The 144,179-nt window shown below is 43.5% G+C and overlaps 1 protein-coding gene and 1 pseudogene across 2 annotated transcripts; both read right to left on the bottom strand.

Annotated features, from left to right (window-relative positions):
* Nucleotides 1-64,312: 64,312 nt before the first annotated feature.
* Tmem65 (transmembrane protein 65) lies at nt 64,313-105,891 on the bottom strand. Of its 2 annotated transcripts, XM_029469720.2 has the most exons (8): nt 105,105-105,891; nt 88,762-88,842; nt 79,017-79,061; nt 75,929-75,996; nt 71,717-71,771; nt 70,950-70,992; nt 68,645-68,750; nt 64,313-66,530 (listed from the first exon to the last, which is right to left on the bottom strand). In XM_029469720.2, exons 1-8 carry the CDS (start codon nt 105,388-105,390, stop codon nt 66,429-66,431), a joined length of 786 nt encoding a protein of 261 aa, XP_029325580.1. In that variant the 5' UTR covers nt 105,391-105,891; the 3' UTR covers nt 64,313-66,428. The 2 variants fall into 2 exon arrangements, with proteins under 2 accessions (XP_029325580.1, XP_021039268.1); XM_021183609.3 differs by lacking the exon at nt 88,762-88,842 and having other exon boundaries at nt 105,105-105,886.
* A 26,477-nt stretch (nt 105,892-132,368) lies between these two features.
* LOC110310945 (ubiquitin-conjugating enzyme E2 D4-like) lies at nt 132,369-133,255 on the bottom strand (annotated as a pseudogene).
* Between the last annotated feature and the right edge of the window lie 10,924 nt (nt 133,256-144,179).

Below are 144,179 nucleotides of genomic sequence, written 5' to 3'. Positions count from 1 at the left end.
TTCAGCTCCTTGAGTCCTTCCTCTCGTCAGTCTGTGTCTTAAAGCATGGTACTTTCAGGCTGGGAAGATGAGAAGGGAATGGAGACGTGGTCTACCACCAAAGCCATGTGTGTAAAGTGCCACGAGAGCAGAATAAGTCCCTAGGAAACCTTCAACAGGAAGTGACACTCAAGCTGAGGCTTCAAGGCTGCCAAAGACTACACCAGGCAAAGACAAGAGGCACGTCGGCATCACAGACATTCCAGGCAAGACATAGAGTTGTATAAGAAAAATGGGAAGAGGACACTGGAGGGACAGCGATGTCAGGACTAGATCATCCTGGTCCTACCTGGCTTGATGGCAAAGGATATTTTATTCCCTAAGAAAATGTAGAAAATAAACAAAAGCACAACACTAAACAATTCACATATGCAGAAAAGATGACTCTGGGAGCCCTGAGATCTAAATGGAACCCACATCACAAATTATAATGTGCAGCCAGAGCACAGGTTTAAAGGATTTGGACTGCATGGATAACCAGATTTTCAGATTAGAAAGCTTATTCTAATGCTAACATGTGATCCTCTCAAACTGTCATGTTCACTTTAATTTCCAGTGTGCTGTAACTGATATTTCATAGAATTTATGAAAGTTGCCACAGACATTGAGACTTGCTGGAGATGGTCACAGATCTACAGTGAATACGCCTCAAACTGTAAACCCCACTGAGCCTGACTGCACTAAAAGCTTCAGGGTGGGGGGTTATGCAAGAGTGTCTGTGAGCCTCTGGATAGCCACGCCTTCATTCCTCCGCTAACGTCCTCACGTCCACTGTGCGCCTCTGCCGCTCCAAGACCTTTCTGTCCCAAGCATGTAGAGTTAGCAACAAAAAGCTCATCTGTTTGACTAGGGTTGGCCTCTCCCTGAGGAGTGACTCTGCAGAAATGTCTGTTGTTCTCCAGATGGAGGAACAGTACTTTGCTAATACTTAGAGGCTCAGAACTCTTTTATGTACTTCAAATAGCACAGAAAAATATGTCTTAGGTTTTCAAGCCCAATTGTTCAAGTTATATCTCATTCAAATATTTCCAACACATCCTTTTTATTCAAGTGAAGGTCATGTTAAGTCATGTTTGTTTGTTTGTTTAAATTACAGTGTTAGTTTATTGTGGATGGTTTAGAAAAATCATTGACTGTGGAATCTCAGTGCCTCCATTCTGCCAGCCCCATTTGGTGGGTAAAATGACTGAGTGACTTCTATGATCACCATAGAAAAAAGAGAAAGATAAAATTTCATCCCAAGGTTATTTTGAAGTCTGAGTTAAATGACTTGTGTAAAACACCCAGCACGCATAAAATACTCAGCAAGTGTTTAGCCCTACACTTTTGCCATTTTGTCCCTTGTCAGTACCCTTAGCCATGGTCTAGAGGAAACAATGGCTGTCTTTGACTGGTCTTTCAATACTCAGAATAAGAATTAAAGGTTGTCTGCTAACCTGTTTATTCCACATCTAATGCAAGTTCCTTGTCCCTAGAACTCACCTGCAAATACACAGAGTCCACTGGAGCCCAGGCCTGGTGCAATTGGTGTCGTGGAGGCAAAGCTCTGTCATGAGGCTTTCGATTGTCCCCAAGTGCATAAATCGAGCTCCGTGTGGAATTGACTTTTCTACTTGGCCCCTCCACCTTTAACCTCATGTTAGCTACCAGAATTTAGTTTATAGCCCTTAGCAGATGTATACGACTCAAGGGAAACTGAGCCTGCAGAAAGAAAATGGCCATTGCATCTAAGCCAGCACCTTCTCATGGAGCTACCAATGTGCCCTCCAAAAAATGCTGGGTTCTCTCTGCCAGATGCTGCTCTGACCCGATTCTTCCTGGTTATTCCTCCCAATGGAATGGGCTGCCTTTGGAATTGTGTTGGCGATTATTGATGGTTCACGAGAGGAAGATCAAGAATACCTTGGGTCTTGTCTCAGTTGCTCCCATCACTAGCTGCATAGCGCAGGCTTGAGTCTCAGCTCTGTTCCCTACGGTGATGCCTGTCTAATGAAGTTTCCATGCAGTTGATTAAGATAATGCATTAGCATCCCTTGTGTGGTGCGTGTTCGATAAGTACTAGCTTTTATTGTGGCAGTTATTATGTTATTATTAACAAGGAGCTGTTATGCTTGGCTCAACCCATCAAAGGCAAATTTATTTCCTGAGTGTACTATAACATTATTATAGGCATTATTATTATTATTATTATTATTATTATTATGGCTTCTCACTGTGATTTTTTTCTTGGACAGTCCAGGAGCCAGAACTCTAAAGTCAAATGTCAGAATGGCTTCTCTCCTTTCAAAAGCCCCCAGAGAAATCACTCCCATTGCTTGCTAAGTGTTAACTTTCCTTGGCATCTCTTGGTTTGTACCATCATTACTCAAGCCCATGCCCCTGACTTCACTTCTGTATCTTCCATGTCTCTCTGCCCTCTCTTCTTCTATCTTAAACCCCTCTGCCTCGTTTAAACGCATTTTGTAGGGACCTATATAATCACACTCTCCCAAGATCTTTAATTCTATCACCACATTGCTATATAAGGTTATATATACACCATTGCCATTAAGATAATATTCTCTGACCCTGAGGATGAGGCCATGGTTTATGATTTTAGATGCCACCATTAAACCCACTGTAGAAGACATTCTTCCTCGAGAATTTTAGTTTGGAGAATAGGACTATGATAGTTAATCTTGACTGTCACCTTGATGAGGTCTGAACTCAAGAAAGAGACATCCCTCTGGACATGTCTGTGAAAGCCTTAACTAAAAGGGAAGTCCCCTACCTCAGAGCCAGGATGGGTAGCACTTTCTAATGGGTGGCCCAGACATAAAGCATTCCAAGAAAAGAGCAGTTTGCCTGTTTCCTGCCTCCACTTCTCTAGGGAGTACATTCTAGCTGCTGTTGCCATCTTCAGTGGCATCAGGGACCAGCTTCTCTGGCATTCTAGCACAAGAGAAACACCAGCAACTCTCCAAGGATGCTGTAGGCCTTCAGTGCCAGATTGATACTGCTGAAGCATCCAGCTGCATGCACCGAGCAGCTACTCAGTGCTCAGCCTCTCCAGCTTGCAGGCAGCTATCACTGGACTACCCAGCCCCAACTGTGTAATGGGAAAGATCCTACCTCAATATGGTGTATCCACTTCAGATTTATATGTATGTATTATGTGTGTATGTATGTATGTGTACATATGTGTGTGTTAAGAGTTTTACCGCTGTGAACAGACACCATGACCAAGGTAACTCTTATAAGGACAACATTTCATTGGGGCTGGCTTATAGGTTCAGGGGTTCAGGCCATATCATTAAGGTAGGAACATGGCAGTATCAAGGCAGTCATGGTACAGGAAGAGCTGAGAGTTTTACATCTTCATCTGAAGGCTTCTAGGAGAAGACTGTCTTCCAGGCAGCTAGGACAAGGGTCTTAAAGCCCATGCCCACAGTGACACACTTCCTTCAACAAGGACACACCAACCTCCAAATAGTGCCACTCCGTAAACGTAGCATATTCAAACCAACACAGTGTATTTACACATTCTGTTCTTTCCTTTCTGCTAGACAACCCTGTCTAAGATAGGGATTTTGTTTATTCTTATTCATGAGTCTTGATTCCTGACAGCATTTCACTATACATATAAAACTCTCTTTGACTTTTCTCTTCCAAGGGCCATTTATGGTTCATCCTGCCAGAGCTTAGCAGAGGCCCCAAGATCACCATCTTCCTGGAACCAGGTTGCATATCCAGACTGAGAGTGAGCCTGAGAGTTGGCATGATGGAACTGAATAGACCATCGTGGCACGGAGGCACTTGGAGCAAAGTAACTCTTGGGAAAGTAGAGTATCAAATGTTGGCTCATCTGGAGCCATTATATATAGTTATGGGAGTGCAACAGAGAGGCTAACCTTGGACCATTTGGTCATATGCTATGGACTGTTTGTGAACTAAACCATTATTAATATCTCGTCTTGCCTTTGAGGTTTTTTTTGTGACTTCAACAATTCTAGAAATAGAACCGTTATTTTCAATTCCTGGTCACTAGGAGGCCAAGAATATTATATAATTTATGAATATTGTGTGGCACATGAAGTCAACAGAGAACACTGTACTTGTATACAGTGGTAGCCTTGTGAAAACTCCACAGGAAGGTCCAGGTCAGAGTCCTCTAGCAGTTCCAAACCGTGAGCTGGTGGGAGGAGGAGAGAGGAGAGTCTGTCTCACCCCACACTTGATCAACCTTGATGCCTTCTCATCCTCCATTTATGGGAAGATCAAATGAGAGTATAATAACTCTCTTAATAACTCTCCCAAAGGCATCAATGTCCTACACCCTGGAACCAGAGGACGTACAAAGACTTTGCAGATATGAGAAAATCAAGGACTTGAGATGACCAGGCTGCTCTGAATTATCCACATGGCTGGAAGTATAATCGTGGTGTTCTCATTGGGTGGAAGGGGAGAAGGGGGAGAAGAAAGAAGTGGGGAAGAGAATGACCAGCAGAGGAGTCAGTGAGATGGATGAAGCAGGGATTAGAAGATGTGGCACAAGCCTAGGAAGGCCAGCAGGGAGCACAAGTATGAAGTGTGAAGGAAGACAGATTCCCTGTAAAGCTACAGAAGGACCCAGTCCTAACAACACATTGATGTTAACAGTACACACATCTCAGGCCCTCCAACACTGTAAAAGCAAATGAGAGGGAGGGAGGGAGGGGGGAGGGAGGGAGGGAGGGGAATTCTGATGCTCTAGGGCTACCCATTTTGTGGTTCTGTGTTCCAGCAGCAGAAGGAAGCTAATAGAAGGGTTAGGCTATGTATATGCAGTGATGACAAGTTTATTAATGGCCCCTGCCGTTCTGAAGCAGGCATTGTATCCATTCACTCCTTGATCCTGACTCTAGCTTGAGAGGTAAATGTTACAGTGTCAGAGAACAAGAGTTGGAAAGGTTAATTAGCTTTCTCACCATCAAACAAACAGTCAGTGCCTGACTGAGATTTAATCCCCAGCCCAGTTTCTGCAAGCTCTAAGAGGGTGCAGGTTCAATATGAACAGATGTATTAAGTTTTGGTTTTCTTTCTTATTTATTTTTTAACTTGTCCTCTCTTGCTTCAAGATATAAGAATCTCCTTACGTTCCTGAGCTGGGCTCAAGCAATCCTGTTGCAGCATCATTCTGAGTTCCTGGTCCTATAGACAAACCTGTCCTAACACATGACTTTATACTTTTGGCAAGGTTCTGAAATGTTGGGTACAACAGAAGACAGCCGGCTTCCTGTGTGTGCTTCTTCATGGTGTGGTCCGCGTGCTCATTTGGGTAGAGTTTGTAAAGAAAACCCTTCTCACTCAGTTACAGAGTTTGGAAAGGGTGGGTATTAATGACGTCTCCAGGGATGTATAGATCTTCTTTGATACTGCATCTAACTGGGCTCATCCATTAGCATGGAATCTAAAACTGTTCACACACAAGAGAATGGACTTTTTGATCAAATCATTTTTTGCCTTTGTAGGAAAATGGCTGGAACTGGGGACATCGTGCATGCTAAGTGAAACAAGGCCGTCCCAGAAAGATTCGCAATCTCATGCTTTCCCCTGTGTGGAAGTTGAGATGGGGGGATGTTGGCTATGACATTTAAAAGGGGGGCTATTAGATGTGGAACAGGAAGAGAAGGGGACAATGACATAAGAAGGCTTAATTAGAAGGGTGGGTGTGAAGAGTCTGTTATATGCATGAATGGGGGGGGGTGTCACAATTGTGATGGTTTGAATATGCTTGGCCCAGGCAGTGGCACTATTAGGAGGTGTGGCCTTGTTAGAGTAGGTGTGTCATTGTAGGCATGGGCTTTAAGACCCTCATCCTAGCTGCCTGGAAGCCCATCTTCTATTTGCCTTTGGAACAAGATGTAGTACTCTCAGCTCCTCGTGCACCATGTCTGACTGGATGCTGCTGTGCTCCCACCTTGATGGTAAAGGATTGAACCTCTGAACCTGTAAGTCAGCCTCAATTAAATGTTGTCCTTATAAGAGTTGCCTTGGTCATGGTGTCTGTTCACAACAATAAAACCCTAACTAAGAAAACAACTAAACTCCCTCACACAATTAATAGACACTAGCTTGAAATGGCTAGCATTTAATATAGTTCAATTATTGAAAGATAAAAGAATTCTTTTAGAAGGCAAAAAACATATCCCATTTGTAAATACTCACATTAATCTCGGGAAAGTGTTCCTGTCTGGAGGCTGTCTAGGCTCTGTGACAGATAAGAGTTTCCAAGTTGTAATTTTCACTTGAAATTGCAGGTTTTGTCATTACAACAAACACTGTCAGAAAGTTTCCTTGAAGTAACGGCTTCACTTCACGTCTGAGAGGCTGTCTGACAAATACTGGAATCTGGGTAACCACAATGTGTCAGTCATTTTCTTAAAGTAGAAGTACTGTACCTTGAGAACACTAGCCAATGGAGCCATGACCAAAGCCACACCACAGCTAGCCAGTGCAGCCATGACAGAAGAAACACCACAGCTAGCCAGTGCAGCCATGACAGAAGACACACCACAGCTAGCCAGTGCAGCCATGACAGAAGCCACACCACAGATAGCCAGTGCAGCCATGACAGAAGACACACCACAGCTAGCCAGTGCAACCATGACAGAAGCCACACCATAGCTAGCCAGTGCAGCCATGACAGAAGACACACCACAGCTAGCCAGTGCAGCCATGACAGAAGCCACACCACAGATAGCCAGTGCAGCCATGACAGAAGACACACCACAGCTAGCCAGTGCAGCCATGACAGAAGCCACACCATAGCTAGCCAGTGCAGCCATGACAGAAGACACACCACAGCTAGCCAGTGCAGCCATGACAGAAGCCACACCACAGTGGCTCCACTCTACACCTGCTGTGTATACAGTGCAGCAGGGGAAGGATTTCTCTCCATTCCATCCTATTTTGATTGCCACCAAGAGTCCAGATCAGGCTTTAACAAAATCCATACTCCCATATTTTTTCCTTCAAAGGTAAAACTTTTATTTTTAAGGAGATTGTTACTGCATATTTCAGAGAAATATATGAGAAAGTAAAAATAGTCTTCAATCATTAAGGGAAATTCATATTTTATTTGTTCATTTGTTTGTTTTGGGGTGGGGTTGGTTTTTGAAGGCAGTTTTTCTGTGTAGCCCTGGCTGCCCTTGAGCTCACTCTGTAGCCCAGGCTGGCTTCTAACTCATATCTTCCTGCCTCTGCCTCCCAAGTTCTGGGATTGATTAAGGCACGCACCACCACACCCAGTTATTACAGACTTTTTGAAGTAAACCAAGAATTCTCTCTGTGGTGAGGACACCAGCTACCAGGCAGGTTGGCACGACCTGCTGAGGTGACCATGCTTCCACGCACGTTGGCTTCATCTTATCAGTGTGCTGACGTTAATGTGGGGAAAAATATCGAATGGGAAGAAAAATAAATGCTCTTGCTGTGGAAACAAAATTAAATAAAAACCTGGATGGTTTTAAACCAAAAACCATAACTAGTCTCTCAAAAGAAGCAAGGCTAGCCTCAACTTCTGGTTACCATAGTTACCAAGTACCCACTAAGATTCCCTTGAAGAACTGTTGTGGGTTGGAGATCACACTTGGGAAGTGATGAGCATTCACCAGACCCTCGAGCCACATCCGATGCTAACCTTGACTGGGGAAACAGAGAAGAGCCCCTCACCCAGGTTCCCATAGCACCCTGGCACATACAAGTCTTTTCTAGGCAGAATCCTTTCAGTGCGGTTCTTTGTTTATCTCTGCTCCCAATTAATCCTTCCTGCTACCTACAGCTAGGCACATAAGCATTGATAGTCTGGGTCAGCCATTCAGTGACTATTTATAACCCTTCAAGAACTCTATTACTTTTTCATTTCAAGATGACTGATTTCTTTGGAAACCTAATTACGGAAGTTCATAGAAACAAAATTTCAAAAGCTGTTTGGGGAACAGAGTGCCTTGATAAATAATCATTTTCTCTTGCACTGAGCTCTTCAGGCATGCAGGAGCCTTTAGTCCACAATCCTCGTCGCTGATCAGTGGTTCTTAGGGATTATCGAGATTCGGAGAGCCGGGGGAGGAAGGAAGGGATGAGATTTGCTTAGGGACACAAGGTTCCCGGAGTATTGATCTAAAGTGCCCCAGTGGGGCTGGCAGGGCAGTGGCAGAGAACTCAAAGATGCTTTGAAAAGACCTAAAAAGAGTCTGAAATGCATCTAGGGAACAGGCTGATCCAGGTTTGGTATAAGGTTGAAATTGGGACAATTTCACCACAGTCAAAGTAAAACACCCTTGTCCTCATCAGCTGCCTGGGCCGCAAGAGCCACCAAGATGGCGTCCTCCGTGACCTTGAAGAGTGAATCAAATCTGTACAAAATGTACAGAAAGTTCCCCCAAAGAAAGCCAGGTAGCCAGCCTCTGAACAAATTTTAATATCCCCCAATTCATCCCTTGGTGAATTTTCTAGCTTTAACTTTAAGCTGAACAATATAGAATTGGGAATGAAATAACAATTATCGGTATAAAGTTATATCCAAAATTGTTTGTTTTTTTAAGGAACATGAGAATCACACAATAACAGTTATGAAGTCAATAAATGTGATGACTAAGTGGTTCATTCGCTTTTTGTGTGGCATTAGAAAAGTCATTTCAAGTTTCTAAGCCACAGTTCCCCTTGTATGGTAGGGGTGGTCCACGGGTTTGCTTTGAACAAAAAAATAAAATAAAATAAATTAAATAAAATAAATAAAATGAGACCATGCCAAGTATGTATGTTACATTCAGAACATCTAAACCAATTATAGTGACTGGTATTTTGTGGATTTCCTAAAATATGCCTTTCCATCCTCACTGTGATCAGGGTTCACAAGTCTCAATTAAGGGAAGCTGAAGCTCAGAAGGGGGAGACAGGTTGGCTACCATCGTGGGGAGCAGCAGGAATGTAGAGGGAAGTCCACTGATGACAGGCAGGGGCAGGAGAACAAAGATGTCCCTCTCTAGAGCCTGACTCTAACAACAAGCCACAGGGATCGGGTGTAGGACAGACATGCAGAAAAAAAATCCTCTGGGGTGGAGGTGTGGCATCCCTGGAACAGGGATGAGAAATCCATCTGAGAAAATCTGAGAAAATCCATTCAGCACTTAGCCCTTTCCTACATATTGAGCCGCTGTGGCCACGGAAGCAGTGTGTGGAAACCTGTAGGAGTGGTGGCATCAAAGTCTGTAAATTACTTCAGTGACCCACTAGACTGGCCTGACACACCGTGTCCCCAGGCCAGGCTGACAGAAGGCATGCAACATTCCTATCATGCACTTCAGCCCCTGTGCCTGTCTCTGTACACATCACCACTTGTTGTGGTGGTTCTAATGAAAAACCAGTCCCATCGACTCATCTAGGGAGTGGCATTGTTGGAGGTGTGGCCTTGTTGGAGTAGGTGTGGCTTTGCTGGGGGGTGGAACTTTGAGTTTTCAGAAGTTTCAGATGCTCAAGCCAGGCCAATTGTCTCATTCTCTTCCTGTTTCCTGTCAATCAAGATGTAGAACTCTCAGTATGCCGCCATGCTTCCCTTCCTGATGACAACAGACTAAACCTCTGAACTACAAGCCAGCCCCAGATAAATGCTTTCTTTTGTAAGAGTTGCCACGGTCATGGTGTCTCTTCACAACAACAGAAACCCCAACTAAGATACCTATCTTCAGTGACAATAGCAAAACACACACACAAGGAAGCACACACATACAACATGTGTATCAGTTACTCTTAGAAGCCATGGCCAAAATACCTGAGAGGAACAACGTAGGGTTTGTTCTGGCTTATAGTTTCATATGGTACAGTCCACCAATGGAAGGGAAGGCAGGATGGCAGGAAGAGCTGCGTGCGTGTTGGTGGAAGCACCAGGCTTAGCTGTTCTCCTGGAGTCCACCAGGAAGCAGAAAGTGAGGAACATAACCAGGAGGAGGAGCACAACCCACTCCTCCCTACATCTCCATGGTCTGGTTTCAATGCCAGCTGCCTGCTGCCAGGATCACAGTGATGATGATGATGATGATACCGATGTTGACGATGATGATGCCGATGACTAGACTCTTCAGAGCCTGACCTGGCTGGAGTAAGAAGGCAACCTGAGAAGGAAGGCCAGGGATCTGGAGGACAGATGATGTCATCAGCATGCCCCACAGTCAAGATCTGGAATACTTTCTGGCCTCATGCTTTTAATTTTGGGTTCCTCCTTTGAGATTCAAAGAAATTAACACACACACGTACACACACACACACACACACACACACACTGAATTAAGGTAATAAATTTTTAAGTAGCAAAGACATCCCTCCAATGATGTAAAGACTTCCCACTAAGCCCCACCTTCAGTATTGCTGAGTCCCAGGACAAGCACATGCACAGCCCTATAGCAAAAGCTTTATATCGAGGTCGCTCACATCATTGAAGGTGAGGGTAATGAGAGAGAGGTGAAAGCTCCAACTCCCCCACGTGGTTCTATTCCATCCTTGCAGGCTCCAAATCATCCTTGCTCTCCTCTATGAACAGCCATCCTTTCCTCTTAGCATCTAGCCACGCTTCCCTAGGGCAGCTTCAGGGCCAGCACCAGCACAGGAACAAGCTTGCATAGACTCCACCCCGAGCCATTGCACAAGGCTCAGGCTCCATGCTACCTCCCTTAGCCACGACACTCAGTACATAGAGCCAGTGGAGAATGGGTCAACCAGTGAGGAACAGAGCAGCAGAGGTTCTGGGCTCTTCTAAAAGATTGGATTGTTACACAGTCAATATGTTAGCAGCTTCTAACGCTACTTTCCAAACCCCACTCATCCATTGCTGCGGGGTGGATTTTTATTTCAGGCCAGTATTTTCATCTTAGCTCATATGAACTCCCTAGGCATCGTCCTCAATTAACCTCAAGCTCCATTTGCCAACCGTCCTAATGCCATAGCTTCCTTATTATTATAGGCACAGCACTTGGTAGAGAAAAGGTAAACATTTGAAGTGATTACATCTGTGCAGGTGAATACAATTGTAGCATGAAATTTGGGCCTTGGAGTCCTAACTGGGCATAGGTCTTGGCCCCTGCTTGCTTCTCGATCACTTGGCTTTAGTCACATTATTAACTCTCCCAAGCCTCTTTTGTCCTCTATAAAGTGGGAGGATAATTCCCATATTCCCTTGTTTGTGTAAAAGTTAAATAATGAAATGTATATAAAGCATTTTCTCTAGGAGTTTTAAGCACTTAGTAATATATCAAATATATATATAAATATATATATATATATATATATGTATATATATATATATATGTGCCAGTGTGTGTGTGTGTGTGGGTGTGTGTGTGTGTGTGTTTCTCATTAGGAACCATTATTTGGGGATATTATATCTTAGGCCCCAGAAACTAGGATAATATACGTGTTTGACACACAATGGAAAACTAGATCAGCGGATGGATGAATGGATGGATGGGTGGATGGATGGATGGATGGGTGGATGGGTGCATGGGCAGATGGCCTCCAGAGTAGAAGAGCTAGTGAAAGGAAAATGGACCTGGAAACCCTGACGTTGAAGCAGAAGGTGTGTCAAGGACACTCCCCCACCCCCCACCCCCCACCCCCCACCCCCCACCCCCGCAAAGAAATCACTCCAAACTTCTGCAGCATTAGGTTCTGCCAGACTTTTGTCCTTGGTTCCCCGGGGTTTGATCTTCAGCCTCCATGCTCAACAGATTTCCTTCACCAAATTGTATTCTTCAAACCCTGCCCATGAAGATAGTACCAGGTGTTTACAGTAGCTTCACAAGGCTAAAATCATGATCTGTGTCCTCGCTTTACAGACAGGGAGGTTGAGAGTCGGAGAGGTGCAGCTGCCTATTCATCCCGTGGCCTAATGCAACGGAAGAACTCACAGGCCATGAGGGAAGCTGCTTTTCTAATTCTACAAAGCTATTGAGACCGAAATGTAGTCTTTCAGACATCCTTCACTGCCTCTCCATGGGAGACTTAGAGTCTAATTCTCGGGTGTTTTTTATCAGCTATCTTTTGGTGCAGAGGAAGGGACATATATCAACATTACAACCAGACATCTGAGCTAACTCACACCTCTGCCCCTGACTATCTAAGCCTGCAGTCAAGACACTTTATCTCTGATTTGTAGGCTTGCAATAATTAGAAAACTGAGACAATCTCTCTGAGTCATAGTTTCACAATAATTATAAAAGTAGGAGAATGTCCCGATTGCATCCTTAATTGTGACGATCCAGCAGTGTTTGCATCCCAGTCAAGACTCAATCAATAATAATCCTCACTGCCCATTTCCACTCAGAACAGTGAGAAATAATAAGCCAAGAATTAAAAGCACAGACTTCGGGACCAGACAGCCTGGGTTTAAACTCCAGCTTCGACAGTCATTGCTTAGCTTCTCCACACGTCAGCTTGCTCTCCTGTAAAATCTTGCTGATAATGAATGGAGGTATCTTCCTCACAGTGTTATCTTATGATCAAAGAGTTAACAAATGTCACACACTTAGGATGCCTGCCTATGTACTGAGGTTACTAGTTTGATAAACTTTCATTCAGGAAGCAATGGCAGAAATACTGCAGGAAGACAGGCAGCGATGGCCTCATCCAGGTGGGAAGCAAACATGCCTTTAACTTTCATCCCCCTCCCTACTTGTTTAAGACTGTCCCAGCACTCGGTCACTCTTGAGTGAAGACAAATCAACTAGATAGAAAAATAAAACATCTAAAGAGCCCTTTGGGTCTGGGCTGTGGCCAGGCACGAAGTCCCGTAGCACACAGAGGACAGACATCGTAGGTAAGGCTACTTAACCTGCTCTATTCGTACAGGGATGGGTGACACTGCCTGAGCTGAGCCCTGATAGAAAGAGGAGACAGACAGACCTGAGGATGCCCACAGATGGAAGGCAGAAGGGCTCTTAGGTACTGGCCACACAGAGAACTTTAGATAGATGCACGCACCTACACAGGAAAGCAGTGAGTGGTAGGTCTGTGCTCCCATCTCAGGGGGTTTGGTTGTTTTTATTTGACTTATTGCTTTGTTTTGTCTCTGGTACTGGGAGGTGCTTACATATGCCAATCGAGTGGTCTGCCTCTGGGTTACAGTCCCTGTGTCTCAAGGTTTCCTTTGTTGTGAAGAGACACCAAGAGCAAGGCAAGTCTTATAAAGGAGACAATTGCAGAGTTTCAGCCCATTAGCATCATGGCGGGAAGCATGGAAGCTTGCAGGCAAAAACATGGTGCTGGAGCACCATGCGTGGAGCCAAGAGTTCTACATCTTGATCTGAAGGCAGCCAGGAAGAGACTCTCTTCTGCAAACAGCCAGGAGGAGGATCTCTTCAGCGCTGAATGGAGCTTGAGCATCGAACCTCAAAGCCAACCCCCAAAGTAATGCATTTCCTTTAACAAGGCCACACCTACACCTCCTAATAGTGCCCCTTCCCATGGGCCAGAAATATTCAAACCATCACACCCTTCAACACCTAATTACAAATATCTGACATGCCTACTGTTTTCAAAATGAAGAAGGATCTCTGAAGTCTCCCGGCTTGCCCTTCTGCCTATCATACTCAGGGACAGCCTGGAATTGGATTCAGAGCGGAGCACTCACAAACCCCAGAGGGGCAAAAGTGATGACTCGAGAACTGGTCCCAGCTTGTCAAGCTTGGTGTTCACTGGAATGCAAACAGAGATGATGTCAGTGAATACGGAGAGAGAAATCAAGGTGGCCTGAGCTGGATCAGCCCACGTGCGCATGCTCCATTAGCTCACTACCCTCAAGTTCTCTAGCCATTAAAACAGCATTATGTTAGAAAACGCCCCTGGGAGAGCGCAGGGCCCCATAGCAGCTTTTATGGTCATTCCAACCTCTGCTGGGAGATGCTAAATCTTCACAAACACCATCTCCAGAATTTTACAGGAAGAATTCTGAGTAAGAAAACACAGGAAAAACTTGAGGTCTTAGCTGGTTTTACTGCCTGCAGCTCAACCCAAAAGCGCCACTCTCTGCATTGTTCTTGCCCTCCCTGGTTTGACTCTCTCCTAATCCTCCTCACAGCCTGACATGGTCTATTCATTGTTCAAGTTTGTCTCCCTCTATACGAATACGAACCCCATGAAGCAAAGGACTTTCCCAACTTGTCTTTCCCTCATGACATTTGCATGTGATATTTACCGAATAGATAAGAGCTGAAGGTTCGCCCAGCTCAAGGCAGCCCACACGTAAGAACAGCTCTGTGACCACATCTGAGCAATCTGCTACCAATAAAGAAAAAAAAGCCATTGAGAGCTTCCATTAGCGTAATGCTGAGCAGTTTCCGTAGCACAGGGCATGTGTCACATGACTAGCTCCTCGCAGACTGACTAAGTATTATTGTTTCAGCTTTACAGGGGAAGGGAAAAAAAATCAAGCCTCAGAGATATCCAATAATACTTAAAGTTCACGTGATGGGGAACTAAAACTCAAGGAGCGAACGAAGCCCTAGACTGGTCTTTCTGGAGGATTGCTTTAAAGGGAAATGGCCTCCTTAGCATCGGTGGGTGTTGCTAATTTGAGAGCCTGCCTCACCTAGGAAGGCACCCTTTGTTTTGCCCTAGAGTGGGCGTGGCCAAGGCTTGGGCAGGAAGCCACTCTGGTGGGAGCTGCTGGAATCAGCTATATAAGACTTCGGACAAGTCTCAGCTCCTCTCATCGGGACCCTGTTTCTTCTCTCAAACTCCAAAGCACGCGTCTGGTGCACTGTGTGCTGTGAGCACATGAAAGAAAGAGAGGGAGAGAGAGAAGAAAGAGCCACAGAGGTTTAAGTTCAATGTCACAGTAGATGCCTGGTCACTTGGGTCCTCCCCGCCCATTTTAGAAATCTGATCATGAAAGACCCTTGGCTTTTCACACGCTCTGTTTCCATCTTATACTGATGCTTTGATTTTTCCAAATCAGGTCCTCCTTTTAGAAATAGATAGCGAAGATCGTTGCATAATTGAAAATACAGGAGAAGCCATTGGATTATGATATTTGAGTGTGGTCTGTGAGTTTATTCGCTCTTGTTTTATAAACCAGAGCAGTTCCTTACATTCAGCCTATAGTTAGTTGCCCATACATTGCAAGGTTGGGAATAGTCTAGAAAAACCTCGTGAAATTGTATGTTTGGCAGAGGATGGAGCTAGGCTGGTAGAGTTGGAGGATCCTCAGCCAAAAGGGCCAACAGGTGCTAATTTAGCAGACCCCTCCCCTCCACCTGCCTGGCAGACTATTTACCCTGACCAGCAAAGGGTGCCAAGTGCACCTCAGGTCCCAATTCGGGAAACCAAATAGATTTAACATCAAGGATCCTAACTCACATGTGAGGAAAAGAGCTCGCGCCCGGGCGGGTGATTTCCCTTTATCCTTTTCATGTTCTTTAAATCACATCAAGTCTGAGATGCTGGCAAGCCTGTGAGATGAGGCTTTGGATCTACAGGAAACCAAACTTGCCCTGCCTCATGTCTCAGTGTTCTCAGCCTTTGATGAAAAAGCTGTCAGTGTGGCCACTTGGCCATTTTGACACCTGAAAAAAATCTCAAGTTTGTCAGGAGTATGCCATCTCCATTTCTCCACCAGAGAGGAGACAGCTTTCCTTCTTCCCAAACCAGCTCAGCTCAGGCCCACATCCCAAGGAAGAACAGCCACTCTCAGGAGGCCTTTCCCCTTCCTGAAAGTATGCAGTCAGTTCCCAGCTTGCACAGACACGGCTAAAGGAGTGTGGCACCTCACCAACTCCCAAAGTCATGAGCCTGAAGTATCACTGCAGTTCAACCCAACACCATGAGGCTCATGTAGTGAGTTCTGGTAACCCTGTTGACCAGACGGACCACATTCAGTCAGGAGCTTTGACACTTGCTATCTTTGTGACTTTGGACCAATGACAGAGATACTCTGCTCCATTCCTTCTTCCACAAAACCAGGCTGAGTATGACAGAGCCATATTGTGGGTAGGTTTCCTCAGAATTTAAACGTTCCCTCCCAGGGGAGGAGGGGGACTCTCAGAAGCTCAACAGAAAAGTTGTAAAACATGTAAGAGTCGTGTTTTATACTGAGGTGCAGAAGCAGTTGCTAGGGGAGATAAGATTCTGGTGGAGTGATTGGCTGTTCGAAAGTTGAAGGGATTCCGGGATGCAGCTTCTGGGAGTGGTCACCCAGGCTGCGGTAGACTGTAAGTGGATGCAACTGTTCAATCATTCATGCATCTATAAGTAGCCCCAGTAAACCCACTGAATTGGCATGAAGTGGTTCCTTTGGTTCACTGCTGTCCTTTCTATCTGGGATAAACAGAAAGTTTCTCCAGGAAAGGTCCCCCAATACTGTCATGAGGATGAAGACAGTGCCAGGCTACCTGTGTGAGAGCACTAGAAAGCACGAGACACTGTCACTGAGCGTTGTTGTTGGCCAATTATACTCTTACCGGAACTTGGGGTTTTTGGGTCAATCCCTCCCTGTCTTGGCCTTCAAGATGAAGAAGTAGGTTGTTCAGCTTTGGGTGAGTCAGTCTTTGCACAGTGCTGAGCAGACCGTCCTTCCAACGCCAACTGTGAGCGGAGGAGTCACGCCCTCTCCCAGGGCTGTGTGAAGGAAGAATGCCTTGTACACAGTTGAGTTAAAGCTAACCCTGACTTTAGGGCAGGCGAGCAATGGAAATACAGGGGGACAAGTGCTCTGAGACAGTCTTCCAGCACTGCATATAGCAGGAGAGAAGCCATTTACACCTCACTTTCCCTCCCCATACACAGAGAATGATCAATGACTCGGCTCAGAGGAAGCAGGCTTGCTTTCCCAGGAACGATGCATCTGCATTAGGGAGATTAAAGATCGTTCCTTGTCAGCTTAATGAGGGTGGTGTCAGAGGGTGGGGAATGCAAGGGGGAGATGGAAGCTGACACCTGCATCCCAGCCCTGGCTCCGTCACCCATCACCTCTGTGACCTTGGGAAAGTGGCTTGGTTCTCTAGCTTTGTGACCTTGTCTATCCATGGAGATGAAATGCTTTCACTCAGCCAGCTACTGTTGAGTGTCAAATGAGATGCCGCCATGTGCACTGCTGTGCACATTGTGCCAGACTGAGAGGAAGCAAACAGGACAATAACCACAAGTCTGCCCCTTCCATTCCTTGGTGAATTAGTATGTCTAGATGTGCACAGCTTTTTGTTGATGCTATTATTCTTTTTTTCGGGGGTGGGGGATACTAATTACACCTTTCTCCCTTCCCTTCTACCTTCAATGATCCCCTGTGCCACTCTTGGCTCTCTTTTGAATTCATGACTCCTTTTTTATTGTTACATATATGTATATTCTGAAATACATCAATAAAACTTTTTCAGTCTGTATTATGTTACTCTCATGTGTATGTTTGCTAAACCAGCATAATCCCTAACTACATTCTAAATAGTAGTCCTTACTCACAGATAATTATAGTCCTCACCCCTCATTAAGGAAACTTCCCTCTGCAACAGACAGAAATCATAGAAAACCAGAGCCAAGAAAAATGCAGAGTTGGGGAGCCCAGTCCCAAAGGATGCATCTTCATGTATGCTTGGGCATTGTTGGGGGAGAGTGAGTGGAAAGATTGTGAGAGCCAAACTCAGGGAGTTTGCTGTAAGAATGTGTCTCCTAGGGGTGCCAAGGGAAACACCCACCAAGCCTTATCAAGATGATCACCTAAACTCAGGCTAAACAAGGACAATAACAATAGACATGCTAACATGGTCAGAGATAGAGGGCAACTCATAAAGGCATCAACTTTACATGAAGAACTAGAAAAGACTAAGGGATGCTGAGATTGGGAAAAAAAAATTCTTCTCCAGTGAGGAGCACACCAGTTGGTTATCTACCACTGGGTGATCAGCTGGGAGCTTTTAATGGCTTGTCAGCCGTTCGTGCCATCCCAACCCAAGTATCTTCATAGTTCACAGAATTGGAGTATAGTGACTTTAAACATAACAAAACATTGGGGTATTGCTTTGTAAAGAAACATACATGTTGTTGTCTGTGCCATAATTCCAGTTTTAAATTTACCAATTTAACCAGGAAAGGGCCACTGGTGACTTTAAAAAAATAAATAAATAGGAGTGCGGTCACAAGAAGCAGTATTAGCAGTATTTGGTTCTAGCACTAGAACAACGATGACAATAACAGTATTAGAACTGTTGGTCTACAACTGTTTAATTAGTTCCCTAAATTCAGATAGATAGATAGATAGATAGATAGATAGATAGATAGATAGATAGATAGATAGAAAGATATTGCTGAAGTTGCCACATTTGTGTTTATTTTCATGTCAGTTTATTTTCATGACCCCAATTGAGATGGTTGGTAGAGGGGATCACCAACCACTGACCTGTGTATCACACTTCCGAATTTGATATTTAAGACACACACAGGCACTTCTAGATAAAGCTTTCTGACTTAGGGCCTGATGATCAAGCCCAGGGTCTTGCTTGTGCTAAGCAAGTATTATACCTCTGAGCTACAACCTCAACCCCTTTACATCGTTTGAAAACATGTTTGGGGACTGGGAGGAGAGCTCGGTTGGTAGAGTACTTGCCTAGCATCCACAAAGCTCTGGACTCAATCCTCAGCACCAAATAAACCAAGCATGGTAGTGCACACCTGTAGTCCCATGACTCTAGAGGTGGAGTCAGGAGGATCAGGTGTTCAAGATCACCCTCAGCTTCATGGAGAGTTTGAGGTCATGGGATACATGAGAGCCTGACTCAAGAAAATAGAATAAAATAAAATAAAGTTAAAGTATGATTAGAGTTGAGCTGTTCTTCCTTCCTAAATTCTCTAGTTGATTATAACAAATCAACTCTACTCTAATACACAAGATACACAGTACTGTTTGCTATAACCCTAGATAAATGGTGTCATACCCTGTAAGCACCAAGTGATATCCATATCAATGTCCATATCATTAGAGCATCACTAATAAACTATGCTCATAAGAAAAGTCATGAGTCCAGGTGTGGTGGTACACACCTTTAGTCCCAGCTCTTGGAAGGCAGAGCCAGAAGTACCTGTGAGTTCAAGGCCAGCCAGAGCAAGTTGCAAGACAGCCAGGACTACATAGAGAGATCCTGTCTCAAAACAAAAGAGAAGTCATGACCTAGGTATTTCCATAGTAGATTCTGCTGCCATCTGCCACCCTTTCCTACACATCAAGATAACCTACCAGGGACTCCACTGTCTAGCAATAGCAAGAATAACACCATAGCTGTTATCCACTCTCATGTACTGACTACTTTCCACAGACTGTAATACGTGCTATTTGAGTCTCTCTAACAGGGTCAGAGAGAGAGAGAGAGAGTGAGTTGGATATATTCTGGTGTCCACTAATACAGCTGCCCAGGGTCGGTCAGCTAATAAGTCTAAGGTCAGATACCTAAAGGCAGACTCCAAAGTAAGAATCTCTGTTCCTACACCCAAGACTAGAAAGTGGGCTTCCAGGATTTATCCCAAAGACCTCACTGCCTACTGCAGATTTCTGACCCAGAGTCTCTCATGCTTAGCCAGGAGGAGCCTATTGCTCTTGAATATAACTTCTGTTCCTCTTAACCGCTGCTCAGGGAATGTTTGACATCCAGATGTTTTTCTCACCACCTCTGCACATCCAACATCCCCAGCCTTCCAGACTCAAAATGTTATCTTCCAGAAAAATCTTTTGTGATCCCCTATACCATTGAACCCTCCTTACAACCAGCATGTCTCCCTTCTTGGTTGGCAGAGTGTTTTCCCCACATTCGTTTACACTCTACACTTGACACTTCATCCCTGGGATTTAAGTTGGGAACACAGATGTCCCTGTTTCCCTAGGATTTCTATAGACAGCATCTACAGAGGGTCCACATATCATGTATCAGGTCTTTACTCAGCACTCAGTCTAGGAAACTGTGGGATAGAAGTCTATCTGCCCTGCAAAGGTGGCTTTGTCTGCCACACAAATGACAGATTATCTTCCTGGTTCCTCTCACATCTCTCAACTTAATTGATGTAGTGGGCCTTTGTGGGACTCACCAGTGAAGCATAAAATGTACCCACATGCTGTTGAGAGCCACCCCATCAATCAAGGACTAAAGAACAACAAAAATGCTTCCTAAGACCAAAATAAGTAATTGCCAAATTAATCACCGTCTGTGCCTAGTTGTCAATAAATCCCACAATAACCCTCATCCCACCTCCTACGGCTCACAGCCGTAATGAACTCTCAAGAAAAAGGCCTGAAGTTGAATCTGAGAGCCTTTAGGACTCACAATGTACCCCGAAATACCAAGGAATTGATGGAATGCATCAATCTGACTGACACCTATCAGGCACCTTTAATACAGCAGATGCTCTGGTAGGTACTGGAGATGCAGAGGGGGCACAGGGTCTGTGTTAGAGAGCTGAACCTCCAATACAGCAGATGCTCTGGTAGGTACTGGAGATGCAGAGGGGGCACAGGGTCTGTGTTAGAGAGCTGAACCTCCAATACAGCAGATGCTCTGGTAGGTACTGGAGATGCAGAGGGGGCACAGGATCTGTGTTAGAGAGCTGAACATGTGGTTCAGAAAGAGATGGACAAAAACTACATGGACAGCTTTAGCCTGGCCTTGTAGCCTTATGAGATGTCACTGTCCTTGGCCTGTGTTCAGCTCTTACATATAATAAGAAGCAGGTTATGAGTGCATAAGTAGGGAGCTAGATAATATTTACATAGACATGCTGTCTTGTGGGGCATTGGGCTACAGATAGGTCTCCAGTCGAACTGAGATGTTGAACCCTGGGACCCGGTGGTGATAATTCACCTACATGGGATGAAAGGAGTTCTCTCGTGTCTCCTGGACCCTGGTTCCCGTCGAAGTTACCGCCCCCTCAGCCCCCACAGAGAAGCATGGTTAGTAGTCATGTAGGCAATGTCCCAAGCTTCTGACCTTCAGGCTAAACTCCTCCCCAGTTACCTAGTAACAGTAAGATAAAGCAGCCCACTATCAGAGGGGCTGTTTTACCCCTCCTCACTCTCTCACTCCTCACTCACCTCTCACTCACTCCTCTTGCTCTCTTTGTCTTCTCCTCTCCTCTCTCTCCTCTCTCCTCTCCTCTCCTCTCCTCTCCTCTCCTCTCCTCTCCTCTCCTCTCCTCTCCTCTCACTCTCTCTTCCTCTCTAGCCTTTCTTCTCTCTCTCTTTTACCTTCTCCCTTTCTCCCTGCCTTTCTACAATAAAGCTCTAAAACCATAAACAGTCTCTGCTCATCAAGGCCCACACTCTCGCCTGTGTGGGAACCTCTCTCCCTAAGCCCTCTCTCCCTTAACCCTGGGGCTACAGGGTGTTTCTCTGGGGCCTCAGGTTGGGGGCTGCCCCTTGTTCACCCCCCAACCCCTTGTCAAGTTGGGTCAGTGGCTTAGATGCCCACCTGGGGCCGAGTGGGAAGAGTCTGGCAGCCCTTCCACGTCTGCCTGCCCAGAACATAGGAGGAACTCTGGCCGGATGTGGGCTATCCTCCCTCCCACCTCTTTCCCCAGCCCCCTTTTAATTCCCACAGTGTCTTAGGTAGGGTTTCATGGTGAACAGATACTGTGACCAAGGCAACTCTTATAGAGGACATTTCATTGGGGCTGACTTACAGATTCAGAGGTTCAGTCCATCGTCATCATGGTGGGAAACATGGCATCTAGGCAGAAGTGGTGTTAGAAAAGGGGCTGAGAGTTCTACATCTTGATCTGAAGGCAGCCAGGAAAAGACTCTCTGCACTGGGTGGAGCTTGAGCATGAGACCTCGAAGCCCACACACACAGTGATGCAGTTCTTCCAACAAGACCACATCTCCCTCTCCAGCAAGGCCATACCTCCTAATAGTGCCACTTTCTATGGACCAAGCATATTCAAACCACCACACCTGGCCAACTGGTGCTTCCTCCTTAATCACTCCATGGGTAAAACATCTCCTTTACACAATGCTAGAGAAATAGGAAGTACAAATAATCAGTTGAAGGTATCAGGCCCATGGTGAGAAGTCATGGAAATGTCTCCTGGGAACATAACCAAGCTCAAGAAATGTTCTTGGTGTCTCAAAACATTCAAAATAGATGTACCATTGTCTTAGAGGTTCTACTGCTTTGATGACACACTATAGCCAAAAACACAAGTTAGAGAGGAAAGGGTTTATTTGGCTTATACTTCCATATCACTGTTCATAACAGAAGAAATCAGGACACAAAGTCAAACAAGGCAGAATCCTGGAGGCAGGAGCTGATGCAGAGGCCAAGGAGGAGATGCTGCTTACTGGCTTGCTTTAAATGGCTTGCTCAGCCTGCTTTCTTATAGAACCCAGGACTAATCAGCCCAGGAATGGCACCACCCACCATGGGTTTGGCCCTTTTGAATTGATCACTAATTGAGAAAATGCCTCACAGCTGGATCTGTCGGGGGAAGGGGATAGCGGGGGTGGGGGGGGGTGGGGGGTGGGCAGCATTTTCTCTAGCTTGTGTCAAGTTCACACACACACACACAAACCAAGCAGAATAAACATACTACCAGCCACACCACTGCTAGACTCCAGATCAACATACCACCGAGATATTTGCACATCAATGTTTACTGTAGCACTATTCATACTAGCTGCTGTGGAACTAGCCTGTGTCCAAAAGAGGAATGGACTAAAATGTAGACTAAATTGTCTTCCTAAATAAGACCTGCACGGTTTCAAAGTCAGTTGGCATTCCAACATAGATGAAAATCTTCAAGCAATGAACTGCTGAGGGAGGGAGGATGAGACTTTTCCAGAGAGGGTCCCTGCCTAGGGGACAAAGGTTATTGGAGGAAGAGGAGAGAGGCTAGGGCACGTGAAGGAATATACTAAAATGCAATATATAGTTGAATGAATTTTTTAAAAATAAGAATAATAAAAATGCTCCCAGCAAAGTGATCATCTTGAGAACCGCTTCCTCTGAACCCCAGATGGTGGCCCATGAGTTAAACTATCTTCAAAAGTCTCTACACTCTGAGTCCTAGTTCCCTGATGTGTGAGTAGAAAAGCTCATCTCCACCTCCTGAGTCCTCACGGGGAGTGGATGAGATGACTCTCAAAGTTATCCAGTGCTCTGTGGGTGGCTACAATGTGCCTGCAGTGTTCCAGCTGTTGGCATCATGGCGGTGAGCAAAATTGACTCTAAAAAGCCCATCCTCCTAGAGGGTGGGAAAGGTGATGAATATCAAGGTAATAAACTTTGTGAGAAAGCAGACGGGCTTTCATGTGAACAAAGCATTTGATACAAGATAGGACCTGAAATAAATGTTCTGTCTTTATATCAATGGAGAACCCAACTCCTTCAAAGCCATTCCACAGGCATACTCTACATCAAAGGAAGAAGGGGGCATCTTGGTTCCCACAATTCTCTACTAGAAGAAAATCAGAGAGCATCCATGCCTTTTCAACACGATGACAAAGTAAACAGCCCTTTGGAGAAAATGGCAGAAATGATTTTCTCATACAACTCCATCTCTAATGTACTTTCTCATTGATTCAATGGTCCAAACATCTCCAGGACTTTCTTGCATGGGAATTGAAATGATGTTAAAGAATAACATAGGTAACTTAGCTGTGGATCCTTGAAATTGGCACTGGGATAGTCATGAACACTGGATCCAAAGGTGAGACAACTACCTTGGAGCAAGATCACTGGAGTCTAAGTGTGCAATTGAAAAACAAAGAGCTATTCAGCCTTGTCCCAAATTTTTATTTTTATTTTTATTTATTTTTATTTATTTATTTTGTGTGTGTGTGTGTGAAAAGTCTCACCTCACAGAAAGAAGACTGTGTGACCACGAAGATACAGCAAGGAGGAAGGTACTATTCCAAAGCTATTGCCAGCAGCGTCACGAGGGCCATGGAAGAAGGCTGTTCAGGGGATCCTTTGGCAAGTTTGCTGCAGGCAGAGAGCTCCCTAGGGCAGACACAGTTTCTGATACCCATTAGTTCCAACATCCAACATCAGAGTGGGAGCAATGCAGATATCCTGGTGATCTTCTCCTGTCCCTCACAACATCCCACCCTGCTCTGGGCCCTTCCAGGGTGCCCTCCATTGTCCACTCCTAGTGTCCCTTGCCTTCCAGTTTCTGGTTGGGCTTCAACAGTGAGGCATAGGTGTTGATCCCACATCTCCCCATATAGTGGAGGTGGGATGATGGAGTCCCCATGCAGGCCTCTTCTGACACCTTGTTCTATCAGTTCCAGGAAGTGTTCTTTCCTGTTGCTTGTAAGGCCTAGAAATAGTGACAGCTGCTGGCTGGCACTGTGCTCTGAGCAGTGGCACTAGCCTCTGGTTGATTAAAATAGAATGGCCTATCCTGCATGTCTAACAACTAACTTATTAAAAGTTCATCAAAATAATAAGAGATTCCAGGACCCTGACTGACAAGAGACAGTGACTAATAATGTTAGAATGGTAGAATGAACTCAAATTGATTAATAACTCAAAATGCATTTCTCTGTTCACATGTCATGTCATTATAATCCAAATGAAAGATGCAAAATCTGGTTATTGAAGTAACTTGGAGGACACTTTAAACAAAGGTGTGTAGGTTCATCACAGACACATTTAAAGACTCTGCTGGCTCCAGATAAATGATAGCCCAGGTGGCATTAACTTCTAACTGAGGTGCCTCCTTTGGACTCCCTGGCTCCTTGGGAACTGTTGCCCACATTGACTTATGGGTAGTTCCCAGAATAACTGAGCCTGGGGGGAAGGAACCTCAGCTCTTATGGTGTTCCTTTCTTCCTTTAGGAGAAGGGTAGGAAGAAGAGACCAAGAACTTTCTCTCATTGTTGAGTGATGATTGCTGATGAAAGGAAGCCATAGGACCATAGAAGGGTTGCTAAAAGTGTTCTATCACACTTCTGTCACAGTGAAGACTGCTGCATGACAGTCTTGGAAGCTGCATCTGAAGTCCCAACAACACAAACAAGCAATTGGATTGGGAACCAAGTCAAGTCCACTAAGTCTTACTGGCACAATGGGGATAGAAATGGTGTCTACCTCCAGTGAATTAGACCTGCCTGTCACATATATTAGATGGGTCAAGAGATCCACCACCATGAACATACCCAGAGAATTTGACACTTTCCCTTATGTCTAATGGCAACTGGAAAACACAGAGGCCCTGAACCCGGGGAGGAACTTGCTTGGGCTTCAAGCTGATCTCTGGCTGCAATTCATCCTAGGAAACACTCAGTGGAGAGCCCAGGCCAGTGCTTGAACTGTGGCTAGATCCTTCATGCCACCTCCCATCAGCTCCTTCTACAGTGAACTCTGAAGCAAAGGGACTGAGGAAGGAAGGAAAAAGCTTTTAACACCAGATGTGCCCCTGAATTTACTCTCAGGAATGTCTATTCATTAGCTCAGAGCTCAAACCACTTGGCCCACAGTGAAGGCCTGCAGGGTCCTAGGCTACCACTGACAAACATGTCCCACAGTGAGCACTGTCGGGGATGGGAAGGGGCCCCATGGTGATAGGAAAGCAGATCTACAGGCTGGGAGACCCATTCTACTGAGGTCAGGACTATACCCACGGCAGGCCCACACCTCTGCTCTGGAATTATCGACCAGCAGTAAATAACAGCAATAACAAAATTATTGCCCAATATTGTATGACATTTGTCATATTCACTTCCAAGAATTTATGAATTGGGTGCCAGTATCACTTCCATTTTATAGCTGTGAGATTAAGACACTTAAGGGTAATTACCTTAAGATCAAGTTTTAGTAACTGCCAGGTTGTCAGGGTCCAATGTCCAAGGGGTGACCTCATGGCTGTAAATCAGCCCCAGGGGAGCAATGGCAGTTGTCTCTGCTCCACGCACTTTGCATCCAGCCACTCACTGAAGCCTCACCAGGGCCCCTTGGAGGGACACAGGGATTGAAGGGCAGAGCCAGCATATAGCCCTCATCTCCCCATTCCAGAATCCTTATTACGAACCCAGCAAAGTCAATCCCATGAAAACATCACCCGGGACTAATAGTAACAGTGTCTGCTACTTATGAAAATCATGGCAGAGTTTAAAGAACAGCGGCTCAGAATGACTTTGAAAAACTCATTCTGGCAATATTCGAGGCTCTGATGAGCAGGGACTGAGCAGAGATGGGAAGATGGCAGAGAGCATGTGAGGGCTCCTGGGGACACCATCATTCAGCCACAGATGGAGACGGGCGGGGCAAGGCCAGCAGTGGTGCTGATGCCCTTGTCTGCTCTCCACTGATAGACAAAACACTCGGCCTAGTGTTGATGACCTAGGATAAGCCAACCCACTACAGTCAGCCTTGCTTTCCATGGCTGTAAATAAAATTGTTTACACTGCTTTTCCCACTGCCCCGACTTGTTGTGTCAGATACAACAGTCACATATCTAAGGGCCGCCTAGGTAGATGCTGAAGCCCTTGGGCCATGATGAGTACTTTTTAAGCTTGGTCCTACCTAGTGTTACTCCTTGAGCCAACTTGTCTTCCTCTCTGTCCCTTCTGCCTCTGTTCTCATTCAAATCAATTCCTTTTGAAAATAGTTAACCAGTGTTGTATAGAGATTAAATTAACAGCTCCCCTATCATAGTCTATATCTACTTATCTGAAAGGTCCTTCTGATTCTGTTGCAAAGTTACCACCTGGACAACCTTCTGCCCAGCCAATATTCTGATCAGCCTTGGCCTTTGCTCTGCATAACCTTCCCTAGGATATGTTGCTTACAAAAGCCAGGGTATCCAGGCTTCTTACCTTTCCTCATATGACCCCCTGCCTGGAATTACCCCCTCACTTCCTCTCTCTTCCTCTCCTTCTCGCTCTCCTTCTCTCTTGCCTCTTTTTCTTCCTCCCTCCCCAGTCTGGGTAAAAAAGGCCATTTTCGTGCAAGCACATAATACAATGTAATTCCCCTTAATAGACTGGAAATGCCTCCGTCCTCAAGGGCCCAATCCTGAGTCAGCTTCCCCATTGTCACAAGTCAAATGCTCCCGTTCGTTCCTCTAGGGGTCTTGTGACGCTTGATTCTTGCTACATAGCATTTAATAAATTTCCCATGCGCTACTTTTCTCTTGAATATGAATTTCTTCTAACTTGCCTGCATGAAAAAGTCAGAATACCACATAGATAGTGCTAGCACACCGTTTCTCAGTGACATTTATACGATTATGTCAAAATGGTACTGTATTGGATTATGAGTATCAAGTGGACTATAAATTGGGGTGCTTTTTTTTAAAGTTCTTTAAGATTCATACATTTATCTTATTAGATATGATACATAAGTGGTTCAGAAATGCTATGGTAAAATCGAAATGTCTCCTCTTAAAGAATTTAAATTTAACTAAACGAACTTGAACCAAAAGCACCTCAAGGAACCCTCCATATCAGTATTGCTGTTGTGCAGACCTGTGGAGGGCTGGAGAGCTGGCTCGGTGGTTAAGAGCTCTTGCTACCCTCCCATAGGAGATGAGTCCCATTCCAAGCACCCACATCTGGCAGCTCACAACTGCCTGTAACTCCAGCTCCATGGGGACTGTGTGCTTCTGACCTCTGTAGGTACATACCACGCATAGATACGCACATGTAGAAATGATCAAGTAAAACAACTCCTTCTGTAAAGACCATAGCTTCAGTTCAGTGTTGCGAGCTACAGATTTTGACAGTCCCTAGTCCCCTTCTTCCTACTATGACCATGATAGGTCTCAGCAGTACGATTCAAGAGACATCCCAGGGCAGGCCAGCCTGCACAGATTCCTGTCAAATCCTGCATTGGGGTGGCAAGCCCTCTCCCCACTTCGCTTCTCCAGGGTAGAATGAGAAGGTTCAACTCTTTCGGACTTGGACTGTCTTGTCCTCTTGGTCCAGATGAGTCATTTGAAGAAAGAGGAAGGAAAATCATGTGTCAGTCCCAGGATTAGTCACACATTGAGCAGTCCATCAAGTTGTGGCTTAAACAGCTTAAGACCTTCCCTCACTGCAGGTTGGATGGAGGGAGTGTTAGTGAGTTCCCACCCTGATAATCTCAGCATATACAATACGGGGATCGAGGAAACTCCTCAACCACTGTGTGTCACCTGGAAGCCCTGGGTGACCAGTCTGGAGGGTTAACATCAGCACCAGGTGCTCTGGGTAGAGGTCATCATGGGGGAGACGTGGGGAGATCAGGATTGTTGCTCTATGAATATCGCCCAAATCACAGGCGATGCTCCGCCCAGCTTTGAACTCCCAGACACAACAGGCTGAGCCCCAATAGAGAGTTTCAATGGTGGCAAGGTCACTGTGGGAAGACACGGCTGAGGTTTTACTCTGGTCATTCATAGAATGAGACCCAAGATGGCTGAGTGAGGCAGCCCTGACTGGCATGGTGCTCGCTCAGTCTCCATTGCCCTCCTGAAGTCTCACATCAGGAACCAGTCAGGCTAACAATGTTCAGTTACAAGTCAAGGGACATTGAAGTGTGATATGTGGAGGTTAGTTTAAGATGGAAAACTGGCAGAACAAGGCCTCAAACCCAGGCCTACAGACTTTTCAGGAACCTTCTGATTGTCGTGACTTCTATGTTCTTTATGCCTCCGGGGGGTGGGGAGATCAAAATAGGATTCAGTTCCCTTTCCCTCTCCTTCCACAAACTCAAGGAAAGTGGCCTCTGAGAAATATACAAGAGGAACAACAATATGGCAAGAGCCAACCCTACTTCAGGTTACAGTGCTGGATCCAGAACACCAAAGAGCTGCCTCTCCATTCTCTTCCAACTGGGCTCAGGATTTGTCTGTGAGAGAATAGAAAGAATCCCCTAGCAAAGGCAATAGATTACCTGCCCCTCCTCCAGAGTAAAGCCACAGAAGGCTCTCTGTAGACAAGAGTGGCTTCTCAATGTCCCCCTTTCCTCCTCTTCTTCCTTGACAACCTAGAGTCATGTTCCTCCTTAAAATCTGTCCCAGCTGGGCCAGCTCTTCAATCCTGAAAGACAGTGGGACATTTCAGCATCAGACACATCTGAGCAGTGATCAGATGACACAGAAAACACAGACAGCATCGTACAGACAGCATCACACCGGCTACCCTGTCAAAGGCGTTCCTAAGGTCACCAACCAGGCTCCTAGCTTCCCAGAACTTGACTCCTTTTCTGTCCTAGATAACCAGTTAGCGTCTGTGCCTAGTTTTCTGCCTCTTGAGAAGTGAGTTCACAGTCTTGCCAGCCTCACGGGATCTTTGTTTAAATTAAGGACAAGGCACCCTAGGGGGCATAAATGTGATAAAACAGGAGCTGTTTCTTTCCTTCTGCTCTTTTGTATGTTTGTTTTTCTGCTTGATCCATTGCTCTGGGCATGACTCATCGGGCTGGTGAGCTGAAACATCTGCCAGATTGTCAACAGAAATGTAACAGTTTAAAGGCGAGGCTGGCACAGACGCTGATGCTTCTGACTCCAGCACACGCAGCCCTCCAGCGAAGGTAGAAACTTCAGTGAATGTCAGATCAGTTGAGAAGAGACTGGGATCCGAGCACTGGGTTTAACAGGCAGCGGCCTCTGTCCTCCTCCCCGGCTAGTTTGGAGACCTAAACTGATTGGCAGAGGATGACTTACGAAGATTTGCTCCCTAGAGGGCTTTGGCCCCTCTACAGGTCTAACCCTGCAGCTGCCACCTCGCTTACCTGCCTCTGTCAACTCCAGTGCAAGTGTGTGGGTGTCTGCAAACAGGGTTCCGCTCAATTTTGCTCTCCTCATCCTTAGAGCTAGAAGGTGCCCACAGCTGAGTTAGTACTCAATGGTGTAGTTGATCCAATTTAAACTTATCCCCAGTGAGACTCAGACTATGGTTATCTTATTTGGCTTTGACAGTAATAACCCTCAGTTACTGACTGTTCACCTGTACTTCCCCTCCAGCCTCAATCTCCCAGCATCTTACCTATTCGTGGCTTACAGTGCAGCCAGAAGTCACCCTATGGATGGTCCCTTCTCTCATCTTCTATTCTCTCCTTCTCCTCCTCTTCCTCTTTTCCTCCTTGAAGGGACTCCAGCAGGCCCAAACATGGCAAACATGGCTCTACAGGTCTTGCCCTTCTCCCCATTCCCTCTGCCTTACTAAAAATGCTTAGATGACATTCCTAAAGCTAGCCCCCAAGTTCTAGTCCCTTATTTGGCCACTTCCTCCTCCTGAGGCTTATTACCAAGGTCCAGCTATCAAAGTATTGAAGTCCAACAATCAAAAGTTCCCTCTGGCTCACCTAATAATAAACATCCCCGATCAAAATTAAACACCTCATCCTAACTCGGACTTTCTCTCTTCCCCTTTATAAACTGCATTTGCCTACAGGCTACTTCTCTCTCCTCTCTATTCAGAGGCTGTCCTTTGTCCCTCCAGGACAAATATCCCTGCCCTCTCTCCTTCTTCCTTGTCTTCTACCTCCTGTCCTTGTGTCTTATTCCCTGACCTTTGTCCCTGTGGGGCAAGTAAATCTTTGTGCTTAAAACTTGGTCTTGAGAGTCCTGAGCTGATACTGATCCTTACACAAGGATCTTCCTCTTCCTCCTCTCCTTCCTCCTCCTCCCCTTCCTCCTCCTCCTCTGCCCTGAGACAGTCTCATGTACCCTAGCCTCACGTCCAACTTGCTTTGCAGCTGATGATGGTCTTGAACCTCTGATCCTTCTGTCTCCATCTCCCACGTCCCAGGATTACAGGCATGTGACACTATGTTCAACCTATGCCATGCTGGGAATCAAACCCAGGGCTTCGTGCATGCTACACAAGCACTCTACCAACGGAGTCTCATCCTCGACTTCTCCTCCAGTATCATTTCTACAATGCCAGCATTCCAGGATACACAATCTCTGATGGTCAGTCAGGGAGGGGTGAGTCAGTTCTTTTTCCTCTGGCTTGGATTAAGAAGTAGGGTGGGAGAGCCAGGCGTGGTGGCCCACGCCTTTAATCCCAGCACTCGGGAGGCAGAGGCAGGCAAATTTCTGAGTTCGAGGGCAGCATGGTCTACAGAGTGAGTTCCAAGACAGCCAAGACTACACAGAGAAACCCTGTCTCGGAAAAAAAAAAAAAAAAGAAAAAGAAGTAGGGTGGGTCATCAAGAAATCGTATGAACCCATCTTACTTATAAACTGGCCTTTACACGAGTCCCCAAAGGTAACAGCCAGTGCCTTTCGATGGTAGAGAAGGAGCTGCCTCTGCAAGCAGCCATCTTGGATCCTGGACATTTCAGCCATATTTGCTAAGTCCCTGGGGTAGGGACTAGCAGGGTAGGCGTCTCACTCCTGGTCTGAGTTTTCTATGACTCATGGGCTCTCAGAAAGTGGTGTAAGGGATCATTCTATTACCCTTCTTGTACATGCACACAGTCACCATGGGCACAGCTCAGCTGGTACCCTGAGCTATAGGATAGATGGGCCCCAGCTTCCTCTTTTCTGAGAAGATTCTGAATCACAATAAAACACTGTGATTCAGATGTCACAGTGAATGGAAAGGACACAGTCATCGAATGCTATCTTAGGGGCATTTATCCTTGAACACCCATCTTAGTTGTCATGGCTTGCTAACAAATAATAGGCCATAGAACCGGGGATTTTACTAGAAGAGGCGCATCAGTTCAGCCTCCCTGACATAGACTGGACTTTCAGGGTACGCTGGCTTATCATGTAAGGCTGAAGCCCAAGGAGACATGGGCTTCAGGAAGCCATTTGATTGACCAAACTGGACTTGGGAGACCAGAATTTCCTTTTAGGTCTCAAATTAACATACACATTAGAAAGCCCTAGGACCTTGTTGAAACACTGTGCCAGGCTCCCTGTCTGGATATTGAAGGCAGGGTGCTTGAAGTATAGCAGTTCCACCAAGCTGCCCAGTGATGAAGCTGGCTGCTATGTTCTGGAAACATAGCATAGCTTCAGTTCATAAAACACCAGCACAGTGGAAAGAGGAAGTCCTTAGGGACAACATTCAAGGAGGCTGTTAGGATTCCTACCCACTAACATCTCTGATAGACAGACAGACAGACAGACACACACACACACACACACCTACTAAAACCTCCATTCACTGAGCAGGTATACTCTTCAGATATGCTCCTTGGAGACGTCGTGTGGCTTTTGCTTTTCAGAGAGTCAATTCCACTTAGAAGCAACAGTTCTCATCCTGTGGGTCTCTAGGAGCTGCAGAATAGATATAATTTATAACAGTAGCAAAATTACAGTTATGAAGTAGCCACAAAATTATTTTATTGTTGGGGTCACCACAACATGAGGAAGTATATTAAAGGGTCACAGCATTAGGAAAGTTAAGAACTACTGCATTAAAGCATGTTTTCACTTTACCACAAATGAGGCCTCCTGTGACCTCAGAAAGCCTTTTCTCTGTTGTTTAGTGTCCTAGCAACCTAAACATTAAGGGGCATGGGTGCACACACATGGCTCCAAGAGGCTGGTGGGAGGTGTTGAAAAGGGTGTCTATGGCTTAGAAGAGTGTCAGGTGCTGCACACACACACACACACACACACACACATACACAATGTTTGTGATCCCATTCACAGCCATCCACAAAACCACGGCAAATGACAGCCTTGTCCCCAGCACAGTGGAAACCACAAGAAACCAGTTAAAAGTGTGGCCTAGCTGCTGGCAGAAACACCAGCCCAGTCAATGCTTTAAACATTAAGGTTTGGGAAGCAATGTCATTTTTAGAAGCCAACAGTGTCAAGTGATTGCCATTTGCCTGGTCACGAGAGGTGGATCAAACTGGCATCAACTGTGACCCAGTGAGGTTTCCAACCCATGATGGTGACGCTTGATGTTTGGAGAAGAAATGAGAATGTTGAGGTTTGGAGTCTGCCAGGAGTTCAAGGCCCAACCTGGCTACTTACTAGCCGTGTGACCTTGGACCTATCTTCCTACATCCAAACCATCACCAGGGCTGGTGAGATAGCACCGGAAGGGGCATTTGCACAGACCTGACAACCTGAGCTCAATTCCTGGGTCCCACAAAGTGGCAAAAAAAGAACCAACTCCTGAAAATTACCCTCTGACCTCCAGCTATGCGCCATGGCACACGGACTCACATATTCACACCTTCTGTCAGTTCTGTTCCTGCAGAGACCCCTGGCTAGCACAACCCACCTGCCTGCGTCATAGATTTCATTTCCATCCATCCTCCAAGAACTCACTGGCCACGGAGACTATCATTCCTCACTCAGATTCATCAGGTTTCCTTCCATCTTAAGACTTTTTACTTACTGTTCCCATTACCTGGATGTCTTACTCAGGGTTTCTATTCCTGCACAAAACATCGTGACCAAGAAGCAAGTTGGGGAGGAAAGGGTCTATTCAGCTTACACTTCCATACTGCTGTTCATCACCAAAGGAAGTCAGGACTGGAACTCAAGCAGATCAGGAAGCAGGAGCTGATGCAGAAGCCATGGAGGGATGTTCCTTACTGGCTTGCTTCCTCTGGCTTGTTCAGTTTGCTTTCTTATAGAACCCAAGACTACCAGCCCAGAGATGGCACCACCCACAAGGGGCCTTTCCCCCTTGATCACTAATTGAGAAAATGCCTTACAGCTGGATCTCATGGAGGCATTTCTTCAAGGGAGGCTCCTTTCTCTGTGATAACTCCAGCTGTGTCAAGTTGACACACAAAACCGGCCAGTACACTGGACCACCACCCCAGGTCTCTGCATGGCCAGCAACTCCTTGCCATTCAACATCCCAGCTGACAACTTTAGATTAGCATAACAACATAATCACTGGTATGCCTGCTTCCATCCCTGCCACCCAAAAGCCCATCCTCCTAAGTGCCACTTTCAACCAAGACAATGACAGTATTTTGATGCCTTAAGGTGTCAGAAGTGCATATTTATACACTGTGTTATTTTTTAGAAGATAATGTTTGGGTTATTTTATTGATTGTCTATATCACCATCTGTTTTGATCATATTTTTAGTCTGTAGGGCAAAATATAATTTATCATCAAGATTTGAAGGTTCTTCAAGTGAAAGGAAGTACTGAAAATAATTAACAGGGGTTAAAGATCCAGAGCCTCACAGTAGCCCTAATCATTCATCTCCTGGACTAGGATGTGAGTTCCGTGAGTTCAGGGACTTCTGTCCCTGTTTCTACAGCAGTATTTGGCACACAATAGGTGCTCATTAAGTAGTACTGAGGGAATATCAAATTTCATGGTCCCAATTATTCTCACTATGGAAATGAGTATGGAAACCATGACCTATAATAAATGAGAAACAAATCCATCAGATGTGCCATCAGAACCTCAATACAATGGTGATTTGTTTTCTGTTGTTTCCACGGAGACATAAGCTTTAGAAGAGACCGTAATCCGTAAAAGTGAAATTCAGACCTGGTATAATGGGCTAGTACTCTTTCTTTAAAATAACATTTTTTTTCATTTCGTGTGCGTGTGCGTGTGCGTGTGCGTGTGTGTGTGTGTGTGTGTGTGTGTGTGTCACAGTGCATGTATGAAGATCAGGGGACAACTTGGTGGGAGTTGGCTCTTCCATCATGTGGACCACAGGAATGAAATTCAGTCATCAGTCTTAGTGGCAGGCACTTTACACTCTTAGCCATCTTGCTAGCCCCTAATGCAAAGTTTCTTAAGCCCAGCTGAACTTGAGAATCACTGGGGTGTGAATGAAACCCCCAGAGTATGATTCAGGCCAGTCCACAGCATCAAAGTTTCTTGTGGAATCTTGATGCACACAAAGAGCTAAAGTCCTCAGATTAAATGAACCTACACCATGATTTTTCTCATTGCTGTGACAAAAATTTCTGACAAAAGCGACTTAAGGGGGACATTGTTTAGCTCATAATTTAAGAGGCAAATGGAGCTGAAGAGAAGAGCAGGAACTGCACGGGACCTGAGTTTGGTTCTCAGCATCCATGACAGCAACTCACATGCCCCCTGGAACCCTAGCGCCAACAGATCTGATGCTATCTTCTGGCCTCCACGGGCATCTGCACTCACATGTTCTGTTGTGGGACAGACTCTTCCTGGGAAGACACTACATGCATATCCACTCACCCCAGATAGGGAACACAGAGAAGGCTAATGTGCAACTTGGTGAACCAATGAGTTTGGGAATCACTTACAAGAGCAGAAATGACTCAAAGACGTCAACATCACCAAGGCTCACCCCAGCATGGGTGACAGCTCATAAAATTTAGGAAAGCTGGAGCACACTGCACAGCCTGCAGGCAGCTCAGCAGGTTGGAGAGTGTCTTTTTCAGATGACTCTATTCTAAATCTCTTCCAGGCAGCTTGGCTGGTTTCTGCTTCTTCTGGGCCTTGTCTCGAGTCTTCTTTGCAGCGTGGCTTGGCTATAAGTTTTCTTTACAGCTTAGCTCTCGGAGTCTATGAGGGACTCTCAGCTCTTATTGTTTATTGTTTAAACTGAACCTTGTCAGTTTTAGGGACTTCCTGATGCTTTGAATTGTTTGCCTTCCTGTTTAAGGAGCTTCCCTGCAAGTTTCACTGCAGAAGGAACTTATATAACATGTACACACACACACACACTTTAAAAATACATATTTTTAAAGGTATGTGGTCCATTATAGTAGGGAAGGCATAGAAGCAGGACTGGGAGGTATCTGGCCATAATGAGTCTGCAGTCAAAAAACAGAGCAGACAGGAAATGGGACTGGTTATAAAACCTCAAGCCCTCCTTCAGTGACTACTTCCTCCAGTGAGTCTCTACCTCCTGAAGAGTCTATAACCTTCCAGAAACAGTTTCCTTACAAGATGTGTTGCTTTCTGGAGCACTGAGCCTAGAGAACAAGAGCGGCAGCTCTGTGGTTCTTCTTGGGTTTGTTTAGAAACAAGGAAACCATCTTTCAGAAACAGGCAGAAATCCTGAGCTCCTCGGCTATCCATCAGTGTCAGACAGCTGGAAGGAAATCATGGGTTTCTCGCTGAGAAAGCTATACATTCACATGAAAGCCACCTCCTAGACCCCTTCACCAATGTCCTCTGTCAACCACTTGAGTGATACAACAGCGCCAGTGAATGGCAGTAGAACCCAGTTACTTCCGATTTTCACCACCATCTCAACAGTGTCCCAGTTCACTTAAACTGCTTCCCAAGCATAGCACGTATAGCCTTCCTTCTCCACCAGAGCCCCCTCTCAGAGGGAGAACGGTCAGATTTGCCTTGGTTGGCCACAGACATTCTGACACCTATCAACTGTTCTCTAGGGTTTTCTCCACTAGACAACAGCTCTGGAGTTGTTGCATTTATAATCACTCTTGGGAGTGAGTTAGAATTTTGTCATAGGTCATATGATTGAAGAAGGGTAGTGCTGGGCGTGAAGCCCCTAAGGCTCCCACATGCAATTAAGAAATGCAGTAATTGGACGTTTCTACTATCACTGCACACAGACGAGAAAGACCACATAGCAAGGATAATGAGCACAGCAAACTGTTCCAATGTAGATCACTGATGACGTTATTTTTGTTTGGGAGACAGAGCCTTTAAAGAGGTCACTGAGCAAAACAAGGTCCATAGGGCAGGGGGATGGAGAGCAAGATCGGGTATCTTCCTCAGCTGCTTCTCCATCTTAGTTTGAGGCAGTCTCTCACTGAATGGGGATCTTACAGATGGCTAGAGGAAACCCCAAGGACTCTCCTGTCTCTGCCTCCCCTGCACTGGCAGCTGGGTTTGTTTGTTTGTTTGTTTGTTTGTTTGTTTGTTTGTTTTTCAGCACGGGTACTTGAGCATCAAGTGCTTTACCCACTGTGCCCACTGAGCCATCTCCCCAGTGCCTGCCCCTGGTGTTTTTCTGAGAAGAACTGTGTGACAATAAGGTTTTGCTACTTGAGTCTCTGATCGATACTGCTGCCCACTGAATAGTCTCATCCGGGCTCATTTACACACCCACTCTCCAGTTCAGACAAACCACAGGATTCATTTGGGGGGCAGCTTTGGGGAACTGTGTCCAACTGATGACATCTGAAGTGACATCAAACATAGTAGGGAGTGAAGACTTGGAGCAATGAGAGTTCACATCTTCCTATACCTGACTCTGCCAGGAAGACTGCAGGCCCCTGACATGGGGAAGGAGCAGGCTTCATCCCAGTTTCTTTCCATCACACACGTTCATGTCCAGGCTCTTCCCTGGGCCTCTTCTCTCATGAAAGTGCACCAGAAAACCCACAAAAGAAATTCAGCTCTAGAGTTAAGATCTACTCTGCTTGGTAAAATATTTCTCATCAGAAGCACTGGGGACCTTCATATTCTAAATAGCGCTGTTAGCTTTCTCTGTGTGTCAAGGGCTCCCGTACATCATATGTTGCACCAACAGCCTCGGGAGAGGGAGACCATTACATAGACTGCAACAAGAATAGAGCACTCCGGGGTTGCACAGTGCACACACTGCACATTTGTACCACATGGTTCCAGCAGGAACCATGTCTTATGCAATTCATCTCCCTCGGCTTCATGCCAAGCAACTAAAATGCCCTTTAGATATATGATTGAGTCCTTGACATTTCTAGATGAGGTCTTTTTCTGTTCAGCGGGGAAAAGAAAGCAAAATTAAACAAGAAGAGGGAAAAAAAAGACAATAGTGGAGAGTATATAAATATTGCAGCTCCTCACCTGGCAGCACAGCCACTCTGGGTGCCTGGGATTGCAAAGTCAAATGACAATGACCCTGCCGGACACACATTTGTCTCTGAGGTGGAAAGAGAGCTTTTGGCCACAAGATTTTATCATCCTTCCTTCAGTCCATTGTCTGGATGTTCCCTTGTGATTATCTTTTTTATTTTGAAAAAAAAAATGTATGCAGTATATTCTGATTATATTCTCCCCTCCCCTGGTCCTCCTAGGGGAAATGGACAGAGTCTCACCCCTAACTAAGAAGCTATTCATGATTGATACCTGATAGAAAAGGGAACGTGGGTTTTCTCCAATGAAGTGTCACTGGGTGTATCACTCCAGGGTGAGCCCATGCCAAGGGGAGTTGGCCAACATAAAAGAGATTCCATGTTTGTGTGTGCGTGTTTTGTTTGGACTTTTTTGTCTTTATTGATCTGATTTTTTTTAACCTTGTAATTATCTTAAGTTTTCCACTTCCTTTCTCCGCCCCCCCCCCTTCCTCCCTCTTCACTCAGCTCTCTACTTCACTTCCAAGCTCAGGAGTACCTGTCACTTTCTTAACAATTTTTCTTCTTCTACTATCCATGTGTTTCTGGTCCATTTCTTTGCTTTAAGACATAAGAAATCTCAGTAATGCCCTCTGGACTCTTACCTATTCCTATAAGAAGGACTGATCATTAACTTAAGATGAGAAATTCAACAACCAATCAGAGCTAGCCAACCACTGAAGTGCCCCGATAGTCTTTCCATAAACACCAAGTACCTGGGCATCAATACTGCTATCCTAAGCTGGTTAGATGAGTAGGTTGCACAGCTAGGTGTTTGTAGGATGATATACAAAAGGGAAGGCTATCTACAGCCAGTATTCATGGTGATGATACCTAGAGTGTAACAGATACACCTCCATGGTTATAGAAGGCTCAACCTCTTTCCCACTCTTCCAGGTATGAGAGTTAGCCTTAATTATTAAGTTGGCACAAGCTAGATTCACCTAGGGAGTCTCCATGAGGAATTATCTGCATTGGGTACATTGGGTTGTCCTGCAGATAGAAGATTGTCTTAATTAATTGATGTAGGAAAACCCAGCCAACCATGGTTGGCATCATTCCCTAGGCAGAGGCCCGGAACTGTGTAAGAGTGGAGATACAGAGCTGAGTGCAAGCGGGCAAGCAGCTGGACACACAAGCCTTCCTTTCTCTCTGCTCTTGATTGTGGATATGATATATGACTAGAAGCTTGAAGTTCCTCCCTTGACGTTTCCATAGTGATACACTGCAACCTTTCCCCCAGGTAGCTTCCAGTCCAGTCAGGAGATTTTATCACAACAGCAGGAACAGAGCTAGGACACAGGGCTTTCTTTTACTTTTCTGCAGCCTGCATCTTGCCTTTGGTTCCCATAGCAATGCGACAAACTATCAGTGAGTAAGTTCCCAATGATTCCACAGCTTCCTGCTTGTCCTCGGGGATTACAGCTTGATTACCTGGAATCGTTTCTCGGGGTCCCTGGCTTTTATGGGACTTTTTATGGCATGAACAGAATGTGGAAAACATGTCTATATCCCAGGGTACCCAGAGACAATTCCACCCAGGTCAAGCTTGGTGAACCAATGAGGTTCTTGGGATTACTAGAAAAAAACAAGTGGGCTACTCAAAGATACTGGTGTTACCAAAGCTCACCCAGCACAGGTAAAGATACAGCAAGCTACATGCCTGACGCTCTCTGCCCAGCTTGTGGAAGAGGCAAAGAGGTCTTCTCTCCCCAGCCACACCACTCACTGCTCATACAACCTTGGGGAAAAGCCCTGTGAACCTGATAGCTTTCTAAGCTTCCCCAGGCTAATAAGTTTTGTTTACTTCCAGAGTCTTATGAGCCTCCCCCTCCCTCCTTTCCTCCATGGGGATATTTCCGTTTTCAGGAAAGTAATTCAGTGGTGGCCATCTGGGTTCTCATCCACAGATGAGATGGGCGTACTTCTAACAGGAGTATGAGTTCTCCTGATTTAGCTTCCTAGAAAAAGCTTTTTTTCCTTTGAGTCCCAGAGAACTCTAAAGCTTACTCTCCTGCTTCTAAGAGATGCTGAGAGTCTGAGACGTTGCTCACAGCATCCTCCCCCAACCCCCAGCAGCTCTGAGCATGCTACCACACCATCATAGGAAATATTCGGTGAGAACTGCTGGAATTCAAACCTTACCCTGACCTTACACTTCTTTCCTGGAATGGCAGCCACGAGAGAGGGAAATGTATATGGACACGGAGAATGGCAGGCAAGTCACAGAGTTAAGTCCCCAGAGGCAGCAACACTGCACACTGCTGGATTGCCCAGTGCCTCTCTGATGGGGGCAATAGTTTGTTCTCCTATCTAACGTCAAAGCCCTTCACAAATTGCTTTATTTCAAAACTTCTAACTCGGAGATGCAGGGATGAAGAAGATCAGACAACTTAGAGATAAAGCATGCTATGATATTCAGACTCGACTAGACAGCCTTCCCTCCTTTATCTGTGAAAATGAGAAGCTCTTATGTTCGTCATGTGGAGACAGAAGAGGGGGTATTTAAAGAAAGCAGAACACAGACATTGACATTCAGAGACAAAGGACACTTCAAAGGAATATACCTTTGGATGTATTTTTGCCTCACATGTGTTCAGGGACCAAAACTAAGATAGCTAGCCCCTCCTGCTCCTCAGAACTGTAGTGTACTCCTTATGGACAGTTGCCTATGTCCTCTCTAGGGGCAACAGAGAGAAGCTGTTTGGCACTCATAGTCTATATAAGATCATTTGATTTTTAAAATAACACAGGAAGGTAACCCTTATTATCCCTCTTTTCCAGCGGGAAGTCTGAGGCCAACAGGGTTGCGTAATGGTAGGGTGAAGGTCACATGATGACTCAGTAGCTAACAAGATTGAAACGGTTCAGGAACCTCTTACCACACTGCCAGTACCTACAGGAAGGGATGGATGCAGTGTGGACTGTATAAGATGCTCCAAGCTCTGTAACATCCATCCTCCTTTCCTGCAGCCCTTCCTCTGGGCCCAGAGAACCCAAACCAGGCCCTGGACTCCAGGAAGACACACTGAGCAGTGCAGAGAGATGATGGTTAGCAAGTGAGGGGTGGTTATATCCCACAGCCCAGCCAAGCAGAGTCTGCATCTTCAGCTCCACATCTCAGCCAACTGTCCATAGTTTCTCCCAGTCCTCAAAGACATGCTGGGAAAAACCTTAGATGTGGTGGGACCTGTTCCCTGAATTCTTCCTCATGACTTCTGATCTCTCCTGGAGGCTACTGATTCAGAAAAATACAAGCCAGAGAAGCTCAGACAGAAAGGAGCAGCAGCCCGAGAAACAAATCCTGAGATTAGTGCCAGCCCATGAGACCAATCCTCACCTCTGCCCAATCATCTGTTCATTGCTGCAGCTCTCTTTAGGGCTACAATGGGACCTGACTGAAAGCAATGGTTCTGGAGAGCAACCTCAAAACCACTGCTGAGCTGTCAGGGCTCTTTAAAATACAATTCTGGGGCTGGGGTCCTCACATAGGAGGTAGAGGCTGGTTTGGCAAGCATGAGTTCAATCCCTGAGACCCATGTAAAACCAGGGCATGGTGGCATAGGCTTGTAATCCAGCACTGGGAGGCAGGCAGGAGTATTTCGGGGCTCACAGACCAGTCAACCCAGCCCAATCAGTGAGTTCCAGGCAACTGAGAGACTCCTCAAAAGAAACACGAGATAGATAATCTGAAAAATAACACCCAAGGTTGACCTTGGGCTCATACACACACACAGAGACACACACACACACACACACACACACACACACACACCTCTAACTCTGACTTTCTATTTCAGCCTCTACTGAGACTGAACTCATAAGGAGAGTTGACGTATGGGATAGACACATGGGCTTTGGGGGTGCAATAAGCACAGATCTGAATCCCACTTTCATGTTTCAGGAGCTTTATGACTCTCTTTGAAGGAAACAAGATACGTTTGAGCACAGTGCATCCAGCATAAGGTTCACAGAACTGAATTCCAGACACATGTATGCTGGTCCCTGACTGATACAGTTGTCCTGCCCTGAAAGTCTCTAATGATGACATCCTATCCATCTTCTGTCCTGGGTTAGCTGACACCTGCTCCAGAGAGTAGTTCTTGATTTCCAAGCCAAATGAGACAACACACAGGGAAATACATTCACGCAATGATCGTATGCACAAGCATTGTTTGATTCTCTGTTGCCTAGGGAACACAATCTAATCTTCCCAGGGGGGAACAGTGAGGCTCTTCATGCCGGAATCTTCGGAATCTTCACCAACTGTCTCCCAAGACCACCTTTCTCTTGCATTTCAACTCATGTACCTACTGTGGTTTCCTCCATACCACGAGCTCCCTTGGGCACTTCCTTCTGGGAACTACAGCACCAAAATGAAGGTGGCTAGAACAACTTGCACTTGGGACTCTGGGACATGAGTGACAGCATATGCAAGGACTATGTGTGTCTGTTCAGCGGGAGCATGTGGGAAAGACACCCATCCAAAGGGCACTGTGACACACAAGGGCTCTGGTGTTGCTCCCTGCGGGATGCTAGCTGATGATGTGATGCTAAGACACAATCAGAACTGACCCGTTCCCAGCTTGTCACTCATCAGAAATGTGATGTGTCTGTGAAGCCCTGTCCCTTCATCTAGGAGAGAAAAATGGCAATAACTCTCTTAGGAATCATGAAGTTTCCTAGTATAGTATGCTAGGCCCAGTGATGCCTACTATTAGACTCTCATGTTCCTCTGAACTATTACTGGAACCCAGTAAACATTTGAGGTGAATTTTATGCCATGCCTGAGAGGCTAATTCAGGTATCTTGGATACACCTCTAGCTCAACATTGCAAGGTCAGAGCTGGGGGACACTTCCCTGAAGGCCGTCTCTGGCTCTTGGGGAGCGTGCTTAAGAATTCCTCTGCTGCTGCCTTGGTTCTTAGGGGCTTGCTGTGTGCTGTGTGGGTTTATAGATGAGAAGACAAGAGTCTAGAAGCAAGAGAACTGGGAATCTAGTCACGGCTTTGGTACAAGCATGTGACTAGTGATGGCAAAACTCCTGAGCCTCGCTGTTCCTCAGATTCCTCATCTGTAGGAAGGGGTATAGCTACCTCAAAAATAAAGCGATGGGAAGGAAAGTTTTTTGTTTTTCTTTTAAGTCTATGAAGTATGACTCAGGTCTAAGGTTCTGGAATGTTCTTTTTCCTCTTGGCCTACTTTACTACAAGTTAAAAATGTCTGTTTCTACATTCCAAAATGTACAAACAACTAAAAAGCAGTATTTTTTTTTTGTGACTCATTTGGTTGCAAAACCTGACCTGAATTCACACTAGTCTATTAACAGGACTCCCCGGTTATATATTCATATTCACGCTTTGATGAGGAAATCATGTATTTGAGTGGCCATCCCATTCACCCTGTGGGGGTGGGTGATGTGCAGCACTGCCTGTTCTGGAAGACCTCTAGCCCACCAGCTTTTCTTCAGATGTCATAGGCTTGCTTATCTTCTCAGAGTGTATCGCAAGCTGTTCCCATTTGGCACCGCTGGTGACATCTTTATCATATGCTTTTCCCTATGCACTACTGTATGCCCTGTCCATTCTTCTTTGAGTCAATTTTCAGGCTTCACTCGAGTGACTTATTTGTTTAAAGTATAATGTAGTACATAGCTAACTATAAGTAAAAATGTTGGTCGGTGTGACAACCCAGCCACCCCTTCTATCACTGTGGTATGTACCCCATGAGTTTAGTCATGGGGTGACACCAGTGAGATCTGGATTCACCCCAGGAATCCTTGGGGACCAATAGCACAGTTTCACTAAGGACCATGAACAGGACACTGTCTGTAACCATATCAGATGTAAAATTCTGTTTAAAAGCCACGGAGCCGCTGGATGGGGGGAAGGCACCTCCCAGCTTTGGACCAGCCTACTCACGAAGCCCCTCCCATAGTGTCATATTTGAACATCTGGTCCCCAGCTAGTGTCACTGCTCTGGAAGGTTATGGAAGCTTCGGGAAAGACAGCCTTGCTGGAGGAATCTGGACCCTACAGGCAAGCCTTGAGGTTTAGAGCCCAGCCCACTTTTCGTTCCAGCCCCCACCCCCACTCCTCCTGGCTCCTGAAGCTATGACTTCCATACTGTGATGGACTTTGTCCCCTCAAACCATGACCCCAAGACCCTTTTTCCCTCATGTTGCCCAGTCGGGTGCATGGGCATAATGATAAGAAAAGTAATTCATGGTACATTCCTCTGCAGCCATTTGCGTCTTGTCTCCATGGTCACAGACGGAGTCAGTACACCTAGAGTAATTTAATACAGAATTTCAGAGTCGTGCAGGTCCCTACAGTCCGGTAAGTCACAGGAAAGCTAGGAGGGAACTCAGTTCTTGGGGTGCCCAGGACTCTCTGCCACAGCAACCTGCCATCCTGTCCAGACCCCTGCCTCAGGGCTTCTGCCCCTGTCCATCTCTGGTTCTTATTTCCAGCATCACAAAAGCTGGTTGGAACCTGGATATTTCACAAAATCAGTGGGCTTTCAAACATGGTCCAGTTTTCCAGCTACAGTCTGTTGCAAGTTTTCTGGGAAAAGGGGTCTTCAGTGGCAGCATGGTCTCTCAGGGTTTCTGGAGGTTTTGCAAATCTTTAAAGTAGACTGAGAAGTATCTTCAAGTAACTGAAGCATTTATTTCCCCCAAGTGAAGAGAATGAGAGTTGGTGAGATAGGACAGGGAGAGGGTGGACTGTTCTAAGTCCACCCACAGCATTATAATCCAGTCCTTCTATGAGCATTAAAAATGATAGCAAAACTACAGTTCCTGGAGGGATGGGGACTCTCTAGACCATCCGAAGAAGTAAAGAAAATGGTGATGGTTAATTTTGATGGTCAACGTGATGACATTGGGGGTGGCTTGGGAGGGTATTTCCGGAGAAGATCGACGGAGAGAAGAAGATTCCAGTGCAGTGTGGGTGGCACCTTCCGATATAGAGCAGTGAGGGTTCGGGTGGGGGTCGTGTCATCTGCCTGCCTTCCCTGCCTGCTGGTGAGAGCAGCTGCTGGTGGTGTTATTAGGAAGAAGTCTGAAAGGCTGGTGAGGTGGCTCAGAAAGATGGCTCAGCTGAGTCCCAGAACCAACAAAAAGTGGAAGCAAAGAACCTGTTCCACAAGGTTGTCTTCTGACCTCCATATGCCTGCTGTGCCATATACATCTGCACATGTAACACACAGACACACACACACACACACACACACCACACATATTATTACACTTTTTTAAAAATTTAAAGTGGCCTGAGGAAAAAGCATTTTGTTTGCCTGCCTGCCTTCACTTCTTATTGATCGGAGCATCTATCACTGCTGCTGCTGCTGCTGCTTCTGCTGCTGCTGCTTCTGCTGCTGGCCACCGCCGCTGCCATCAGACTCTAGTTTCTTAAGCCTTCCAACTGACTAGAAATCAAGACTCTCCAGGAAGTTTCCAGGCCTTCAACACCAATTCAGACTGCTGATAAATCCAGCTTCATGCACTGAGCAACCACTGTGTCCTCGGCCTCTCCGGCTTGCGCACAGCTTCTGTGGGCCTACCCAGCTCCCATCACATCAATCAGTCTGGTACACGCCCATCATACACATATTCTGTGGTTGTGTCTTCTAGAGAAACAGGGCCTGGTATGGAAAGAGACATTCCACTATGATTTCCTCCCCCTCGCCCTCTTATTTTAAAATCAGAATTGTTCATTTTTGTTCTTATACTGTGGTCCTGGCATTATTATAAAGAAGTCTGAAGGCCTGGTGAGGTGGCTCAGTTGATTCCCAGAACCCACATAAGAGTTGGCTTACATAGGGTTTCTATTGCTGGGATGAAACAGCATCATTTGTTTAGGGGAACAAAACACCCATGGAAGGAGTTACAGAGACAAAGAGTGGAGCAGAGACTGGAGGAAGGACCATGCAGAGACTGCCCCACCTGGGGATCCATCCCACATACAATCACCAAACCCAGACACTATTGTGGGTGCCAACAAGTGCTTGCTGACAGGAGCCTGATATGGCTGTCTCCTGAGAGGCTCTGCCAGTGCCTGACAAATACAGAAGTGGATGCTCACAGCTATCCACTGGACTGAGCACAGGGTCCCCAATGAAGGAGCTAGAGAAAGGACCCAAGGATCTGAAGGGGTTTGCAGCCCCATAGGAGGAACAACAATATGAACTAACCAGTACCCCCAGAGCTCTCTGGGACTAAACCACCAATCAAAGAATATACCTGGTGGGACTCATGACTCCAGCTGCTTATGTAGCAGAGGATGGCCTAGTTGGCCATCAGTGGAAAGAGAGACCCTTGTCCTGTGAAGGCTCTATGCCCCAGTGTAGGGGAGTGCCAGGGCCAGGAAGCAGGAGTGGGTGGGTTGGTGAGCAGAGGGAGGGGGGAGGGGATAGGGGGTTTTCAGAGGGGAAACCAGGAAAGGGGATAACATTTGAAATGTAAATAAAGAAAATATCTAATATAAATAAATAGATAGATAAATAGATAGAAAGAAAGAAATTTAAAAAAAAAAAAAAGAGTTGTCTTAGTTAGGGTTTCTATTGCTGGGATGAGACACCATGCCCAAAATCAACTTGAGAAGGAAAGAATGGTTTTGGTTTATACTTCCACACCTTAGTCCATCACGGGAGGAAGTCAACACAGGAACTCAAGCAGAACAGGAACCCGGAAGCAGAAACTTCCCTAGAGGCTATGGAGGGGAGGGGGTGCTGCTTACTAGCTTGCTCAGCCTGATTTCTTATAGAACCCAGGACCACCAGCCCAGGGATGGCACCACCCACACGAGCCCTGCCCTGCCCCATCAAACACTAAATTAAAAAATGCCCCATAGGCTTGCCTACAGCTGAATTTTATGGAGGCATTTTCTCAATTGAGGTTCCCTCTCCAGTGACTCTAGTCTGTGTCAAGTTGGCTACCTGCAGGAGTCAGTCCTCTCCTGTGTGGGTCCCAAATCAGCTCTCCACACTTAACAGTCTCTCATCTCTAAGCCTTCTTTGCTCGCCGCTCGCTCTGGTCTCTCCCTCTGGCCACTGAACTCGGGTTTACAGAGATTCAAGCACCTTTGGGGTGTGGATAATATTAAAACGTGCCACAGGCTGTTCTCCTTCATTAGAGATGCTGACTCTGGGGCTGGGATTTGGCCTTCTCACACTAGACCCGAGCATGTTTGTTTAAGTTTCCTCCAAAGCCTCCATCCCAGGTCAGGCTGTCCACTCTGAGACGAGGAAAAGGAAAACAAACCAGACAGCCCAGAAAATGATATTATATACTTAAAACCGCTAAAAAGTAATCTTCTACCACGAGGGATTGCTGCTGCTTATGTAACTCCTACTTGTTTTCTTGGTTTTGTTGACTGTCCTTAAAAAAATGAGAAAGTAGCTGGGCGTGGTGGCGCACGCCTTTAATCCCAGCACTAGGGAGTCAGAGGCAGGTGGATTTCTGAGTTCAAGGCCAGCCTGGTCTACAGAGTGAGTTCCAGGACAGCCAGGGCTATACAGAGAAACCCTGTCTCGAAAACAAATAAACAAACATTACCAGTGTCTCTTAAATGGACAAAGGTTTGGGGGCTGAGACACGATCACCTGCCACCCTGGTTTGGTTCCATGTGTAAAACATCAGGTCTCAACCACTCCCACCACCTATGCCCCTCTCCTCAGCTACTAAGTCACCCCTGAGAAAGGCAAGCTCACAAGACAGGTCTCCCTTGCTAACAGGAAAGCCTCTGGCTGGAAAGGGCGAACTCACAAAACAGGTGGCCATGGAGAACACAAACTCAAGCTCCGCTCCTGACTACAAATGTGCTTCCCAATATTCCTTTACGCTTACAATGTGCTTCTCACTGACTGCTCTCAATAACCACACACCGACACGTCACAGGAAATGACCAGATGCTTGCAGATAAAACTTCCAAGTTCAAAGTCCACTCGCTGGAGTTCTGATATGTTAAACGGGCCTTAGCGACCAGATTAAAGCTTTTTTAAAAGTAAAATTACCATAGTCACAGGCTCAAAAATTTTAACATTCCTTTGGCTGTTTTCTAAATGTAGACTTAAAAGTACTTCTCACTGTGCTGAAAACATCTCTGTCCAACATACATACATATATACATACACACATATATACATATGTGTTTGTGTATGTATATGTATGTATATACATATCTATATATATGTAGATAAAATGTACATACACATGCATACAGAGAGAGAGAGAGAGAGAGAGAGAGAGAGAGAGGAAAGAGCACACACACAGAGGAAAGAGCGCTCCTACTTTTATCCCAGATCACCTTTTGGGTCGTCAAGTTCTTCCCCTCTTCCTTTGCTCTCTTTCCTGCCAAGAAATTGGCAAATGAATATGGATGCTTCTCCTATGTCGCTAACTTTTCAGGCTTTGCTTGTCTATGGCTCAGTGTTGTGAGTCTCCTCCAGCATTTGCAGACCATTGTTTTCTGCTCTTCTTACACTGAGGGTTTCAGTGCAGGTTGCAGGCCGTCGTCATGGTAATACCTTCTGTCCCTAGTCTATGTCTGTCCCAGCAGATTTCCACTCACTGACAGACACCATCCAGGAATCCTGCAAACTTCTCAAAAATGGGCTCATCTCCCTAGCCTTGCTGGTCCTACAAACCTTTGGGCCCTGAACTTGCCCCAACGTTGATATGACCCAGTCCAACCAGGTGAAAGAAAATTGCCTTGCAAATTATGGCCTCCAGTGGCTGACTCCAAGGATATACTTCAGGCCCCGTAGCCCACCACACCCTTACATCTCACTGGCTCACGGATTTCCATATTTCTTATAATAATCACCCCTTGTCTTTTGAGTTTCTTTCAGGACAGAACTGGAGAAATTACCCAGTGGTCAGCAGGTAAGCCAGATGTTTTTAACCAAACTTCCTCCAGTCTCATTCCATCGCCTGTCTGAATCCCCTTTCCCTTCTGGCCTTTGGCCAGCATTTCAGCCTTTGTGGGTCCATGATGACCCCACCCTGCTCTGAAGCAATCAGATATTGCACAGCCCTATCATCGACAGAAGGTTAGAATATCAGGCCCATAAAGGGCAGACCCAGTGACTTGGTCCTAAGTTGAGTCTAGGCTCAGCTTAAGCTGGAGTGTAGAAAGGTGGTTAAATAAAAGCCAGCCTTTCAGGAACCTGTGAAATGGACTTCCCTCCACCGACAGAAGGGACATGTGACTCCCGAGTAGCAGATAGTTGTGGTGCCTACAGTATATCAAAGCCCATGCTGCCCTCCAGGTTGCCTCAGTCCCTAGTCACCAATATAGTCTTAAAGCCCACACCAGCATCCCAACCCTTCTCAGCTCCTCCTCCACCCAGGCTGCTCTCACTCACCGGAGGCTCCCCTCTCCCCAGCTGCTCCTCCTCCTCCCAAGCCATGATTTTGCCCTGTCCTGCTTCCTCAGCCCTGGCTATCTGTGTCCAGTCTGCTTTCTTCCCCTCTCTGCTGTGTACTCTTCCAGATGCCTCTAGGTATTAGGTATTCTCTCTCTCTCTCTCTCTCTCTCTCTCTCTCTCTCTCTCTCTCTCTCTCTCTCTCTCCCACCCCTAACCCTGTCGTCTCTCTCCCCAACCTTCCCTCTAGTCATGAAGTGCCATTTCTTTACTGTATTCTCACTCACATCTAACTCTTCACCAGCCCCAGAGAAAATAAAGTTTTTGCTTCTGCCCATGCAGATGCCCTAGGCCTTTGGACCAGGCTGTATGAACCTGTGTAATGAGCGGCTACTACATTCAATGGTTACAGACTTAGCGTCTGGAACACCATGAATGAAGAAGCACACAGCTGACTACAGCAGTCTTCGGCTGCAGACATCTCCCCAGCTTTGAGGCACTATCCTGGGATGTCCTGAGTCAGCATCATGTGATCTCCTCCTTATTATTGGCAGAAGAAATCAGAGAAAATAGCAATGACTATGAGAAAATAATGACGACTTTCATCCTCACTTTTCCGGGGTATCCGTTTTGAACCAAGCATGTCTTCTTCATTTGGGTTTCACGGAATGACCTCCCTAACCTTTAGGCAACAGAGGGAAACAGCCCAGAGGTAAGCAGTGAGACTTCAAAGGAGACAGGACATACTCGGGCTGGAACTTTGTAAAAATGGCATGGCCTGACTGCTTCTATCCCAAGGGTCTAGGTGGACCTAAACATGCACAGATCGCAAATGAGACTACCTGGGGAAAGGTTTGAACATATACCTTTGACAAGTACAGCTGGTGCAACTTTGGAAAGCGCTGATATTCAGCCATGTTTTAATCACACACGTGATGCTACATGACAAGGGAATGTCCTCTCAGTAGGCTGTGTCTGCAGCAGAAATGCATGACACGGGAGAAGCGGAAGACAAGTGAACAACTACCCTGGTGATTGCATAGCTGCTCAATACAGGTGAGCACGAAGTCCAGTGTCCTAAAGCACTGTATGTTGCTAAAGCATGGCCAACCAGCCTGCCTGGAGACCTTCTTCCCACCAAGTCTTCCTCCTTTGATGTGTGTGCTGAATGTGTGTGTGTGTGTGTGTGTGTGTACATGTGCACCTCTCATTCATGCTCATGCAGCAACCTTAACTAAACCCATTGGGTCACATGCACACACGCACACACATGCACACTCACATGCACACACTCCCACGCAGAAGGCTAATATTTAATAAAGAATCAGTGAGAGGACTGGGTTAGTCAAAATTTCATGGGGAAAGGGGAAAGGCCAGTCATCCCCACCCCTCCCTGAGGACTGGTGACAGAGAGAAGTGGCTGGGGAGGGGGTGGAGCTTCCTTCTTTATTACCATCATCTTACTTTTTATGTATTGTGTGCACGCACATCATAACACATGTATGGAGTTCACAGGACAAACTGCAACAGTCAGCTCTCTCCATCCGCCTTGTCTCTGGGAATCAAACTCAACCTGCAGCCTGTCAGCAATAGCCTTTACCAGCTTATTAGCCATCTCACCAGTCCCAAAGGGTGGTGCTTTCTTCAGTGGCATAGACGCTGAAGGTGCCCACGCTTCAGTAACTAACCTCTCACCATGCTCAAGCAGCAACCTTGCTGCTAGCCCATTGGGTCTCACATGCACACACACACATACACACACATGCACACACACACACACATGCATGAACATACATACACACGTGCACACACACATGCTTTTGTACACACACACACACACACACACACTCACACACATACACAAAGGAGGACTCGGACTCCGTGGGAAGAACAGTTTCTTCAGGAGTGGGGATGAGAGAAAATGATGAGGGTAAACATGACTGAAATTCATAACATGGATATGAAACTGGAAAAGAAACAATTTTTTAAGCAGTTCAAGAGCTTGGCTGATCTGAGGAGCTGTGATGGTTCTCTGTGTGACTGAGAGGTGAAGAACAGGGGCTGGGGAGCCTGGGGGGACAGCAAGGATATGTCTCACAGTGCAAACTTACTTTTCTTCCTTAAGGAAGGAGGAAACATCAAGTTTCTATCATTAAGATGCATGAACAAATTTCTCAACTCTACTACGTCTTGATTCGTTTTTTGTTTTTTTTCTCTTCCTGATCCCATTTCCAAGTCCCAAGCAGATACTAAAAATAGCTAACTTGATGAGCCTGCTCCATTTCCGCTGCCGAGTCTGCCTCTTCAACTGTGATTCGAGTGCAGGTTGTGATTGAGTTTAGTCAGTTAATTTCAATCAAACCAGATAGGCCCACGCACACGCATACACACACCACACACACACACACACACACCACTCCATTCTTATTCTTCAGAAATGTTATTGTAACTGATTTTTTTAATCTACTGTCAAGTCAATGTCTTTAGTTATCTGCCACTAGATAATGAAACATCCCAGACTTGACCTAAGAGAGCCATTTGCATTTCCGCCGTGACAGTCTCACTTATGTGGAAAAGGCTTCTGACAGGCTTGGTGGCTGCTGGGCTGGACTGTTTCCTTCAACTAACCACTAGCTGGATGCCCCATGGGGGCTTGGGACAGGGCTCAGGTTCAGAATCTGGGAGGGAAGGGCTTTTTACAGACCTCTTCATAAGATTCCTCCAGCCACATAACTACCTTTATAGCGTATTACTGACATAGTCATTCCTGACCTGAGGAGGGGAGGAGAGAGAGTTACCTGGGCCTCACACATGCTAGATGGGCAACTACCAATGAGCTACACCCCCAACCTTTCCTTTCATTTTTTGTTTCCAGACAGGGTATCACTTAGTTCCTAGATAGTCACCATCTTCCTGCCTCTGCCTGTGAGAAACTGGCCTGGCAGTAGTTATCTTTTTGAGTAGCAGCTAAGGGCTCTCAAAGGAACAGAACAGAAACTCCCAGTGTTTCCAAAGGCCCTGAGCTGGCATGCGGCTCCTTCTGCTGCACTCCCCCCGGGAAGCAGATCTGGGAACCCAGCTGACAGACTCTCCAGAAGAAGAGCACACAGAGGCAGGCATGTTTGTGGGGTCATCAATAAACCAAGCTCTAGTGGTAGTTGGCTCTCGGGCCTCTAATGGCTCCCGGCTCTCCACATATAAAATGTCCTTAGCCTCTAGAGACCTGAAAGAGTGGGATGCTGCAAAGGTCTCTGGTTCAAGGTTTAGACCTTGGCATCTAATCAGGTCCTGATGTAGACGGGATATCTAGGGATTTGTAGCAAGAAACTGTTTCTCCCTGTGCAGCAGCAGGGCAGCAGAAGATGAGCCTAGACACTCCCACCCAGAAGGAGCGCTGGGGCTGAGGCACTAGTTTAGTATGGAAAGTCCTTGCCTCGCAAGCAGAAGAACCCTGAGTTTGATTCTGGAAATCCACATAAAACTGACAGGCGTGATGGCACATGCTTAACTTCCCAGAGCTGGGAAGATGGAGACAGGTTTACTGGTCGTCTGTCATAACACCTACTTAGCAGGTTCCAGGCCAATGAGAGATCCTGTCTCAAGAAGAATGGGAAGAACATGTGAAGAATTACATCCTAGATTGCCCTTTGTGTGTGTGTGTGTGTGTGCGCGCGCGCGCGCGCGCGCGCACATGCATGCGTGGAAGACACACACACACACACACCATGCAGTGGATGCTGGTAGACAGCCATTTTGAAATCCAGCCTGGTACATGTCACCCTTTCCATCTGCCTTAGGGACAGCTGTGGTCTCTGAGGGCGGTTCTCTACCATTCCTGGCACTGGCTTCCAAGTATCCCTTCTTTAGGAAGACAAATAGCCTATTTCTATAACCAAATACCCTGCTCCCTGCCTTTTGAGCCTACAGACTTCTTTACATTTTTAATTGTTTCCCCTTTCAGTCCAAGCCTGGCTCTTTGTCGTTTCTGTTGTCTGTAGTGCCAGTGGGTGTTCAAGGGTCTTACGTGTGCCAGGCACGGGCTCTACGTCCTTAACACTCTTCACATTTTCGTTTTCAGACAGGGTCTCGCTAAGTTGACCCTGCTGGTTCCATCTCTCTCTGAAGCCCAGACCTTGAACCTGTGGTCTTTCTTCAGCCTCACAAGAAGCTGAATATTACAGGCTTGTGCCACCAGGCAGTTTTGCTGATACAGTTTTTGCTCTGGTGGGACTCGGACACACTTGTGAGGCTCCATTCCACTAGAAAAGAACAGATGGCCTTCATTTGCAGTGAGCCTCTCCATACGCAGGCTGTTAGCTTGGTGGGAGGACGCCCTTATATTCTTGGGTGCAAGTTTGTCTAGAGGCTCTGCTGAGATCCACTGGGATCTTAACAAAGTGTCTCACAACCCTGACTTGATGTTAACTCAGAAGCAATCCCACTGTCCTTCACACACACACACACACACACACACACACACACACACACACACACACAGAGGTCCCCGAGCATATTTGGGAACTTTGCAGACTGGAATGACAGGCAGTTTTGTCCACTAAAACAGTAAGCTCTGAGTTACGCAGTTTTTCTGCTCTGCTGCCCGTTCATTTTCCATCCTCTCCTCTGTGTCTTATTTTATGTAGCTAAAAGCAGCCTGTTAGCACTTGACATATTCTGATTCTGCCTGGGAACAGCTTCTTAAAGGTCCCCAAGTTCGTTGGACATCTTTTCTGTTTTCCACTCTAAACACAGTGCCAAACATCCAACAACTACATGCCATAGGTTGTGTCTCCTCATTCCAAAGCCAAGAGTATGTGTTTTATGTTTTTATTATAGCACTAGCTTATATCCAACGCCTGACTTCTGTTTCACTTAACTATTTCTTTTTAACAAATTCAATGATATAAAATGATGTGTGTATGTGCATATGTGTTTGTGTGTGAGTGTGTGTCTGTGCGCGTGCTCGCACACTTGTGTGTCCCCCATAATTTTGAAATCTGGGGTAGGACTCAGTTGAGTCCTGCTGGTCTTGCCCTGGTTGACAAAGGAGCAGAATCGGGCTCAGACTTAGAGAATCGACAATTGTTTCATCAATGACCCACAAAAAACATAAGCTCCAAGATATTCTTTTCTCTCAACCATTCTGAGCAATCTAGTTTCACAAAGGAAAGATGTTTCTGAAAGATTTATTTCATAAATGAAGATCTTTGTTCTCTCCTATGGGTATATTAAGTCCTATTGTGAATTTAATATGATTGCCTCCATGAAAAGACCGTTGTTCTGCAATGTCTCGCTGAGAAATAAATCTGAGACAAGTTATCATTTGCAGCCGGGTGAAATGGTTCAGCTGGAACCGAACAGCCAGGCCACAGAAGACCTGCAATGTTGTTCTCAACATCACTCCAAAGACACCACAGGAGTTCCTAGGACTTGATCAGCTTTTGGGGAGATGTCAGGAAATACTGGGGGCACCCAAATCATCACACTTCAGGTGCAGCTGTGCAAGGGTCACAAGTGCAGCTGTGCAAGGGTCACAAGTGCAGCTGTGCAAGGGTCACAAGTGCAGCTGTGCAAGGGTCACAAATGCAGCTGTGTGCAAGGGTCACAAGTGCAGCTGTGCAAAGGTCACAATGACACCAATAACTTTAAAAGTGTGTTTGATCTGGCTCCTTTGGATGACACTTGAATTTTCAGCAAAGATTTCACCAAATCTCAGTTGGATGGACTGAGATTTCAGTACAATGGAATCATACAACATGGAATGGTTTTACTCCTTGTTCTTCTCCTTAAAACTATCAGCCATAGTTTTTTTTCAAACATTTACTCCCAAACTGAAAGGAAAAGGTGTCTAAGAGTTACTACTCCCATGGACCAGGTACCTAGTGCCTGTTCTATACCATATACCAAATGTGGCCACTCTCCATGGGCCACACACTTCGCCAGGCTCACAGCCCTGTGAGAGGTATACAGTTTTACAAGACAGGCTTCCCTAGAACTTGGAGAGCTTGGTCTCACATGCAAGTTTTACATCCACAGACCAGCCTAGAACCATATGACAAAAGACAAGTACTGTTAGCATGTTTTCAGAAAGCCTCCTATGCAACAGAACGGTGCCAGGTCTCCTAGCAACAATGACTCCCATCCAGACTGAGAGGAAGAGAGACTCTGAGGACCACTGAAGATGGATCAGTGGTCTACATCTGACTATGACTAATGGGTCTGTCATTCTCTAGACAGGTGTGGTGGTTTGAATGAGAACGGCCGGCATAGGCTCGCACAGTGCATGCTTATTCCCCAGTTGATGACCTGGTTAGGAAACCTGGGAGTCGTAGCCGTGTTAGGGGAGGTGTGTTGCTGGGAGTGGGTTCTCAGGTTTCAACTCCTCCTCTTTCTCTTTCTGCCTGCTACCCTCAGATCAAGATCTAAAGCTCTAAGCTACTGCCCCAGTGCCATGCCAGCCTGCCTGCCTGTCACCATGTTCCTTGTCATACTACCCGTAGTCTAACTCTCTGAAACTGTAAGCAAGCCCCCAGTTAAATGCCCTCCTCGAAAATGTGCCTTCAGCGTGGTATTTCTTCACCGCAATAGACCAGTCATTAAGATACCAAGCCTTCAAAACTTTGACTTTTGTGCTGACGCTAACTTTTTAAATGTCTTCCTTTGCAGAGGCAAAATGTTTTCCATGGAAATTATGAAATAACCAGTTTCTCTGTGGATGGACCGATTTCAGGGAGCTCACAGCAGGGGCCCAGCTCCCTCTCAGACAGCTATCTACCATGTGGCATCGCCATAGTTACCAAGGACTGAAGAAATGGAGTAACTAAGACCTGCTCACATTCAGGAGCACAGAGCATGAACTACATAGAAGCCACGGAGACTTAACACTCACTAAAACTGATGTCTTGACCTGGCAGTGGTGGTGCAAGTCTGTAATCTCAGCACTCGGGAGGCAGAGGCAGACAGGTCTCTGAGTCCAAGGCCAGCCTGGTCTACGGAGTAAGAGTTCCAGGACAGCCAGGGATACACAGAGACTGTTACAAAAAGCCAAAACCCAAACCAAACAACCAAATAACAAAAACAACGAAAACCCACCAATCTGATATCTTGTCCTTGGAAATTGGCCTTTATAGATGATTTCCTATATTGGAGTAATTCGGGAAGTGTACTTTTTTTTTTTTTTTCAAAATCCAACGCTTTTTATTAACAGCAAGATCCAGGGGTAGTTTTTGTAGCCTTGGCTGGCCCTTCGGCCTCTGGCATACTCAAACTTCCAGTCCTTGTCACACTAGATAATATAACACATGACTTCTGAGGTTATATTGTTCCCAAGATGCAAATTACAACATTATTCAAATATTAAACCAACTTTAGAATCAAGTAACCTCTCTTAGCTGGTTGGTTAATTTCTCTAAAGAACCTCATTTGCTAACCTGAATCCTCAAGGCTTTTATGAATTGTAATCTGTTTAGATGTAAGGAGAGAGACAGGAGGGCTAATGCAGTTAAACTTGAGTGCACAAATGCCTTGGCTCTCAGAAAGGAATGTCCCTGTGGAGACACCCTTAGAGCAGCCTGGCTGGAGCCGTTCTATTGAAGTTTCTAGACTTCAGTAACCAGGAAAGCCAAGCAGTTGCCAGATTAAGGAATTTCATTTCTCCTGCACCCTTAACTTTGCTTGTCTTTGGGACCTGCTCAGAGAGAAGCGAAACTGAAGAGTAGACACGACAGGGGCAAACGGAGCGAGCAATTACAGATGCTGAAGCTCGTTCTAGGCCAGGTGTGGTAGGGAAACGTGCCTATAATCATCACATTTACAAGGTGGAGCCTGGAGGGTCAGGAATTCGAGGCTGGCCTCAGTCACAAAGGGAGTTCACTCCAAGCCACCCTGGGAGGCATGAAACAACATCTTAGAAAAGAAAAGGAGCAAAGTGTCCACACTTTGGTCTTCGTTCTTCTTGAGTTTCATGTGTTTTGCAAATTGTAACTTATATCTTGGGTATTCTAAGTTTCTTCTTAGAATTGGGAACAAAACACCCATGGAAGGAGTTACAAAGTTTGGAGCTGAGACAAAAGGATGGACCATCTAGAGACTGCCATATCCAGGGATCCATCCCATAATCAGCCTCCAAACGCTGACACCATTGCATACACTAGCAGGATATTGCTGAAAGGACCCTGATATAGCTGTCTCTTGTGAGACTATGCTGGGGCCTAGCAAACACAGAAGTGGATGCTCACAGTTAGCTATTGGATGGATCACAGGGCCCCCAATGGAGGAGCTAGAGAAAGTACCCAAGGAGCTAAAGGGATCTGCAACCCTATAGGTGGAACATCATTATGAACTAACCAGTACCCTGGAGCTCTTGACTCTAGCTGCATATGTATCAAAAGATGGCCTAGTTGGCCATCACTGGAAAGAGAGGCCCATTGGACTTGCAAACTTTATATGCCTACATATAAAGTATGTAGGCATATACATATATAGTACAGGGGAACGCCAGGGCCAAAAAGTGAGAGTGGGTGGGTAGGGGAGTGGGGGTGGGGGAGGGAGGGTATGGGGGACTTTTGGGATAGCATTGGAAATGTAAATGAGGAAAATACCTAATTAAAAAAAAAAAGAAGAAGAGAAAAGGAAGCTATCTTGGCCCCAGCATGGTGGTACACTGCTGTAATTCCAGAATCTGGCAGGAGGAAGCAGGGAGGGATCAAAAGCAAATTAAAGGACAGAGTAGGCAAACCCTGTCTCAAAAATGAAATGAAGTTAAAAAAAAAAATTCAGTTGATTTCTTCGGTGAAGAAAAAGCAGTTTGTAAAATCCAGTACACATTTATGATTAAAAAACAGACATCCTACCAGATAGGACAGAAATTCTGTTACTCCAGTAAGAAACATCTATTTAAAAAAAAAAAAAAGCATTTTTTTTTAAAGAAACTATGAAAATTTCCACTCTTGATGCTCCTGCTCAAAAGCTGAAGGAAGAGGCACTGCCCACACTGTGTTGATGATCTCCAGCAAAATCCTAAGGCAAGCACAGCATCTCAGCATAGGAGAATCAACCTCTCCCAACCAGGCGGTCAGATGACTATCCAAGTCAGAAACAGAGAAGACCACACAGGCAAACAAATGACTATGTAAATAAGCAGCCTGAGCAAAGTCATTGCATACAAAGTTAAAAAACAAACAAACAAACAAAACCATATGCAGAAGCTGTACATAGAAAACAGTTAAATGCTATTTATATGTGACAAGAACAGTAAGTATCTAGAAAGAAAAGACCTAGAAGTAACAATAATGAGCCAGAAGAAACTAGAGACCTGGTTTTATAAATTAACACACACACAAAATCTATGAACTGCTATTGGATTCAAGATGGAGGATGAATTATGCACCCAGAGAAGAGGAGTTGTTGAAAATGCATCATATCTTCCCAAACTGAGTTGGGAAACAGTGCAACTGAGATGTGCCAGTATGATCTTGGTGGTTTGCTGGGTTTTACGCTGCAACAGGCTGGCTAGTATCTGCAAGTTGGCCTTAAACTGTATACAGAATCACAAGGGAACAATTGGGGTACAAGCAGTGTCAAAGAATTATTTGGCAGAATATAACTAGCTAGGGGGAAGAACAGAAAATGAAGGAGTTCAAGTATGTACTGTCTCAGTACGACTTCTTCCAGAATGAAGTATCACAGATCACAGATGTATTAACTCATAGGTTGAAGGTCAGAAGTCTTGTGGGCCTGGCTAATCTTTCAGCATTGAGTCTCACAAAGGCAAAATCAAAGTGCCAGGGGCTTTGTCTCTTTCTGGAGTTTCTAGAGGAGAGCCCATTTCCCTGCTTGTACAGGAAGCTGCAGATTTAAAGTTCTGTTTTCTTACTGACTCAGCGTCTGGAGGTGGTCCAAATTCCTTGGATCGTGGCTTCTTTCCTCCATCCTCAAAGATATTAACTGAGCTGGGAGTCACTCCTTTTTTCCTATACTGGGTACTGAATTATCTTTCACTTCAATACTGGGTACTGAATTATCCACATCCTTAATGCCGCATGCAAACCCGTTATATAGCAGCCTCTCAAGTTCCAGGGATTCGGACCCGGCATCTTCAGTGTGTATTCAGAAACATTTGGGGCATACACCTCGTTGCACCTTTGGTTTTTCTCGTTATCCTATTTTCTGATGATCACCTTCAGACCCCTCCTTCTGTTGGCTCCTCGGTTCTAATCTTTTCTGTGAAGCCTTCTGCTTTCCTTTCCTTTCCATCCTAGACAGAGCGCATTTCCCAGGGTTTCCAAGGGGAAGCCACAGCTTGAAACCCAGACTTCTCTTGAGTTCTGTACTCTTGTAGAGGGCTTTTAAAATTACAGAGGCCAAATCACCCACCAAGGCGGCTACAGAAGCTAGCTAGCTCAGCTCGCGGATGCCCACTCATCTTAGTCTTCCCCTTGTCAAATTCTTTGAATAGGTGAGCCCTAGTCTTCAGGCACATTTTCTGCTGGATGGTCAGGATGGACTTTTGCTGGATAATGATCATTGCTAGAACTACTGACCACTATATCCCAACTCTTTCTCTGCCTGAATGGAAATGGTTAGCGCATGCTGGGTGTGTTGGACCAGGTGTTTTCCATGTGTAGGTTATCTGATACCTGAGGGCCACTTAAAGATAGGACAGAATGAGGCTGTTCTTGATCAACAGTCACTGCTCAGAAAGTTGAGCCTTCTCTCAGAAGGGTATCTTCACACTGAGGGGACAGGTGAGGTATGAATATGTGGTAGCCAAAGTGGCAGATTGTGAGAGACAGCTCCCTCCTCAGACATCCTTCTCATATTTTGCTACAGACTTGGTCACCCAGAATGGAGACAACTGTAAGCTTCTAGGTAGAAATTTGAGAGATGTGTCACATAGTGATTTAAGTCACTTTGAGCCATTTACCTTTTTTTAATTCCTTCTTCCTGTGCAGGGTGTGGATATAACGAATGGGACTCAACCAACCATTTTAGACCATGCATTGACTTTAAGAATAAAAGTTATACTTGAAACAACAGGAATCTAGGTCTCTAACCATTTTCTGAAGTGTAACCCCTTTACCAGGTCTGAACAACATGCCATGATAATGTTATACAGGACACAAGTTTCTGCCTCGTTTCTGGTATTGTTATCCTGGGATTTCGATATCTGTACCTGGAGCTAATGTAATCAGGAAAGTTCAAACCACACTTCTCAAATTGGAGGTGTGATCTGCAGTTTCAGTGTTTGCATTCAAGTAGTTTGTGTATTCAAAACATTTTTCCTAATACATTAAGGCGTTATTTCTTTTTCCACTATGGTATGGTCACTGACAAGAGCAAAAGGAATGATGTGCCTGTAGCTGCAGAGGGTGAGGCAGGGTGCCTAGAGCCTAGGAATTTGAGATCAACCTGGGAAACACAACTAGATAGGAGAGGAAGATAGGAGGAGGAGAAAGGGAGAGGAAAGAGGGAAGGAGAGAGGGTGAAGTGGAAGTTGGGGGAAAGAAGAAGGGAGAGAGGGAGCGAAAGAGCCAGAGGGCAGAGTACAGCATGGAACAAGCCTAGACCCAAGCAGGGCCTAAGCTGACACTGTGTTCCTCACTGCCATGAGCTTATAGTTTGAACTCAAAGATATAGTCAAACAAAAGGCCACTAATATATATTCCCTCCCTTTGCAACCAGGAATCTCTGTGAGGTTTTATCTTCTCCACGCAAAACGATAGCAAACAGATCAAAACGGGTGAGAAGCCAGCTGTTTCTGGTAACCTAGACATTAAAGACATTTGGAAAAACCGTAAAACTCTTTTCTCCTCACTAGCTTCTGAAAAATAATCTCCATAAAGTATGGATCACGTATGCACACACGAAGTTGGTTTGTAGTTATATTAAATGAACAAATTATTTTTATAGTATGTTTGTTGCATCTCTAACACAGTATTACATAAAAGCCATTTGGGGAATGTCAAATGTTTGTAGAATAAAGGCATCTTGAAAACAAGACACTTAAAATCTTTGGTTTGTGATACTGAATTTAAGATACAACCACAAAGCTGTTCTCTTATGAAAACACATGTGCCGTTAAGCCCAAAAGTGGAGAAATAGCACAATGCTAAGGAAATGGGGGAAGGGGAGGGGAACGGGCAGAGAGTTTCAAAACTGTAAATAAACAGCATTGGAGTGAAGCATCAGGGGAAAATGAGATTACTGTAGTCATTAGTTCCAACACACAGGCACTGAGAAGAAGCCAAGAGTATTTCTTTTCTTAAAAAGAGGGTCTCACTGTGTATCCCTGGCCGGCTTGAAACTAGATGCGCATGCTGGCCTTGAACCCGGAGCCTCCCAAGTGCTATGATTAAAAGCATGCTCCACCATGCCCGACCCTTGAGATTGATTTGTAAATAGAGAATGCATGTACAGAGTGCATTTCTCATTACGCCTTTGATTACCTGTAATAAAAACTGGCCCAGAGAACTGCCTGTAAAGACACCAGCCTGCCAGAAGCAAGATGTGTAAAGGTCAGAAGTGATGGAAATGTGAGACAGGAAAGGAGACAATCTGTTAGGATGGATACAGAGGTATCCGAAGGGCACCCTGAAGAGCCAGTCAGCACTCTAGTACTTCAGACAAGGAGCCACTGGGCGCCTAGCAAAGGCCAGTCTCCATTCAGAGCTGGGGAGCCAGTGAACAGAGGGCAGACACCTCTCCCTCAGACCTGACATTTAAAACCCAGCTAATCTTTTTCTTTTGAAATGTGGGCTCCTTCTCTGAGTCAAGGTAGAAGAAAGAACCATCAACCATGTTAGTGAAATAAACTACTTAACTTGTATTTATTCTCCCCCCAAGTAGGAATAGAGAAGAAAAGAGAGGATACTTGATCGGCATGTTTTTAAAGTCACAGCATGGAACATAAAATGTATCCGAAAAACCACTTCTGTCGTCCTGAGGTTCGGGAAAAGAAAACAAGGAAAAGGAGACAAGCATGGGAGGCATACAAACGTGAGATCTGAGGAACTGACACAACGGAGAAAGAAGAATGCTGCTGCTGGGACTTCTGGGTCAGTGTGCAAGCGGTGCTGCCTTCTGGCGTGTGTCTGAAGACAGCTACAGTGCACTCAAAAGAAAAAAAGAAAGCGAAATAAAGAGGAACATTCACAATGCACACCAAGGGGAAATATTATTTCATATGTCTGAGATTAGTGCAACATCAATTTCCTAGAATCTAGCACACTTCTCTGCACAGATGTCTATCTGTACTGTGCATGCTAACATTTTAAGCATGCATTTATTTCTATGTTCTCCCCCACCACCACCTATTTTCCCAACAGAATAAGCTTCATGAAGACAGAGACACTAAGTCTGGTGATACATGCCTCTAACTCCAGCACTCAAAAACAGAGGTGAAAGAAATGCCCTAAGTTTGGTACCAGCATAGTGAGACTTTGTGTCAAGAAAAGGAGAAAAGCGAAAACCCCTCACAGACAAACAGTAGCTATTGGTGCCTTAGACAGCCGCTAGCACACTGAATATAACCAGGCTGACAGAATTTATCAAGCAGAGCTTGAGATTTCCAACAAGATCTGATAGGTTATAGATGAGAAAATGAATTGTTTTTTGAAAAACTGTTTCTTTGTAAAAAGAATGTGAATTTCTTTGTTAAAACAACAGATAACACAAAGTTCGTAAGAATGATGTCCTATCGAGTAAAATCATAAGGAGCACACATGGACACAGCTAATTCAAACCCACAGGTAGGTAATGCTGTGTCTTCACTGTGCCTTGGTTTACCCGACATAAAATAAGGCAACTGCACCAACAGTGCTGTTGGGATTCACTGTGGTAAGATGTGTGAAACACTGCAGCACAGAGCAACAAGCAATGGTAATAAAAAGGGAGGAAATGATGTTACTGCCACTGGAATCCAAAACACATTTCCTATCTTTTCAAATAATTCATGGTAAGAATGGGAATTCACTTTCTAAATCTACACAACTCGGGGGGGGGGGGGGGCGGGCAGACTAAGCAATGGTCCCCAGAAAGCAGAGCACCTCAAAAGAGGTGGGGATGAAAAACTATAATTCTATTCCCCCAGGTACTTTATTTCAAAACAAAATACAGCACAGTAAAAATGTCCATAAATAACGTGGAATTCTAACCTAGGCAGATTTGCTTCAAAACAGCTTACATAAACATTTGGTGTCAGACAGAAACTTGTATTGTCTTTTGTTATTTGTGGGAAAGGAAGGGTCAGTTTTCTCTATGAGTGTAGCAGCCCTGACAAGCCAGCCACACTCCAGAGGAAGGCCACTCAGCCAGGACTATTTGGCAGCACAGTTTGGCCTTGGTGGGATGGAGGGTGGGGGTGAGTGGGGTGGGGTGAGGTAGGGGCTCAAAGTCTGGTGTGAAAGGGGCCTGGGAGGAGTTAGGGAAGGAGTGGGATCAGATCAAGGCTTACTGTAAAATTTAACCCTCCCACTGCTTTCACAGTGCCCTGCATGGAGACAAAGCCTGAAGTGAACTGAGCAGCCTGAGCAATCTCCGGGGCTTGGAAGGCCTGGCACTGCGACCTAGCGCTCATTCACAGCTGTTTCATGGAATCATCCTTCTCTCACACTCCACAGGGTTCACATCAGTGGGAGCTCTAAGAGGGGGCTGGATGGGAAACCGCTCCAAATGCAGATGCAGAAGCCGCATCATAACAAACCTGCATTCATTCATTAATCCTGCTTCCTTCTGTCATAGAATAACCCAGAGCCTCTGAGATTAATAAGAAAACCAAATTTTAAAATCAAAACCACATTCCAAATGTCTTAAAAGATATTTTTTTTGTTCAATTCTTTCATAAAAACATTGGTCACTATTTAACATACAGAGGCAACAGAATGCACCCGGTTTACATGCATCAACAAGTCCATAAATCATAATACACAAACACCATGGATTCTGAACAGACAGAACTACAGCAGCGCATGATGCCGGCCGCTGCAGCTCTAACGCTGATAGAGAACAGCTGCTATGAGAACGAGGGCAGTCCAGTTTCAGCTGGCATCAGAGTCTCTGTGGTGAAAATCGCTCAACACGGGTTGTATGGAGTCCTTAACTTAAAGGGGCCACCTTCAGAAATCACAGTGTGCAAAGGACCATGTTAGGTCAGAGCCAGAGCTCGAGAGAACGAGACTTTAATTTTGTTTGTCTGCTTTTGAAAACGAAGTATTGTAATGATTGAAAGCATTTTATTGATTAAATATGATTCAAAATTTTTGACTGAAAATTAGCATGTCTTTCATATGAAAGTTACACCTTCCATAAGTGAAGTTTTCAACAAAACTGGCATAATTCTGTTAACAGAAATTTTGGTAATAAGGAGGAGGAGCTTTTTCAAGAGAAAGAAAAAAAAATCAACAATCCAAAGTGCTTTCTAAACTCCAAGACAAGTTTCTGGAGATGGTATTTAATACAAAGGAAAGGTAAGCACCACAATACAGCGCTCAGAAACAAAGACAGGAGATGCCACCGATACACAAGGGAAGGAAACAGCATTCACGTGGCTACACAGAAAGTAAAATATGCATTCCAGCCCATCACCTGGAACCTTGTGCTTGCTGTCGTGGGACATGTGAACAAAGATACAAAGATGAATCTGTCTGCCACCTCAAGTCATGTGATGCTAGTCTGACCAAAGGAGAATATTACTTGTGTCTCTGAGAATTTGATGTTTTTGACTTTTATGCTATCTTTCCTTAAATTCTATGGTAAATGGACAGGACAAAGTGCAAAGGGCACAACATGTAACAGGCTTTCTTACGGAAAGAGTTCCAGGTCAGCCAAGGCTACACAGAGAAACCCTGTCTCAAAAAAAACAAAACAAAACAAAACAAACAAACAAACCAACAAAAAAGGAGCCCAAAGTAATTATGTGCAAACAAAACTCCAAAATAAGATTTAGAAAGCATAGTCATGTGAAGTTTGTCTTTTCCATCTACTTAGCAAACATAAATAATTTTAATTCCCCAAGGATTAAATTCTAACTTCAGTTTCTCTCTTCCATATGTTCAATTATTCTGCTACATGTAACTTTTTAGCATGTAGAGCAAATGGGAAAAGGGGGGGGGGGTGTTCAGCAACTAAAGCTCAGGATTCTCAGGTCAGACACACGACACAGCCGTGCGCGCGCCACCAAGGAGAGAAAGGACTTCTCCTTGTGCTACATTTGACCAGACTAGGTAGCAAAATAGAAAATACGTGTTGCTTCTAAAATATTCATCAAGAAAAAAAGTCACAAAGCATGATCTAATGAGATTAGGATTCTGAGCATGGGATATTTTGGCTCCTTCCATTCCATGAGACAATAATAACACATCAGGGGAAACTCTTTCCAAAGCAATAGAACTGATGCTTCCTGAACCTTCCCAATAGCACTGGAACTTTACCATCCACTCCATACAACCTCCTTGAAATTTTCCATTTTCTATAAAAAAAATTATTTTAGCCTAATTTCCGAATGTCATTATAAATTTCTTAGTTTTCCCTACTCTCTTAATCCCTATTTTAAGAGACAGGACATATCCAAGCACTGCCTTTCTCTCACAAACCAGAATTCACTGTGTGGTTGCTCAAAGTTGGGAAATTAAAGGTAAAGAGCCAATCAGAAATAAGTACACTTGTTAGCATGTATGGTTTATGTAAAAGGGAGGCCAGAGAATTGTTCCATCTGATTAACCTCTGGCTCTTAAGACAGCATGGCTCAAAATTAAAGTGAATCAGCTATACTTAAAACACTGCTTCATGTTGGATAGATGTGAAAGGTTAAAAATTGAATGAATTTATATGATTGTGAATGTTCACTGTGAATTAACACAGAAGTAACACCACCGGACAGGGAGTTAAAATGTTAACTGATATTAAACATCTTAAATAATTTGGAGAAACCTCAGCATTGATATAACCATCAGGAAAAAAAAATAAAAACATAAATAGGTATTCCCGTGCATGTTATGTAACAAATATGCAAACCCCAAGTCAGAACAGTACAGTACAGTACCAGTGACTGAAAGTCAAATAATATCTTGATACATAGAGAAGGGAAAGATGACATGTTGACTGCCATTGATGGAAAGCATCTCAACAATTTACATAAAATGATCCTAAGTAAGTTTAAAAAGATGTCTTAAGAAGACCAAGCCACAATAAGTTAGTGTTTCCATAGTACATGCTGAGTTACTTGATCCCATATCTAGACACGGCTACTGTCTTCACTGCTAACCGTGGGACAGCAGAGCTAATGATGAGGTACAGTAGTTTACATCTGCTTATAGGTGTTCTAAGGTGGTTAGTCTGTTGTTTCCAGTTTCTCATCCTCTTCACCTCCTCCAAAGAAAATCAACGGGAACATTCCTAGAATGCAGCCGATCGTCACCCCAACAGCCTTGCCCTACGGAAACAGAGAGAGCACTTCTTAAAATTACATGTCCCGAAAAGAGGTATCCTTGCTTAAAGACTGATGACAGCAGCCCACTGCCATACACTATGGAATTCCCACTGCAACTGTATTCCTATTGATTACAGAAACCTACGTATTAAAATAAGCTACCAGATGTTCAAGAGCACGTCATTTTAAAATTTAAAGGAACAGGAGGGAAAAAAAAAAAATCAACATGACATCAAAGAAATATTCAAGTACAAAACTGTGTAAATCGTATGTGTTTTTAATATCAGAAGGCTGAAGCACGGGAGGAGAGTGTGCCAGCTATTCTCAGTGCATCTGGACTCAATACCCTTGTGTCCTGTCCTTCAGCACTTAATCCCATATATGCTAAGTTATACGTAGATACAACCATTATAGAAACTGTTTCTCTCTGCTTCTCTGCCCTGTGTGCCATGTTTTCGAATACCTCCGTGTCCAAGGCGCTGCATACACTCTATATAAAGACCTTCAAATTCCACTGAATAGTGGGTTCTTGACTCCTGAAAGCTCTCCTAAGCATAAGGAACCTCCCCTGACATTCCACAACTGAGAGATGACACTGAAGGGTTCTACTACTGATGATTTAAAAATTCAATGTTAATATTTGTGCATCTTCATAGACTACGGTCATGAAGTCTTTCACACTTGACAAAACTACAAATGTGCAGTGCCAATTTTAATCATGTATGTATGTGTATATATCACACTAAGACTTTTGAAATCTACATTATGAAACCTACATTGTGAAAAGTTTTAAACTTTTACTTCTATAAATGATTCCAAATTTAACATTCCTGATGGCTATCAAATTTAAGCTTTTCAATTAGGTTTCCTTTCTTAAAAATACCTATTTTATTATTTTAAACTATTTGTGTGTATGTATGTGTCTTTGTATGTGAATATGTGTGTATGAGTACAGATGCCCACAGAGACCAAAAGAGGGCACTGGACCCTGGAAGTGGACTTATGGGCAGTTGTGAGCAAGCCCTGAGCGCTGGAAACTGAACTTGGGTCCTCTATTAGAACAGTATACATTCCTAATGTATGAGCCATGTCTTCAGCCCCTCAGTTAAGTCTTCTTCTTTCATACAAAAGTTATTGAGGTTCTACTGTACACTAAACTCTGTGCCGGTTAAACCCGAGACAAGGACTGATCACACAGAGTTGATCTTTCCTCCTGGAGCTCCTGGTTAGAAAACAGAGAGACAAATAAGTCCCATCCGACATTGCAGAAGCTACGCTAGCTACATAATCTGCAACATGGAAGGAAATGTTTTCTCTTGGATAGCATCCAGTTAGCAATCTACCAGACTATCTGTAATAACTTTCAGAGTAGACATCAGCATTTTGACAATACTGCATACAACACTTTTTCAGTCTGTTACTACGGCATTCTGTTGTTTGCTGTGGTGCTATGCCTGTGCTTTATATTAATAGTTAAATCTGCCAAGCTCACTATGTAACTATTTTTAAAGGGACTATAGTTTCAGAGATATAACAAGAAAACTTTGTTCTGTCCAGATACTAATAAAGTTAATCTTAAATTCTTATTTTGATATAAATATTTTGTTCATTCATATTTCAACAGAGAGACCATTATATGGCTCCTGGCTGCCCTAGGATATGACCGTTGCTAAGAGAACCCCAACCGTCCACCTATTCTGTTAAAATGTCTTACACTATCACCCACAGTGACCAAGGGTCCCCTCTTGCTCCCCTTAGAAATGCTAGACCAGGGGTGATCCTTGCCACCACTGACATTTCAATCCGTTACTATTTGACCTTTCCTCCCCTAACAGTCCAGAGACATGCTCAGAAGTGACCACCAGTGAACAACTACAGTAGAAATGGGAATCACTTCCAGAATGAACAATGGATTCCAACACCTTTGGGTGCTCCAGCCCTGCATATTAACCAAGCTGAACAATGTTTTACAAAAATCAATCATGCTTATACAAGGATAAAGGGATAACGAATTATTTTTCTGAGAATGTCCAAGGCCTGGATAAAACTCAAATCAACTACAGTCTTGAAACTGCCATGCTGGACAGTAGGTGCAGCTTATAAGACACACAACTTACCAAATGTGTGCTAACACGTGTTTGCCACATGTCAACTTGCTTTGGTGTAAGATCAGGAATCGAGAGGCCTAACCTGGACGCCAAGGCCTCAACATAACCTGCAAGGCTTTAAGAGAACAAGAAAACGAGAGAGTTTAAGGAAGCATGCAAATGTATGCACAGAGTAAAACCAATCACTGCAAAGAGAAGCCAGAGTCTGTCCCTGTGCTTATCACGCTAGACAGCAAAAAAATTACAGCTTCCATTTTATTATGTATATATAACTCTAGCTTAAAATACTTTCAAATTCACATTTAATACATAGTGACTAAGAACATTTAATCTTTATCATTATCTTTAAGAGAACAATCATGGTTTTATTTTTTTATTTATATATATATATACACACACATATATATACATATATATATATATATATGTATGTATATATATATACACACACACACACACATATAATTGTTGCACTCCAAACTCAAAGTGTTTGATCCTATGATTTAATTTGATAACTATGATCAGAAAGTAACAGTTTTTTATCAGACTAATGTACTTAAGAATGACAGACCAGAACTTTTAGACTAACAGGAGATGTGATCAATTCTAAGTCAGCTTTAATCTTGTTTTACGTACTATCTGAAAGAAAAGAGTTTGCCAATTAGGCACACTGACAATAATAAGATACATTCTGGCTTCAGATGTCTTCAAAGTGTACATCTAGGGACACGTATAAAGTGACGTCTGTGAGAGAAAGGAAAACTGGAAGGAGAAACAGTTCTCAAACATAGAAGCTCTTCATAAAAGTCTTTAGACCTCAATCTAAAACTAAGTGGCTTTACAATCTATCCGTTTATTCCATCAATGCATCAGAAAGGTATACAGAAGCTATAATAGTGTCAATAGTAAGCCAAAGGTTTGGAAATGGTAAATGAAATGTCAAAGAGTCTGTATCAAGATAAGATTTATGTCAAGAATTCCAGGAATATAAAATTCTTATCATGGCCCTACAGGAAAACAAAACAAAACAAACCCCTTAAAATTAGCTTTGGCCTCAAACTCAAGTGCAGATGTCTAATGTTAAGTGTCAGATCACATTGGACAGAGCACAGGGCTAGAGAAAGAACCCAAGGAGCTCAAGGGGTTTGCAGCCCCATAGAAGGAACAACAATATGAACTAACCAGTACCCCAGAGCTCCCTGGGACTAAATCACCAACCAGAGTACTCATGGCTCCAGCTGCCTATGTAGCAGAGGATGGCCTAGTCGGTTATCAATGGGAAGAGAGAGAGGCCTATGAAGGCTCTATGCCCCAGCGTAGGGGACTGCCAGGGCCCAGAAGAGGGTGTGGGTGGGTTGGTGAGCAGGGGAAGGGGAGAGGGGATAGGGGTGTTTCTGGAGGGGAAACCAGGAAAGGGGACAACATTTGAAGTGTAAATAATGTAAATATCTAATAAAAAATATACTGGAAAAAAGGGTCAGATCACTTATAAGACTGTCTCTTCTTAGACTATGAGCTGAAATTGACTCCTACTAGATACAAACGACAAAATACATGACTTGAGTAGCCAAAAGAGGAGACAATGTCAATGGCAGAGGAGTGGGGGAGAGACATTTGCCCTAATACTGAGTGCCAACTTCTCAGCTTTCACAAGCCCAGGAAGCAGCCCAGGCCATCTGCTACCTGAAAGAAAGCGAGAAAGCTGGCTTTTCAGTGCAGCCATCCTCCTTTTGTGTTATCATTCCTACCATATAAAAGAAAGAGAAATGACCAAGTAAACATATGTCTGCAGGCTGGGGGTGGCTCAGAGGTGGGGTGCACTCTTAAGGTGCGTAAGACCCCATGTCCATTCTCTTACCATGAGAGAGAAGCGGGGGGGGGAGGCAGGGGGTGCAGGGAAGAGACTTGGACATTGTTTCTTTTGCAGGTCAGTGTCTTCAAATTTGGGTCATATCTCTTTATCTTTGCGATTTTTGTAAGTAAAAGGAAATGGAACAATGACAGAGGTTTGCTTTTGATTCTCTGTTCCCATTGTAGATGTCCACAAAATATATCCTTTATAAATAGAAATTCTATTTTGCTTATATAGTGACATGGTTTTATCTATTCTTGGAACCACTATTCAGTTTTATTGGCACATTGTCCCAACAACTATATTTAATGTACTACTGATTTAGAAACATTAAACTTAAACTTTTAGTTTCAAAACCCAAGAAAAAACAGTTGTCCTTTTTAAAGGCACGTTAATTAGAGAATAATAAAGACAAGAACATGTAAGTACACAACTGCAGAGATGAATCATGAATGAACCTACCCCAGTCCAGCTAAATCTGAAACAAGATTTCCCAAAGCAGCAGCTGGAAATTTGAAAAACACACAATGAATTATCAAAAGCAAGCCAGCAAAGGTCACAGTATTGTTATCATGTGAGAGGCACTGAGCCTTGGTCTCCTGCAGTCAACCTATTTCTTGGCTGTAACAACTATGTTCCAAGTGGCTCAGGGATAGTTCTACGTGCCAACAGTTTAAAATGGAGCATAATCCTAAAGTTATAATATTCTACCTCCATTGATAGAGTGTTTACCTATTATAGCCGAAATTTTCTACTCTTATTTCAATACTGAAATTTCGGAGTTTTGTCTTTAGTGTGACGTTTGCTTCAGGAAATTTGAATATTGGAAGCTCAAGGATAAAGCCAGGTTGGCCCAACTCAAGAAAGTAAAGAAAGGAAGATACTTCTTCTAGATTCTTTTTTCTATTCAACTTGAAAATAATTAATTTAATAGTGATAAAGGGTAAAAATATTTAGGGTAATATTGAATTATGAGAAAAATGCCTTAACATAGATGATTTAGTTGAGTTCTGTTACCCACTAAGTAACATAAATTACTTACAATTTCTCAGGGGGAAACATACACAGAAAACTAAGAGCCAGAAGATTAACATTAAAGATACCTAAGCAAATAAACAACTCGAGGAGCAAATTCATTTAAAATAAATTATTGTCTTCTAAATCTAACTTACTGACATTTTTAAACTATATGCAGACAATAGAGTTTAACATTTGCTATTATTAAATACCTGCCATTGTTGAAATTCCCAAGATAATTCCAATAGACAATTCAATTTGGGTTCCCTGAAAAGTGATTGGGAAAAAAATTAAAGTTGAGATGGCTATAAAAGAATATCAACATGTTAATAAGAACAGACAGTGTAGTCAATATGCTGCTACCACACAATTACACCCAAAAATATCCATGTATGTGCACAGCATGAGATGATTCACTTAATTATTCCTACATATTCTGTTAATTCTATATTTATATCTTTATATATTTACTGTATTATTCTATATTTTAATTATGTATACATATACATTCATGATGAAATAACCAATCACATTTTATCCATTAAAATTGTGCCTTCTAAAAATAAAGAGCCACACATGTAGTAATAAATTCATCATTAATAGTCTAATTTCTAGATTCTTAACTTTACTTTTTTTCTTATTTTTTAAAGATTTATTTATTTATTTTGTGTATATGAGTACGCTGTACCTGTCTTCAGACACAACAGAAGAGGGTACCTAATCCCATTACAGATGGTTGTGAGCAACCATGTGGTTGCTGGGAATTGAACTCAGGACCTTTGGAAGAACAGTCAGTGCTCTTAACCTCTGAGCCATCTCTCCAGCCCTTAATTTTACTTTTCTATCTCCCAGAAATACATTGTAAAGCTCTCTGAACACAAAGATGGATGCATAGGTGCTAAATTCTGTAACATATTGCTCTATTGCTCAATATATCAAAAGATTTGAAAGACTACATGATTTTCTAGGAAAACCCCCACTAGATAGATTTTCCTCAACACCTTTGGTTCCTTAACCATTAAATAGCGTGGCTGGGATTTGTGTGTTTTCATGGGGACAACATTCACTGTCAACAACACTGACAGATCTGCAGTAATGAGACCTGAGTAATGAGGACCCACTGGGTCTGCTCATTGGAGGTCCCCACATTTCTATTCCCCTTGGGTAAAAAGGAGGAGCTCATGTTTCCCACCCACTTAGCAGAGGTGGCACTGAGGTGACAGGGATGCATGACTCCCGGCTGTCAAACAGAGGAGGTCCTAGGACTATTCTAACTCAGTTCCAATCCTTGATGAAGGTAAACTTAGCTTTCGCTAACTCCCTAGAAGACTAGCATTGGACATTTCAAATCAACTATCACTATAAGAAAAAGAGGCTGTCTGATATGCTGCATGAGCCCAGTGCTCAACAGGCAGGCAGTCCAGAGCTAAAAGCCTGGGTGACACTTCTTCAATTCTCTGCCCCTCCCTCCACTCTCAGTCCTACCCCTTGAAAATGTAATTCTTGCTGATTATGACCAAACAGCCCGGTGCACCACTCTCCTAGACACATAAAATAATTAACTTCTGAAGGCACCTAAAATAGTGGATTTCTGAGGAAAATAAAACGGAGAGAAAAATAACAAAGATACATATTTTCGTGTAAGTGCGAAGACAGTAGAGCACTACTACAGAGCTGTGCACAAGTAAATCATAAATGTGACAGCACCCTTAACAGTGGTGAGCCACGGTCAGTAACCCCAGAAGAACCTGTGAAGGCATCCGTGTGAGCTGACGGTGCAGCTCTGTGGGCAGAGTATCTACTAGCATGCACGAGGCTCCAGGCTTGGCCCTATCACTCCCTACACAAAGTGACAGTAAGGAACAAGAAGTGGGGGCTGGAGAGACGGCACAATGAGCACAGGGAGGCTCACAACCATATGTAGTTGGGTCCAGTGGCCTCTTCTAGCATGTCAGCCAGCATGCTCACATACATCAAGTAAATAAATAAATCTTAGGGGAAAAAAAAGAGAAGAAACAAGAAGTGTGTGCATGCTTTACTGCTTGGGGAACAACTCCCTAAATTTATTTATAATAAAATATTATCTTTATTTTGCTCTGTGTTCCGAAAACTTTTATTTTAATAGATGAGATAAGAATTAGAAATAAATCTCACCAGTTATTAAAGTTAAAACTATCACCATAACTACTCTTACCTTACAATTAACCTATTCGTAAAAAATTCTATCCTAATTGAATTGTAAAACAAATCAATTCCCAAAATGGCTAAAATATAAATTACAAAAAACAATCCAGTAATATACAATTATAATAAGGCTGAACATTACTAGCAGCCAATAATAAAGGTCTATTATAGCTGATATAGAGAAATTTGACTACAAAGCCAAGAAGGCACATCTAAGAGAAGGAGGAGGGTTAGTTTATAACATGACAGGGCAGAAGACTCCATAACTCGTCCTGTCTGAAACACTCACATCTGCTCCACAATGAGAAAAATCATCTGTGCTTTAAGACGTGGTAAAGAGCAAAGACAAAACAAAAGGAAAAGACACATCAGAAGCCGGCATTCTCTTCAGAGACTCTTCCATTGTGTTACTCATCTGTGTTCATCTCTAGAGTCTAAGAAAACACCTCATTGGAACTTGTCACCCTCTCGAAAATAGCCTTCCATTACAGAGACTGAATCTTTGTCAAAACCAGTATTACTCTTCATCGGGTGCTGAAGTCAGTGATTTAAGATACTTATTTCAGCAAAGGCTGGGGATGTGTCCTTGAAGATGGATTTTATGTAAACAGGTTATTGGTAACCTGGAGTCAAGAATCTCAGGTCTGGAAAAACACTCTCCTCTGATATAAAAGGAATGAGGCACAGCCACGAGGAACACAAATAACAAACAACATTGAACTGAAGTCTCTGGTCTGTTTTGCTGGGTTTGGTCTAGTCCTATGAATAGCTCCATCTGCACACAGACACTCATCATCAGCTTTTTATAAGATACTGCACAGGGTCTGATTAGAGATCTAACAAGTTATTAACTCCCATTCTCCTGTCTCTCTTCAAACTACTGCTACATACTCCCCTTTATTCAATATGGAGCTTTTATTATAAGTAGATATGCTCTGCACTAACAACAGTAATTTAGACAACTCAATGTTAGTAGCCTGAGAAAAGCAGTGCAGCTCTAAATAATTAAGTACTCATCTGACATTCGTATATACATTGAACCATTTTCTTCTCATATGTATACTAGGGAAATAATCCTAAAAATGACCATTCTAGAATTATATCTTATACCCACTCAATTAACCTGTGTCAGCCTTTGTAAGTCTGGTCTTGCCACAGCATGACACCAAGAAACCCTGCAGAGGTGCTTATGACACCAAGCTGTGCACAGCCAGAGTCATTGTGACTGCTGACTACAGCTGACATGCTGCTGTGACCCCTATACCTCTCTTAAACCAAATGGACAGTTGGACTGCTGGAAACCGGGCCCTCATTAATTTGGATGCAAGGCTAGACCCTATAGCAACTACATCATCTCTAATGAACTGATTTTACATTTTAAACAATGCCTGTAGCCTATAAAACAATTATGTAAGTTACTTTTTAAAGTTTCTATTTTACAACTAAATCTATTTATCTTCATTGATAGTACAGGTGAATTCTAAAACACCAAACACTCTTCCATCTCCCCTCCCTTCCCGCCACCACCCACCCTTCTCTCTCCCACCATCTTTCTGGGTAGTTTCCTCAATAATAGTTCATAGAAAATTGTTCAAGTTAGACTCTGTGAAGCTCACAATAAATTCTCAGCGTCCTAATTCAGAAAAGCATTGTTTTGCAAATGCATCTCAGTAAAGCTCTCCTTGGGACTTCAGACTGGTACACAGAAAGAAATAAGTAATGTATACTTTCTTCTCTTCCGAGGATTTAGGTAGCCTTCAGTCTATTTACTGCTAATATCCAAAATAGTTGAATCCATAAAGCATTCTAGAAGTACAGCTAGAGGGAACTTTTTATAATACTACACAACACAACGAAGGTGGAAGATGTTGCAACGTGAATCTTAACACATTTCAGGATTAAGTGCTGAGACTCAAGCCTTGACTACATCCCAAACATCTAAGGTAGTCTAGAATGAGAAAATTCAACAAGGAACTAACCAAATACCCTCTATATGTGATAACAAATACTAACACAACTGAGAACCCCAGATTTGCTACACACAAATGTTAGAAGAGAATTGTATAAACCATAAACATTTGTCTATATGCCTTGCCAAAAGTTTTATGATTAATATACATGATGCTTTAAAATTGAGCTTGCTCACTGTTAATTAACTTGACAGGTATAATATATAAGTTATTAGGAAAATGTAGAGCACACTAATTTCTTTACTCAAAATACAATTGGTGAGGACTTACTGCAACAATCATAATTGCGTTATCCAAAAAGCCAAACCCTACGAAAGGTATCGCATTGTGGAAGAATACTGAAAAACATCAAAACACAGAAAAATATATTTTAACTTCTTGGTAACTTTAGAATGAACAAAACAAGCCATGTGATTAAAGAGCTAAAACAACCATAGATCCTGTTGCTGCTGTGAGTTTACTTGACAGGAGTTATGCTGGCAAACAAAACACAAATATGTAACACAAAAAACCAATTTTTCGGCCCTTATGTTTTCTCACGGGCAATGCAAGTACATATAGTTCATGGGAGAGTAAGTCTGTAAACACGGGACGCCCCCACTTAACCTGACACATGCTAGTCTATTTCTCTCTTGTGCCTGAGGACTATCACAAAACTACTAACCTCTGTATTTGTAATAATAATTTTTAAAAATGCCTACATTCAAATTCCAGGGAAGTTATTTAACCATTTTTACTCCCTCGTCAACTCAAAGAATTTTTAAGAAAAGACAACTTCACCTGACATCTATGTGCAGTCCTTATCATCTCAGACTGAAACTGTAAGAATCAGTATTTGCTCTGTATCAAATGTGGCTTAAAGGCCTCTTCCTGCCAAAGACACTTCTCATGTCATCTATCGGTACACAACTTAAAACCTGGATATTCAACGTCAAAGTAGCAAAAACATATTTTATTTTATTTTGTAATTCCACCTCATTTTCTGAAATTTACACCTTTAGCAAACTATATAGCGCCTAGGGCACAGCAGATGCTCCAAAATAATTACTTACAGCAAGCAAGGACTACTAACCTGAAAAAGCAGCTAATTTCATATTTAGACAACTGGAGGAGGCTGTGAAACAGCAAGCTGGGAACAGGAAGAGACTATTCTAACTAACCTTTACAACTGCAGCGGCGTAGACAATGGCAGATCAACTGGCGACTGTTTTCAATAAGCATCAAGAATCTGAGCTTTACCCTCTATTTAAAAATAGTTCTCCCTTAAGCCAGTTGGTTATATTTGCTAGTGTCTTCAGATTCGATGTAATTAAAGTATAATCCAGAAGTTATGAAAACATGATACTGCTGTGGTGAGCTCTACCATCGGAAATGCTACGAGGCAGGGATTTAAAAAAATAGACACTTCTACCCACAACTACTCTCAAAGAAATGTCACATCCAGCAAAATGATATACACCACCATGTATAGATTATTACATTGATAGTACACGTTAGACAAATCCAGTCATTTCAGTGCCACTTGTCACAGTAACAAAGTTCATGACGAAGAGCAGAATATTCCACTGTGATTATCACTGCGAAAGCTATCAAGATGGTAAAAGCCAACCATTGCATTCGTGGCATGGGATTCACTCAAGACCCAGACTTCTAACGTCTCTGGTTTTTCTCCTGCGTCCACTGGATGCCTCTTGAACATCCTGACTTTTTATAGTAAACAACTTCCAAAACACCCACCACACACACACACACACACACACACACACACACACACAATCCTAACTTCATACTACAATATACATTTACTAGGCAAAGGAGTACACTGGAAATTTTACAGTCAACCACTAAGTGTATATAGAGACAACCTTCTCTGTGGTCTCTGAAACACAAATATGGCAGAATAACGAGGAAATCAACTGAGATCACTTACTATGCAAATAACACGATGGCATCTCAATAAGATGTTAATGGCATTAAATTAAGATGACATTGATTGTTTCCTGGGAAATGCCTGGTCAGTATCACTAAGGCATGCTGCCATATTAATCAGCTTGAACTATAGAATAGGTCTTTTATCTTTATATTTAAATAAATCTGTCAAATAAATAAATAACTACTTTTAATTCAAAGGAGAAAAATTAAGTTTCTCAAAAAACAAAAAGTATGCACTGGGTACCCCACTGGGAACTCGAGCACTGGTTGCATCAGAGAACAGTTAGCCCAAATCTAAAATTAAGTTCCCCAGTCACCCAACTAAATCCAACACATCCTTTTGCCAAGGAAGTAAAATATAATATATATTTTTTCTGAAAATTAAGAAAACTTCTAACATAAATTTACTTTTATTACTAGATGATAAGAATATTTAAAAAATATTAGTTATCCCATAACACAGAACACTCGGTTTCCACACTGCAAAGGAGTTGGACATAGAAACCTATCCACATAAGCAGTTCATTTCAATATCGCCTACAAAAACGATATAGTACTGCATGTACTGTAAACACAGAGCTAGGAATCTAGGCTGGGAGAATCGGGAAAGACTACCTGGGAAGAGAGATCTTAAAGATCTTACACTGTCCTGGTGTTTGAGGAAAGTTACTGATTCCTAACATAAATTCTATTCTACCTAAGAGAGAGGGTAAAAAGAACTATCATTAGTTTCTTCCTAGTCGTTTGAATTTGCCTTCCACTGAATAATGATCTCCTGCTAACTCACTGTTTCTTCCATTCCCTTTGGCAAACACTATTCTATAGCTAAGCAGCTGTTAGCAGATGACATTTAATATTTAATTACCTACTTAATTACCACCTACTCAAATTCACCGCCACACTTTTAAATGATTCTCTTCCACTGTCTTCTAATAAGACCCTAAACTGTTTTACACCACTCCCATGTTAACCTGCAGTATTCACTCTTATCAGAGAAGAACAGTACAGCTCAGTAATGAGGTTCCTCCACCTCAAACGCACTGCACTTACTTCCGTACTGCTGCCCAGAAGCACTGGTTGCATCAGAGAACAGTTAGCCCAAATCTAAAATTAAGTTCCCCAGTCACCCAACTAAATCCAACACATCCTTTTGCCAAGGAAGTAAAATATAATATATATTTTTTCTGAAAATTAAGAAAACTTCTAACATAAATTTACTTTTGTTACTAGATGATAAGAATATTTAAAAAATATTAGTTATCCCATAATACTGTGATATATGAAAGTCTCTTACATGAAAAATAGGATAACCTTTATTTATTTATCAGGAGGCTTTAATTTACTGACTGTTGTGCTCCTATAAGAAATTGTTCCTTCAGGTCCAAAAGAGAGGTGCATATCAATTTAACAATTAGAGAACCATTACCATATCTCAGCTGTCCTGGAGTGGGTGGTAGAGCTTCCAATTTTTCTAAAGGAAGAAAGGATACAGAGCAAGAGTTAGTTACAATTTTATAAAACAGACTTACAAAATGGAAAGATGGATTGATGTTAGTAGATTTAGATTATTCATTTTAAAGAATACTGGTATGGAGTAAATAACAAGACTAGGAACTGAACAGCTTCGGCCACATTCATGTCGGTCATGGTGTCGTTATGCAAGGAGCCCATTTGCATCCATTTCAGTAAAAACACTTTCTAGAAAATAAGGAAACTCTGGATGACTTAACAAGTATACAAACTAACACTGAGAGCAGAAAACACGACCACCCAAATATGCTTATACTTGTTTGTCTGTTTAGTTAGAGACAGAGTCTTGTTATACAGTCCAGGTTGGCCTTGAGTCCACAATCTTCCTGCTGCCAAAATACCTGTGCCACCACAACCACTTGGAAATTACATTTTAAAGGCAATGCCATTACAATAATGGTTTTACTGGCTTGTATCATGTCTTCCAATTAATTCCATTTTTAAATTTTCAGTGCTACACAACTAGAATAAGTAGTCTACACACCAGAACAAACAAACAAACAAACCTAAAAAGACATAGTGTTTTATCTAAGATAGCAAATAATAATAATATGCTATTCATAATGTGTGGCAGACAGCTCATCTTTAATCAGGAAGCTGAAAGATAACAGGTAATACATGACAAGGTTCTTCCAACGATTAACAGACGTGCCATGTCTGTCATGTAGAAACTTAGAACTATCCCAAAATGTAACTAGAACATCTTCACCCTCTGTGAAAGTTAAAAGGGTTAATAGCTCCATCTTAGTAGATGACTGGGTAACTCAGAGAAGAGCCTGTACAGATTTGCCCCTAGCAGGCACCTATACAGAAAGCTTGGCTCTCTGTGCAGCTGGGGTCAGGGGAAGTGGCTAGATCTGGATCGCTGGGGCTCTGACTTCATCAGTGGAGTCATCCTTACAGAGCAGTAGGACTGTGGCAGTATTCAGTGGTGGAAAGGAGGCATGGGTCCTAACTGGAAGACATACTTGGAAAGGTTCCAGTCTGTTTCCCAGACACAAGGCTGCTCCTTGTCCTTCTGCCATGATGGTCTACCTCATCACCACGTGGGGGGGTATGGGGGGGACGGGGGGGGAACAGGACAGACAATGGGGCCAACCCACTAAAGACTGACCCACATGATACAGGGAGCCAAGAGGACTCTTCCCCTTAAAGACTGTTTTTTGGTCTTTCTGGCTTGTGTGTGTGTGTGTGTGTGTGTGTGTGTGTGTGTGTTTTAACTTCTTGTATTTAGTCACAGCAATGAATAGCTGTGGTTTATATATTTGAGAACAGAATAATACTAAAAACAAAGCCTAGGGCTGGTGAGATGGCTCAGCAGTTAAGAGCACTGACTGCCTTTCTGGGGGTCAGGAGTTCAAATCCCAGCAACCACATGGTGGCTCACAACCATCCATAATGAGAAGCAAACAAACAACAACAACAACAAAAACATTTTAAAAAAAAACCTATGGGCTGGAAGGGGCGCAGGGGGAGTGAGTTGGGCCTGGAGTGAGAGGGCCAGAGAAAGAGGGAGAAAGGGAGGGGGAAAAAAGGAAAAGAAAAAGAAAAAGAAAAACAAAGCCTAACAAATAAAAGTCAATATAAAGTTGCAGGCTGGAGATGTAGCTCAGAACTGGGGTGCTTGTGTATCAGGTACAGCGTTGTTGGTTCAATCCTTCAAACCAAAGGGAGGGAGAAAAATGGAAAATTACAGGCCAGGTTCCTTCATGGACACAGTTAATTTGTAGTAATACAAATAGTAAAATAATTTAATATTAAGAAACTAATTTCTGAAAATGTAATTAATAAAGGGGGCTGGAGAGATGGCTCAGTGATTCAGAGCACTGGCTGCTGCTATCCAGATGGGTTCAGTTCTCAGCTCCTGTAACTCCAGTCCCCTGGGTTCTGACAACCTCTGACTGGGCAGGAACTGCATAGACACAGCTCATAGGCATGCAATAAGCAAAACACCCATGCATATAAAACAAAAGTTGGTTTTAAAATGTAACAAAAGATGAAGAATCCCAGTTTTCTACATGACCAAAACAAACCACAAAACCAGGAGAGCTGGTAAAATACTGTAGCCACCTAAGGAATAGCTCATTTTCATTCCTTGATGACTGAGATACTGTACCAAAATAAAATCCCCACTGTGAAGCTGAGTTCCTGTTTATCTAGGAAAGATGAAATTGAGAGCATCCACCATACAAACCACAAGTGAGCCAGAAAAGAACGTTTTCCCTCCTCCAACCCAGGTGCTTTTGAATTTGTTACATAAACATGTAAACTTTAAACTCCATTCATGTAAAAATAATGGCAAGTTAGATAAGAAAAAAAAATTTTTAATTATGAAAAATATAGAAATTTTTAAAAAATAATAATTAAAAATTTGATGTCAAATAGATTTAAAAAACAAACAAACAAACTTGAGAAGAAACCCAGGCCACACAGGAAGTTCAAGCCCGAGGCTCCATTGTCGGAGCACAGGGCGTTCAGGCCTCCAATCTATCTGTTGCTCAGCCATACAGAGGTCTCTAGGCATTGGGTCAATCACTAACTGTCAGACAGACAGACAGCACTGTGCCAATCTGCCCGAGAAAGCAGAGAATCATCCAAGGTGTACCCACACTCTGCTTGCCTCTAAGGTTCCAGGACCCCTTGGTTATGTTCTAAGAAGTTTAAGCCGAATCCTTAGCCAACTGTTTCGTTGTTTCCCTTCTGTGTCTAACGAGGCATCTGGTGGAGAGGAAATGACTAACTGGAGGCCGATTCTAATGAACTGAACTCCAGCTAATTAGCTTTTCATTGTTGCTATACTGGAGAATATCCAAGGGGCTTTCTCATTGGCAGAGCTCTTCCAGGAGTGTAGTGGCTCCGCCTTTAATCCCTGCAGTGCACAATGAGCACAGGACGTGAACCTGAGTTCAAGGCCAGCCAGGGCTACATAGTAAGACCGACCCTGTATCAAATAACAAACAAGTAAAACTGGGCGTGCTGGCACTCTGGAGGTAGAGGCAAGTGGATCTCTTTGAGTTCAGGACCATCCATGGCTACGAAGAGAGACCTTGTCTCAAAAAAACAAAAATAAGATCCAAAAGATACATACCATACTGAAGACAGTAATCCTAGATCTGAGCTTGCACTCCTGAAGACATTCTATGACCTAACCACTGTAAAGCAAGTATTTCCACTTTAGAGCTCACGTTTGCTTCAATCCTAGGCTACTCCTGACAGATTTTACCCATAACTCACAGATCACATGTGACTTACATTAAAATATTATAAAAACTCAGGTTACGGAAGAAAATCAAGTGACACTGTACTCTAGAGGCACAGAAAGGCAGGCTGTGTGTGTGACAGTTCAGGTAAGAGGCTCTGTGAAGCCTGAGATGACAGGAATACAGACGATCAGCTCTGCTGCCGTACCAGATAGAAAGTCCGGCTATCACTCACAGGGGACACTGAAGAACAGACGGGAGAAACAAAATCCTAATGTCAATCATTACTATTTTGTGTGGAGAAGAAAAAATCACTAACAGCTTTTAGAACAACAAACAACAGGGCTGAACTTTAAAAACATTCTCCCAACTTTCACTGCGTTAGCAGTGGGTAAGGTACTTTCCTAGGATAAAGCAAAGAAAGAACCAAGCCTTCTCTTAAGAGTCTCCCTGAGAACACAAGTCCCTGGGGGTCAGTGCTCGACAGGGGAGGAGAGGGATTAACACAGAGGAAAAGATGACAGATTTGGGGGCACTGTTTTCTCTCAAGGAGGCAAAGACAACCTCCCTAACACACACACACACACACACACACACACACACGCATGGTGTGTCATGCCATGCAGACATCAGTATCTTTGACCTGTGATCACTCAATACATGTAGAATATTTTCCCTGATTGGCAATATCTCCCTTCCTCACTTTGATATAATAACACTTAGCTGTTTTATAGAACTAAAATATGTACATGTGGCTTCTGTTACTAATAAATGTCAGATAAACTAGAAAAGATCAACCTGAGTGAGGTGACCCAATCACAAAGGAACACACATGGTATGCACTCACTGATAAGTGGATTATTAGCCCAGATGCTCTGAATAACCAAGATACAATTCACAGACCACATGAAACTCAAGAAGAAGGAAAACCAAAGTGTGGATACTTCGATCCTTCTTAGAAGGGGGAACAAAATACCCATGGAAGGAGTTACAGAGACAAAGTGTGGAGCAGAGACTGGAGGAAGGACCATCCAGAGACTGCCCCACCCGGGGATCCATCCCATAAACAACCACCAAACCCAGACACTTTTGTGCTGCCAACAAGTACTTGCTGACAGGAGCCTGTTATAGCTTTCACCTGAGAGGCTCTGCCAATGCCTGACAAATACAGAGGTGGATGCTCGAAGCCTACCATTGGATGGAGCACAGGGTCCCCAATGAAGGAGCTAGAGAAAGAACCCAAGGAGCTCAAGGGGTTTGCAGCCCCCTAGAAGGAACAACAATATAAACCAACCAGTACACCCAGAGCTCCCAGGGACTAAACCACCAACTAAAGAAAAGACATGGTGGGACTCATGGCTCCAGCTGCATATGTAGCAGAGGATGGCCTAGTCAGTCATCAATGGGAGGAGAGGCCCTTGATCCTGTGAAGGCTCTATGCCCCAGTGTAGGGGAGTGCCAGGGCCAGGAAGCGGGAGTGGGTGGGTTGGTGAATAGAGGAAGCAGGGAGGGGATAGGGGATTTTCGGAAGGGAAACTAGAAAAGGGGATAACATTTGAAATGTAAATAAAGTATCTAATAAAAAAAAGGTCAGATAAATTTGTACTCACATCAAAATAATTAGTAAAATAAACTACACAAAAACAAATATAGTGAGTATATTATCCAAAAATGTTATCTAGAGAAGATGAAACAGTATTTGTTTAAATCCCATCTGCCTTAGCCAAAGTGACTTTACAACAAAAATTCATTAATTTTTGAAACTGAGCTTTTCTGTCTATTAACGTAAACAAATGTATAGCAGATTAATTTTTATTGGAAACTTTAATTAGTTGTTTTTTCATACTTAGGATTCCATACCTAAATGTCTTGTGTTCCTCAGAAAAGTTATTAAGTGGTGTTTCCTGTGGTGCTCTTGAACCCAAAATAAAAGCAAGACGTGTATTTAAAGACTGCTTGAAAGCTATAAAATGTCTCCCAGGAAAAGTATGTCTAACAAGCCCCACCAGGCTGCTTTCCTGCCCCGTTTCTTCAGATGGAGGTCACGCCTTGCTGCCCAGGCTACACTGGACCCAGTGGCGCTCTGGCCTCAGCCATTCAAGGGCTGCAGCTACCGGGGTGCCAAGAACGCACCTGGCATTTCAGGTCAAACTCTATGAAAATAATTTCATGTTTTGAGATATAGATAAAATACAAGTAAGAAAGAAACTTTAAAATTTTCAAGCTCCAACTGTCTCTTTTAAATAACAAGACTCTAACAACAACAACAAAAAAAAAGGATAAACCTGAGTTTACTGTAGGATTTGATCTTTATATCTCTTCTTTACCATATTTTCCTTTAAAGATAATTGTATCAATATTAATAAAATTTATAGAATAATTTTTAGAGTAAGCTACACTTGTTGGTGTATTTCTTTTCTAATTCTTCTACAAGATATATTTTAAATGGAATTGAGAGACTGTAATAGGAGAAGTGTAAGTGAGACAACTATAATTTCCATATTTTAGTTTCCATTGTCCAATTACAAAATGTGTTTACAGCAATTGCCCCTGGATAGCAGAGCTGCAGCCCGTGGCATACATTAGCCTATTCTACATGATTCCATAGACAGTATGATTTGTTGTTTCAATGTTAAACACTCATTAAACTTACCCAAAACCTTTTTTTTACTTGTTGCTTTTCTTTTTTTTTAAACAATTATTAGATGTTTTCTTCATTTACATTTCAAATGCTATCCCCAAAGTCCCCTATACATTCCCCCCACCCTGCTCCCCAGCCCACCCACTCCCGCTTCCTGGCCCTGGCAGTCCCCTGGTACTGGGGCATAGAGTCTTCACAAGACCAAGGGCCTCTCCTCCCAGTGATGGCCGACTGGGCCTTTATGATGGTGATCTTTATCATTTCTTGAAATGGTAGAGGTTTTGCAAACCCAAGCAGCTTACATTCAATGACTTTACTGTGCTCTCATCGCACGGTAATTCATGGTTTACTTCAGCCTATTGCCATAAATGTAAACAATATCAAGAGAGATATTTTTAAATCATTTAAGTAAGTGTGAATAGCCAAAGAGCATCTCTCTGAGATGACAGGTGACAACCTAGAGCCTGCACCTGACCTTCTGGACACCTGCCCACTGCAGATCCATGCAGCATCTGTCCAGGGAACAGAGCCAACAGCACAAACCAGTCTCATCTACTAAGGAACTCGTGAAAGAGAGCAAAGACAAAACTGATGTTTTTAAACAAGAACCAGAGAACTACGATCCCAGGCATAATGGATACCTGTTTTGTTTTGTTTTTTTAAATAGGAACAAAACCATCAAACGGGTATGATGAAATTCACAGTAATGCCTTAAAGACTACAAAATACAAACCATGCTGCATGCAAAATAACCTAGCTAGCTATATTAGACAACAAAAGCTATGCACCAAAATAGAGATTTAGAGCACAATTTATAACATAATCATGGCTCGGTAACATATTTGCAAGAAACAAAAAATGAACACTCTTTAGAAAAAGCAAAGAACTTAACTGATTTAGTAGAGTTTAGTTAATATGTCCTTTTAAATAAATGCTTTGGGTTAAGCCCTTGAAAGTACTTGAATATGGTCCTGTAGTTTTATTTAGTAATTAAAAGTGCTTACTGTAAGATTACGACAGATTGATAGACATATATCTTGTGTGTGTGTGTGTGTGTGTGTGTGTGTGTGTGTAGTGATTATATAGTATATAATCAAAGATAATCCTGCTCAGCGTTCTAGCAGAGCTGCACCATCCCCTTGGCCTTCTGGAGAACATGATGGGCTCTATAAGGCTGGACTGCACCCAACCAGGTATCTAGAGGAACCACTGGGCCAGTGACACCACAGCTAAAAGCAGGAGCTGACCAGTGGTGTTGACAAGACAGCTACCATGCTCAACTAGATATGAACTTACTAATCTATTGAACTCTGACTTAAGTAATAATTACTATAGTACGGTACAATAACCTATGTCTCATTTCACAGTATCTTTCTGTCTTTTAAGATCAACAAACAAAACATTAGAGTATGGTTGCTGTTACATATGTAGCTGTGTACATGCAACAATTACAGAGGCTCCTTAACACAGGCTTCCCTGCCTTTATGCCTATGGATAACAGGAAATGATTACATGTGCTTTGTCTTTTAAAAGGCTAATCATCAAAACAACAGTGTAACTTTAAGTACAGTCAGATCTTGCTACTTTTACTTATTGTGGGTATTAGCATCTTCTTTGAAAAAGAATCATATAGTCAGTTATAATATTACAGATGAAAAACTTAAACTGAGCTAGAAAAACATCTACCTAGTATAATATATCATAAATAGTACATCTGTCTGTGAATGTGGTTACATAAGGACATTCATTTTAAGATAAAATTGCCTAACATCAAGGAAAGAACAGATTTCTCCGTGGGTTGCCTCCCTTTTCTCTTCCTATCATTCCTCAAAGAAGAAGTCTTCACAGAAGACTAGATGTGAGGGTCCGAAAGCACAGCATTCTCAGTGGGATGCTGCCTCCCTCTAGAAGCAAATGCACAGCTGCTTTGCATACGATAAAAAATATGAACTGCTCCTAGCAGCAGGGATTCTAAACTTCTTGGCGATACAGAGTCCATCACAACTAAGAACTATTCAGTCTAAATGTAAGGAGTATGGCCATCAGGAAATTCTCTGCTTTGAAGATACGAAGATGTAGGCACAGAGACAGTGATTCAATCATGATGTGCCTAGACTCTAGGTTCAAATTCTCTTTGATTTAGTAAACCTCCAACAGAAAATAAAGAACAATCAAAAATACCAACATTCACATATATAGCACTATCAAGACAATGGTCATGTGTTAATATTTGAAACAGGAAAAAAAACCTCAATTCAATAAACTACCAATTATCTTTTTTAAGTTGTTTTCCCTCTCTCCTAGAATATAATTTTCAAACAACAGTCATTATAAAGAAAGAAATCTGATACATCTCACCTCCATTCATGATGAAAGGGAAATAAAACTCCTTATGGCTCATCACGATCACCAGATAAAACACTACGTGAGTGGGGTTGGAGCATGCACACATCAGATTTCTGCTGGTTTCAGAACTACGTGGCCTCCGGTTTGGGGCCAATCTCTGTCTCTAACCCTGAACAAAGACATTGTCCTGAAATTGCTCTGAACTAAAATTCCACAGGGCCTGATGCAAATGCCTGCTCTGACAAGGAATAGATGCCAAATCCTGAACACATTTTCTTGATGCACATATGAGAGATTTCAATCTCTGCATTCCCAAAGACTCAACTGTGTTATCTGTCTTTGTTATATACTGGTAGCTTTTGGAAGGACACTACCTGAATGTCGCAAAGAGGAGTAGTAACTAGGGGCATAACTAAAGACTGAGTTTCTAACACTGTACCAAATAATCCATACTGTTGCTCAGTTACCGTCTGGGTTGTGTCCTATCAGCTATGGAGCAAATAGCATTTCTCTGTTTATGTTGGAACAATCTCCAGAACAGTTCACAACCAAAACTCCTCTTCGAACGATGCTACCATTATGTGTGTGCTTACCTGCTGCCTTCTTTTCACACTGGCATTAGAATTAGCAAGGTACAATATAGGATTTTCCAGACAAGGAACTAACATGTGAGCGCAGAGATGTGCACACACTTGTGCCTCTACATTTCTCTGAAGTTCTGACAACTCGGCTTTTGTCCTTGACCCCATAAATACTGTCTGAGTGGTACTTAATTCTTATCATTACAAAATTTCTTCAACCCATAAAGCCATAAAATAATTCACTTTCATATGCTGTACTGCATTCTTGAGCAATGTTAAATGTTAACTAGCTAATGTTAAATCTTAAATAGACTACGAATTGAAATAATGATAGAGAACATTGATTTTTAACTATTTTTCTCTGTGTGGATTTCATACATAAACACACGAACAAGTCTGCCACTACTAGTATATGCGACTGTACAGCTACCAAATCTAACAAAATATAGCAAAATCGCCTTTCACTTCTGGCCTTAGCATAAACTTAGAACTTATATAAATTTTCAGACTGCTCAAGAGTACGTGTCTATATGTGAGGAGCAGTCAGGTACAGTCTCCCGATGTAGCCCAGGGTGGCTGTGAGCTACGGTCTATCTCAGCCTCCTTAGGAGCAGTAAAGCATGCCCTGCTCCCCGGCTTATACTTTCTCCTGGTCACAATGTAATCCTTCAGTTAGTTAAGCATGCACTTATTACTCAGGCATATCCACAGGCCAGGATTAGGTAATGGAAACAGTCTGCTAACAATCTAAAATATTAATGCAAAAAATGTTTTTAAGCATTCTATTTCAAACAAACAAGAAGACCTGTCAAACAGATGCTTTGCAGCTTGCAACAAACATCTGCCAGACAACACTGCAAGCTTGTACTGTACCAAAACTATCAGGGGTCTCTGCTGCTGACACCTCCTCTGCGCGCTTCGCAATGACCACCTCAGGTTTGGGAAATCTGCACGCTAAAAATAGTCCAAAATCAGAACGCAGTCAAGCAACGAAGTCATTACAGCGTGTGCAAATATAAAATACATAAGAGTTTTTTACAGTGTTACATACTAGCACATAGGCAGACCTTCCTATGCACAGCAATGTAACACTGGCAATGAGATATTAAATGGTACAGTCATAATAGCCATTCGGGCAAGAGTAGCTCCGAGATACAACGTTTGCCAAGTAGGTGGCCCTGGCTTGTGTTAGATCCCCAGCACTGAAGAATAATAACAATAACAACAACAATAATAACAACAACAATAACTGGTAGGAAAATTTTAAATGATTCTGTGACATTGAAGATGTATCCTTTCCACCCCCTACAGCCCAGGGGCAGTGGTGCCCTAGCACTAAGGAAGCAGAGACAAAAAAATCAAGAGTTAAGGCCAATCTGAACCACAGAGTAAATCCCAGGGCACCCTGAGCAAAGTGAAACCCTTTCTTAAATATAAAAAGCAAATGTGAGGATGGGACAGGTGCCCCTGTGTGGAAGCCAGAGGGCAGCTCCTATCATATGACACTATAACCAGGCATGATTGAATCTTTATCAAAAGGCCATCACCTTGGTCTCAGGCCTCTGGCTATGATAATAGAAAGCAAACCAATGCAACCATGCTTCCTCCTCTTCTTCCTCCTCCTCCCCCTCCTCCTCCTCACTATATAGTTGGTTTGGGATTAGAGGCATTCGCTCTCACACTCAGTTCACACTTTCCATTTCTCTGATGCACCACTTTCATTTTCCCCATCACTTCCTCATTCATTTGCTGCTTGCTTGCTTGCTTGCTTGCTTGCTTGCTTGCTTGCTTGCTTGCTTGCTTGCTTGCTTGCTTGCTGAGCTAGGATTGTGCGGTGTTGCCCAGAGGGGCTTAAACTCCAGAGTTTAAGTAACCATCTTGCTTCAATCTCCAATAGTTATGACTACAGTCATGTGCAACCACATCTTCAGCTCCCTGTCAGTTATCCACTCTGGAAAACGTTCCATGGGTTTATCACTATAGGACAACACGAAAAACACAATTGCATGCACTTCTGTCTGATAATGAACTGAATAATGGATACAGTGGCCAAATACAAATGCACTGTGATGAGGTTGGTCACGATCAGCACGCACATCTGGGTTTACAGAGTGGTCTGTGAACTGAAGCACACAACAAAATTTGCAGAAAAGTCTGTAAGTTGTACAATTAATACTTTGTACAATTAATCAAAGTTAATAAACAAATAAAGTTGGAGTCCCAGTGTTGGAGACTTATGCCATTTAACTAAAGCATAATCATTTAAACCCATGTACCTGAGAACCACTAAAGCAGAAACAGCCTATTATGCAAATGAAAAATAGATTATTCAATGTCATGCATAAACTCTACGTATGCAAATTAATAAATTATTTTTCTTAGAAGCTAAATGTTTTCTTTTTTTTTTTTTTTTTTTTTTTTGGTTTTTCGAGACAGGGTTTCTCTTTATAGCTCTGGCTGTCCTGGAACTCACTTTGTAGACCAGGCTGGCCTCGAACTCAGAAATCCGCCTGCCTCTGCCTCCCAAGTGCTGGGATTAAAGGCGTGCGCCACCACGCCCGGCTAAATGTTTTCTTTTTAAATTATTCAATTTTACTATCATTCAATGATCAGCCTAGGACTTACTAAACTACAAAGAAGGAAGTTCATCTGGTGAACCTTGCATTTAAAAATATAGGCAGTTTGACCATAGATTTGACTTATGACTAGAAAACAAAACCTTAGAAAAGAACTTATAGAAAATCACCCCTGATACCAAAGAGTTATATGAATGGAGTCAGCAGAGAGCAGAAATACACAATGTGCTTTTCCAACAGGAAGAACTGCGCTCCTAAGAGAGGACAGGATTCCACCGAAGAAAGGCTTTGGGCTTAGCCTTAAAGCACTGTGGATTTTAAGCAGGTAGGAGGAGAAGGGGGGAGCCATTTCTTCTCACAAAACACAGTCCAAAAGCCATGAGGAGACTAGGTTAGGTAGATGTTATGCAAAAGACTGTTATGTTGTATGCTATACAACAGGGTTTCACAGCTGGAGCAGGGTAAGGAGAAATACATGGGGGGTCGGGGGGGGGGGGTCAGTCCAAAACAAGGCATTGAAGTCCACTCTGGATGAGAAAGGCTTCCTTCCATGTGGTAGAGTGGAAGGCACTGTGGTTCTGGGTGTCAGTGCCCAAACTAAAGTGAAAGAACATTCACACAGGAAGGCATCTGGTGGTCGTACACTGGTGACAAACAGAATCAGTGACTAGAAAATGACTAGATTATGAACAGTAGGAATCAGGTACCTATCCACCAGAGGATAGAGCTACAGATAAATGCAGAAAGTAAGAAAATTAAAATGTACCATGTAGTACTAGGTTAATTACAAATTCTTTACAATATACAGACACACACAGACACACAGACACACACACACACACACCTCTCTTTGTTCACTAACTGTTCACTTTGAGAATAATACCACAAAGTGTGAAGGTTATGTAACTAACAGATCTGAGGAAGCCCCACAAACGTTACAAGTAAACATATTGAGTTACTCATCTAAGTCTTTTCACTCTACAAAAGTAGTGGATAACTGCTGAAGCCTTAAAAGCGTCTTGAAAGGAAGGAGCAGTAATGAACTCATGGGATGATATGGCCATATAGGACAATGTTCTTTAATTTAAAAGCCTTTAAAGTGTCCATACATGTATACAATGTATCTTATTCACAGCCACCCCTCCCTCCCTGTCCCTCGGCTCGTCCTGTCCTCAGTTTACAACTGGCTGGGTCCAACAGTGCCGCCCATGTGCCTGTGAGTGTGGAAGGCGTGAGCAGACTCCCAGCACCCCACCCCAAAACTGATGCTCCCTTCCTCAGCAGTCAGAAACGACTAATAAAGCCTCAGCTAGAGGGGACACCTTGGGAGTCTTCCCTCCTTCCATGCTGGAAGTTTTAACCGGCTTGATCTTGTGAAGTCATCTGTGCAACTGCTATGATGTCATGTCCAGAGGACAGCATTTCACAGCCCTGCTCCCTCCTATGTCTGGGATATCCTTTGCACTCCCTCTTCAGCACTGTTCCCTGGACCTTGAGGACACCTGCTGACCACTCGTTCACTTACTCTCAGCACTTTGAACAGTTAGTTACCTATATCTGCATTAACCACTACCTGATACAATAAGACGCCTCTTCAACTAAGACTAGAAGCAGCACATATAAACATAAATATTAGAAAGAAGTTGGACAACATGGCCACTTAGCAAAACAGTATCAATAGGTTCTTCCCTTGGGCCTTGAGTTTTCACAGTGTTTTCAGTACCAGCACTGTCTTCAGTCCTGTGGAGCAGGCCTCAGATCCAATCAAGGAGTGGATTGTTCCACACACTGTCTTGCCTTTATTGTACCATCATGCCTGGCAGTCAGTATTGCAGCATGCAGGATCTAGTACTGGTAAGATGGCTAATGTCTGTTCTCTTCCAGAAGCCTGCACAGCACCTTCTAGCTCTGGGAAAGCTAGCCAGTAAGGAGACAGTTTCTCGGTCAGTTCAAGATTGATTTCATCAAGTCCTACAACCAGTGTGGTGTCTTCAGCAACAACCTAGCTGTGGTGGGTAACATAACACAAACAGTGGCAATAGCCTATATCATATGGATGGCCCTGGGGTCTCTCTGATTGTACAGAACACTGCTCACCCTGTTCACTGTTCACACTGTTGGCTGGAGGGGTACCTTTGCTCAAATGCCTTTTTTTTTCTTTTAATTCTACTTTTAATTAGCTTTCAAACTAGTAGGTTTCATAAAATTTCTTCATACATCCTTAGTTTTGGTTAGCCTTTCTCCAATTCCTCCGTTCCTCCAGAAAAAGTGTTCCTGTTTGTAGGAAATGCACACCAAAGTACTCTCATTGTAATGAACAATACTGCAGCAACATTACCCAATATACTTCTTGCCTGTGTATCTTTGTCTCACAGACTGCTTCCCAAGGAACTGTAACCTGTAACTGAGATAATAGGACTTTATCCCAAAAACTCATTTTTTAATGAGTCAAAGGGGAAAAAATGTTTATTGAACAATACTTAGAAGTCTGTAAATATGAGATTGTACCAAAAAATTCTAAGTAATCAAAAATATGTGCAGAAAGCACACGAGGAGACCAGCATTTTAAAAAGCAAATGAAAAAGATCTGTGCCTGGAGGCATGCGCTGAGGAAATACTTCATTGGAGAGTGTGTGCTAGACAATAATATAATATAAAAGAAAATGAATAAAAAGCAATCCAGCCATGCATCATTGAATAGGGATGCATCTGAGAAAAATGCTGTCAGGAGATTTTAGTTGTGCAAACATCAGAATGTGCTTCAACAGTGATGCTGTCAGCAGGGCACTGTCCTATCTCAGAACCACCATGGTATACACAGTTTATCACTGTAATGGTGTGAGTGTGACCTGACTGGCCTGTAGAGGTGCACTGTGCCCACAGTAGACAGAACCTTTACAAGACTCTGAGTGGTGCCTTGGTCATTGGGGATATGCCCTAGAAAGGAATTATGGAAACCTATGAGACCCAGGGTCTGTCAGCCTCTCACGCACATCCTCCCTCCCCTGCCCCTGACTTTCTGATTAGAGACTTCTCCTCTTGTACCTCTTCTGGTCTACCACTGACTTTCACACACCTGCTATGCTGCTGTCCATCTGCACCATGAAGGGAATGTAGCCAAGAGGCAGGGGCAGAGCTTGAACAGCTAGGCTGTTTAGACTCTGCCCAAACTCTGACCTTAGTAAGTTTTATCTTTTAGTAACATTGCCTGTCTCAGGCATCCACTACAGCAGGACATGGTATCTATCCAATACATGGATGCTGACATGGGCACAGCATTTTTATGTGGCATTTGTTACACAATGTTCATTTCTCAAGAGTGCTTACAAAAAAACATATAAACGGGATACCTTTTTTCTACTGTCTTTACAAAGCAAGCCCCTCTGAAACAGAGAAAAACTTTCTAGGATAATATTTTTTAAATATAAGATCATTCATACATCCAAATATAAATTTCTACCATTTTGCAAAACACTCCACATCTTATATCTTCATGATCACATTTGTTTATATTCTCCACTCAAATGTACCTATCTGCATAGTTTACAATCTGCATAGTTTCAATTCTCTACCTTAAAATAAATGAATAAAAAGCTCTAACCTTTGTTACTTAATATATAATTCCCGAATCTTTAACATAGAAATCCCCGAGGAAGTGCCTTTAAATTTCGGGACATGGAGTCTTCATTTATTCTATATTTCCAGGTAATGTATGTATAGTGAACATTGCTAAACCCAGTCTACTTTCCACTGAAACACAGAGAGTTCCAAGGAACATTATTCACCTTTACAATAAACACTTCCAAAGTCAATTCAAATCCAAAGCTCCTTTCAGGCCTCTAAGAGAACTGTAGTCGCTGGGCAAGCAACTGGAACCTCATCGAGAGCCTGCAAGGGCAGAGGAGACATTAGCAGTTGTTTACCTGAGATACATGCAACCTTACACCACCAAGAGCCCAGCTAGAACAAATGAGGAGCAAGGAGAGGCAGCGTGACGGCTGACCGGAGTACAGAGACACTTAGACTGGGTGTTTCTGCCCGAGGCTCCTTAAAGATTTCTACCCCACATTATACACAATGAACCCAAAGTGTCTCTCCATGCTCACCCAGATGTGTAGTACCTTGGTTCTGACTACCACTCAAGACCAACAAACAAGGCTTGAAAGACCTTGGCTCAAATTAAGACTACTATTTATAAAAAACAAACAAAAAACTATTTATGAACTATTTATGCTTCAACTACCCACAGAAAGTGTTCTGCCCTTAAGAGAAACAGAATGGTTTAACTTCAGAAAACAAAGGCAATATTTCACTCTTGTCATTCCTCGGCATATTTTTTTTAATTTATCAAATCAGTATGTGGAGATTACATTGTTAGAGCGCTTAATTTTTCAAAGCGGTCACTTTAAGTGGTTTGATTTTCATTACCAAAACAGAATTTCCAACAATGTCTGAAATGGCCCTAAACGCACTTCTGCCATTTTGTACTTTGTATTTATTTATATGGAGCACAATTCATGGCAGTGAAACTTTGAATAATAGAAGATGCCCTGTTCAGTAACAAATATGCAGCCAAGATTTAGGTTAAAATAAGTTAACATGTCTATTCATGAATAGAATGCTAATTTGTATATCTATGTCATACATCTATATCCCCAAGAACCTATAAAGACTTCTCAGGCAGAAAAAAAGGGATCATGGGAGGTAAATATTTAAGAACAATTATGCTCTAAAACTAAGCAGACATATTTCTTGACCCCAAAGCTGCAAGTAATATGTCCAGTATGTAACATGAGAGGTATTTTAATACCAAATATGTTTGCCCACTATAGTGTAGAAATGATTTTGATGGGGGCATGGGCAATGGGAAGGAAGAGATATCTCAAGAGGAAGAAGAGGAGAGAAGTTCCCCTGGCCCTCAGTTAGGTTTTCCCCTCCTTTTAAATGTATGTGCATGAGTGTATTGCCTGTATGTGTAAATTTGTGCACCGTGTATATGCACTACCCACAGAGGCCAGAAGAGGGTGTTGGGTACCCTGAGACTTGCACCCTGAGACCTGTGAGCTGCTAAGTGGGTGCTAGCCCTGGAACAGCAGCCAGTGTACAGTGTACAACTCCTGAGCCATCTCTCTGGCCCCTCTTAAGCATTTTCATTGAAAAAGTTTTTCATTGCCTGCTTAATTTCCTTGTAAGAAAAGTAAAATAAAATAGTTGCAGGAAAACAGGAAAATCACAATAAAAGCCCCACTAGACAAGGTGGCAGGCTGTGACAGAAACAGGACTCACAAAACCCAGCTGGCCCTGAAATGCTAACGTTGGTCACTGCCATCCTTGGACCACAAGCACCTAGAACTATTAAGGAATGTGCAAGGCACACAGGCACAGTGCCAGTGGCTGAGGATGTGAAATCAGGATGCTAATGGGCTCTGGTCTTGAGTGCTTCCATTCTCTAACACATTCTTGTATCTTCCACAGCCACAAGTACATGTCCCAGTTCAGCACGTACGTTCCCACCTTCCTTGTCTTCCTAGGAACACAGACACCACAGACCACCTAAATACATACTAGACTCTGCTCGCCTTATCTACATATGGTGCATGTAAACGCTGGCAATCTCCACTCTGCCTTCAAGTTTCTCACAAGGAACAGATCCTACCTGCTAAATGGCCCACACATGTAGAAACAGAATGCTGCCAGAAAGAGTGTGATTTGTTTACATATAAAATTTAAGGTTTTCGTCATGAAAATCTGAATTACGATCCAGTTGGCTTGAAACCTGTAGAAAGCACAGAGTAGGCTTCTGAGATTACAGCAATGGAAGATAGCCCTGTAAGCATGGGCCTGCAAGGTCACTTCTGTTGTTGGCTACAGGAAAAAAAATAATGTCTAAGTATCATCCTGCTGTGAAGCCATGTTTCAAAATACAGCACAAGAAGAATGTTATCTTCAAATCTGCAAGTAAGTTGAGGGTCAGAAAAGGGTAGAGGAAAAGAAAGCAGAGCTATCTAAACATAGATTGGGAATCATGACTGTGATGAACAAGAATTCTACCTGAACCACCTGTGGAAATTAGCATATTAATTAATGAATTTACAAGAGCACAGAGAAGATCAGGTAAAATGTAGCCCTGTAGCTCCTTTCCATATCCCAAGTTCCCTTTACAGAATTAAGCCCTTCCTTATCTATATTTCCTTATCAGCCAACTAAATCAGGCTACTCCCCACATGGCCACATCAGAAACTGCTTGTGACTGCTCCGTGCTGGAAGCCAAAGGATGTTCCACCCAGAGTGCCCCTCTCACCACTTGCATTGCCAGCTCACTCTCTTTTGAAATGCTCTCTTCGCTACTACGAACATATCAGCTATCCAGAACACATCACTACGACTTTCCATCTCTCTCTAGATAGTCATCACCATCTAATTCTGGTTTTCTTCTTCACCCTGTCCAGGTGTTGATGTTTTTCAGAAAAAAACCTTCTAAGACAGTGGTCCTCAGCCTGTGGGTCATGACCCCTTTGGGGGTTGCATATCAGACATTTACATTACAATTCGTAACAACAGCAAGATTACACTTATAAAGTAGCAGCAGAATAATGTCATGGTTGGGGGTCGGCACACATGAGGAGCTGTATTAAAGGGCCGCAGCGTTAGGAGGGTTGAGAACCACTGCTCGAGGAGCTTCCCCTTTGACTCCCCTCACTCTGCCTGCCTCTGTTATTACCTATGTGAGTCAGATGCTCAAGCTTGAAGACTCCCCTGGATCCCCAGTGTCCCGACACCCAACTAACTACTGAATAGTTCTCCAAAATTATCTCACAGGCATCCAATATACAGAAAGCTATGAATGAACTCAAATACTACTTTCCTTACTTTTCCAAACTTCTATACAATCTTATTAACTATTATGCACCTTGAGGTCCCCTACTGACAAAGTAATGGTGTAAAGTAATATACAGAAGACAGACTAGAATATGTTACTTACAATGTTACCAGCTGGATATGGTACTGCAGGCCTACAATGTTACCAGCTGGATATGGTACTGCAGGCCTACAATGTTACCAGCTGGATATGGTACTGCAGGCCTACAATGTTACCTGCTGGATATGGTACTGCAGGCCTACAATACCAGCAGCACTTAGGAGGCAGAAGGATGGTGAGTTTGAGGCAATCTACCTCAAAAAACACAAGCAAGCAAACACACACAGAAATGATACTAGCACATTTGTTTCTGGTTTTGGTTTTTCCATTTGCTATTTGGATATTTATGCCAATACAAAATTTTTTTTTTTTAAAAAAGAGTTAAGAATTGAACTTTCAAAGTTAGACAGGCTGAGTTATAACTCAAATATGACATGTAGCTTCTAAGATCTTGGGCAAAGTACCCTTAGCCTCTGTTTCTTAATCTATAGAATGTGACATCTTCCAAGACTAGTAGATGAGAGAAGTATATGAAGAGTCAGTTTGGTATGTACGGCATCCAGCAAGCACCCAATAACCTACGGAGCAGCTGTGACGACGTGCTTACAACAGCACAACAGACAGCAACAGCACACAGCTAAAACTCAGAAGTTACTGATACTTTTAGATTCTAGACTTTTTTTTACCATGCTAAATAGTTCATCCTAAAATTCAGAAGGAATAGTGGGAAATCTGGACTAAGCCAAGAACATCATTCAAACTTAAATTCCTCTGCAACTTAAAGATCCATAAAAAGTAGTCCCCCTCACCACTACTTTTTTTGGTATTTAGAACAATGGTAATCCAGCCACAACCCAGATACTTGCAAGAAAGAGTTTCACTGACAAAGCTGAGGCTGGATCTATAGCCATGTGATGGATGTCAGCAGCTAGCAGAAAAGAGGATTGGTCCTTGAAGTGTCGGTCAAGATTAAACCTCCTGGGAGTGGAGTGAAGTGACCCAAGGCTTTGTTTTGTGAGTAAAAGAAAATTAAATTGTAAGCACTGTGGATAGTAACAAACAGCAGAGTATCGTGCCTTAGACACAGTAGCAGAAATGCCAAGGTGCACTTCTCCTCACAGAGCAGGAAGGAGCCACCAGGAATGTGAGAGCAGAGCTGAATGTGTGAGAGCTCTGGAGGGAGGTGGAGAGCAGGCTGAGGCCGACATACCTCATTCTCACTGTGACAGTCTATAGAGATGCCACCTAAAACAGCTGTGCTCTGCGGGCATTTGGTGTAATGACTAGTGAGTCTACAAATAGAAGTAACCTCGGATAAAATCGCTGTACCAAAATACAGCATAGAAGGACTGTGGCATTTGGTGCAAGGTACGTTATAAGCACACTCACATCTTCTCTAAGACAGAGAAGGAAATACGACATTAAAAGCAAGCAGAATAAACGTTTCAGTTTCCCTACAAAATCTCTTTACAAGAGCCTCACATTAACCAGATTAAGGTGATTTTAACCTGTAACGACTTCTTACATGACTGTGTGCCTTAACTTAGAAAAGACATGAAGCAATAAGACAGAGACAAGACTGGAGTCCTATAAAGCTGCATACTAATTAATTCAACTGACTTGAGCAAGATGCTAATAAAATCTGCGCGCAGGGATTTGGTCTCTATTTGTTCCAGTGATTTTATAAGCAGGCACGCCACAGGAAAGCCGGCAAGAACGTGATTATGCAAACATCACTATTTTTAGAAAAACTGAATCTCTTCTAATAATGATTTAATATCGGGCCATACCCAACGTTCAGGATCACCCAGTTTCTTTCAGCTCCAGCCAACCTTCTTCATGAGCCCATAAATGACTTACTCCAACTTTCCCACCCACAAATTTCCTTATTAAAAATGTGCATGCCACAACTGCTGCTTAAGAAAGAAGAAGTGACTGCTGGATGGAAAGTGGTAAATTAAACCAGGACAATGTCTGATTTATTTGAAAGCTGTATTTTCTAACTTTATTGTGTTTAGAATTTAGTAGTGAAGAAACAACGCAACCGGAAAACAGTTATTGGTAAAGTTCAGATAGACGGGTCGGTGGATAGATAGATCAGGAGTTATCCTCTGTCCTCATCAAGACACAAACGCACGGAAAACAAACATTGCAGAGGGTGGGTGGGGGCTGCAGATGGTGAGCAGAGACAGGCCCCAACAGCTGAAGAAACAGTTTCAACATTCCCTATACATGACGCCTCTCAGCCAGGAGACTTTGATAAGCCTCTCCATGTGGTCCCACGTTCTCAACCATCCAAGAAACATGTTGCTACAGTTAGAGACATTTTGGCCAACACAACTAGGAAAGCTTGCAAGGGTGCTGCCAGCAAATGGTAGGTGCAGGATAGAAATGCTGTTCGATAGCCTATGAGGGGAACAGCCCCTCAACAAAGGATTTCCCAGCCCAAAATGCTGACACCTAGAGAGTGAAAAATCCTGATAAAGACAGAGGGATGCTGTACACCTCAGTGTCTAAAGAGTCACTGTTCTACCACCTGGTAGAGTAGCAAATGTTCCAAACAGTGCCCCATACCCTTATAAAAATTAACATAATAATCTGCAAAACCTTCAACAGAAAATATACAGATTAAAAAACTATAATTATTAGACATGATCATGCACATAACATGCTCTCTCGTGATTTCTCTTTCCTTAAATCTAGAATAGCCCTAGTGACTTACTCTCCTGATCAATAGCAGGAAACAAAGATGACAGTGTGGGCTTCCAAGACTAGGTCCTAACAAGTTGGTAGGAAGCTGGATCTGGGCCTTCAAAGATGTCCACAGCCTTATCCTCTACCCTTTGAGTATGCTACCTATACAGCAAAGGGACTTCACAAATGTGACTTAAGATTTTGAGAGAAATTATCCTGAATTATCTCACTGAGTCCTAGACATTATCACAAGCTTTGTACTGTGGTATGTGCCATAAGGTTTTTCCAGGGCATGACTATTGCTCATGGAAACTAAATGTAGTCACAAGAGTCCTTACAAGGGGGAAGCAAAAGGTCAAGGGGAAAGAAGATAAAGCAACAACTGAAGCAGAGATTCAAGCGAAGAGGCCAAGAGCCAAGGAATGCTAAAAGCTCGAAGAAGCAAGGAACACATTCTCCCCTGAGACTCCAGAAGGACAGGGCCTGTTGACAAGCGCCTTTAAGACTCATTTTGGACCCTGAGTTGCCAAAACTCTAGTGTTATGTTGTTTTAAGCACTGAGTGGTTACTAAATTTGTTAAAGCAGCAATAGGAAACTGATAACAAAGTTTTACAGCTTCTCTTACCTCTCTGGGAACATTTTTTTCTAGGAACTCTGACCTATTACCTAAATATTACAGCCATTCTGAAATGTCACAGTCACTGTTACTGAGGAAACCTGTATCTGCCTGGGTCAGCAGTTCTAGCTGGGCCCAGAAATCTGTGAGTACCCTTCTCAGACCCTCTGGTGAAGCTATGCTGGCTCCCCTCTGGCTGAGCCAGTTGGGGCTAACCCTCCCTTATTCCACTTTTATAATCTCAGCTAAGGCACTGAAATGTTTTTATTCATGTTAATTGGCATAGGAAATGTTTTCCTCTTTGAGCAAAAGCTGAGATCATCCTTATCCACCCCAGAGGCTAAGAGGTGGGCACAACTGCTTCTTACTCTGTAAGCTGTGGAGAATAGGGAAAGAGCTTTTAAAGGTACATGATCTGTAGTAGAGTGATCTCCATGACAACACTTGGTCATGGTTGGACCCTACAGATGTCCAACCCAACAGCTGCCAGACTTTCATTCTGTCTAAGACCCTTTGGGCTACTTGCCAAGTACTCCAAACAGAGTGCTTTATCCTACCTTAAATAAACAGTCCCAAGTGGGGAGGATGGAAGACATTACAGTTTAGAACTATAAAAGTAATATGGAGTGCATCAGTAGCAAAAACACATTGTAAAATTACATAGCTACTGTTTACACAGAGAAGCAGACAAAAAAGATGAAAGCTAAGGGATCTGCTGCTAACAGAAAAACTGCACGATTCCCCTGGAAATAATCTCTTTAAAGTGTGAACACAGCCCCTCACTACCACAAACGACACAAAGTTTGCCCCACATGGGGAAATCAAAGGAGGCAGCACGCCCTGAGTGCCACAGATGAGCCTCACCTTAGGAAAACCACCTACTTGATCATGCTATCGCCTCTGCCAGGTAACTTCGCCTTGATATATCTTATTTGCCATATGTAAAATTGTTTTTTTTTAAGTTTTGAATATATATGACAATATATATTTCCTAAGAAGCTTTTTTCAATTCTCATCTCTTATGATATCTCCTCCAAAACCAGCTCTTATCTTACATAACTCTACAGTAACTGTTCATTAAACCTTAGTAAGTACGGCAATCAGCCTCCAAAATGACATCAGTGGCTCTCAATCTCTGATGCAACAGTCACACACTTATGTAGGAGCCTCCTACAAGGCACCACTGCAAACAAGAGATGTTACCTCTAAGCCTGTATCATAAAAGACGGGCTTCTAGAACTCCTTCCAGCCACAGCCAAGACATCAGAAAGCCAAAAGCTTGATTTCAATATCATGAGAGACTATGAATAAGAAATACCCAAATGAGTGTGGATCCAGGGCTTGGGGACACTAGAAACGGTGTGGTGCTTATTCTGTGTTTCTGTGTGTTTGCGATAACCTGTTTTATTATAACAGGTAACAACTAATACTGTCTTGTTTCAAAAGCAAAATGTACTTTTAAAGGCTTTGAAAAAAATTATAAACAGGAATGTTAGTTGCAAAAATGAGGAGGAAAGAATTTGCTTTAAAAATCTTGGCTGATGCTAACAGGCAACTGTACCGACGTCATACATCAGCTCTGCTTTTGACAGAGCCAACCCCTACTGTCAATGGAATGCCTGCTACCTCTGCAAGAGAAAACAAGGTGAGCAGGTAAGAGTGTAACATAACCTCTGTCTTCAGATTGGAAAGGAAAAATCAGTTCGTAATTTTAAAACCGAAACAACCCAATTCACTCAGATAAGATATCCCACAAGGTCTGCCTCATCTGTTATAAACTGATTCTAGAGTGATATCTTGTCACAAACTCTACCACAGTCCTACTGATAGACACATGAGAAAGATAAGACCTGAGTGCCACATTTCAGCAGATCTTATGACCCATTTCAAAGCAGAGATGATTTTTTTTTCTTTCTGTACTGTTTGATCAAAGCCAGAATGCTGCCCGGGATGACCTTGAGCACCTTTCCAAGGTCACACAGGCTCCCTATAGTAAGAACCAGCCCTTTCCCAGGGACAACATGTCATTAGAAAGTATAGTTAGTACTCTACATTTAGTGCATTAGTTGGTAGTTTACAGAATTAAGATGGATGACATGGCCCGCTAAGTGAGGCGCTTGTTGCCAAGCCTAAGGGCCTGAGTTTGATGATCTGGGTCCAATGTGTTGGCAGGAAAGACCAGACAACCCCCACATGTTGTTCTCTAACCCTTACAAAGCATGCAGTAACATGCTCACACACAAATAAGTGATTAAAGGATCAGAAGAAGAAGAAGAGGGACAAGAATGCTGAAAAGGGTAAAGAAAACGTGAGAGGTTTTCATTTAAAACAAACAAACCCACTGATTTCAGAATAGTATGTATGAGGGACATGAATTCCCAGCGCAGTGAGGTCCTTTTACCTTATGTAATTGGTGAACAAGGTAATATACCAAGTCTAGTTATTCCCTTAACTACGTGACTGGTGATAAAACTTAAGTGAGCACCAAGGCACGCTAAAAACTAATGCAGCAGCACCTCTAAGTGTCACTGACTTGGAAGCTAGCCAGAAGCATCAACAAAGACAGATGTCCAAACTTTGAAGTGCTTTAGCTTATAAAGGGGAGACATTAAACCACCAAATTGTTTCCTATATATTTACCTCTCTTTTTTTTTTCCCCTGAACAAATACATTTAAATGACCAATGGCTTCCTCAAATAATTTAGATCCTTAAGTTTTATGGATGCTAATGACCTCCATGGACTTGAGGTTTGAGGTCCTTCCAAGGATAGCTAAACCATCTTAGATTTTAAAATACTGTCTTCATTAGAAAATGTAACACTCCTACCCAATACTCTGCTGGTATGTGCAAAATAGATAAAATTTAGCAAGTCAGGTATTGATATTGTAAAACGTGCGTTTCAATAACTGCTATAAAATTATATTCAAAGGATCCTCCAATCTTATACCATGTTGACAATGTAGAATTTCCAAGACTTAGATTTAGAAAAGGGAAAGTGATGTTTATAGCCTCACCTGAGCGACACAAACTGACTTTCTAAGATACGTCTGTCTATATTGCTTTCAAAGAGAACCATTTCAGAATTTGAGTATTTTTAAGCCACACATAGACTAAAGGTATGCTAGTTTTCAGTTATGAATTTCTGTAATGTTGTGATTTACTAACTGAATTGATTGGAATACTGCATTTTCCTGTAAAAAGTGTTGTGGGTAAGCAATGCCTGAAATTATCCATTACTTTATAGTGACTCACAATCCCCTAAACTGGAAAAAAAAAAAAATCAGAGTAGTAAAGGATACAACCAATAAAAAGTTTCTTAAGTTGTAAAGGTAAGTCATACTAATATCAGGAAAGAGCTTGCTTTCCTCTCGTGCACAGGCCAAACGCAACCTTTCAAGATGCCTGAAAGCCACTTTCCGAATCAGTGCTGAAGTGTTCTATACTTCAGAACTTACGGAATGTTTACATAATACTTTATATTACCAACTTCAACTATTTAAAAACTTCCTAACACATCCAAATGTCACATAAAAGAGTAGCTGTGTTTTTGTGTATGCAACAGAATTTACATAGCAAGAAAAACAAAAACAAAAAACAAAACCAAACACTTTAAAGACTGAATCCATTGTAGTCTTTGCATCTTTTTAATGCCTTTTCACGTACACGCAAATTCTGACCTACCACATTCCGCACTTGTCTTAAAAATATCCTATCTTAACATGTCTGTTTAAAAATAGCTTTCCTTTCATCCTTTTCCAATTATTTTTAAGTAGAAGTGTGCTTTTCATTTTCAAGTCACAGATTTCTTAGCCTCAACCACCCAAAAACTCACTTCATCCTTTCAAACTCCAAGGAAACAAACTCTGGAGTTCAATTTGAATCTCCAGGCTTCCAGTACACACTCAGTTGCTGGCTCGATACAATCTTTCCACTTCCCAGGAAAAGATTTCCTTGGGCCATTTCACAACCAAATGTGAGAAGCAATATACAAACCAAGAGCATCTTGGGAGGGGACATCCACACACCTTCAAGAAAGTTTCCGGCTGCCTGCCCAGTTCCTGGCACTTTCTTAGACCAGGCAGGGCATGCCACCTGCATGGGTACACGTTCTCAGGAAGACACCAAAGGCTTAGGGAATGGAGGGCTGGAGAGAGGAGGCACAGGACAAACTAAAACACAACCCTGAGAGTCAGCTGGCATTTCAGGATGAAGCTCCGAAATTCCACGGCCAGGGGAGGCACCAGCCAAGCTCGGCCCTAACTGCCTGGCACGATCCGCTCGTGTCCTGTCTTGGGGACACTTGGGAGGTGGAAAGTTTCCCCTTTCGGCCGTGCCAGGCGCGGGGCAGAGTGTGGGGAGGCGACAGGGGTCTGAGAAGTAGGTCTTCCCGGGCGGCCCCACCCGCTTACCTTGTGCTATGGCAATGGACTCGAAGCGGTGCAGCTCTTTGAGCAAGCAGCTCCTCTCCGTGGAGTGCAGGCTGTAGATGAAGTCGCGCGCGCCCTGCGCCGTGTTCAGCGCCTCCATGGGCTCCTTCTTGGGGTGTGTGCCCAGAAGTCGGGGACCGCCGGGGACCCCGAGCGCCAGCAGTCCCCGGCCGCAGCAGCACCAGGACGGCGGGCGGGGCGCGGCGGCAGGGCCGGGCCTCAGGCTGCGCGCCGTCCGGCTCCCCAGCAGCGGCAGCAGCCGGGACATGGCGCTGGAGCGCGACCCCCGCAGCGGTCCCAAGGGAAGACGGCTTCGGGGCGCAGCTGGACAGAGGCTCAGGAGCTGGGCTCAGCCCGGCCCCGCCCCGGGTCCTCCTGACGCGCGGCCCGGGCGCCCGACACCATGCACTCGGCGGGCCCGCGCGGCGACCGCCTCCCAGCCGTGCCCGCTCCGCTTCCCGCAGGCCGTGAGCCCGGGAAAACTTTCTGCGCCGCGGCCGGGCCGGGAGCTCGGAGCGGGCGGGCGGTGCGGGCGGGCAGACGCCTCCCGGTTGAGGAGCGGCGGCGCGGGCGAGCTCGGCGAGCGTGTCTGATCTTCCAGAGGGATGAGTCACCGCGCGCCGCCCTCCTCCGGCGCCGCCCTCCGCCGCCGGCCGCTTTCCCACCCTCTGGCCTCACGCCGGCCTCACTCGGTAGGGCTGCTGCGCCCTCAAAGCAACCGCGCCGTGACAATCAGGCCGGAGCCGCAGCCGCCACCCCTAGCGGCGGAGCCCGGGATAGGAGGGCGGGGCGGTAGGGAGTGGGCGGGGAACTGGGCGGGGCTACCCATGCGCATAGCCGCTTGGGAGGGCGTTCATCCTGGAGTCTCCACCCACTCCTTTGCGTGGCAAGGAAAGGAAGGGGTGCGTACCCCGTCAGGCGGCATCCGCCTGTGTTAAATGCACGGCAGGGAGCAGCAAAATAGAGTTCAGGGCTGGATGCCCGGCGGGGTGGTGCAGCTCCCGCACTGCTCTCCGAAGCACCGACCTAAATCTGGAGTTTGGACGGCCCTGGAGGAGCAGTGGGATGGATAAGAGCCTCGTGGGGTCACCGCACCCAGCCCAGGCCTGAGGGACGTGAAGCACAAAGAGCCGCACCCTTCGTCAAGCCAGACAGTGCCCACCGTGGCCAGACAGTGCGGCGCTGAAACGCCCTCTCTGGCAGCACCCTGGGGAAGGCGGCAGGGCCGGCTCAACCCGTCCCAAAAAGAGGAGGGTGTGAGGCTGAGACTTAAGATTTGGGGAGGAGAATACTCTTCCCTGACCCGACAGCTGTTTACAGTTGAGATTGTCAACTCCGGAGCCAGGGCGAGAATGTCATAAACCTCTATCGAATGGTCTCTGGGGATTTACGTCCCTCTTTTGGTGCCCCGCGGAGGAGAGACTCATCCCTCTTGCCCAGATCCTAGATATTTGCAAGTCCAGGGTCAAATGTCACCTCCTCCATGAAGCGTTCCCTTCTTTGTAAGGAAGATCACTGCTTTATCTGAACCTATCTGAGGACACTTAGGCATCCTATCTTAGAAAAATAAATCTGCTTAGACGATAAATCTACTCAAGTGTAATCAAGATCCAAATCCCTTCCTTATCGTAACCACTGCTGCAGCCAGCTCAGAACCTTGCATGAAGAGAATATGCTATAAGCACATAAGACAGCACAGTCAGTCCCCACAGCTGTGGTTTTGAATTTGAAAATGCAATGAATCTCAGACCAAAAGTACTTGGAAAAAAAAGATGTATCTGCAGACTTTCTCATTATTCCATTAATGGAACAGTGTAACAACTATTTCCGTGCACTTACACTGTATTGGTTATTATAAGTAATCCAGAGATGATTTAAAGCATATCGCAGAGTTCAATCAGCTGTACTTTTATAAACCCTTCAGTTAAAATTAATGTCCTCAAGAGTGAACTGGGGGGGGGGGGGGGACTGGGGAGGGGGGGTGAGACCTTCCCCTTCTGCTGGGTAGCCTAGAGAGGAAGAGGACTCCTCGAAACTCTGAAACTCCTATATTGCTTGTTTACACTGCCTTTAATTCTCCCCAGAGAACGTGTTCATCTTTGTTCCTACTGCTGCCCTCCACTGACGCCACTGTTCGCTTCTTCAGCCTTCTGAGCTGGAATGACAACCTGAAACCCTTCAGGACTCTTCCAAGTCCTAAGCACCAGATTTGGACTGTGGCCACATCCAGCTTCATGTGCAGTGTGTGTGTGTGTGTGTGTGTGTGTGTGTGTGTGTGTGTGTTGTGGAAGTGGGGGGGGGGGAGGATGGATGTCCCTGCAAGCTCTACAGCAGCAGGGAAATGAACCACCAGGCCCAAGAAAGAGCCTCAGCTCAGCCAGCAGTCAGCTGGTGCTGATTCAGACTTCTGGAGTCTGACACCAGACCAGTTTATTTTAGACTTATTTAAATAAAGTGCAATTTTGGAAAAGTTTCTTGGTAACAGTTATCCCAATCCCACCTGCACAATAAAGCTTAAGGCTACATTGAAACTCATTTGTAAAGTACATGTGACCTCGACCATGAAGATGGGTTGTTTAGCTTAAGGGCCTAGGATCTGGTGTGATCTTGGTCATGCAGATAGAACAAAGGTTACCAGGTTATGAAGTGCACATGACACCTCCTCTAAGGATGGGTTCTATTGACTGAAAAACAAAGAGAGGTCTAGGGAGAAAGAATCTGGGATAGCCCTATAGATAGCAAAGATCTCCAGGCTATTAACAACATACATTCCCAGCCTTCTTGGTGGAAAACATACATTTTCTCCATTGAGGAGACAACCCTGTGTGATTAACATTCCTACTTTCTCCAGTGCTTATCGGTGAGCACCCACACCCTCTACAGTACCGAGTGGCTTCTGGGTTCTCCACCTTTGTCATTGTTGGAACACACACACACACTAGGTTCCGTTTCTCTCAGAACCCACCGGATACACTTATAAGTCATTGCCTAAATGTGTTAATAGTACATTGTTAAGCAGGGCATGGTGATACACAGTTGTAATCTCAGCACTTGGAAGGCAGAGGCAGGAAGATCATGGAGTCCTAAGCTAACTTTAGGTACATAGCAACTTCAACGCCAATGTGAGCTACGTAAGACCTGTGATGGTGCCAGGCAGTGGTGGCACATGCCTTTAATCCCAGCACTTGGGAGGCAGAGGAAGGTGGATTTCTGAGTTCGAGGCCAGCCTGGTCTACAGAGTGAGTTCCAGGACAGCCAGGGATACACAGAGAAACCATGTCTCGAAAAATTAAAAAAGAAAGAAAAAAAAAAAAAGACCTGTGATGGCTTGTATATGCTCAACCTAGGCAGTAGCACTAGTAGAAGGTGTGGCTCTGTTGGAGTGGGTGTGGCCCTGTTGGAGTAGGTGTGTCACTGTGGGTGTGGGCTTTAATACGTAGTCCTAGCTGCCTAAAAGCCAGTCTTCTAGTGGCCTTCAGATAAAGATGTAGAACTCTCAGTTCCTCCTACACCATGCCTGCCTGGATGCTGCCATGTTCCTGCCTTAATAATAATGGACTGAACCTCTGAACCTGTAAGACAGCCCAAAATAATGTTGTACATTGTAAGACTTGCATTGAATGTTCAAAATACCACACCAAAACAAAACAAAACAATAACAGTCTCCAGGCTGTGTACTAAAATTCTTCTTCACTGAAACCTCTTGGGCCAGGTCTGCACAGTTCAAATCACTCTCAGCAACAAAGTCTTTCATATTCCTACTAGCATGGCCCATTAAGCCCCAGTTAAAGCAATCCACTGCTTTTCAAAGCCAAAGCCCCCAAATCCACATTCTTTCAAACAAAAGCATGGTCAGGCCTATTGCAGCAATACCCCAGTCCCTGGCACCAACTTGCTAGGGTTTTCCTGCTGTGAACAGACACCATGACCATCCAGCCAATCCACTGGCTACAGCCCATGAGTCCGTGAACAACCCTATATCTGCCCTTTTCTTCTTCCAAACAAACTGTAATGCCATGTGTACTGCCCGAAGTTCTGCCCACTGTGAAGATTTTCCTTCACCTGTATCTTTCCAGGTTGTCCTGGAAAGGGGTTGTAATGCTGCAGCTGTCCGCTTCTGGGTGGTGCCTACATATCATGCAGAGCCATCAGTAAACCAGGTCCTAGTCTTCTCCCAATGTCCTTATGTAGGTCTCCAACAGAAGATGTATACCACCACACCTAGATCTGGGACTTGTTTTGTCCCAGACTGACCTTGAACTTAGAGATCTCCTTGCCTTCGTCTCCTGGGACTCATAGCCACTATGCCTTAAGATCTCCATGTCAAGATCCAGGTCAGAAACTTATGTCTCCTGGCCTCAAGATCTGGATCACAGGTGTGCCTTCCAATTCTGGATTGTAGTTCATTCCAGATATAGTCAAGTTGGCAACCAAAAATATCCATTACAAGACCCTATCCTTAAAATAAAAGTAGTAGATTGTCAGTACTCACTCCCAGTGAATTAAACTGTTGTTATCTTCTGGCTTTGTGTAGTTCAGCATATTAACTGTAGGCTTAGCCATGTGATTTGCCTTAGCTGATAAGAGAGACACTACAAACCGGATCTAATAAGCACTTGCTCATTTGAGGACTTACTGTATTGCCTTTCGTATGTATAATAGTAGGAGAAAATAGAATGCATAAGCAAGACACTTATGAGGCAGATTGCACCTAGAATAAATGGGTAAATGTTAAACTAGATTAAAAGAATGGTTTGCATGAGAAGTCTCTTGTAAATGAGTAAACTTTTGGGTGAAATAAGATAGGAAGAGCCGCTGTGATAGTTTGTGTTTGGCCCAGGAAGTGGCACTATTTGGAGGTGCGGCTTTGTTGGAGTAGGTGTGGCCTTGTTGGAGTAGGTGTGTCACTGTGGGCGTGGGCTTAGGACCCTCACCCTAGCCTAGCTGCCTAGTAGTCAGTATTCTTCTAGCAGCCTTCAGATGAAGATGTAGAACTCTCAGCTCCTCCTGCACCATACCTGCCTGGATACTGCCATGTTCCCTGCCATGATGATAATGGTCTGAACCTCTGAACCTGTAAGCCAGCCTCAATTAAATGTTGTTTTTTATAAAATTTAAAAAAAGAAGAAAGAAAATGAGTAAACTTTAAATACCAAGAAGTTGAAAAGGAATGCCTCTCCTCTCGGGATGAAAATGTATCTGAGTGGTACACAGTGCTTGCCTAACACATACAAGGCCCTGGGTTCAATCCCAAGGAATGTGTAGATTAAAGTAAAAATAAAGGCAAGAATTGTAATACCTCTAGATTGATAGATATGTCATCCCTAAACTGAACACCTACTGGTAACACCCATTGTAGGCCAATTATAGTCTTGTGTAATCTCTGATAAAGCTCAGATTAAGAAGGCAAGTCCCGGAGACACTCAACTAATGACCAGCAGGGTACGAGCAGACATGTTTGCCCTTTGTTACCTATAATTACACTCTGTGGAGAGAAGACCAGCGCAGCACAGGAGTAGGGGGGCACATAACACTGCTCAGGCACTAATGAGTCAATTGTTCTAGTTAATCGTTGCTCTTTGAGTGAACCAAACTTTAGTGGCTTGGTTTATTTTGTCATGATTTTGCAGCTCAAATTTTAGGATGGGCTTCCTCGGGCAATTCTTCTGTCAAGTCTCTAAATTGGTTGCAATCAGATACCAGCTGCAGCTGCTGCCATTTGAAGGTTCACCTGGGCCAGACCTCCAAAACGGCTCACCCATGTAAACTGACATGCAACATTGGCTGTTGACTATCTGCAAATTCAGTCCTTCCAACATGGCAAACTTTTTACCTGGCAGTTGGCCTGCCCCAGCATGGGACTCTGAAAGGAACCAGGCTCATGGCCTATTCTGCCCTATCCTTGGAAGTCATCCCTCTTGTTATATTCTCTGTCCTACTAGCTGGGGAAGCAAGCCACTAAAGCCAGCCCTGAGTCAAAGGAAAGGTTCTCTTTCTGCTTCTTTAGTTGCTATGACCAACATGCCTTAAAGAAACAAAGGAGTCAAGTCTTATTGTGGGCTCACAGTTTCAGAGTGTCCAGCCTCTTGTTGTTTGGCATCAAGTGCTTGGAGAAGTCATCTTAACAGCAGGAACTTGTAGCACAGTGCAATCTTCACTTGCTGGGGGAGGGGAAGCAGAAAGAAAAGGGAAATACCAATGAGCCAGGCCAAAGGATGCCTGAGAACACACCTCCAGAGACTTCCTCCCATGAGGCTCCACTTCCTATCTTTTACTACCTCCCAGTACTGCTACCACATTATGAATCCATCAAGTGATTAATCTATTGATTAAGCCTGAGCCCTCATGATTTAATTGTCTCTGAGTATGTCATTACAAGCAGCTAGAAGTGTGCTTCACTAATCTCCTAGGCTTTTATTAATCCAATCAAGTTGACAATCAAGATTAAGCATCACCAGTGTACAGACCCCAATTCTAAATAGGGGCAAAAGAATTTAAAGACATATTTTTAAACCTCTCTCAATATGTGACTCAAGGATCTTGATTCTAGCTGGCTGGCTGTGTGTTCTGTATCCCATGGGACAACTCAGTCCGGTGACATATCTGGAGGCTGCTGCTGCATCAACATAATTCTCTGGATGACATACGAAGCTCTTCAAATCTAGCTGCCAAACAAAGAAATCCAAAGTACCCTTTGAAAAGACCATTTGGAGGAGGAGGCCTGAGCCCTACAGCCTCAGATGATTGTCAGGCATATGCATGGGATCATCCTGGTCCACTCGGCCCAACTCAAGCTTTAGATGACAATAGTTGAAAGAAATATATTAGAGCCGCAGTGCTTGGATTTGAGTCTTTGCTACGTGTTATCTGTACTACTCGATAGTAATAAGTCAGGTTTTCCATCACTCATTTCTCTGTCTGGACCTGAAGGTGTAATGCTCCTTGCTAACCTGTTAAATGGAGATACAGGCATCTGCTTTATAAATACGACTTACTGGCTCTGTGGGATCCAAATGCCTGAATTCGAGTCATCTAGTAACCATTGCATTGTGGCATCACTTGGAGCTAGGAAGCCAGTCAAGTTACCACTGTGGTAACATTGAGATGATGGCACGGTCTGAGTCTAACTGTTGGACTTTCAGACCAAAAAGCCTTTAAAGAGGCAGGAGAACCAGCAAGGTAGAGAAGCAGAGTCAGTTGTGGTTTCTGTCGGATCTGCTCATGTTGTTAGAGATGCTTGAAATGACGCTCTCCTGATGTCGCACCAGTCATTCTTGTGGGCATGTTAGACAGTCTTTTGAATAACTTTCCCCTTTGCACTTTTCTCTTTGGCTTGAATTGTTCATGACAGACATATATATATAGTTCAAATAAAACCAAAAGTTTTACTATATAAAAGGGAAGCTTGGATTACCTTTGGTATGAGAACAACTGGAAAATGGAATTGCATCCTGAATATTCAGTCTGCTCTCTTGGATTCCGTGGGGATGGGGAATGACTCTGGTTTGCTCGGTTATGTGGAACACTTGCTACACAATCATGATCGCCCATGTTACAAGCTGGGCAGTTCATGTGTGCTTGTATCCCCAGCAATAGGGAAACCATGGCTTGCTAGCTTCCAGCCTAGCTGAAAATACACAGTCCCTAGGTTCAAGGACAGACTCTACCTCAAGGGAATAAGAAAGGATGACCGAGGATACCTGCTCCTCCTTCTGGACTCCATGTGTGAACACAAGTACATGCAGCTGCACACACATGCCCACACCCCCAACACACACAGAGAAGTAATTTTTTGTAAGTGCGTTGGATAATTTGCACTCTTCTAAACCAACTGCTCAAAACTGCCTCTTATCACTTTTGTGGAACTTTTGTTTCTTAAGATTTTAATCCGAGTGGCGGAAAGTGCCAATCACAGAGCAAGAAATAGTATCTCGTGGAAGCAGGATAGAAACTAGATTCAGAATTGCTAGGTTCAGTTTGCCCTATGAGACTCATCTTTAATTACCCATAAACATGCAGCAAGAGTGCAACTTCATCCATGTCCAACATAACAAGCATACATGCACATAACACACACACACACACACACAGAGGTGCACACACACACACACACACACCATTCTTCAGGAAAATATTTCTGTAGCTTTTCTTCCTTCTAACATGCCCTTTATGTTTGAGATTGGAGAAATATTTTGATAAAGGTAAAAATAGGAAGGTTTTGAAATGATTGAAAAATGATTCCATCCTAGAAGCCAACAGAAAGGTCACTGGAAGGACTTTGAATGTTCCTGTTCTTTTGGAAGAAAAATGAGGGATTGACTAAGACTCTTCTAAACGCCTTCTCAAGAAGATGCATCGCCATCCCCAACACATCTGAACTCCACTCTGTCCACTTCATACTATTCGCCAAGTTAGTCAGTGGAGTAGAGAACAAAATGTACAAACTCTTTCTATAAGGCCAGATTTTCTGATTAGGACCCAATTTTATCAATGCTACTAATCATTGCTGTCCAACAGTATTGGGTTCTCAGGGCCCAACAGGATCTCTCATCTCTGCTCTTTAGAGTCAGGGGTAGCTCTATGACCTGCTCTGATAAAGAACATGTGACATGTTTCTCTCTACATGCCTGTGTTCTACCATGCAGTTTGCTCTTCCTCTACCATGGAGCGATTCACATGCATTGACATCGAAAAAAAAAAAAAAAAGCTGAAAAAGAGCAAAACGGGAACTCAGACAAAGCCTTGGAAAATGAGATACAGGGACACTTCTGAGGACAGAAATATATTTGATATTCTTGAGCTACATAGCAAGTTAAAAATACTTTTTAAAAAAGAACTTAGAAACCCATGCAGCTGGGAATTTGCCTCTTCCTCCTGTTGTGAAAATTGTAGACATTTACTGATAGGGAATACCATCAGGAGCCTCTGCAGGCAGAGGATGCACATGGAGGTGAAGGAGAAAAGACATCCCAGGTCCTGAAGCTGGGCCTGCTGTCATTTTCCTGCTCTGCTTCAAGAGCATTGGTACCCTGGCCAGTGAAGGGTTCTCTTTAGTCATCCGGCAAAAGGGTTCAGCTAGACTGACCTACAACAAAACCTACTATTTAACTAGTCCCACCCACCATAGTTTCCAAATACTGTTTGATGTCCATTATTGAATATAAACTGGTCCAAGAGATTAAAATCACTTAGCTAATTGAAGATGGAAAGACATATTCAAGATAGCCACTACTTCTTGTTGGTTTAGGAACCTCTAAAAACACAATGAGCAAATTAAGACATTTGAAAATGCATACAGTAAGCCAGGTAGGGCATTACATACCTGTACTACCAGCACTAAAAACATAGAAACAGAGTGATCTGGAGTCTGAAGCTAGTTTGGGCAATGCAGCATAGTCCTGTCTCAAAAAAAAAAAAAGTAAAAAAATCAAAAACAAAGACAACAATAACATTCCTTGCAAAACAAGAAGAACTACTACCTCTATAAAAGTAGGCGTATACAAAAGTAGGAACATCCAAAACACAAAAGAAAACTCTCTTAAAAATTAAAAATGAGCCTCCTGATAGGTTAGCCAATCCTACGTGGTCATCTCTAAGCACACATGCATAGAGCAACCCTAAATGGACCCATCAGAATATATACTCATGTGTGTGTATTGTAGCAATAATAATTAAAGAAGAAGAGGTCATAAGGTTGAGAGGGAGGGGGGAAATGGGAGGAGTTGGAAGGGGAGAGAGTGAGGTAGAAATAATGTAAACAGAGTTCTCATGTATGAAATTCTCAAAATAATAATAATACTAAAATAAATGTTCAAAAACTTTAAATATGCCAATCAATGTCCAATCCAATGCAAGGGTTAAAAGATAGCATTGCAATGAAAAGAAAAATGGCTGACATAGTGTAGAGAGTACAAATGCTCACAGATAAGCACTGGAGAAACCACTCATGGTGCTCAAGCAGGGTTGTCTCCTCAGTGGAGGAAATGTACACATTTTCTACCCAGCAGGCGGGGAGTGGATGTTACTAACCTAATAAGCTTTGCTAGGCCATACTCAAATCCCCCAAGACTACTATGTTTATACCATACACTACTCCCTAGACCTCTATCTTTAGCTTCATTTCTAGGTCAATAGAACCCATCCTTAAAGGAGATGTCATAGGTAACATACAGCCCACTGAACCTGTACACTGTTTCAGGTAGAGACCACACCAGATCCTAGGCCCTTAAGCTATAGAGTCCACCCTCATGGTCACATGTAATTTACTGATGTAATCACACCTTAAGCGTTACTGTGCACGTGGGATAGGAATCATTGTTACCAGGAGACTCTTTTTCAAAATTGTACTGTACTTAAATGAATATAAAATAAACTAGCTGGTGTCAGACTCTAGAAACTTGATCCAGCACTGGCTAACTAAGCTGTGCTAAACTAAGTTTCCTTCAAGGACCCTTGGCCCCAATAACATAAGAAATACAAACAATGACAAAAGCGAAAAATGAACCTAAGAAGTCCAAGATGGTTAGTGGGCATTGAGAGGATAATTTCATATGCTAGCTGTTGCTTAGCTTCTGAGAACTCAAGATATGATTTAAAAAAAAAAACAGTTTTGATTATGTAAAGAAGAAGATAGTCAAAGAAAGATATGCCAACAAACCTCTCAAAGGTTACATATTCCCACATTGAGAGGGTCTCCTGCAGTTTCAGAACATTCGATGGAAAAAGTTCCCTTTTAAAATATCTCATCACAACATTCCAATCACTATGGGTAAAGAAATTATTCTTACTGTTTCTACATGCAAAGTTCATGGTGATTTGTGGGGTGAGAGGCCAAACCTACTCCATCTTGGGACTGGTCTCTATCTTTTTTTTTTTAATATTCATTTTTTTTCTTTTTTATTAGGTATTTTCTTCATTTAAATTTCAAATGCTATCCCAAAAGTCCCCCCATACCCTCCCCCCCACTCCCCTACCCACTCACTCCCACTTCTTGGCCCTGGCGTTCCCCTGTACTGAGACATATAAAGATTGCAAGACCAAGGAGGTCTCTTCCCAATGATGGCTGACTAAGACATCTTCTGATACATATGCAGCTAGAGACACGAGTTCCGGGGGGTACTGGTTAGTTTGTATTGTTGTTCCACCTATAGGGTTGCAGACCCCTTTAGCACCTTGGGTACTCTCTCTAGCTCCTCCATTGGGGGCCCTGTGATCCATCCAATAGCTGACTGTGAGCATCCACTTCTGTGTTTGCCAGGCCCCAGCATAGTCTCACAAGAGACAGCTATATCAGGGTCCTTTCAGCAAAATCTTGCTGGTGTATGCAATGGTGTCAGTGTTTGGAGGCTGATTATGGGATGGATCCCCGGGTATGGCAGTCTCTATATGGTCCACTCTTTCGTCTCAGCTCCACACTTTGTCTCTGTAACTCCTTCCATGGGTGTTTTGTTCCCAATTCTAAGAAAGGGCAAAGTGTCCACACTTTGATCTATATTCTTCTTGAGTTCCATGTGTTTTGCAAATTGTATCTTGTGTCTTGGGTATTCTAAGTTTCTGGGCTAATATCCACTTATCAGTGAGTACATATCATGTGAGTTCTTTTGGGATTGGGTTACCTCACTCAGGATGATGCCCTCCAGATCCATCCATTTGCCTAGGAATTTCATAAATTCATTCTTTTTAATAGCTGAGTAGTACACCATTGTGTAAATTACCACATTTTCTGTATCCATTCCTCTGTTGAGGGACATCTGGGTTCTTTTCAACTTCTGGCTATTATAAATAAGGCTGCTATATACATAGTGGAACATGTGTCCTTCTTACCAGTTGGAACATCTTCTAGATATATGCCCAGGAGAAGTATTTCGGGATCCTCCGGTAGCACTATGTTCAGTTTTCTGAGGAACTACCAGACTGATTTCCAGAGTGGTTGTACAAGCTTGCAAACCCACCAACAATGGAGAAGTTTTCCTCTTTCTCCACATCCTCACCAGCATCTGTTGCTACCTGAATTTTTGATCTTAGCCATTCTGACTGGTGTGAGGTAGAATCTCAGGGTTGTTTTGATTTGCATTTCCCTGATGATTAAGGATGGTGAACATTTTTTCAGGTGCTTCTCAGCCATTCGGTATTTCTCAGGTGAGAATTCTTTGTTTAGCTCTGAGCCCCATTTTTTAATGGGGTTATTTGATTTTCTGGAGTCCACCTTCTTGAGTTCTTTATATATATTGGATATTAGTCCCCTATCTGATTTAGGATAGGTAAAGATCCTTTCCCAATCTTTTGGTGGCCTTTTTGTCTTATTGACTGAGTCTTTTGCCTTACGGAAGCTTTGCAATTTTATGAGGTCCCATTTGTCGATTCGAGATCTTACAGCACAAGCCATTGCTGTTCTATTCAGGAATTTTTCCCCTGTGCCCGTATCTTTGAGGCTTTTCACCACTTTCTCCTCTATAAGTTTCACTGTCTCTGATTTTATGTGGAGTTCCTTGATCCACTTAGATTTGGCCTTAGTACAAGGAGATAGGAATGGATCAATTCCCATTCTTCTACATGATAGCCGCCAGTTGTGCCAGCACCATTTGTTGAAAATGCTGCCTTTTTCCCACTTGATGATTTTAGCTCCCTTGTCAAAGATCAAGTGACCATAGGTGTGGGGGTTCATTTCTGGGTCTTCAATTCTATTCCATTAGTCTAGTTGTCTGTCGCTATACCAGTACCATGCCATTTTTATCACAATTGCTCTGTAGTAAAGCTTTAGGTCAGGCATGGTGATTCCACCAGAGGTTCCTTTATCATTGAGAAGAGTTTTTGCTATTCTAGGTTTTTTTGTTATTCCAGATGAATTTCCAAATTGCCCTTTCTAATTCGTTGGAGAATTGAGTTGGAATTTTGATGGGGATTGCATTGAATCTGTAGATTGCTTTTGGCAAGATAGCCACTTTTACTATATTGATCCTGCCAATCCATGAGCATGGGACCTCCTTCCATCTTCTGAGATCTTTAATTTCTTTCTTCAGAGACTTGAAGTTCTTATCATACAGATCTTTCATTTCCTTAGTTAGAGTCACGCCAAGGTATTTTATATTATTTGTGACTATTGAGAAGGGTGTTGTTTCCCTAATTTCTTTCTCAGCCTGTTTATCCTTTGTGTAGAGAAAGGCCATTGACTTGTTTGAGTTAATTTTATATCCAGCTACTTCATTGAAGCTGCTTATCAGGTTTAGGAATTCTCTGGTGGAATTTTTAGGAATATTACTGAAAAAAGTGATATTTTGACTTCTTCCTTTCCAATTTGTATCCCCTTGATCTCCTTTTGTTGTCGAATTGCTCTGGCTAGGAATTCAAATACTATGTTGAATAGATATGGAGAACGTGGGCAGCCTTGTCTAGTTCCTGATGTTAGTGGGATTGCTTCCAGCTTCTCACCATTTACTTTGATGTTAGCTACTGGTTTGCTGTAGATTGCTTTTATCATGTTTAGGTATGGGCCTTGAATTCCTGATCTTTCCAAGACTTTTATCATGAATGGGTCCTGGATTTTGCCAAATGCTTTCTCCCCATCTAACGAGATGATCATGTGGTTTTTGTCTTTGAGTTTGTTTATATAGTGGATTACATTGATGGATTTCCGTATATTAAACCATCTCTGTATTCCTGGAATGAAACCTACTTGGTCAGGATGGATGATTGTTTTGATGTGTTCTTGGATTCGGTTAGCAAGAACTTTATTGAGGATTTTTGCATCTATATTCATAAGGGAAATTGGTCTGAAGTTCTCTCTATCTTTGTTGGGTCTTTCTGTGGTTTAGGTATCAGAGTAATTGTGGCTTCATAGAATGAATTGGGTAGAGTACCTTCTGCTTCTATTTTGTGGAATAGTTTCTGAAGAACTGGAATTAGATCTTCTTTGAAGGTCTGATAGAACTCTGCACTAAACCCATCTGGTCCTGGGTTTTTTGTTTTTTTTTGTTTTTTTTTTTTTGGCTGGGAGGCTATTAATGACTGCTTCTATTTCTTTAGGGGATATAGGACTGTTTAGATCATTAATCTGATCCTGATTTAACTTTGGTACCTGGTATCTGTCTAGAAATTTGTCCATTTCATCCAGGTTCTCCAGTTTTGTTGAGTATAGACTTTTGTAAAAGGATCTGATGGTGTTTTGGATTTCTTCAGGGTCTGTTGTTATGTCTCCCTTTTGATTTCTGATTTTGTTAATTAGGATGCTGTCCCTGTGCCCTCCAGTGAGTCTGGCTAAGGGTTTATCTATCTTGTTGATTTTCTCAAAGAACCAATTCCTCGTTTGGTTGATTCTTTGAATAGTTCTTTTTGTTTCCACTTGGTTAATTTCGTCCCTGAGTTTGATTATTTCTTACCGTCTACTCCTCTTGGGTGAATTTGCTTCCTTTCGTTCTAGAGCTTTTAGGTGTGTAGTCAAGCTGCTAGTGTGTGCTCTCTCTAGTTTCTTTTTGGAGGCACTCAGAGCTATGAGTTTTCCTCTTAGAAATGCTTTCATTGTGTCCTATAAGTTTGGGTATGTTGTGGCTTCATTTTCATTAAACTCTAAAAAGTCTTTAATTTCTTTCTTTATTCCTTCCTTGACCAAGGTATCATTGAGTAGAGTGTTGTTCAGTTTCCACGTGAATGTTGGCTTTCTATTATTTATGTTGTTATTGAAGATCAGCCTTAGTCCATGGTGATCTGATAGGATGCATGGGACGATTTCAATATTTTTGTATCTGTTGAGGCCTGTTTTGTGACCAATTATACGGTCAGTTTTGGAGAAAGTACCATGAGGTGCTGAGAAGAAGGTATATCCTTTTGTTTTAGGATAAAATGTTCTGTAGATATCTGTTAAATCCATTTGTTTCATAACTTCTGTTAGTTTCACTGTGTCCCTGTTTAGTTTCTGTTTCCACGATCTGTCCATTGATGAAAGTGGTGTGTTGAAGTCTCCCACTATTATTGTGTGAGGTGCAATGTGTACTTTGAGCTTTACTAAAGTTTCTTTAATGAATGTGGCTGCCCTTGTATTTGGAGCATAGATATTCAGAATTGAGAGTTCCTCTTGGAAGATTTTACCTTTGATGAGTACAAAGTGCCCCTCCTTGTCTTTTTTGATAAATTTGGGTTGGAAGTCAATTTTATTCGATATTAGAATGGCTACTCCAGCTTGTTTCTTCAGACCATTTGCTTGGAAAATTGTTTTCTGCCTTTCACTCTGAGCTACTGTCTGTCTTTTTCCCTGAGATGGGTTTCCTGTAAGCAGCAAAATGTTGGTTCCTGTTTGTGTAGCCAGTCTGTTAGTCTATGTCTTTTTATTGGGTAATTGAGTCCATTGATATTAAGAGATATTAAGGAAAAGTGATTGTTGCTTCCTTTTATTTTTGTTGTTAGAGTTGGCATTCTGTTCTTGTGGCTGTCTTCTTTTTGGTTTGTTGAGGGATTACTTTCTTGCTTTTTCTAGGGCGTGATTTCCGTACTTGTATTGGTTTTTTTCTGTTATTATCCTTTGAAGGGCTGGCTTCGTGGAAAGATATTGTATGAATTTGGTTTTGTCATGGAATACTTTGGTTTCTCCATCTATGGTAATTGAAAGTTTGGCTGGGTATAGTAGCCTGGGCTGGCCTTTGTGTTCTCTTAGTGTCTGTATAAGATCTGTCCAGGATCTTCTGGCTTTCATAGACTCTGGTGAAAAGTCTGGTGTAATTCTAATAGGTCTGCCTTTATATGTTACTTGACCTTTTTCCCTTACTGCTTTTAATATTCTATCTTTATCTAGTGCATTTGTTGTTCTGATTATTATGTGTTGGGAGGAATTTCTTTTCTGGTCCAGTCTATTTGGAGTTCTGTAGGCTTCTTGTATGTTCATGGGCATCTCTTTCTTTAGGTTTGGAAAGTTTTCTTCTATAATTTTTTGAAGATATTTTCACACATACCAGGAAGGACCTCACAGCTTGTCCCTGGCCAGAGTTACTCCCTAGCAACAATTAATGAAAGACTAGTCTGATTGGTTCAGAAGTACTTTCAGACAGTTTGTAATTGTAGATGGTCTTGCTTCAGAGCACCCACCTGTTGGTTTATAGTCATTCTATTAGATGCTTCTCAGACTGAACACCCCTCCCTTGCTCCTATTTTCCTATAAAACCTTGTCCTGGTGAGGGCTCAAGGCTGCTCTGCCTTCCCTTCCCATCCTTTGACAGGGTTGGGTTGAAGGAGAGCCCAAGCCCGAGCCTTAATAGAGAGGCTCTAATGCTATTACATCAGAAATGGCTCCTTGGTGGTCTTTTGGGGCTTATGAGCCCTTCCTGGCACAACATTTCAGTGCTAACCCTTCCTGTAATAACAGGGGAAATCCGAGGAGGGGTTTTATTTGAAAATGGTGTCTGATGTCTGAACAGTGAGTGAGTGATCCCTGGGATCTAGGAGAGAATGAACCAAATAAAGAAATTATTTCCAACCTAGAACACTCTCATCTCCAGAAGTCTAGGGTAAGGACAGATTATACCCATCTTAGGCATTGAAGTCTTAAACTGTTTGTATCTTGTAGTTCAGATCAGGTAAGCTCTATCAAATCAAAAGAACAAGCCAAGAGATCCCTGGAATGGAATCCATTAAAAGACAGAGGCCTATCAATCAATATAACTGCAGCTCTGGACAGCCGGTCTGCATGGGAATGAGGCAATGAAAAGTTGTGTAATGAAGTCTCTATGAACAGCCAAAACGGCAGGGTTTGGAGTCCTTCAGGATAGCTAGCTAGGCTCATGGTATCCTTGAGAACAACATAGCTGGAAAGAATAGGAATTTGTCTTCCTCTCCCCTCCCCCATTCCTCTTCCAGTGCATCTCTTTATCTAGAGTCTTTGTAATATCCTTGTTGATAAGCTGGCAAACAGGTTTCCCTGAGGACTGTGAACTGACCAAGCAAATTAGTCAAACGTAAGAAATGGGTTACAGGACCACTGGTTCAGAACAGTTAGTCCTGTAAAATAGTTTGGGGTTTGTGATTGGCACCTACCAGGGGTTGGTAGTATTGGGTGCCTGCTGCTATAGCATTCCTTGCTTTCAGGGCTTTTCTCCCCGCCCCCCTTTTTTGGTAACCCATTGAGTGGAACTAGTGTTGCTTGTTGGAATGTTGACTGACCCTGTTGGTTTGACCTTGTGCAGGTCTTCTGCAGGTCACCAAAGGGTACAATGGCCATGTCATTTGCAGAGGGTAGAATTTCAAAGCACTCTTTTCCATAAATCTCTACATCCAGTATTTCTTTCTTTCCATCCTTGCCTGTCCTTGGTGGGTTTGACCATCAAGATTTGCTGAGTGCACAGTAACCTGTCTATACTTGAAAAACATGTGCACAAAATGCCACATCTCAAAGCGGATAATAATTGGAAGGTGTTTTTATAACTGCATCTGTCGATAATTCCTTTTCCTTAAGCCAAACACTACTCCCTCGGGATTCCACGATCTCCATGTTCCACACCCATGTCCTGTCACTGTCTCCACTTGCAACACTATCCCCTCATCTTCTCTACCTCTCTATTCTTTCCCTTTCTTCAAGGGAGCAGAACTAATAGCTTCTATGTTCTCGCATAATCCTGGGGAATGCTTAGTAATGAGTTCTAGGGGACTCTCCACCCTCTCTGTTGTACTCTAATAACAGGGGAGCCTCCCTTTCCACAACCTGAACAAGTCCTCTTTCAAATTCATCTTTGCAGATAACACTGTACCCTGCACACAGAATCCTCACTATGCTCATTGAAATTTTAAGGTACATAGTCAATCATCATTCAATTTTATGACACACTCTCATTTGAAAGGCAAAGGAGAGGAGTAGTCTTGCAGAACTGTCACAATAGGATCCTTGAATGTTGCCCTAGGATCCAGCAAGATATGAAAATGTTTAGTTAATGGCTAAAGGAAAAGAATTTTAATTGCTAGAAGAAAAAGTAAGTAATATGAAAATGTTCAGTGTCGTGTCCATGGTATGAGTGAGAGTTGAGAACAGAGTGTTAGAGTCACGGAGAATCCAGACTAAAATCTTGCCTATGCCCCTCAGAGGCTACAATCTTTGGATCAGTTATGTCTTTGAGCCTCAGCTTCATTCTTAGAAAGATTCAGAGAATGCTGATAGTCATGTCCTGTTCATTTGCTTCAGCAGAGCATGCGTGTGAAGAGTCTTATGTAATGGTTAGAAAACATCATAAAATCCAGGTTGTTCACTTTTACTCTCAGGTGAGAACTGTCATGGGCTGTGTCCAAGAGCAATGGCCAGGAATCAGAGGTAAATCTTCCACAACAGTGATGGCTGCAGGGGAAAGCAGATCAAGAGCAACAGGATTCAGGACAGCTGTAGGCTCCCAGATCTAATATGGCTAAATGAGACATAGGTTTGTTTACCTCAAACCTAATAGGGGCTCTGTATCTACTACCATGAAAATCTGCCCCTGCCCCCAAAAGTCCCCAGAGTTTGACTTAAACAAAGCTGGGGCTCAGGAGAGGGAGAGATTGGGTTTTTCTCTCTCACTTTTAGATGTTATAATGAGTTGGAGGGTTAAACCTGTTGACCAATGTCAGAGTAATACTAGCTAAGCATTACCTAGCATTTGGTGCACGACTGCATGCTTGGTACTTTTGCATATTTCAACTTGTTTAATCTTCTTCAGCTTGCAATGAAGCTTTTGTTATCACTAGTTGATGATGATGATGACGATGATGGTGATAATGACTGTCCACCACTTTTACAGACTTGGCACTATCAGTTACTGTAATATCCACTTAATTGCTTCTCCTCATCTTCATTTATAACCCTGTGGGGTAGGAGCAATTTTAATCCTCCTTTTTTAAATGAGAAACTGGAAGTACCAATAAATGAAGTAAATTTCCAAGGTCACTAATCTAATAAGTGATGGGGAGAATTCAAACCTCCAGTTTCTACAGCTCCAGAGTTCAAACTTTTTCCCCTGAAAGGCTGAGCTAAATTCCAGCACAAACATGTTGATCTTAAACCTGAAAGATGTTGTTATTACATCCTTGTCCTTGTGTGAATTCCAAGGTCTTTTGAACGCAAGAGTCTATTTTTCTTCTTGATGACTCCAGTGGCAACACCCCCTGTAAATTATCTATTACCTGCCTAGCTTCTGACGCAATGCTTTATTACTCTCCAGTTTGAGTTTTCCTTTGTAACCGGTTATCCCAAACAATGTCACTCCTGAGATATTACAAAATATATCTTTAGGGAAATTTTTCAATGAGAGAACACTGAATTCAAGATTCATTAAGAGTAACCAACCTGGAATGTCCTTATCAGTCACCAGGCTATTGTTAGTTCTCCATTTTTCTTGGGCTTTCTCCTAGTATGTACTTTAGGATCCTAAGTATGGACCAATTGTCTTACAGAGCCAGGTAAGGGCAGATCTTTCATTGTTTACAGAAAAAAAAAGCTACCAGAGCACAAAGGACTGATGTATTTCTCTCTTGTGCAGTTGCCATACTTGGCAATCTCTTATTTGCCTAGCATGGGGCAGGTATCTTGCCCTCTGTCTCCACACTGATCTCACATTGGTCCTCACTTCGACTCCTTCTATTCATGGTCATAACCGTGGCAGGTCATAACAAACGCTTTCAAGGCCTTCAGTTTCTACTGTAGCCACCCACTATTCTAGGTCATGGGTCCTCAGCCCTGTTACCTAGGATCCTTTCCTGGCCTAGGATCAATTGAGTGCCCACTGTCCATCAGACCACTCATGTTCTTCCTTCCCTTTGAACTCAGGAGTCCAAAGCCTTAGAACCTCCTCATTGAACACAACCTTTAGTTCCTTTGCCCTCTTCTGACTCCATCTGGTTAAACTCAGATCCTACCAAACAGTTCTGTTCTTAAGCATAAGAATGTGGCTGTCTCCTTAACATTACTTTCTGTAGCCCTCTAAGCCCTCTCTTCCTTCATCAGAGACACATTCTTTCAACCTTGTCCTCTCAACAAAATGCCTCCTTATGAGTCAAAAATGGGGTCCCGAGTCCGGCCTGCCACAGGGCTAGGGCTATTCATGGGGGCGGACACCACGCAGCCAAGTGGGAATTGGGCTGTAAGAAGCCGTAGGACCCCACTCCAGAGGTGGGGAAGGCTCAGTCTGAGATCTCCGAGGACCTGCTGGAATTGGCTCGGTCTCCCCAGGCCTGCACAGAGACCTAATACGACAGGTTCTAGGCTCTAGGACATCCCAGATGTTGCTGTATGCCACAGAAGAGCTGAGAATGGAGCAGGGGGCCCCAGGGCAGGCTCTGGCCCAGGACTGAAAAGAGCAAGAGGAGGGAGCTCCGACTGGGTCCTGCAGGGAGGAAAGTCTTTTGGTGAGCAGGTTGCTTGGGTTGGCTGGCCGCTAGCTTTGTGGCAGTAGAAATGTCTGGGAATGCAGAGAGGCCTCCTAGCAGAAGGTTAGCCTGCTCTATTGCTCCAGCATTGCCGATCCAGATGAGAAGAGGCAGTCCATGGTTTTAAGGTGTTTATTGTAGAAAGACAGAGAGAGGGAGAGAGTAGGGAAGTAGACGCTGTCCGTGGCCACGTGGAGAGAGGGGAGAAGGGAGGGCAGAGAGAAGGGGAGCAAGAGGGCAAGAGTAAGAGCAAGAGAAGAGGAGAGTAAGAGAGGGAGGATGGGGCAAACAGCCCCTTTTATAGTGGGCCAGGTCTACCTGGCTGTTGCCAGGTAACTGTGGGGGTGGAGTCCAGAACACCAGGAGTTTGGGGCATTGCTTACAGGACTGATGGCCACACACCTCTCTGCGGGTGGGGGACGGGAGGGGGACTGTGGGAGGCTGTAGCTACAACAGGAGCCAGGGACCCAAGGGGCATGGCTGAACACCTGCCATTCCTCATAAGTGGAAATCACCACCTATGGGGTCACTAGGGTTCAAGGCCTGTGCCCAACCGGGGACCAGACTGTCTATGCACAGCTCCCTGCCTGAAACCTCCTGGAATCTCTCTTGCTTCTCTGAGTACCTCCTTGGTGCCTTCACAGGGTAAAAGCATATTCCATTGTCTCCCACCATCAAGACAAGACAAACCTCCAAATCCATAACAGCCAAGTCTCGGTTTCCTGTTTTATCTCAGAACAGTCTGTCTAACCAGCATTTCTGCTTGTCTTCCGTGTATTCTCTAACTCACTGAGCAGGGTTTTAATTCCAGACACTCCACCCAGCTGCTTTTATCAGACTACTAGTGAGGTATCGTGGCTGTGATGGTCAATCTTCTGTGTCAACTTAACTAGGCTGAGTTATATCACTTGCTTTTCTGTTTCTCCAGTTTTCAGACAGCATGTTATTAAATCTCTTGGCCTCTGCAATGGCATTACCAGTCCTCATAACACATCCCTTCTCAGATACTTAGGATGACTTTATGAGTAGCACTGGGATTTTGTTTTAGCAGTACCAGGGTGTGTCTGAGCCTGCGTCGTCATCCATGGTAGACCAGTTCTCTACCATTGAGCTACAGCCCCTGCCCTTGTCCTTAAATACTCACATATGCCCTATTGTTTCTGTCTCTCTGGAGAGTCCTGACTAATCTAGTTCTAAAACCCAATGTTTGTTTATATTTTATGATTTTTATTCACTCTCAAAGGAGGGTGAACCAATGAACCACTCCCTAGTTCTTAAAACAAATAAAACCTTTTTCTTCTGTGAAGACATTCTCCTGAGTTTCCTACCCTCTTATCTATCATTTCTTTTTCTAAGTCCTTTAAAACCATCCACCCTCATCCCCCTATCTGTTCCCAGTGCACGTTTCATTTGACCCTCTCTTTCACCCCAAGTGACTTCTTAGCTGTAACTGTATCTACATGCCAACGACGCTCACATTCACAGCCAGACTATCTGGCAAAGATTTGTGTCTCTAGCTGCTTGGTTCACTTCTAAACTTGGATACCCCAGTAGGCATTTTAAGTACAACACGGGCTAAGGATCCCAGAGTTAACACTCTTTATCCTCAGTCTACCTACCTACCTAAGTAAGCAGTATGTCTTGGGGGGTTTATTGCTATACAAAAAGAACCATGACATACAAAGAAAACACTCAATTAGGCTAAGAGTTATAGTCTATGATAGTAGTCTGTCTTAGGGTTTTACTGCTGTGAACAGACACCATGACCAAGGCAACTCTTATAAGGATAACATTTAATTGGAGCTGACTTATAGGATCAGAGGATCAGCCAATTATCATCAAGATGGGAACATGGCAGCGTCCAGGTAGGCATGGTGCAGGAGGAGCAGAATATTGGCTTCCAGGCAGCTAGGATGAGGGTCTTAAAATCCATGCCCACAGGGACACACCTACTCCTGCAAGGCCACACCTACTCCAAGAGGGCCACACCTAATAGTGCCACTCCCTGGGCCGAGCATACACAAACCATCACGTAGTCCAAAGGCTCAGTGGCAAGAATAACATAGAGCTCAAATCTGAAAGAGCAAGTAGGAAACAGTGAACACTCAAGTACAGCATGACTCTCAAAACCTCAAAGCCTGCCTGCCCGAGTGACTTACTACCTACAGCAGAGCCACACCTTCTGATCCTCCACCAACTGGGGATCAAGTATTCAATCTTCCAAGACTTTGGGGGGACATCTCATTAAAATCACCACACAGCACTAGTCTCTACCCAAGCCCTTGGGTCAAAATTCCAGGTGTGAAATGTCTAGAACAGTCAAATCTATGAAGAGTAAACCGTAGATGGATTAGATTAGCCTAGGCACACTAAGCTGACTGGTACCCTCTCATCACAAAAAGATAGGGCCATGGTTTACGTTATGGAGTTCATGAATATGATCTTTTTGGGGAAAGGGTCCTTAGAGCTACAGTTAAGGATTTTAACACGAGTCCAGAGGATCCAGATGGGCCTTGAATGCAATGGCAACTTACAAGGGGCAAACAAGGTCAATGGACGGGGTAAGAGGAGAGAGCCTGCAGATGAGGACAGATGCTGTGTTAGACAACTGCAAGCCTGAATCTGACAGAGGCAAAGAGCCTGCATCATCCTGCAGCCGGCTGAGTAAGGCCTTGTGGACACTAGATGCCAGGCTCTGGTCTCTGAAACTATGAACAGGTCATTTCTGTTGGTTTCTCTTAGGAAAGTAATAGGACAGGCTTGGGGAGGGGGGAATGGAGAATGACTGATAATAAATAGGCTTTTCTTCTGGATGATGTAAAAGGCTAAAAGTGTAGTATGCAGATGGTTGCACAACTCTGTAGATGTGTTTAAAAACACTGAAATAGGGGCTGGTGAGATGGCTCAGTGGGTAAGAGCACCCGACTGCTCTTCCGAAGGTCCGGAGTTCAAATTCCAGCAACCACATGGGGGCTCACAACCATCCATAACGAGATCTGACTCCCTCTTCTGGAGTGTCTGAAGACAGCTACAGTGTACTTACATATAATTAATAAATAAATAAGTCTTTTTAAAAAAACACTGAAATAACACCAAATAAGAGTTATAAAGTATATAAATTTGTCAATACAAACACTTGGGGTTAACTTTTTTAAAAAAGAGAGAGATTTACTTATTTGTTTTATTTAAGTACACTGTAGCTGTCTTCGGACACACCAAAAGAGGGCATCAGATTTCATTACAGACAGTTGTGAGCAACCATGTGATTACTGGGAATTGAACTCAGAACCTCTGGAAGAACAGTCAATGCTCTTAACCTCTGAGCCACCTCTCCAGTCCCTAGAGATTAACGTTTAAGACCTCACTATTACCTAAACCTATTAGAATTGTCTTTGAACTCTACTGTGAACCACCTCCCAAGTCTGACCCCTGTTCTTCATTTCAACTCCCAGCACCTTCAACTATGGCCATCACTGTAGCCTATGCAATCATAATAGCTTAACTAACCTCTTCCATTCAGTTCAAACCTCCTTCAAATCCATATTCCTTTGAGAAAACAAATGATTTTATTGTACTTTTTGCGGGACGGAGAATGTTTTAAGAGAGGGATGTTCTATGTAGCACATATTGGACTGGAAATCTCTATGTAGCCCAAGCTGGCCTCATGTGCTAGGGTTACTGTGACTCAAAATGATTATCTCAATAGAATGCTGAGTTCTACAGGTTCTTGTGACCTTCAGTGACCTCTGCTGGGACGCCCAGGCAGCCATGACTTACCTGGGAAGGGTTTCCACACCATTTCTATTCCTTTACAGCACATATTCCTTATTAGAGTTCAATGGCTGCCTCTGACAGCAGGGTCATGGCCTCTGAGGCTTTCAGAAATGTCCCTTCTGTCTGGACGCAGTCGTCAGCCCAAACTGGAACCAGTAAAATCTGTCTGCCAGGTCTCCTCTCCCAAATTCTACACCTCTTCCTGAAGCTTTCACCTTGAAGCCCCCACTCCCTACTGCAGTGCAGTTCAGACACCAGAGCATTAACCAGAAATGTGGAACAATAGAAGAAAGCCTGAGGCTTAGCATAAGAAACAAACAACAAAAGTTCAAATCCCAACCTCCCAACCGCATGCTTAACTCTTAGTGTGACTTCAAGCAGATTGCTAAATGCTGAACTGGATTTTCTAGGTTTCTCACTGGAAATCTTCAAAGGAATATCTACCACAGTTTAGTTGCGTGAGAGAGGGGTGGGAATTCTGGGAGTGAGTTTTTAGGAGATCAGAGGTAAGAGAAGAGAGTTCTATGCTTAATTATGTATGCATACGTAGTTTCCTCTGGGTATTTTTGGTGGTGGTAGTGGTGGAGTGAGTGTGTGTGTGTGTGTGTGTGTGTGTGTGTGTGTGTGAGTCCATGATTGTATAAATCCCCTGAAGAAAAAGTTTACAGCACACGTGGAATTTCTGTTTCCCTTTGCACTTAAGATAAAACCTAGACTCTCCCCTTGATTTTTTACCTCTTATCTAACGAGGCCCTGCACGCTCCTCCTACTAGTCTCTACCCCAGCATCCACTTGCACCCTGTGCCAGGTGTGGTGGTGTAAAAAAAAAAAAGAATGACCCCCCACCATAGGTCCATAGGGAGTGGCAGTATTAGGAGGTGTGGCCTTCTTGGAGTAGGTGTGGCCTTCTTGGAGTAGGTGTGGCCTTGTTGGAAACAGTAGTCTCTGGGGAAAGGCTTTGGGTCTCAGACGCTCAAGCCATGCCCAGTGTGGCAAGGCAATCTCTTTCTTCTGCCTGCAGCTCCTGATGTAGAACTCTCAGCTCCTCCAGCACCATGTCTATCTGCAAGCCACGATGCTTCCTGCCAGGAAGATAATGAACTAAAACCTCTGCAATATAAACTGCAATATAAACAGCCCCAATTAAATGTTTTCCCTTGTAAGGAGTTGACATGATTATGGCTGCTCTTCACAGCAATAGAATTCTAGGACCAGGCATGTTGCTGCAGCGTATTCTGCCCCTGGTCCTTGCATCATTGTCTCCTTTTGATCATCCACGTTCCATGAAGATGGCATTTTGGGAGAGATGTCTTTTCTGAATACTTACTCTGCAGCACACACATACACACACACACACACACACACACACACACACACGCACACACATGCTCGCAGTTCTCACAGTCATATCATCTTTGTTTCATTTCTCCCCATTGTATTTATCACAATCAAATGTTACCCTGTGCAACTATTTGTTTTGTTTTGTTTTGTTTTGTTTTGTTTTGTTTTGTTTTGTTTGGGGGGGGAGGTTTTCAAGACAGGGTTTCTCTGTATAGTCCTGGCTGTCCTGGAACTCACTCTGTAGACCAGGGTGGCCTCCAACTCAGAAATCCACCTGCCTCTGCCTCCCAGAGTGCTGGGATTAAAGGCGTGCGCCACTACACCCGGCTTGTGCAACTATGTGATAATGTATTTGAGAGACAGGTACTAGAGTGCATGACTACCCAATAGTGGGAACTCTGTCCACCTGATGACTCATTACATCCCAGCACCTAGCTATACCTAGCACCGAAGCAGATTTTCAATAAATAAACAAAAACTTCTGACAGTTTCAGACGTTCTCTATGCATCTTCCTCTGCCTCTCCTCCACAATCAAGATAGTAGTTTCCCAGATAAGAGACCAGTTTGGGAAAGAAGAAAAAAAAAAAACCACAAGAAGTCAGCTTAGCGTTTAAAACAATCAGCTGAGGTGAAGCTGAAGCCTGGAGACACAGTGTTTACTCAGCATGCACCAGGCTCTGTGTATGATTGCCAGCACCACAATAAACCAAAAGCAAAAAGGACCAAGCTTAGGGGGCTGGAGATATAACAGAATAGTAACGAGCTTACCTGTTGTACATGAGGCCTGGGTTCAGTCACACACACACACACACACACACACACACACACAGAGAGAGAGAGAGAGAGAGAGAGAGAGAGAGAGAGAGAGCGCTAAACAAAGCTCTCTAAAGTGAATAAATTGTAACTTGCAATTACATCTCTCAAAATACATCCTATTCACCAGGTATTCCAGTAACCTTTTCCAATAAGCAGATAAGCAGAATGAGCTCAGGAGAATGTAGTCTTTTTTTTTTTTTTTAACCATTTAAAGTCCCACTCCTTCCTTGTGTTCCAGTTTGTGAATGGCTTATGCTTGAATTTCACGTTAAGTTTCCAGTGGGAAGACGGTAGAGGAAGCCTCATTACATACACAAGCATAACCCGGATCTCCCCTTGTCTGAGAATCTCATTCTTTCTTGGTGTTATGTGCTTTAAATGCCCCAGTGCTCCTTGCTTGCTGTTTGCAGCATGGAGCACTATGGAGGAAGGTGGCGGAAGATGGCTTTCAGGGGAGGCTGTTCCAACTTCCAGGAGCCTCCAGGACATAGTGGCACTCCTTAGGACATGGTTCTGTGGCAGACAAAGTATGAAGAGATCCCACACTGCCTGGGCCCCTAGGAAAGCACTGTGCTCTAAAGGCAAAGGGTATGTGGTCAGGGGGCAGACGGGACCCCTCTAGAGTGTCACAGTGAGTAGTGGCACCATTTGAGGACAAGTACAGGAGGCATGCATGGCTTGGTTCCCCAGACAGATTCTAGTGTAACCAACAAGACTGTAGATCATAACAGTGATTGCTGATTTGGCATCAAAGGTGTGGTACTGTCAAGACCGCAATGGCTAAAAGTGGCACCAACATGCTGCAGCCACAGAGGTGAGTGCCAACACGTGTGTGAACACAGGATGTTCCGTGAGTGCCTTAGCCAAGAGCTCAGAACTTCACAGGAAGATCACTCTGAGAGGCAAGCTTCTCTTGGATAGGGTCTTCCATGGAGCCTTCGAGGCACTTACATAGCATATTTCTGTGTCCACTCTCTTGCTAGTCTGTTGTACATGGGCTTGGCTTGGGCAGGAAGATGTCAGTGGGAAATCTGGGCAGTTGCACACAAAGCCAACCCTAAGAGGGCGCATACTTCTCTCTGTCGGCCTTGTTAGCGTGGGCTATTTCTGGCACGAGTGTCATCAGGGTTGGGGTCGCAGAGCAGAGAGCAGATAGGAGAAAGTCTGCGCTGGTCTGTAGATGAAAAAAAGTTTCATATTTGCTTTCCAACTTTTAGGTAAAAATGCAAGTAAAGTTGATGCTATCTTCTTGTACCCATTTGACAGTTCAGAGCATCACAGAGCAACTGACAACTGAGGATTGCTAGGACATAGGAACTGTGCCTCGCAATGCCCTCATCGCCTTACAGCGTGGAGAATGAGGGAGTCACAGGACTGGGCAGGGCTATATGATCTGGGGAAGCTGTCTGTTCTTCCTCAGCTTCCGTGTCCTCTAGTCAGCAAGGGGGACTGGGAGACCAGCATGCTCAGTCTATGCCAGTGTCTCTACCTTTAGACACAGTCAGTGCTGAGGACCACTGTGACATCAGGGTGTCCAGGCAAATGCTGCCATTGCTGTTGATATTGGGGTGATAGATTCTGGCAGTGAAAGCAACTTTTGGGGGCTTGAAAGGATAATCTGTAGGGAAATGGATGGTCAGGAAAAAAAACCACCTCCTAGGTAAGGACTGTCATTCGGGCCCAGGATGGTGGCCTGCCAGTGGAACAAGTCATCACCCACAGGTCCTGCGGAACACTGAGCAGGAGGATCCCTCTGTAAGTCAGTCAGTTCCTTCTGGATCCGTTTTAGAGCCATGCTCCTGCTGCTCGTGCCCCACCGGCCCTGCGGGGCAGCCTAAGGCAGCTGCCTGGGCCGCAGCACTCAGGCGGATGTAGTCTTATATTTATTTACATCCTAGTACATCGTTATTGCCATTCACTATAACTGGTCTTCTGGGTCAGTCTCCATATTTCATTTTATGGATTTGATATTCTTCATCTCTTCAAGTTACTAACTGCATAATCTAGAGGGACTTATTTTTCCATCTACAAAATGGGAATTTAGAAATCTACACCACAGGGGTGCCCTAAGAATTCTGAGACATTGTTTATCAACGAACACAGAGCAACCTCTTCTTTCTTAATATAATTTATTTTTATTTTATGTTCATTCGCGTTTTGCCTGCATGTCTGTCTCTGTGAGGGTATCAGAAGCCCTGGCAGTGGAGTTACAGACAGTTGTAAGCTGCCGTGAGGGTGCTGGGGCTTGAACCCAGGTCCTCTGGAGGAACAGGTAGTGCTCTTAACCACTGAGCCATCTCTGCAGCACTCCAGAGCAACCTCTTCACAGTTGGAAGTCAACAAAACACTCTCTGTCTGCCTCACTAAACCTTTATGATTATAGCTTCTTAACAAATGTCTACATGATACTAAGCATATGACATAATGACATTTTCCAGACCTATGAAGAGTTGCTGAACCTTAATTATAACTACTTCTAAAAATATCTAAGACTCTTGCTTAATCTGCCTTTGACCTTGACATCTTTTAACACTGGCTGTTTGGAAGCTTATTCGCCTTCTTGACTAACATCCACTGAAAAGCTTTGGGTAAGCAATTCATTGTTGATACTCACAATGTGGGCGGCCTTCAGGACATGTGTTCAAATGTAATCGGTAACAGAAAAGATCGGCCCGAATATCGACAGAAGGTATCTCATAAGAAAAATCATGCATAATAACTCTTAATGATTAATAAACCCAAGGTACTTAATGAACTATATCCTGCCAGAGTCTGCAATATACCCTGGGTAAGCAGTACAACCTTTGAAATCATTACCCTTTGCATATCTTTTTGATACCAGAAAGTGTGACATAATTGAGGAACTGGGATATCCAGTCTCCAATGATCAGCAAATTATAAATCAGTAAGGCCTTAAAGTCCTACTTTACTATAAATTACTTGAGGACAAGGACCATGAATTAATTTTGAGAGTCAGAATTATCTGAACACATTGTGTTGTTGTTTTGGTTTTTCTTTAATTATGTGAATATGTGTATGCATGCCTATCTACGATGTGGTAGTCACATGAGGGTGCAGTACCTGTAGCGACCAGAAGGGGACATCACACCACACAGGCGTTAACAGGCAGTTGTGTGTTACCTGACATGGTTGCTAGGGACTAAAATCAGTTCCTCTACAAGACCAGTATACTCTCTTAACCACTGAGCCGTTTCTCCCACTTGTATCTGGATATTTTAAATTAATGATTGTCTTCAAGGATTTTATGTTAATCAGCTTTTTGTTACTGTAACAAATGTGAGAGGCAATCATTTGGGACAGAAAGCTTCCCGTAACCCACAGTCTAAGAGGCTCTGGTCTGTGATTGATTGGTCACATTACTCTGGGCAGCATAGCATATTATATAGTAGAAGCATGTGAGGGAGAAAAACAAAAACAAAAAACCAAAACCTCATTTCATGGCCAAGAGCAAAAGAGACAAGGGGACTGGGGTTGGTGACCCACAATCCTTTTCACAGGCTTGTCCTGGTAACCTGAAGACCGCCCACTGGGCACACACCTTTAAAGGCTCTGCCCCTCAGTACCACCATCCTGGGAAACGTGCCTTTCCCTTTAAGAACCAAACTAAAGTATTCACAGTAAAAACAAGACCCAGGAAAGCCAGAAACTACAAACAAGCTTTTCTCTGTCAAAGATGTCCCACTTCTTAGCATTGATTTCTCTACAAAGCATGTTTGTATTCGTTCAGGAATAATTACATAAAGGAAATGATAATAGAAAGATAATGTATATTATACAAACTTGTAAGATATATTAAATATATGATATGTTTCTCAACTGATCTACAAACTCTAGTTGAGCCCCTAATAAGTTAAGTGACCACCACTGAACACCATTATAACAGCTAAGAAAAGACTTCCCAGGTTTGCCACAAAGCTCAATTTCCCTATGAAATGAACCTCTAATTCAAAACCACTAATGAAGTCCTCAAGCAGCATGCAAGAAAATTCGTCTTCACTCATCTGGCTCTCAGCAAGTAACAGTGGTGCCAAAGTCAGTATTTCTGATTTCCAAGGCATTTGCATGTCACTGGGCACACATAGCCTGAGATGTGTGGTGTTTAGTAGATCTGAGGAAGATGTTCTGGGTGACTCTGTAAATTTTTTTTTAAATCCTATTTTTAATGATAGTTCTTGAATGCTTTAACCTTCCTTGTAACCCACTAGAGGTAGTGGAAAAGAAAGGATCGGGGGTAGGGTAAGTAGACCTGTTTAGAAAGGTGCTTTGGAGCAACCCCCATCTGTATTGTCTGGAAATCAGCAGTTAAGTCCACAGGTTGGCAGGCAGTAGCAGCTTGTTCCACTTGCAAACACCTCATGGATACACCAGCAGTCCAGTTCGGTAGAGTCTGGTTAGCAACAGAGGTGATGGCCAGGCATAAGCCTCAGCTCTAGTCAGCAAGAGAGACCAACAGGAACACCAGGAGAAGTTCTCAGCTGTGCCTCTTTCAGGGAAGTGAAGATTGGCATAAGACGTGAGACCCAAAGTGTGTTTGCACAGCTAGCTGTACCAGCAAGCCAAGCTCTGGCTCTGTCACTCTGTCATTCCGTCACTCCGTGGAGTCCCATTTATACCCTCCAAACATCACATGTCCTCCACATGCCTTGCCTCAGCACGTGCATCCAATCAGCCTGAGTCCTCAGAAGCAGCAACAAACTGCAGCACACCACCAGAAGTTTTTGGTGCATTTCTCTTTATGACTTCCTAACAAATGCAGCCTAACTATGCAGTGTAAGGCGGACCAATGCATGCATGTCATTAGCAATGAATATTTCATCACACATCCTTTCACGTGTTTGCTTGAGCAGAGCATCCTCTCTCCTATGTCTGCTTCAGCTAAACATTCCTTCATGAGTCTGCCTTAGCCTTTCACACCTGTGTCCACTTTAAGGACATGTTCCTTCACATGTTTGCCCCCAGCAAAAACACCATCCAACCGACTTTCCAAAGAACCCTTAAGTTTCCGCTTCATGACTCCTTGGAAGTGTAGTCAAGGTATAAATCCACATGTATATTTTCTATAGAGGACTATTCTGAAAGGGCGCTGCAGCCTAAACAAGAGGCGGAGACATAGTGTCAGTTACCTCCCACAACAATGGTAAGGGGAAAAGGGAAAGTGGGAATGTGGGGGGCACTCTAAGGTCTGTGCATTTCCTGAGTTTGGGGGTGCTGCATTGATAATATTCTCCTATTTAGCCTTTAATCCTGGTTCGGAACTCAGAGGTCCTAATGCCTTGAAATGTCCTAGACATTCGCAGTGTCCTTTCTTCTAATGAGGTGACTCTTAGGGGATGCTAGATGGGAACTAGTCATGAGAAAGCCTAGGCCATGATCAGAGGCTGGGATGTTTAGCTCCAGCCTCAGGGAAGGGAGAAAGGCTGGGAGCTGAGCTAGTAACTGAAAATGCCTACAAGAGGAAGCTTTTGAAGAGCTCTGGAGAGTGGCAGCCCCAAGGACTTGGCAAGTCTGCACCCTTTCCCATATGCCTTGCCCTGTGGGGGTCATAGGCATTCATGTGCCTTACATTAAAAGGCTAAACATAAGGAAATCTGTCTCCCTGGATTCTGTGGACTGTCCTAGAGAATTGTGGGAGCTGAGATGGGATCCTGAGAACCCCAGGTTGTAGTCACCTGGTAAGAACTACCCTGAGGACTGCCGTCTGAACCAAGCCTCGTTTGCATGGGATCTGGTGCTGACTGCAGAGAAAGAGTGTCATAACTGAATTGAAAACCCTCTGGTTAGCGTCCACAGCAGAGTTGCGCATTGTGGGAAAAGCACCCACACATTTTTGGAAACTAGAAGTTTCCAAACTAGTAGACAAAAGGAGATGGGTTTGTTTTCCCTCTCTAGGAAAGGAGTAGACAAAACTCAAAATGCTGGCAAGTCTCCACTTTCTATTTAAGGTACACAGACGCTGGGATAAGACACGGCCACTCTCTCAAGGAGCTCAGGCCTTTACTGGGCTAGGTTAGAAGTTATAATGGGATAATGTAGACATTAGGTTAAATGCACAAAAGAAAAGGTAATGTTGTCTTCCTACTTCCCATCTCCTGAAGCCTTTTCCTAAGTGTCCATAGTAGAGGCTCTATAAACATTTTGTTTAGACACTGTGTTGATGTTAGGTATCATGGGGATAAACATAGAGTTAATGATTGATATGTGGTATTCATCACTGCCACAATTAGAAAGAGGTTAGAATAACTAGGGAAAAAGCCACAAAGGTGAGGCAGCTTTGGTTGTGCCAGAAACTATAGGCAACATGTTTTATTGAAACATGATGCTGTAAGCCAACTGAATGTAAAGATGACATTGGAAATAACGCTGATCTTAGTCACATTGTTAGTGTGTGTCTGTGTGTGTGTGTGTGAGAGAGAGAGACAGAGATGAGAGAGAGAGACAGAGATACATCAGAAATAACACTGATCTTAGTCACATTATTAGTATGTGTGTATGTGGGAGGGGATGACAGATATATATATATAAAATAAAATATTAGAGAGACAGAGATGACAGAGACAGAGAGACAGATATCTATATATCTATATATGTATATTAGAGAGAGAGAGAGCTTTACAGCCAAACTCTTTATGTAACACAGAAAGCAATTTGCAGAAAGCAGTGTCCACATAGGAAGAAACGCATACAGGAGCACTCTCAGCCCTCTCGACTCCCACACTTAGGAATCTTAGGCTGCTAGGCTGCTAGGCTGCTAGGCTGAAGATTGGTAGAAAGAAAGGCTGGTGGGCCAAACAAGATGGCTACTGCCCCAGGTCACAAATCGTTGTCCCCATCCCCCATCCTTTGTAACCCCTCCCCTGTCCTCTCATAGCTCAGGGGCATAACCACTGTGCACTGTCCCAGATGTGTCTGCCTCTGGCTAGGCTTGGCTTATTCTCCACCACACCTGGGAGCAGTCCACATCCTCTCCTCATTTCTACTTGCATTCAGCAAACTCCTTCCTCTCTTAGTTTCTATTACTTTTCCTTAATTTCTCACTTTTCCTTACTATTCCTTAAAAAAGAACTTTGTTTCCATGAGTATCCATGCCTCTCACCGTCACTGGCAAGAGGCAACAAATGGGGGAGCCATTGTCCCAGGTGACTCTGTGACCATGAGTATCTGGCACCTAGGACGTTAGGTACAACTGGGCTAAGAAAAGTCCCGTAACACACTTGGAAGAATCCGTACTGTGGTTCAAATATTCATGGGTATAAAAGACATATCTAGCCACTATCATAAAATACTGATGAGCCACCATGACACACCATATCACATGCTAGGAATGATCATTAAAAAAAAAAAAATGGTGTGTGACAATTAAAGCATGTGACCACGTGGGGTTGTGGACTGTGCCAGGAAACTTGGTAAGGTTGAGTGGGCTCACAGACCCCAGCACCCGTCTGAGGATGGTAGGCTTTTCCGTGATTCTTGGCCCGGAACTATTGACTACCCTCCCCCACAGAGGGACATGACCAATGGTTATGTAGCCCAGAACCGAGGTCTTCATGCTAACGAGATATCTACTAAATGAGCCCCGAGGGTTTAGCGGAGAAACTTTCATTTCCAGACATCCTTCCTAGAAACGGTATTTAATCTCTGGTACACCCTAAAGAGGTGGTATACATCCATTTTCCGTGATGAACAATCAATAAACAGTTGGAACCGAGAACTGTCTTGGTTCCAAGACTCAAGAACCTCTGTGGGGAACACGGAGAAGGCACCAGAAGGCCCTTCACGCGGGACAATCCCGGATAAGCTAAGCCGGAGTTCCCCATCCGCCACATCCCCAGGCTCGTTGTCCTCAGCCTGAGGGCCCTCTCTGTTCCCAACTCCCTAAGACTTCCAGCACTTTGGGAATCCAGTGCCCCGGGCTCCTCATAGGAGGACCTTGGGCCCCCTCCGTTGGACTCTGCGGTTTCCAGCAGCGACTGTGCTCAGGAGTCAGTGAACACCAGCTTTGGCCTCAGTATTATGACGTTTCAAACTCTGGGCTGAGGCCCCCACCCAAGGCTAAGTTTTCCCTCACCCCCAGTGCATTGGTGTTTCCTACAAGCCCAGCACCCAATGGCGGCACAGGGTTACTGTAGCCTAGTGCTCTGCGTTGCAGCAAGACAGAATGCAGAGCGGAGAGTCTTCCGTTTCAACAGCCCAAGCAGCGATCCCACATCTCAGGGGCACCCCAGGGACAGGCAAGGCAGAACGTGAAACCGCTTGACCACCTTTTTACCATGTTGCTATATTTTCACCGAACTCCACAAGAAGTGTTTGTTTCATGTTATATACTCCCGTGTGCGTCCCACAGAAAATATACATCTCTCTGGTCATTTTCAACTTTTTGTTTGTTCGTTTGTTTTTCAAGAGAGGATTTCTCTGTGTGGCCCTGGATGTCCTGGAACTCTGTAGACCAGTCTGGCTTTTGAACTTAGCGATCCACCTGCCTCTGCCTCCTGAGTACTGGGATTAAAGGCTCATTTGCAACCTGCATGTATTTTAAATGCTGCACACTTTTCTTTGGCAATGAATAGCAATGGAGACAGGGTCACAGACTCTGGTGGTACATCTGAGGTGACAGAAGGCATCACCATCAATTGACAAGTTCTAATATTTTAATGATAGAGGGTGTTTTATATGTATGAGGTTCACACAGTGAAGTGTATACTATTTGGTATAAATTTAAGGAGAAATCTTGAAGGTGTATCATAATCTGAGTTATTCACACAGCTGCCAAGTACAGAAGACTTCTGGCACCCTACACAATTCCCTACTACCTCCTCCCACTCACTACCCTACCCCCCCCCCCCCCATAACAGGTCTGTCTATTCTACAACTACATGCAGTTGGAACCCTAAATACACAGTATTCTCTCACTGGGCTTTCACAGTGGTTTGTCGCTGACAGGTATGTACTGTGTGATGATACCATTTCTTCTGTTGATGGATTGCTTCTATGTCTTGGTAGTCACAAGTAAAACAGCTGCTTCGTTCTTGTACTGGGTTGGTGTGGGCCTTTGCTTTCATTTCTCTTGAGCAGAAACATCAAAGTGGTCTTACAGAGTCATACACTATGTATCCGTCTTGCTTTATATGAAACTGCTCATAGGTGTGTTGGAGGAGTCTTATGGTTTTAAATCTGTGCTGTGGTCGATGAGTTGCTGTTGCTCTGGGTCCTTGCTAACATTTCGTAGTGTCCATATTTTAAAATTTCTCTCCATTCTAGTGGGTGTGGGTATCTCATGACTTCAATTTGTGTTTATTTGCATGACAAAAACTATGCTGAGTACATCTCCAAGCACTTATTACTCACTTATACATCTTTTTGCAATACAATTATTTGGGTCCTTTATTAAATTTATGGTACCTTTCTGCTGCTCGTTGGCAGAGAACTTTATGTAATGCAAATGTCAGCTTTTAATCTGAGGTGGTTTATGAATTTTTTAATGGGGATTTTAAATTTCAGATTGTTCAGTTGGTTTTTTCCCCTTTGTGGCCAGTGCTTTTGTAATCTTCCTAAGAAGTATTTGTGTCCATGCTAACTTACAACGGTCTTGGTTTGTTTCTTTTTTCTTTTCTTTTCTTTTTTTATAGTTTCAGCTTTTATATTTTTAAATATATTTTTATATATTTTAAATATATTTTATATTTTTTATATTTTCCTGTGTTATGTTACATAGGGATCAAAGGTCTTGTTACATCTGAACATCAAACTTTTTAAAACTTTTTTATATTTATTTTATTTTTATTAGATATTTTCTTCATTTACATTTCAAATGCTATCCCGAAAGTTCCCTATACCCTCCCTCTGCCCTGCTCCCCTATCCACCCACTCCTGCTTCTTGGCCCTGGCATTCCCCTGTACTGGGGCATATAAAGTTTGTAATACCAAGGGGCCTTTCTTCCCAGTGATGGCCGACTCGGCCATCTTCTGATACATATGCAGCCAGAAAGGAAAGTTTGAGGAGTGAGTCTGGGCTGCTTCATAGAAAACAAAGTGGGAGAGGGAGGAATCTCTTCAGAAACACAGTTTGGAATACTAACCTCAGAGCATGTTACAGCTCTGCAGAATATCACAAGCCTCCACGAGGGAAGCCCTGGGGCATTTCCCAGGACTGAGAAAAGGGAAGGAAATGGAGGTAGCATTAATTCCCAGTTATAACCATAATCCTTTATTACACATGGATCCAGAAAATTAAAATATATAATTCAAAATAGATAGTTGTGCTCTTGTTTGTAATCCAGATTTTTAAAAAAAAAAAATCAATAGCAAGGTGTGGTAGCACATGCCTGCCATGCCAGGACTTCTACACTAGCCTTGGCTACATAGCAAGTTTTGAGTCCAGCCAAGTCTACATGAGTATAAGCCAAAGCAATAAAAAAAAAAAAAAAAGGAAAGAAGAATTCAATGTGTCAAACTTTAAAACTTTCGATTTTACTTTCAACTAATGCCTTAGTGTCTTTCCTGTTGCAGTGATTTAAAAAATAAAAAATCAACTTAGGGACTGGAGAGGTGGCTCAGTGGTTAAGAGCAGCAACTGCTCTCCCAGAGGTCCTGAGTTCAATTCCCAGCAACCACATGGTGGCTCACAACCATCTGTAATAGGATCCGATGTCCTCTTCTGGTGTGTCTGAAGACAGTAACAGTGTACTCATGTACATAAAGTAAATAAATAATTTTTTTAAAAAGTAAAAAGATAAAAAAATGAACTTAGACGATGAGGGGCTTATTCCGGCTCATATTCCAGGAACACAATCATGGCAGGGAAATTGAAACAGAAGATTGAGATAGGTAGGTAGAAAAAAGTGCAGAGAGCTATGAATTAATGAATGACTGCCAGCACTCAGATGGCCATCTTCATTTGTATACAATCCTGTATGGAATTATAAAGTATATACAGTCCTGGATATAGTGCTACCCACAGTAAGCAGTTCTTTCAACTCCAAATAAGGTAATCAAGATAACTTCCCAAAGACACACCCATCTCTCAGGTGAATCTAGATTTTGTTGAAGTTGACAACACAGGCCATCACAACTGATATATACTATTTGTATGTATAATGATTTCAGTGCTGGGGCTGAAGCAGCTTTAGTTCTCCCCAGCCTGCTTTTATATCAGTCTAGGTATACCCCAAAAAACGCGGTCAGTTCTTAGATCAAAGACAAAGTCATCAAGCGAGGTAGTAAACCAGGAGCTCACACAAGAAAGTCATCAAGCAAAGCAGTAAGCAAAAGGATCACACAAGGGAGCAATTCTGCAAAGCAGTAAACTAAGCCCCATGGTCACCATCTCTAATGTTATCTGAGCCTACTTCCTTGTCCTAGCCTAGTGACAAATGACAAATTCCGAGAAGCAGCACCAAAAGCTCTCAACATTTCCTCAAAAAAATTTTAAAAAGAACTTCCATATAATCTGGTTACCTCACTTCTGAGAATATCCTAAAAAGGAACAAAGTCTCCTATGGCTACATCCATACATTCATCATTGCTGCCTGTCTTAGTCAGGATTTTACTGCTGTGAACAGACACCATGACCAAGGCAAGTCTTATAAAAAACATTTCATTGGGGCTGGCTTACAGGTTCAGAGGTTCAGTCCATTATCATCAAGGCGGGAGCATGGCAGTATCCAGGCAGACATGATGAAGGCAGAGCTGAAAGTTCTACGTCTTCATCCAAAGGCGGCTAGTGGAAGACTGACTTCCAGGCAATTAGGGTGAGGGTCTTAAGCCCACACCTACAGTGATACACCTACTCCAACCAGGTCACACTTATTCCAACAAGGCCACACCTCCAAATGGTGCCACTCCCTGGTCCAAGAATAGACAAACCAGCCGGGCGGTGGTGGTGCACGCCTTTAATCCCAGCACTCGGGAGGCAGAGGCAGGCAGATTTCTGAGTTCGAGGCCAGCCTGGTCTACAAAGTGAGTTCCAGGACAGCCAGGGCTATACAGAGAAACCCTGTCTTGAAAAACCAAAAAAAGAAAAAAAAAAAAAAAGAATAGACAAACCATCACACTGCTGCACTGGCCAGGACAGCCGAATGGTATCACCAGCCGAGAAGCGCATCAGTGAATGAATGGACACATAAAACGATACACACAGACCTTCACGTACGCATGCCAAACCAAATTCAGAAGAATGAGTCCTCGAAGTACACAACAGACAAAGAAAGACTCTTGGGATATAGGAAAGGAAAGGTAGTCGGGGGGAGGGGAAACAGGAAGGGTTATTGAAGGAAACCCCTTCCTCTGTACCATCAGAATATGTAATGCAAGAGGACCGCAATATACAAAGTGATGTATATTAACATTATATATGTGCATGGGTTATTGTACTATCATATTTTGCATACTATAAGCACACCTAAAAAGAGAACTTTAAATAAAATGTCTCCACATATTTGTTAAGGATCTGTTTCTAAGCAGTTGCTTAGAAAGCCACAGCCATACAGCTTTGTAAATGCCTGCTTTTCCAATTTATTCGACAAACAAACTTCTCCTTTAAGGAGTCCTTCTGTAGTACCAGGAAGCATTCATGAACGCCAAGAGACCGATCAGGAGCAGATCCGATGTAATCGCACTAGGGTCTTTGTTCACAAGCTCAAGCTTGGGCTTAACTCACCGCCAACCCACAGGATGGTTTCAGTGGGAAAAAGCCCGAACACTCACTGGGATGAGGTTTTATAGGAAATGTCAAGAGAGGGTGA

The sequence above is a fragment of the Mus caroli genome, unplaced genomic scaffold (genome assembly GCF_978045245.1).
Source record: "Mus caroli unplaced genomic scaffold, Mus_caroli_1 scaffold_16, whole genome shotgun sequence".
NCBI classification, from domain to species: domain Eukaryota; kingdom Metazoa; phylum Chordata; class Mammalia; order Rodentia; family Muridae; genus Mus; species Mus caroli.
This window is presented reverse-complemented; position numbering and strand designations above follow the sequence as displayed.

Coding starts and splice junctions, on each gene's coding strand:
- Tmem65 (XM_029469720.2), bottom strand. CDS start 105,390: ATGTCCCGGCTGCTGCCGCTGCTGGGGAGCCGGACGGCGCGCAGCCTG. Junction 75,997..79,016: donor TCCAGGACAGCTGAGATATG/GTAATGGTTCTC, acceptor GATGTTTTTCAG/TATTCTTCCACAATGCGATA. Junction 71,772..75,928: donor ACGCAATTATGATTGTTGCA/GTAAGTCCTCAC, acceptor ATCACTTTTCAG/GGAACCCAAATTGAATTGTC.